Genomic DNA, 144,179 nt, shown 5'->3' with positions numbered 1-144,179 from the left:
ATAATGCCCGAACTGCCAGCAGGAGCTTTCCATGGTGCTGAACCTTGAGCCATTGCGCGAGACGAAAACGCGTAAGCAGTTATGGAGTAAATTAGCTTCCATACGATTACGTTGCAAATATGGTACTTTTTCGTTCTTTTATCCGACATTATTGCAATTATTTTTATGGAAACGCGTTTGCGTACTTCTACGTAGGCCTTCTGAATTACAAACGTTTCTTAAATGTATGACGAAATTCGAAACCGCACGTTCGTAAATGCTTCGGCAATCGAGCGGTCACAGCTAAAATATTGACCGCTACCAAAGCCGCGATCGTTTAGCTACCGTCGGTGAATGTGGAGTTGTCACAAGGCTGTGCTGCAATAGCTGGATATCGAACACCATGATGTGCGACAGAAGAAGAGTTGCAAAGCAATGATGTCATAGTTTTAAGCAGGAGCCACGGGAGAGCATATGGTTTGTACCCGCTGCCGAAAGGAAGTGTTGCTTTGTTATGAGCAGGCGGCGCTGTAGCTGGCGGAAGAGGAGGTCGCCCAGCCCAGTGTCTCTTCGCCTGGAATAGAGAAGCCGAGGAGAAGACGCGAACAGGGAGGCTGGACAAAGCTGCTACAATGGCGGCTAAATCCGACGGGGTGCTAAAAATGAAGAAGAGCGATGTAGCATTCACGCCTTTGCAAAATTCGGATCACTCGGGTTCGGTTCAAGGGCTCGCTCCGGGATCGCAGCCGGATTCTGGAACCGGAGAGGCGGACTTCGTCAACGGGGAGTCGCGTTGCTGTGGCTCCAACTCGACGTGCCTGCGCCTCGGCAGGGAGCAGCAGAAATACACGGTTTGGGACTGTTTGTGGATCCTCGCCGCAGTGGCGGTGTATTTGGCTGATGTGGGCACAGATATTTGGCTTTCGGCCGACTATTACCTCCGCCGCGAGTACTGGTGGTTCGGACTAACGTTGTTTTTCGTGGTGCTCGGCTCGTTCTCCGTGCAGGTCTTCAGCTTTCGATGGTTCGTCCAGGATTTCAGCACCGAGGAGAGCTCCGGCGGCGGCGCGGCCAGCTGCTCGCACATGGACGGGAAGCTGCTCAGCTGCTCCGCATCGCACGGAGACGTCGGAGCCCACCCGACTACACCTCAAAGACAAGCATCCACAGCCAGCAAGAGCAACACCACGACCAACAGCAGCAACAGCGCTACCGCAGCCCGGACTAGTAAGACACGCTCGGCGTCCTGTTCCCTCTGTCTGTGGCTGTTGCAGTCCGTCATTCACATCTTGCAACTCGGACAGATCTGGAGGTGAGATTTAGCAGCAGCCACGAACGCGTGTGATGTTAAACGACACTCGTGATCGAAGGGTATAGGTCGCATATATACTGTGTGTTGTTTGTCGTCTTTAACGTAGAATTGTTTTCTAATTGTTTATTGGTGAACACGTAAAGGCCTAGACATTGTTTGAGTTAGAAAGCTAATTTATATTTACCTGAACGTCATTGAGATTATAATATGGATCTAATGCATTATTTTATATAGAGTAAATGATGTCTTCATCTTACTGTAGGAAGAGGAATACGTCCTTTTATTTGAGGGCATACACCCTTTTCTCAGTGAGTTGGGACAGAAAGGAAGATGCTTTTCCCCTGTTCCAGGTCCCGATTGGATCAAGTTTGAAAGACAAAATTATTTATGAGAATATTAGCCGTTCATTGACTTGCTCTATTTCAATACATTATTAATGTAATTGAGAATAAACCCTGTAGAGGTCTGAATGCTATTAGACAGTGATTGATAGCTTTTTGTGAAACCAAGATGCAAATATTTCCCTGGTGGCATCTTATGGGGCATGATGTTATTGAAGGTTCAAATGAACGTATTGACCAGCCAACAGAATACCCGAGTTTCACTGAACGCTCACATCAGTGACTGAGGTAATGAACAGGATCACTGAAACCTATTCGGTTTCACAGCATCGGCCGATCAGAGTCTCAAGAAGCCTGAATGAGTTCTGATCAGCATGTTCAGTTGAGTGATATTCCATTTACTCTGTGTCTATGACCCTGAGGACTGCAATTGGATGCTGCCCAAACAGTAAAGGATGCCGAATTGTTGTATTGGAAGTAGGCCATCAAAACTGGGGTCTAATGTAAACTGTGATTACCTAGATAAGGTACACTGTGGTCGGTCTTAAAGACCTCTTTATAAAATAAGAGATGTAGTGGAGTAGAACACATGCTGATGTACTGCTCGGTTGATTTCACTTTCTGTATCTATTATGTTTACAGTCGGCTTTGAATAGTTCACATTTCATTTCAAGGGTCGAGTTGCTAAATGAGGAGCATTTACCATTGGGAAAAATGAATGGAAGGACTTTATAGTCCACTTTACAAAATTAGGTAACAACCACACAGCCTAAATTCCCTTCCGCTCCTGTGCGGAGTGTACTGAACGTTTGAGCGCTTCATCGTTCATAATGGTGTTTTCATAACATATTGTTTTGCGTCCTGCGACGAGGCTGATTTGGTGGATCACTTTCTTCCATTTTCACAATTTTCTTGACTTCGTTTATGATGTCATCCTCTTGGTATCACATGATGACAGAATTGAGGGCGAGACAGACTTGTGTGGTTGCACGCTTCTTTTAGATGCGTTGTTGTCGAGACATGCGCTGCACGTGGCATTGTGCAAAAGGTTCACCAGTCTGGGGATGTCTCACAAAGCAGAGCAATTTAAAAACAGCTTCCTTCGCTAATAAAGTCCTTGTCAATTAACAAGTGTGTCAGGTGGAGGGTTGGAGTTGACTTTACAAACTTGATTGCACAGATATGCTTTAGATGTTTTATGAATGCATTCTCCCCCTGTTAAAGTTCACCACTAAAAAGGGCTTAAGCGGAGTTATCCTTCATTCTCATAAACAGTATCCCAATTCAGGTCCCCTCTACAAACTTTTAATCTGTCAAACTGTAAGCAAATATTGTTATATTTAGTTAAAGTGTATGAATTTTGTTGTCTTTTATAGTTACCGAAATGCATTACAAAACATTACAAAAAAAACAAGCTTTTACCAAGTAAGAGACAAGATCTGGCAAACTTTTGGTAGAAATGTTTCTAGATTTGTTGCATTTTTGCATTTGCCAGACATTTTATACAGAGTGTCTTCAATTAAAAGGCATTCAAGCGATACGTTTGTAATTAAATTAACAAATATAAAGCTTACCATTTTTTATTTACCATTATAGTTATTACTACCTGGTATTATTGTCAATGTAGAATTCTGTCCATGCTAAATTTTAAACCTTTCGTTTTGAATACATTTTATGGGATTTAAAATGCTATTTATAGATTGTTTGGCTGACAACACTGTATGTTTCAGTTGGTGCTGCATCACAGTGGGTTGTTAACATGTGCACAAAACATAACAGCAGTTCATCAGCACACAGGTGGAAATTTGGCCTGTTTCAATCCCATTTCCCATTACTCTCCCTGCATGTATACGGTCTCCCTTAAAAAGAAAAATGACTATAAAACACTGTTTTTTTATATAAAACTTTTTAATGAAATTCAGATATATTAGTAACATGCACAATGCATTTTTCAGATTGTACCCAGTGAATTTATGCAATGGCTGCTCTGTCCAGCACTTTCTAGCCATTTGAATTATTGCAACACATTATTATTCATCTTACTGTAATTGTGACATACATGCTTTAATTTTCCTAATTTAACATATTTGCCATTATGTGCTGTTGTCTGGCTAGAGAAAGAAGATGGAATTTCTCTAAACATTACAATTTTATAATGGAGAAATATACTGACATACAGGTGTTTCTTCAAGAATATATTTAGAATTTTGAAAATGTTGAAAGGCCGTCTGGTTGTGTTTGTAGATGTGAAGTCTTCGCTGATTGAGGTCTACATGCTTTTACTGTAAATGAGCATGCATCAGAGCTCTATGGGCATGCCACTTGTTGTTGACTACGTGCTGTGTATATATATATATGCGTATGAATCTAAATAAAGTATGAAGGATTTATAGTTGCGCTGCAGGGGACTGCTAGGCAGTGAGGTTATGAATATAATTTCTGCCTACTGTATATTTAGAGCTTCTCTGGTCCATGATGACCATATCTGGTCAAGAATGTAAGGTTGGTATTGATTTAATACAGAAACACATAAGAATTTGTAGGCCTTGAATCGATTATGATCTAGCTAAACGTGAGATGAAAGTTACCAAAGCATGGGTAATAACTGCCTCTATTAGCTGTAAAACAGCGTCCTTATCGCTTTTATAAAAAGGCAGTACGCTTCTTCCCAAGCAACAGCTTGCCAATGAACTCAGCCTGAATTATCATATAAAGTTAAACATGGAGATGTATGCCAATGAGCGTGCTTTTATGTATAATAATGCAAACAAACGGTTCAGCTGAGCCAGGCTTTTACGGTTTAACTTCATGTCATCCAGGCAACCACCCACACTGTCTGCAGTAGCTCATTGAGGGCGAAATACAATGTTTTTAACTGAGCAGCTAGATGGCATGTATTGGCAACAAAGTCTGTACATTCAACCAATCCAGGATGTACTCGATATGGTCATATTATAGTGAATTGTTACACTTATGCATTTGGAAAGCCGTACTTGGTTTCACGAGAACCCATTTCGTTCTGCCCTTTTTTCAACCTTGATCCTCTGTGAAGTGTGTTCTTGGAGATGTCAACACATAAATCAGATGAGTATTAATAATCAGATGGTTTAATTAGATTACACTTGTCATGCGTTGTACTTGAAGCTTCAGTAAATCAAAATGGATAAAACTGTAGAAACAATTTAAAAACGTGCAGTAAAAGCAATAATGCAATGGCATTTTTAAACATACACAGCAAAATCGGCAGTTAAACAAGGTCAAATTAACTCTCATAGTGTATATATAATCTTTGAGATTGTGGATTATATATACACTGTGAGTGTTAATTTGGCATTTTTCAACACTGGCGATTTTAACTGCGTAACACAATGATTATCACTTGAAAACAAACAGAAGTTTGTTAGCAGCAGGATTTAACATTGCGGGAAAAATCCATCTAGTTTAAACCAAGCTAGAGGAGAAATAAGCATATTATCCTTCCCTCAGTAAATAAAAAGGAAATGACTAACTGGTTAGCATGACTGCATCAAAGCCTCGGTAAGAACAAAATTGACTCCAGGGTGTCTTGAAGCAGCTTAAAAGAAAGAAAGAGAGAAAGAAAGAAAGAATGCAAGAGAAAGAAGGATCTGGACCCTTATTCATGAAAAACTGAATTTTGTCACTAAGAGCAACTTTTTTCACCAAAAAAAAGTGATTCATAAAGCATCTTAACCCTTAAAAGAGCTCTCAAGGTCCAACATTTTAGGAGTAGCGAGGAGGGCTATTAAGAGACTTAACAGTTTCTTTAGCAGCATGGAAAATGGAGGAATCACAAAAAAGTGAGGAGAAATGTGTTGCAATGCATGACAATTACTTATCAGGCAAGTAGATTTATCAGATTATTTTATTATAGTTTTAGTTTGTGTTCAACTTCTGTTTATCTTGTTTTGGTTTTCCTGTGTAGCTGCTTTGATGCAATGCAAATTGAAAAAGCGCTATAAAATAAAATTACATTGAATTGAGTGACAGTGAGTAAAGACATAACACATTAGATCGTGCAGGGTTCATGTTTGTGACCGATCCTATTAGAGACACGCTAAAGTCAGCGTAGAAATACCATAGCGGCAGAAATAGAAGAAACCACTACATTTGGCAACTGGTGAAATACAACTATGCAGCAGAGATGATATGTTTCTGTCACAATCTGATCACACAAACAATAACAGCACTTACAATAACGTATTGTCACTGTGAATGTTCTATCAAATACGTTGACATTAACAGCATGGGAAAAAAATATATATATAGTGCATGTGTTTGCGTTTGGTTTGCGTCAGGGGATTGGATGTTATCAAGCAGACCAGCTGGAAGATATGGACATGCATGGCCAGGGCCTTCATGCATGCTTGTTTTCTAAGGGGCACCAGTCACAGTTCTGACTCACTTCCCCTAGGCAAGATAAGACATGACCAAAGGAAGAAAAGTAGTAGTTCGTGCTTTGACCTTAAAAAGTGTTAGATGTGCTTCAGTTTTTGTCAGTATGCGATATATGGAAAAAGTAAAAGGCATAGAAAAGAGCAACTTCCACAGCAAATAGATATAAAAGTGGGTTGGTGATGGCAACATTTTCAGTTTTAATGAAAATTATCTGCAGAAGGTTTGACTCTCTTAAAATAAATAAGAAAATCAAACAAATAAAAAATGCTGATTTCTGCCTCAGCCTTTTAAACAGCCGTTCCAAAAAACGTTGCTTAAATCATTTTGCCTTTATAAACTCATAAATCTAAATAGGCAAATGTTATTTTAAATGGGAACAGTGTTTATTTGCATAGCTGGATTGTGGACTGTTTATCCAGTCGCTCCAGATAAATACTTGTGTATTGTTACAACTGTTGACAGACCATTTTGATTTACGTTCCTTTATAGAAGAGTAAAAAAATCAAAATCTGTATAAATACAATCTTTCTTTTAATACTCTAAAAAGTGATGACTCTTTTAGAGAGGCCAAATGCTCAGGCTGATGCAAGTAGGTGCAGCATATTTTACAATAGATGACAGGTTTAAGTTTCTTGAGCATGTAGGGTGTTGAAGCCAGTGACTTGTTTTCACCTTAAGGCTGCTTGCTCAGGAGACAGATGGAGCCAGTCCACCCTTGATTAACGGTGTGTCCTCCCGCCACATCTCTCCCACATCCGCACACACACACACACACACACACATATTTAATGCTGGAAAATACAATTATGAATGGATGCATGGCTCATTTCACAAACAAACAAGTTTGTAATGATCCCCTTAATGTATATTCATGCCGTACACAACCTCAGTGGACTGATGCTCTACAAAAGAGTTCTTGAAGAGTTCCTGACTTTCTCACCCTGGCTCTTTCTGAAACCCTTAAAATGTGTTGGGTGGTAGGAAGGCGTCAATCAAACCACAGTGTTTAGGTAACATCCTGTCTACTAAGAATGGCCTGGTTGAATTTTAAGGTCATATTGACGTTTTCTATCCTGACAATGTTGTGTCATAATTTTGTGATTGTGGTCCAGCAGTTGGGTGAAGCATAAGAATGGTGAAGAACGGTCGAAAGAAGTAACTTAAAGTGATAGTTCACCCAAAAATGAAGATTCTGTCATCATTTACTCACCCTCTCCCAATGACCCTGTCATTTCAAACCTTTATGACCGCAGAACACAAAAGAAGATATTTTGAAGAATGTTGGTAACTGAACAGCACTGGACTCTATTCACTACACAAAACCATTGCAAGTGAATGAGATCCAACAACATTTTTCTAAATATCTTCTTTTTTTGTTGTGCGGGAGAAAGTCATACAGGTTTAAAATGACAAGAGGGTGAGTACATTTTGACAGAATGTAAAATTTTTTGGAGAACTATCACTTTAATTTCATTTTTTTCATTTGCCATTTCATTTCCAGTGAGACATCGGCATTCGATATTTGCTTGGTGAGCTCATCTGAATTTGTTCTCGATCATTAGACATGATGTTAGGCAGTGATGCATTAAGACAGACAGCTGCCTTAGGTGTTGGACACAACCATAAACCATGGCTTGGATTTCGATTTGGACTTTACATGAGGTTGAAGATGTTATTTAGCAACCCCTTATGATGCTGCTGCTAGGGCAAAGACAACCTATCGGAGTTAATTCTCTTTTCCTTAGGAATTAATTTCTAACAGGGTAAGATTGATATTTTATCTTTGTCTGTGAGAATAGCAAACTCTGTCAATATCCCCTCTTTTCTTCCCTTAATCGCGTTGTGGGATGCAGATTAGATGATAATTGTTCCTCATTACGTGTCAAAGCAATTTAATCTATCTCTACATGCGTATGGGCTTTACATCCTCCATTGTGCTTTAATGTTTGTTGACATGTTTATTATTGGATGGCATGAAGTGATCTGCCCTGATTTTGTATGCAATACCCTGGTCCTGTGATAGCTTTCTTTTTGTTTGTGGTTGAACTATCCCTTTTAAGATTATAGCGTCTTGCTTCTTCTGTTCATGTGGATGTCCTTCTGAATGGCATACTGAAATTGAACTGTACTTTTATGAGAGAGGTGGCCCCCGTTGAAAAAGGCTGTAAGCTGAAAATGGGTGGAAGGGAGGAAATAGAGCCCCTCCAGCAGCCAAAGTCAATAAAAGAACAGCGCCACGTCCTCTCCTATCCAGCTCCTATGGGATCCTGCTTCGGGATGGGTTTCTCTGAGAAATTAACTCCATTTTATTTGCCCCGTGTCTGCGATGGTTAGACTTTACCAGAATGAACCTATTCCATTCTCAATCCTGTTATTTGCACTCCATTCATCTGTTAACCAAGGTGATTATTGTTAACTAAAACGAAGATGAAAACTGAACAAAGAGACCAGAATTAAATTGAATAAATATGAATACCAAAGCAATCTGACGAACTGAAACTAAAATAAGTTGTCGCAGCTCATGTTGCTCTTAAAAAAGTGTAAAATATTATTTTGTGTGGAAACAAGACAGCTATGAATATGAAACTTTTTTTAATTGGAAAACTATTAATTATACAATTTTACCGGCAATATAGAAATCCATGAGATAGTAAAATGCCACTGAATGATGTACAAAACTAAAGTACTAAACAAATCGAAATTCCAAACAATAAATAAGTGAATGTGTTTTTCCAGCGTGTCTCTAAGTACAGTACGGTGTTTTGTTTGGCTGAAAGCTTGTGGCTTGGCATGAGATCCTTCTAGTGCCATCACTACAAGCAAGGTTTGGCGTGGGATGCCCACCTTGGATGAATATTTAACATTGCTTGCTGCGAGAGGCCACCTCCTGCATGATTTATCACATTCCAGCTAGTCTGTTTTACCCTCGGTCTGTTCATGGAGCTTCACACTGCTTAAAGTAGCTGTGATAAACACCAACACCAGGCCACACGAACAAGTGATTTGAATTTGAATTTAGCATGTTATTCTTAACTGTGTCAACAATGTTAGCGTGGAAATCTGTTTTGATTTATCTTTTGTAGGAGATCTGAAATGAAAATGAATTGAGTTGAGCTAAATGAAAGAATTGAGCATGCCTCCGAGCTAGATTTTCTTCAAGACCACTGTGCATTGTATTTAGGAATTATATTTCCAAAGTGTTTATAAAAGGTGGTGGTGATCTCAGGTGTGGCTGTGGAGACAGAAGTGTCTGAAGTTTGGCTGATGTACCTGATGATCAGTTCATTGAACATAAGGATGTTGCTCTATGCCCAGCCCTCCACGGACCATCGCTCCTCATTCGATCAGTTGCTTGAAACCAAGTGAAACCTATCAGGATGCTCACTCCATTAGGCCCTCCATGCATCAGTGCTGTGTGTGTGAGAGAGAAAAAGAAAGACAGATTTAAAGATCGGCTAAACATTGTTCTGAAGGTGAGTGATTCCACCTTCATTTGGTTTTGGCTCGTCAGCTGTATTGCTGAAAAAGCATCATCTGGTCAAAGTGCTATAGCGTTTGTATTTGGACTGTCAGGAAGTAGTTTTCTCAGGAGAATGCACAGTGGCAATTTCAAAAAGCACTATGGGCCAAAGGTGACAGCGGCTGACATAATTCGATAGGAGGAAAAACTGAACTCATGCCCTCAAACCATGTAGTTACATTTACTAAAGGGTCAAGGTTTGGATGGTTAGCATGTCTCAGTTTACCACTGCCTGATATTAAAACCACACCATCTGGCTGCAAAAAACAGTTTCCTTTGTTAAGCTAGGGATGGGCTTAAGACAATTTTGTTTCCTGCAGTTTAAATATAAATACAAGACTTTGCCGTCAAACGAACAGTTAAGGTTATAAAACATACAACATTTTGCTGTACTTTGACAGTTTTAAACTGTAAATTTAACCACAGCTGCTAGTTTTTCTGTAAAATCTACAGAATTTCACTGTTAATTTTACGGACATTTTTACACTGTTGTCACTGGTGGAGAGGCGTTGTGATGTAAATGAAACAATATCTTATAAATTAATGATTAGCTTTGAAATGGTGATAGAAAGGCAAAACTTTAAGTGTAAAAAGTGTTCTAGTCTACCTGCCATACTCATAATCCGTTCTAGTAATATTCTGAATGGGTAGAAATGCTTGCGATACATTTAATGAATTAAAAGCTATACATTTAATGAACTAAAATGCTTCAGACTGCAATACCAGCATAATGTTTTACAGCAAGAAAGAATTCAGGTAATAAAGTGCAGATATCAAAACCAAAACATACAACCAGATGATTTCTGAATAAAGAATAAATGAAGGAGAACTCCGAGACATTTGCGGACGTCATATGATGAATCTGTTTCCATAGCAAAATGGATTTACACTTCTAACACTTACGTGTCACCTGCATTCATCTGTTTTGCCGAAACAAGTCTCATGCACTTGCTTTGTTAAGACAACATGCTGTTAGTTGCCCTGTACCGGGATGTAAACTATTCAGATTTATACTGTGAATATTCACAACGCTTTCTTAGGGAAAGGTTTTGTGTATGTGTGTCTGATCTGTGTTTTTGTGTGCGGTAGCAGTGATAATATTTTGGATGCGTTCTAAGAGACCGGATTTTAGAGATGCAGCTGCTAGAGGTGACATCAGTATGAAGTGTCAGTGACACAGACTCCTCGCTATAGAAACAACATCATGTCTGTCCCTAAGGAACACTATGGCATAGTAAACAAGACGCAGGGTAGGTCCCCAGTATTATAGTTCTGAATAGCACTGCTTTCACTACCACATCTCTACTTCTTGTCAATATGAGAGTAATCACTGAAGTCATGCTCATGTTATAAATCATATCAGACACAAATAAAATATTAACATTTGGAGATGTGTTTTTCATAGAAATGTGTCTTGACACGTGATGTAGTCTAGAGAGCTATATGGGAGAATGATCTAATTTGGGGGCTTGTGAGCACCAGTGTGTAGGTCTACAAGGAAAACGAATTCCTCTGAATATAACATCATCGCTTTACATAAAGAAAGTCTCTGTTGTTCTGTGACAAAATATTCTTATTTGATTCTGTATTCCGCAGCAAGGCCTTTCCAGGAAATCTCTAGAAACTTAATTTTAGTTCTATATGAAAAATATATGAAGCTACAACAGAGTAAAACTAACAACTTCAGACTTGGACTTCTGTTTACACGCGACCCAACTCCCCAAAGTCGCAGTGATCGAATTCCTCAGCTTCACTCTCTGACATTCCCACCACAGATGTTTCTATGAATGATTTGTTATTTCTAACTAACACAATTCATCTATCCAGAAAATAAGAAGTACTTTTGTATAACTCAAATCGCCAAAAGACCCTTCCATCAATGTACACAGTGAACATTTCCGTTTCAGTTGAGGCCTTTGCTCTGAAATGAAGAGCTCTTTAAATGTTTCCCACGCCTCTCCAAACTGCTCGATTTAAATGATGCCTGCTGTTCTCGTCTGGCTGCCACGGAGCCGGATTAAGGCGAGTTTCTCCCTCGAGCGGTTAAAGCATGCGGTTCATCACTGCTGATTACATAGGTCACAGCTTTGATTATTATGAGTTTCACTTCCAATCCACAGAAGATCACTTTGACCCCTCTGCAGGTCTTGATTTTACGGTTGTGTCATTGCTTCGGTATTCGAAGAAGTGCCGAAATGAAAGTATGTTAGAAGTGACTCATCTGCAACGTGTGCCGCTCTGCGTGGGTGAACTCGAAATGAGTTCAAGAAAACGTCCACGGATGCTTTTATTCATTGAGTGTTGGTTCCCACCCATCTTTTTCGGATCAACTCGCTCCTAAGAGGCGGGGAAAGACGTTTATATCGGAGCGAAAATGTTTATAATTCAGCTTGATCTCAATCTTTTGCATGGGTCGTCTTTAAGCGTTGTGCTCATTGGGCGGAAACTGTTGTCTGTAAACAATGCAAAGCCTCGATTGAGGCTTTTCCCTCAAAGCTTTTTAAGGCTTAGAGGGGATGCATGGCTTATTGGCGGCTGGGTAGGCAGGCAGCTACAAACTTGAGTGAGATGAATGCTCAGAGAGATGGGGATTAAGGAAGAAGTGTATGAGAGGAATGACAAATCACAGATTTCTCTTTTTATGCAGAAGGAACCTGTTAACGGCATGTAAATGCACAATGCGACTCGAATCAAAGGCAGACAGACCTCCGTTGTAAATTTGTTGAATTTGAACTGTGAAATAGCACCGTGCTGTGAGTATTTCAATTACTGTCATTGTTTCCTGCAAACAAATTTCTAATCTAAATTAGGCCCAATATAAATTTATGTAAAATTGATTTTAAAACAATGTGATGTTTGTTTACATCTTCTACATATAATTTCACCTAGACATGGGATTAAATGGAGAGCAAGTGGAAACTTTCTTTCTTTTCTTGGTCACTTCTCTTGAGAAAAAGACCCAGTAATCTCACAAATGTCATCATTAGAGTTTGAGATGAGATCTTAACAATGTAACAGAATGAGATTTGAGATTTTAACATAAATGTTTCTCTTCAAATTTAACCAAATCTGACTTTTTTAACCTGTACAATCTCATACTCGATGCCTCATTTGTTTCTATTTTTATTTCTTTCATTTCATTTTATGGCAATTTTAGGAAAAACATCTAAAACTACGCCCTTAATAAAGGTGCTACAAAAGGTTCCTCAAAGCAAGGCCACGGAAAAAAAATTTTGGTTCCTCAAAGAACCATTTGCTCAAAAGTTCTTATAAGAATCGTTTTCTTTACTTCATAATTTTTTTTTACTTTGAATGTTTAACGTTCTTTATGAAACTGGTCTTCTATAGCATTTTGAAGCACCTGCAAAGAGTGAATGAAACTGCATCTAATCTCCTGATCTATGAAAGAGGTGGACATCCTTTAATTTCACCTTGGTTCTTCTGCATGTACTGTATATAAATATTGTGCGTCTACCCTGTTCTGTTTGGTGACGTGGACACCAAATCTCATTGCGAGTTTCATTGCAAATCATCAAAAATCTGTATGCGTATGTGGGTCAGCGTGAAGCAATCTAATGACGTCACTTTTCACACCCTTGAATGGTGCACGTGTGTATTTGCAGCACAGCTGTAAAGCACTGACAGCGTGCTACATGTGTTTGTAGACCTGTGAGCAGGCCGAGCCGCCCCGGGCCGCCATCATTCGATAGCATGTTTTATGAATGTGAGTGTAGAGGGTGCCAAGGGCTACACGCTCTGCAGAATAAATTCTGTAAAGTAAAGAAAAGTGTTTTACTGAATGAATCTGCGCGAGATCAGTTTGAACCATCTAAAGGCCATCATGGGGATGTTCTCTCGCAGCTTTAATTTTCAAATACATTCACAACCGAACTTAATTTCATGCCCCATTAGGTTTATTTGTAACAAACAGAAGAAAGGAAGTATTGATGGTTGTCAGTAAAGGAAACCTCAGGTGTTTTTTGAAGTAGCATCTCTGAGCCACATTTATTTCTTTGTGAAAACTGACCAGAGGCAGAGCGACCCACCTCTCTCATTGCCACAGACAAAATGGATCAATAGCTCCTGATCTCACCCTCTGCTTATTGTAAAAGTATGTGGCACTTCTAGGACTCGTAGGGCCTGTTTTTGTATCCCGTTGTTTCTATGGTCAGATGAAGGAGGTGTTTTAGCTTCATAATTTCAGATTATCAGCCTCAAAAGGCCAAATTGAATATTAAATGCAATGCCAGTTTTTCCTCCCATATCTCAACCATATTTCATATTAAAGTGATAGTTGAATGTCAATTCTGTCATCATCTACTCAACCCTTTTGTCGTTTCAAACATGTATTACTTTCTTTATTCCACAGAACACCAAAGAAGATATTTTGAAGAATGTTGGTAACCAAACGGCGGTACCAATTGACTTGCATTGGTTTTGTGTCTATCCCATAGAAGTGAATGGGTAGCATTGTTGTTCAGTTACCAACATTCTTCAAAATATCTTCTTTTGTGTGTCAGAATATCTTGTGTGCACATATTGAGTTACAGCTGTCAATTGTTTTTTCGTTGTTCAGCACACAAGGCAACACTGGGACATTGTAGAGAGGCCTGGTGATAATGCCTCTGTTCTGGGCGGGACATAATTCGTTCTGATCAATACTTTCAGACAGCCCGTCTGATGTATTTCAGCACACTGGACTGTGGACAGACAGAGTGGGTGGTGCAGATTCTTTTTTTATTTGAGGGGGAGAAAATAATTAGAAAGGAAGTCTGCAGATTTTGGATCATCTATAACAAGATAAAACTATCAACAAATATGAAGGTTCATATTGGATCAATAAAGGAAGCATCATATTATCTAGCCAGCAGCCAAATCACCCTGTAGCCCAAGACTGGTTGCCCACGGGAGCTAAGCAGTGCTGAGCCTGGTCAATACCTGAATTGGAGACCTCCTCGCAAAACTAGGTTGCTGCTGGAAGAGGTGTTAGTGAGGCAAGCAGGGCTGCTCACCCTGTGGTCTGTAAGGGTCCTAATGCCCCAGTATAGTGATGGGGACACTACTGTCCTTTGGATGAGACGTCCTAGTCATACCAATATGTACCAATTGGCTTGGTAACTCTGTCTCTTCTCCACCAATAAGCTGGTGTTGGGTTGGCCTTCTGAAGCAATATGACTGCCGTTGCATCATCCAGTTGAATGCTGCGCATTGGTAGTGGTTGAGGAGATTCCCCCTTCCATGTTTTCAATCCACTGGCCCTGGAAAGAAATGATGGAACCAGATAAAGTGCTTTAATTTGGTTAGTAATCCACTAGTGTGAATAAGCCATTCAATGACATGCAATGACCAATTATTATGTCTCAATGCCATTGAGAGAGAGAGTCGCCTCAACTCTGCTGTGAAAAAAAACTGTTCCATTGGAGTCAACAATGGCAGTTCATGGAGCCTCTCAATAGTTCCCGGAACTTACTAGTAACGCATGGAGCTCAAGCTAAACAGACCAACTTTTTTTGACAACCATTTTGAACTTCCGTTGGCACAACTCTCACTCAATGGCTCTGGTTTCTCGAAAGTGCACTGTTCACAACCTGAAATTATCTAGGCTCTCCTGTAGCTCAGTGGTAAGAACATTGCGTTAACAACGTAAGGTTGTGTAAGTCGCTTTGGATAAAAGCGTCCGCCAAATGCATAAATGTAAATCTCAGGTACCGCTGTGATTCTGAGCAGTCCTAAGAATTCAGATAGGGCTTGATAAATGAAGAGCAGAATGATAAATGAATTCTGATTTGTGTTTTAGTATGACCTTCTTTCATGTGCATCTTTCTTATCGGCAGAAATACAGATGCAAGGATTAAAAAGAGGCAATAGGCAGATTTGTTATTCAGAAGCCTCGCTTCACGGAGACGGACAAAACAGCGTGATTCATTCGTTCCTGTAAGTGGAGTATTCCTAAGAGTCTCCTTTGGTTTACTTGAAGAACTATTGTTCAGCTCTCGAATGAAGGTTTATAAATGTACATTTCTTTTTCATTGCCCATCTTTGTGTTTTACAGTCGGCCGCTATTCTGTGCATTAGATACAATCTGAAAATCGTATCAGCCGCAGAGCGCTGTAGATCTGAAACACGTCTGCAGGACCAATGGAGTGTGCAACAGCAGTCTATTTGATAATGTGCTGTAGTGCAGGTGATCTGTTCACAAAAGCTGTTGACACATCGTTCATTTCATTAATCGCCTGCAGATTTATTAATGGCATCATGTGTTTGTTATTCATGGGGGAAAAGGGTGACTGAGTACACAGGGCCCTGGCATTTGAGGGGCCTTGAAGTTCCTGAAATTATATTTATTATTATTTAACAATTGTGCGCGTATACTTCCCAATAATATTGAGAAGCTTCGTCAGACATCTTTCATGCCTCACCGCGAACTGCACGATTATAGGCTGTATGAAAAAAGTGAAATGGACCCGCATCCCTGCTGAAAGCATTCTGTTATCACTCCGATTCTGTTATCACCGGGTTTTCCATTTCCCACTCACAGCAGAAGATGGATAGTCTCATCGACAGGCAGATGAAGTACAATACACTTTACAGCTGGTGCTTGCTCCGATAAAAGTAGTATTTGGGTAGTTTGTATTTAGTATTTGTGTCGTTAAGGTATTGTTTTTGTTTCTGAATTCAGATTTTTGGAAGCCTGCTTAAATGATTGAAATCGATCTCGTTGGTCTAGGTGAACACCAAATTCGCTGTTCTTGGCCTTCACAAAAAGTAGGCAGGAGACTGTGGGAGTTATTTTGGCAGACAACCCAAACATTTTTGGGAATTGAATATACAGTGCAGGATGCTAACTTCTAAAACAATCACTTAAAATCAATGTACACCGGACTATAGAGCTCATAAAAGGACAAACATATCACGCTTTTTGTTTTTATCTGCGTATTGAGGTCAACTTTGGAGATGTACGAAGTTGAGGCAGTTCTTCTGACATTTTAATTTTACCCCTAATTATATAAAACATTCAATTAAAATAATAACACTGTAAAGGTCAATTAATATGGATGTAATAAAAAGAAATGCTTGCGTATTTAGGCCTTTCTACAAATAAAATTGAAATAAGAGGGGAGCCATTGTTTCTTGACATACTAGACTCAGTTACAATCATGAAGTGGCATCATTACTACCATTTATGCAGTTAAACTGTAAATTCATGTTTACGGGGATATTGAGGTGATTTATTCATATTTAAGTATATCACAATTCATACAGAAATGAGATTCAGTGCTGTATTATAAATAACTATAACAATTTACTTAAAAGTAGCGTGGAGAGGCCCCACACATTGCCTTTGCACAGGGCCCGAGATTCTGTGCTACGCCCCTGGCCAAGTGTCTATGGGTTCATATGCTACTATATAGCAATGGTCCGTCTAGTACCAGTCAAAAGTTTAGAAATTGAAGAAGTTCTCATATATTCAGATCTTTTATTGGCAGCTTTTTCTTCATTATTTGATATTTATTCATCCATTATAGTACATCCAAAAGATTTTTTCAAATAATATATTTGTTTTCTAATTAAATAAATTGATATGATGCCACAATTATATTTTTTCTACAAAAATGATTTCAGACGTTTAAGTATGTTGTTGACTTTTTGCTTTTTAACTTAACTTTAAATGTATAAATTGTACAGAGTTAAATTTGAAAATCCCTTATTAATTGACACTGACAGAATGCTACTGTAAGCATTCACATGCAGCAATGATATCATTGTAATTTTTCTGAATGCTACATATAACTTAACATCTGTAATTGTAAATTCTTGAAAACATGTAATTATTCATTGTGTAATGAATGCAAATGTGAAAGAAAAAATATCTCTGCTTTCTTTATATCCATACAGTGCATGCAAACATGTTAATATAGTTTATGTTAAGTATGTTGAAGACACTTTAATATTTATAAATACATAAATGTTTACCTTTTCCAGTATTATTGCACTATAGGAATATTGCTTTAAGAAGGGAAGTTTGTATAGTGCATTGTGCAGACTTCTTGAAAAATGAAACTAAGTTTGAGTTTTGAAATTGACCAATACAATTTTCCCAAGAGGGAAATTAGTCTTGGATTCAAAAACACTGTCACTGTACTCCAAATCAGTATACAGAGCAATAAATAATTTCGACATAAAACTTATGAAGACCTACAAATATGATATAAATATGATATGATATAAAAATGTATTATAAAACAACATTACACTGTACAGACCCGTCAAATGAATATATAAAATGAAACCCTGCAACAAATATGTCTACCAAAATCGATTTTTTTTATATTTGGACCGTTTTATTTAGTATTTTAATATTTTCCAACTATCATACCTTCATGATGGCAACCTGTACAGTACAGCTGTTTATTGTGTGATGAATCTAATCATATTTATGGTTTTATATGCATTGTATGAAACTGTAATATTAACAGTGTGCACATTTCTAGAAATTCCTTCGATGTTCCATCATAGAGCGGTTGCCATAAACACAAGCTATGGTCCAAAGAAGTCCTTACTCACTGTCTGCATATAGCCTGAAGGCACTGGCTCTCCATGTGTCTAATGAGGGCTGCATTAAGCAGGAAGGCTGCCTACCCATCAGCCCCTGCACCGAGCTGCCTTCGGTCTCTGCAAACGTAGGGCAAAGCACCTGTCAGTCTCATTTTTCTCCCTCCCCGTTCCATTCCTCTCGCTTTCTCCCTCACTTGAGAACAGCACCACGCTAACGGCACCCTGTCATGGCTTCACACTTTTCATCTTCCCTTTGGCACGAGGATATGACATGGTACCGTGAGTCCATGACTGCTGGTGGATACATTGCTGACCGATCCGTTTAAAAAACCATGCAACCGGTTGACTCTCCAACCACTCATTTAGCTTTTTGTGCATTTTAAGCTTGTGTTAAGCAGCATGACTAGCTGCTATCTTTTTAATCTCTTAATAACAGGATATTATTGAGTCATTTTTAATACGAGCCAAATCACATTTGATCGAATTACGTCTGGGGTGTGGGCGTGTGAATGAATTCAAATGAATTGAATGTTTATTATGAATCTATTATGCCTTTAATAATTAAATTCCCATGCTATCGCGTTGGGCCTGAAGTGCATCCATCCGTACAGCCGTTGCTCATTTTCCGAGCCGGAGGAGTGTTGCTGTCATTCATGTAAATTTTTCTACCATAAAACTCTCGGTAGCTGCAGTTCTGCTTATGAGCGTCTGACTTATGCATCTGCGGTGACTGGTAAATGCGGGAAAGATGGGCAGTGTCAGGAATTTAGCACAAAGCAATATTCAGCGCCGATCTGTATTTATGATGTTGTGTGCCGGTGACCTTCTTTCCATCATCATGCAGCAAAAAGCCTGGCATAATTGTTGAATAACACGGTTCAATTGATTTGGATTGAGTTGGTCCCTCTTGGCATCTAGACAGCAGACATTCATCATTGCATAGGCTTTGGGCAGCCGTGAAAGTACATTGAATTTTGGCTTCCTGTATGCCGTCGGCCCCAGGGGCCGTGTGGAGGTTTCGATTTTCAATCTAAACTTATGTCTGCTACCATACTTGAGTTTTATCTATGGTTTAAGACATTTTATTTTGAGGGTATTTCTGTTCCAAAATCTAGTAAGATGCCTGCGGAGGCAGCATTTTAAAGAGGACTATAAAGCTATCTCGAATTCATGTACAAAGTACATAATTACTCAACATTTTTTAGGGGGGCTAAGCTAGAACTTTAGGGTGGCTAAAGCCCACCTTAAAAGGGCCTAGCAACGCCACTGCCCCGGACATGAATTTTGGCAACTATAATGTACAATGACAGATCTGCTAGATGCAGTGATCACTCCGCAGAGGTGGTACCAAAGCACAACCTACCTAAAGAAAACACTCGACATAACAGAGAGAAGTTACAGATTGCAGCTTTATTCCTAGAGTTTCATGGATCTTATGCATCCGTTGACCCTTGAATGAAACTCCAAGTTTTTAATGACACGCAATACGCTGAACGTATGCCCTCCTCTCATTCTGCAGATATCCGACTGTCTCTCTCAGTCTATGCCGTCAGTGCATGGCATCAGTCCATCCGCCATTGTGTGACAGCGCTCTGCCTACACAGTGATACTGATATTACTTTACAGTGAGTTGGTGTAGAGCAGGCATCGGTCCATGCATCGCCAGCATATTGCTGTGAATGCAATCTTTCACTTGTGTGAGCGATGATGGCTGTTAAATCACCATCACAGTTGTTTCTTTGTTTTATTTTCTATTCTATTTTTTTTCTTTTTGCTTTTCCCCTCGAGTGCCAGCAGATTGCTTTTAAACACTTGTATACAATATTGGCCGGCAATAAATCAATGAGCTGAGGAGCTTTTCTCTATAAAGAAAGTTACTCCTTCTTTTCTAGAGTTTTTTTTTGTGTGCATTGGGACTGTCATCGTATAATCCACTCTGAAACAGCTCTCTGGAGGCATGTGGAGCCCTGGTGCTTAGCAACCAGATCAAAAGAGCAGACGTGTTTCCTTGGATGGCCCGTAGATTGTCAGAGACTCAGGCATTCCCACGTGCCCGACGTTGTAAAAGCAAAGTCCTGTTCCTAACCGACTGTTCCTTCTGTTGCCATTAGCAGGTCGAGTGCTTCCAGGCGTACAAAGTCTGCCTGGAAGTGCACATCACTCAATAACATCAGCGTATAAACCCAATCAAAAAGTACGAATAACTTCAGTAAATGGAGTCCCGTAAGATTTCATTGCATGACTGACCTGTGCAGCCTATTGATTAAACTTCTTTCCTCTGAATGTCAATGAATGACGAGACTGAATAGTGATGCTAGAGTTGCGTTTGAAGAGTAAGCAGGATTTGACCGTAACAGATAACCAGATAACCATAAACCAGCCAGGAGCACTTCTAAGCTTTGAAATCGTGGCTCAAGAATGCATTGTGTTCGAATCGACTTCGCTGAAGTTTTTTTTGTTTTTGTTATTTGGTGATGTATTGGATGGGCTTCAAAAATAGCGGTTGAATTTTTAGAAGCGATAAACATTTTTTTACAAGCCCTTATGATGTTTTGCGTTACAAAATAACACTATGAATAAAAAAATTTTATTTACAGCTGTGAAGAATAATCCATCCTGTGTAAACCTTAAAGGCAATTTTCTAGATTCACAGCTGTTGAATCTAATCTAATCTAAAATATACCTGGTGTGTCACACGTGTCTAGCACGAGTCTATGGCACCTCAATTGCAAGGGTGTCATTTTCAGATTTATCCACTCTGGCACCCGGTTTCAAAAATAGCGCTTTCAAGCTCCCAAAACGCTGTATATTTCTGGATGAAACACAGTTACAATACACAATTTTTACATATACAGATAAATGCGTCTCCGTGTGGACGGGCTCTGAACCTGCACGGGCAAAAGTTTGACAGCTTTGAAAAGAATTGAAACAACTTTTTAAATATAATCTAAATTTAGAGAAAATTGCCTTTAAGGTTTAAAGGGCTGTAGCGGGCCCTCTTTAAGAAGAAACAGGTGTATAATGCTCTCCATTGGCTTACCGCTGTCATGACGTTGTTAAGAATACATGAAGGCAAAAGGAAATTCTAAGCTTTACATAGATACCCAACTCAAAGAACGATATGCGATTTTACTCCATCCACTCACAAAAAAAGTTTTGATATGTTTATGCTTTGAAATGGATAAAATGACCCATAATGCTTAATTATTTGTTGATTGTTCAGCACCCGCCATTGAAAGTGAGAAGGCAGGAATGGAACTGGTGATGTTTATGGTTGTGTTATGTGGCTGGTGCAGTTAGCTCAAGAAACATGATGCAACATTTGACAACAACAGTACAAATGATTCTATGCACTCTCTCAGGGATGTTTTCCACCAACTGATTGGCAGGTTAGGGAAACACGAAGCGATGCGCTGTGCCGAGGGACGATGCACTTGTGTGTGTGTGATGGCCAGTAGCGGCGATGGTTGGGAAGTTTAAATGAGACATTGATGAAGAGGAGAGCGCTAGCCTGAAGTGAAGAAGAGAAATGGAGGAAGTGTCTTGTCTAAGGAAGACCTGAGATCAGTCTGTTCAAGACAACAGCTACAAACCTGTCGACAAGTATACGGTTCATGAAGTGTGATGTCATTCATACAAAAAATTTATATTGAAATATATTGACAATTTCGAAAAGAATCCTATTATCATCATCTGTCTGATCTCATTCTGAATGGGAATTGGTTAGATAGCCGGCCTTCGGCAGCAATGTGATGCAGTGGCCAGTCAGACTTCTTGGACCGATGGTTTTAGATGGACAGTGAATGAAAGAGATACATATTGCCGAGGTAGAAACAGAGACGGCTTGTGTCTTATCTGAAATCCAAACCATACGAGAGGCCTTTCTCCGCGTGGCCTTTAGGGTAAGTGGAAGAAATGTCAGGAGACGATGCATTTTCGAGCAGACCTCTTCTGAAGCCCACTTATCTGACAAAGAAGCTGGACAGACGCCCAATCTTAAGGTCAGCCAGAAGATCACACCGCGACCCTACTGCTCTGTGCGAGAGGACTGCGGTAATTTTGTCATAGTGCTTTTCCTCTGAATCAGTCAATGCTGTTGTGGAACATGAAAACATTTCCAGTTAACTCTGACGATTGCTGCTTTGTTTCATAGATTTTTCCTTTATGGAAATATTGAGGATGATGAATAGAGTGTTAACCCGTGCTCTCAGGTTTTATACGAGAGCTCTATCATGTTTACAGCAGAGCAGTGCCTGTTATCTGTTGAGAATCTCTGTGAATTACTAAACTAGGCCTGCACTGCCAAGGCAAGATCGTATCACGACAGAGGCCAGGATTCACATAGCCTGAATATCCAGTCTGACACGTCTAGAACACTTTTCTCATGCTCGTCGGCATGCTGAAATAAACAGGATTACATAAAGAGTTTCTTTGAAACCTTGGCAATCCCAGTTGTTGTTGTCTGTGTGTATGGTAATCGGGAAGTGTATAAAACAAATGTGAACTAAAACATTCATTATACAAACATACACTAACACTAATACTGAATTTGGGGTTAAATTAAAAATACAGGTAAAACAGCAGTAAACACATCAATATGGAAAATACCCACAGTACATATTAAAGGAATAGTTCACCTTCAAAAGGAAAATTCTGTCATCATTTCCTCACCCTGTTGTCATTTTACATTTACAGAATTTCTATTTTAAATGTGAACGATTCCTTTAAATCAATATTAAACTGTATTATACAATATTAAACTGTATTATAGTATAAAACTTTGATCTGTTTTTAGTTGTGTGTCTGTTTATATTCAATAAGCAGGTTGGCATTAAGCATGGATACCTCAAGTTGTCTTATTCTGATATGAATACAATGCTACCTCTTAGCATTACTTTCTTTTGTCAACAGTCAATGATCCCCTATCCTTCACTTGTAAATTAATTGAAGTTGGCAAGTATTGTACTATGATCATTTGTATGCAAAGAATGGTTTTAAAGTTTATACTGTAGCAGAGAGATTCTGGCAGACAGTGTGGGCGGCAGCCGCTCTCATAGAAATCAATGAGAAAACATAATGTAAATGAGACCATATCCCCATAAGCTTTTGTACACATTGTTTAATATTTCTTTATAGTTGATCCTCGTAGTAAAAAAATTGCAGATGGTTTTGTGGGTTTTGGGAAAGCCTCTTGTTAAGAGAGGGCATTTAAATTCTGTTAATGAATCTCAGGGGTCAGAGAATAAGTGTGTTTAAATGAAAGTGTGTGTCTGATTTAGGGGCGGGGGGCAAACTTTGCAATGGGGAGCAATGCAGGGACAGGTCGCTCAGTTGGCAAAGTCACTGTGCTGGAAGCAGATGATTTTAGCTGCTTTTCAAGAACAGCGCGTCACACTAACGCCAGATTCACAGTCGCAGGACCCTAAGAAAGCAGAAACTTTAACAAAGGGCTGATGTGGTACATTCTCCTCCGATCCATTATGATTAGCAGATGACACATGGCTCTTTGTTGAGCAATTGCTTATCAACGTCTTGTGACAGGCTGTCATTCTCACTCCCATCCTACTTTTGAGAAAGCTTTGATTTGTTGTTATTATGTTTTATGATGATGAAAAATACATACTGGTTATCTGGTTTTGCAAATAATCTTTTCATATAGTAGCTCATTTATATATATATATATATATATATATATATATATATATATATATATATATATATATATATATATATATATATATATATATATACTCAACTCATCAAAAGTTTTGGATTACATCCTTGATTCTTTTGTTTTCCACATTTAAGAATAAAAGTAAACCCGGAATGGTCACAAATTGTATCTGTGGGATTTATGTTCTGACTTATCATCTGGCTTCTTGAGGTCTCAACCTGGGAAGCTTTTTAAACAGTATTGAAAGAATTTCCATATTTCGCTGCTTTCCTTCTGAAACTTTGTATCTCCGTATTTCATGATTTTTTGTTGTTGGCATGAATCATTATTTGTCACACTTTATGTTTGTCACATGGTATTGCAAATATCTATGTAACCAATAGAAAATATTAAAAAGTGATTGTCAACTTTAAAAACACAGTATGCAATCATTATACAGTGGGTTTTTTTTTCATTTCCTGAAAATCAGTAGATTTAGACATCCGTGGTACAGGAACAGACGGTATGATGGGCTCTTATTGGTTGTTATTTATAAATTATTTGGTCCATGTCATCCGTTTCAATATAATTGTTTTAAGATAAAAATGTATTTTTGTCAAATAAGAAATTACTGGGGTGAATTTTTAAGCAATATCGCACAAACCAAGGTGGCGCGGGAAGAAGTTTTGGGTTGGGGATGCTTTCTGTGTGCGTGTTATGTGGTGTACCACGTTAGATTAAGAAACAATAAAATACGTCAATGGCGAAAATAAAAACAATTTAAACAGCACACAATTTAAACACACGATCCTAATACAATGAACCAGTCGGCTGAAAGTAAACAAAACATTTAGATTAAAGTGTTATTGAGCTGTTGTTTACATACATACAAAAATAATAGAGAAAACCCCTACCTTGAAAAACACCAAAGGTGGATTTGCGCTAGAGTAGAGCGGACAAATTCTTGCATTATGGTGTGAATGTTTATATTGTCCAAAATGTCTCAATGAACATGTTGCAATGGCAAATGTGTAAGCTGTCTCTGGGAAATGTTCTGCTCAAATCATCCAACATCCTCTGCCGCAAATGCATGGCCGCTACATCAATGTTATTAGGCGGCAGCAATCATTGCGCCCTTCACAGCTTTCAAAAGAATGTCTTTTCTCCACGCAGCAGTTTTCATCTGCATTATCTTTTGAGAGTTCATTTTCTTACAGAGGTTCACGTCTGATTCTGCGCCAGCGTACAATACGTGTGCGCCAGTTAAGATTCAAGTCGATGAATTATGACTGGCTATTCTCGTTTGGAGCAATGAAACATCTATTGTTTATTACAAAAATGGTAAATCAGAATGCAAAATGAATGCATGTGTATGTGCCAAGGCATGTCCTGTTTCTTTACACAACAACATCGCCATCCACTTACTTGACTGGCATACTGCATACTACAGTGTTTTTATCCGTTTCTTGGATCCGTTTTGACAACGCCGTCATGTGTTAAACTTTTCAAAGACGCAAAGGACAAGCTTTTCAGTTTCTCATTGTGTAAACGTGGCCTTAGTCCTGTAACAGACAGTTCAACAAGATTTAATTACAAATAGCTTTGTTTGTGTCTTCTCAAGGTACTTCAACACCCTCTACCTGGGCATCAGGAGTAGGCAGAGCGGAGAAAATTACCGCTGGAGATTTTACTGGAGGATGGTGTACGAGTATGCCGACGTCAGCATGCTCCACCTGCTGGCTACGTTCCTGGAGAGCGCCCCTCAACTTGTGCTCCAACTCTGTATCATCATACAGACCCACAAGCTCCAGGCCGTACAAGGTAACACAAGCACACATGCCATCACTCTAATGAAGGAAAAATGTGGTCAAACTGTAGCAGGTGTTGCTTGATGGATGCTGTACTATCTGCTGATTTTAGGGACCAGTTAATGGTCTCAATCAGATTAAATTGCTGATATTAGCAGGTTTACGCTGATTTGACTGGCCTGACCAAGCTTTTACAAAAAAACAGGTTGACCCTATAATCTTTTTTTAATACTTTTTACCATACCATAGATGTTCTTTGGATGCATATGGTAAGCATACAAATTGATGGTATACATCAAAGCACCATGATTTGACCCTCTGATACTTGCATCACAGTTTTGGGCTGTAGTGGTTGAACAGGTTCCACTGTGTTGTGAAGAGAGAACTCCCAGGTTTACTGTCATTCTTCACTTTACTCATCTTGTTTAAATAACAGAGGTGAAGACAGAGAGCGAGAGAGTGAGAAGCCCAGCCGACACTAAACAATAAAGACTGGTGTATGGGAAAGAGGCAGAGTGCTTTTTCTACACGACTGCCAAATGTGAGCCTTCCAAACTAATGTGTTTTTATGTCTGTATTTTTGTAGATTCACACCGTTTTTAGGGACCATGAAGTGCAGATACAGTAAATTTGACTGGAGTGATATACTGTAGCCTTTAAAGTGGCACATTATGGCAGTTTAATAATGAACTCAACAAAACAAAGTTGGGTAACACTTCAGTATAGGGACCGATTCTCACTATTAACTAGTTGCTTATTATCTTGGCGATTATTAGCATATTAGTATGTATAAAGCATGTATTCATGACCATATTCTAAATCCCTACCCAATACCTAAACCTAACAACTACCTTAATAACTATAAATATGCTGCAAGTTACGTGTTTATTGAAGCAAAAGTGGTAGTAAATGGTTTGATAATAGCGAGAATTGGACCTTAAAATATAGTGTGACCCAAAGTTGTTTTTAGACCCTGTGCGTCTGGGTTTGTAGTGTCAAATCTTTAAAAGATAATATTCGACTGAGATTTATAAGAGCAGAACTGATTTTTCTGCATTATTTTGAAATATTATCAGCATTGACTGCTTTTAGACAAAGAAAATTACACACACACATACAATTTCAGAGCATTTGAGTCCAAAGAAAGAACTTCATTGTGGTCACAATTTGCCTAGAAATTATAGAAATGTACTCTTTGCTTTTTATGAAGTAATTTCCTGATCCTGGCGATTCTAGGTTTTGGTGTGAAGTGCTTTAATTTTGCTAGAGGTAACGTAAACAACTAGTTAACAGTGGGATGAGGGGTGAACGCAGACAAAACGTTTTACAGTGGATGAGAAAGGGTCTTGTTTTGCTCCCACATCATATTATGTAAGCTGCATTTATAACAAATAATGGCAAAGATGCGGATGTCACCTTGTACTCTGCTTATGACGTTCAATCCACTCTGTGCTGCTATAAACTGAAAAATGCGCTAAATAACGTAGCCTTCCACCATTTCATAATAAAAGTTTTAAAGGGGACTATAAAGTTATCTCGAATACTTGTATAGACTTGTACTTACAATATTTTAGGGGGGCTAAGCTAGAACTTTAGGGGGGCTTTAGCTAAAAGGACCTAGCAACGCCACTGCCTGGGATGCTTTATCAAACAGTATTGAAGACGTTTCCATCCAAGTTTTCATTTCAGGTTTTTTTTAAATAAAGTTTTTTGTTTTCAAAAAACAAAATGTAAAAAAAACAAAATGTATTGTCCACTCAAATAATTTCAAACATTACCCCTTCAAAAGAAAATTATTTTTGTTCATTTAACGTTTCAGTGAAGTAACCCTAAACTTTTAAACACTAGCCTTATGTTCTCAGTGCTACATAGAATTTATGTGTAAAGGGTACATTCATGGAGCACTTTAAAACCTTCAGCTTGACATTGTCATGACCTTTCAGTCAGTCCCCATTGACCAATACTCATAAAACGCGAAACTAAGGCTGTTTAACATCCACTCTTCACTCCCTTTCTATACGTTTGGCAAGTCATGTTGTCAGAGCTGTTTATAAATGGCTATTGTGTTGATTTGTGATTTTATGGATTGCAGAGCCCTGCCTAGCAGTTAAGCCTTCAGTGCCTTTATGTGCTGTCCTCTGTTCTTCATAATCTTCCATAAACAAAAGTGCACTGTCAAAATTCTCCCAGATCAAGGCTGAGAAATGATTTATGAAAGCAGGGGTCCTGAGCTCCTAATGCAACAGAGTCGCAAACGCACTCTTTTTTTCAGACAAAGGATCTAAGTGTTTGTTCTGTGAGATTTTGCGAGTGGGGACTGGAGGCAGTTTCGCTGGTGGTGTTTGGTAGAGACGAGCGGAGAACCCTCTGATGGTTAGACTTCTTTCATCCGTTGCTTTCCTTTGAGATTTAACGCTCTTGCAAGTCAAAAACAACATGAGCAAAGTGCTAAATTCTATCACAGCTGTGCAGTCATATTTCAATAGCTCGATGTCTTTTGTGTGGAATGAACAACTTGGTTAGCATTTGGAAATGTACAGCGGTTGGAAATGTTGGACACATTTGATTTGTATTTCTCTACTCAGGCTGTCCGTTGCTTTCGTTTACACACATGCAAACACACACTACTCGATTTTACCAGTAACTGTCGCATTAAGGGAAGCTGTCACTCGGTGAGACCTCATCTCTGATCCGAACTTTCCCTAACATACTCTCTCTTTGGAGTCATGCCAGAAGGAAGATCTTTCACAGCAACACTCTTCCAGCTCATATATATAGACCACTTTGCAGCCTGTGACCATTTCCTTCAACTGAGAGGTTTTCCGCAGTTTGCCAATATAAACTTGTTTCTTGTTATATCATTGCGTTATAGATACAAATTATGAGAGTATTCCAAACGTTCATTTAATCAGCATTTGTAGATGTGTTGTGGCAGTGTATGTTGAATTTCAACAAAATCAAACCTCAGGAGAGACAAAAAGTCATCCAACAGCAATGAGAAAGACTGACAGCATGACAAGACACATGACAACTGTGATCAAAATTCAGGTTATCACACAAACAATTATCGTTGAACTTTTCCTAAATACATGTACAAATATTACTGCTGTATCTTGCTTAAAATTGAGTTTTTATTTTCTGCAAATGAATGCAAATAGAAACAATATTTTTATTTGAAATTTGGGAGAAATATTATTAGAAGTTCACAGAATGAAACTAATATAAGTTATTAGAATAAAAAATTATAGTTTTACCTAAACGCACACCTATAAATAGTACATTTTGAAAAACAGAAAAAATTATCAAATGGTCTCTAATTTTTTTTTCCTTTTGTGTTGACAGAAGTATTTTGAAACAGAAAGCTGGGGCATACTGCAGGCCAATAAAAATGTATATCATTTATTCACAACGCTGACCGTTTAGAATGTGAATTGAACACACTTTCGCTGTGTTTTTAACATTGACCTTGGTTTAAAAAAGATTCTGGTCAAATCTTTATACTTTAATTCATCTCCGTAAGGAATGCTTCACTAAATTGTGACATTTCTGTGAATTTTTACTCACCTAAATGTCATTCCAAACCTTTATATAGTGATTTATTTATTTTGAGAATGTTTAAACAATTTAATAACAAAGAAAATACATAATTTCACTCATTTCAACAGAACAAAGAACTAAAAAAAACGGGTTTATTTAAATTAGAACGGTTTTAGCACGTGACTTTAGGATTAGGGTTGTCTATATAAAATCTATACTGGATATTGGCCTGTTGCTAAAGCTTGTTTTGCAACAGTCCATATACTGTAAGTAGCATTTTATACTCCATGTCTTCTGAAGCCATACAATAGCTTTGGTTGTAAAATGTTGCTTTTGTGTTACATGCATACACAATAACAGAATTTTTGTATATTTAGAATATTGTAATTTTTCAGGCTTGTGATAAGTTATTATTTTGACATTTCTTCATGAGGAAGCCGATGAAGACGATACTGCAGCGATGCTGTGGTTTGCATAACCCTGCTGCTACAACACTCCCTACAAACACACAACACACTCACACACACATTCTGCGTGTGCCCTCCTCCCCTCTCTAAATTACTGCAGCCTTCACGAGCGGAAGCAGCGGGGAGCATTACATCACCGCTCTCGCAGCCGCGCTGGACCGCGGCTGGTTCCCGTGGCGACCGTCTCTTCAGGATGCGCTGCACGTGCACATGATACGAGGGAGGATGGAATACGTGCACCATTACTTTCGTAGAGAGCAGCGGAGCCAATCCGCAGGCCAAATAGCCCACAGAATAAGAATTACAGCCTCTGCCAGTTAATTACTTCTCTTTGCAAAGCAGTCATTACACCCCCTCAGCTCACTTCAACTCCTAATGGGCCAGATTTAATCTAAGTGGGTTAAACATGTAAATAAGCCGTTGACAATACGATACAAACTCGCATTGTACACAAACGCTACATGAATCACATTTAAAGTGATAGTTCACCCCAAAAATGAAAATTCTGTCATCATTCACTCACCCTCTTGTCATTTCAAACTGTCTTCCACAGAACACAAAAGAAGATATTTTGAAGAATATCGGTAACCAAACAATGGCTGTTCCATTCACTTCTATTGTACGGACACTGAACCAATGCAAGTCAATGGGTACCGCCGATATTCGGTTACCAACATTCCTCAAAATATCTTCTTTTGTGTTCCGTATAATACTAAACGAAACTTCAAACAAAGTCCAAAATATCCGAATTCACTTTTGAGAATTCACAGAATCTTACCAACCTCCAGCATTTAAGAAATTTAGAAAGCTAAAGCTGATTTAAGTAGGCAAAAAATACATTAATATTCGGTTGCGACCAGTCTGAGATTTGATCCAGTTCATTACTATTTTCAGTGCAATATGCATCAGACCTCTGTTGTAAAAACCATCGACTACTCCTCCGCCCTTTCAGTTCTGTTGTTGTATAGTTCATCACATGTGGATGACATTGCACAAAGCAGTTCCACAGAGGACGTGACCGCCGCACGGCGCTCACTGTAGCAGTGTCGACATCATACAGTCCTTTCCACAGATATAGAGGGCTCAGATACAGCATCTGTGCTTCTGTTTGGTCTGTAGGTTAGTAACACAGATGCCCATGGTGTTTATTCGCCATTTGGTCAATGGAGAGCTTTACAATTGATCTTCTGCTTTGTTTGGTCTGGGATGTCTATAACGCAGTTCATCTAAATGCAGATGGCCTACAAATGGCAAATCTATTTATGACAGCCTGTGAAAACTGGTTGCATTTGCTCTGTTCCAGCCTACATAAATGGCATACTAGACACGCCCCTTATGCAAATGCTGTACCACAGGGTAGCCAACCTAATTATGCTGCCAAAATAAGATCGTGATGGTTATAATGCAACCTCGAAAAGTAGCTCACAAAATAGACCTGTTGTGTATTTCAGGGTTTGTGTTTAACAGCTTGTGAATATCAGTAATAGTTCAAGGATTTGACAAAGAGAGCATGCAGTCACTCAAATATAATAATAATACTCACCTTTAAATGGACAAAATTGAACACATCTCTGCACATTCATCATTTCACACGAGGACTCGTTCAATTATTCATGGCCAAGCGCCACCAGCGTTTTAACAGAGTGCTGATGTCCGTTCACTCGGATACAAAAAACGTATTTGTAGGAGCGTTTCCTGTTATCTCAAGTTCTTCTCTGCTTGTTCTTATTCATTTATTGAGAACAACAAAACCATGTTAAGCTCAATTTGATTTGGGTATGAATATCAACAGTACTGAGAGGTCAGAAGAAGATAATATTTACGCCTTCTTAATAAGGACTGTAGAGTTTGCTGTATACTCCAGATAAAATACAATATTGAATGACTGATAAACATTTGACCTGGAACTTACAGAGAAATTCAACTGCAAATGTTGAATTATTCTGTGCCACTTACATAATCTTATACTGCGTGTGCGTACGTGCGTGCTCTGTTCCAGTTTTATTCACATTTCACAAAACAGTTCCTGTTTGATGCATCTTTTTGAAAGTGTATTCAATCTTCTTGTACCTAAAAGAAACCTGCAGAGCTCCTAAAAAGTATTTTCCTCCAAGGTTTGGTTAGTTAGTTAGTTACTTTAGATAAACCGATACATACAAGGGTTGGTTAAAATAACATGAAGTTGAACACCCATTGTTTTAGAAGTCGGTGTTAATGGAGGCCTACTGTGATAAAAAAAAACATTGTGGTTATCTTGTGAGACTAGGTTGTGCCAGAACAAGCTGTACTCAGCAGTGGTTACAAAAATGGCGAAATGGGGGACTTGTCAGACTTACAAATGAGCAAAAATTCTGTATCCTGCATCTGTATTCTTAACAGCCCAACTGTTTGGTGTTTTAAAAAGCATCAGTCTACGATTTGGATAAGAATGAGATGCATTTTCTCTGCCAACCTGATCTCACAGGAATTCGTAACTATTTTACTTTGTGGCTAATTCGGATGATTTCATATGTTGTACAAAAACGTACAATTGTGAAGAAGCTATATGGAAGCCCCGCCTTGTTACATGAGACAATGTGGGCCATTCCTTGTCCTCTTCATCCACTGCCAATGCTGTGCAAAAGGGGCACTGTCAAAGACTGGTATTTTCTTCTCTCTTAGAATTGCTGTATGTCTCTACAATGGATGAAATGAAAAATACATAACACACATACTCACTGTCTAAACTGACAAAGTAACTAACAGTTAAGTGCCTTAAAGTAACGTACCACAAACCATGAATACATGAGCTATGCGTTGAATCAATAGAAATAATCAAGACGTAATAACCAATAATAAAGATGGACAGCTCCTTTACAACAACCTATCTAAAAAGAAATCTGAGTGTCCGCAGAAATACAACACACAAAGCAATTGAATACTTCAACGATTGTAAACTTCAATTACAACATGTGTACGACGTGCACATAATAGTTGCGATAAACACATAACCATATAAATATATACATTTTTCACAACATAAACAAAAACAGGACAGAACTCACCCTGCTCTCCGCCACGCTGTTAATACGTTTGTCTGAAAAGGCGTGTTGCCACCGGATCGTGTGTATTAAAATGAGTGGCTGCGGGCCTGTAGCTGGATACTATTGCGTTTACGCAGTATTAGCAGTGATAGCGGCAAGTAAACGGTCACTTTTATTGCAGTTTAAGATGTTAAATACAGAAGAACAAATAATTTACTTAGACAATTCACTCGGAAATGCGTTTTAGTAAGCATAACGCTATCGCAGAGTTTTTTTTTTACCTGAGGGAGGGGTTCAAACAGACCAATCACAGAGCTTGCGGTCTTTGTTGAATGGACCCGTTGTTAAATTTTTGGAGAGGTGCACGTCAGGCTATGCAGAGCTACGGCGTGGGTCCTACACACGACCATAAATTACACTCAAGAGACATCGCCTAGTTCCAGGGTGTTCACATAATTCTGTTGTGTTGCGTTTTAGACAGGAAGTGATCAGTCCATCAGCTCAAGCACATAGTAACCATGGCAGCCAGCTCCAAGAGAACAGAGTGTCACAGCAGTTAAGACAGACATCTTCTGCCTGCTGAAACTTTCACTGAACTCCATCCAGTGCAGTTGACTAGTAAAGCCCCCCTGTCAAATACAACCCAGTGCTCTTGTTCTCAGAGAACATGATTGACATCTCAGTCAATGTGCCAGTGAAAATAGCGTTACTGTAGGTAACTAGGGGCTACTGATGCTTCCATGCTGTTTGTAAAGCATTCAAAATATTTTAGCAAAAAACTAATGTAAGCATAAAGAGATGAAGCCCTAAACAACACATTTAAATTTATTCTGCCCCCCGTTATGCCACATTTAAGTAGCTTGCAACATTTCACCTTGAGCTGGTCATTGGGTTTGTGTTTTAACTAGTTTTTCTTTCCAGAGACAATAAAACAAGTTTCATCAAAATGAAGCAACACTCCTAAGTCATTGTTTCTGTGATCGGGGGTCTCTTTGTAAACGTTGCTTACGCACAAAACGGGGCTGTAAAACAAAGTTGATAAAGTCAAACTTGACGATGTGCGCACCTGTAAGCAAACTCTGACCCATGCGTACGCACAAGCAAGTGGAATTGGCGACACAAATGGTGAGATGGTCTCAAGTTGGATTGCAGAAAGTAGCCTAAATGTGAGAAGAACGATTATAAGTAGGATATTAATGCCTCACGCACATTCAATTTCACTCCATGGAAAACGTTAGATACACAATATCATGGTGATTAAATCTGCGGTGTTAATTGCGCTTGCATTGAATTGTTTCATGCACCCTCTTGTAAAATCCAACTCAAATCAAGATTCAATGGAAATATTTCATCATCGCCGTCTCACCATCACACTACAGAGTGCATGAGGAGGAGATGGCCCAACTGCAAGTAATACAGGACAGCATCAAATACCATTAGATAACTGCAGAACACAGTGTAAATAAATAACTAAATACATTTCCTTAAATGCTGGCATATATCATCAAATGTCAAAGTCTGGAAATCGTCTCGGTTACGTCTGTAACCTCGGTTCCCTGATGGAGGGAACGAGACGTTGTGAGAGACTGACTGGGGTTTGATCTTGAGAACCTACCTTCTCCGAGATAATTAATTATAAAACGCCAATGGGCTTGGCGAATGGCACGCGCACGCCAGTCTCCGCCCCGTACATACAGGTATAAAGGAAGATGGCGGCGGTCATTCACTTACCCTTTGTACTGAGGAACCTGGAACATTCACTGCAGTGATTCGGTGCAGCGTTGTGGCATGAAGTCACAACGTCTCGTTCCCTCCATCAGGGAACCGAGGTTACAGACGTAACCGAGACGTTCCCCTTTAGTCGGTCTCTCGACGTTGTGAGAGACTGACTGGGGATCAATCTTAAACGCCACAGCGCTTACACCGACATCACAACCTCTAGCGGAGCGACCCTGACTGGGCTAGCGAGTCACAAGAGTGCTACCGCGAGACGTAATCTTCCAGCCACATAGTATTGGTCATACTGAGAAGCCTCGACTGACGGCCTCACGGACAGTGGCGTATGCCTCTAGTAGCGAGGAGCTGTCCGGAGCCGAACACTGGGGAAACACTGCTCTCCTCTTAGAAGAGTGTGTTACGGAGGCCACATCCTACCCGGAGGGGAGGTACATGTGGAGACATGACATGGTCTCCCCGGCGGGGAGAACAACATGCGGAAAGGTGTTAGCCCGAATAGGGGGACAATCCAGGTGGGATACCACCGGCGGGGAGGTCACAGATTCACCAATCGGGAAATCCTGAGTGAGGAATTCAACACACGGGACGACCCAGAGGGGAGTCACTACGTATGGGGCACTAGTCCTAATACAGGGGTCTGCCTGAGCAGGGATGACTCTACCTATAACGGACCTGGTTCTAACAGACGGCTCCGCTCAGTCTGTTACCAAGTGCAATGCTTAGTGATGGATGGAATGCCTATACTTCGCCCGAGAGGGGAAAGTAGGGAGGCTTAATAACGCACTAGTCTCACCTGGACAGGGGAGAAGGCCCTTTCGCAGGCGTACGCCCAGAACAGGAGTCCGTCCTACACGCCGGGGGCGTTGAGGACATGGGCTGCTACTGGTTCCACGCGAAGATTGTAAAACCTTGCGAAGGTACTGGGCGTAGCCCAACCCGCAGCACTGCAGATGTCTGCCAGAGAGGCGCCTTGTGCCAGTGCCCACGAGGAGGCCACACTCCGAGTGGAGTGGGCCCTCACTGCAAGCGGGCACGGGCGATCTTGGGACTGGTATGCCACCGTGATGGCATCCACAATCCAGTGCGCCAATCTCTGTTTGGAGACAGCCCCCCCCGGGTGCTGTCCTCCGTAACAGACAAAGAGCTGCTCGGAGCTTCTTAGGCTCCGTGTGCGGTCCAGATAGAGGCGCAGCGTGCGTACTGGACACAACACATTAGAGGTTGGGTCTTCCTCCCCTGCGGGGAGCGCCTGCAGGTTCACCACCTGGTCCCGGAAGGGAGTGGTGGGAACCTTGGGCACGTAACCGGGCCGGGGTCTCAAGACCACGTGAGAATCGACGGGCCCGAACTCTAGGCACCCTTTGGACACGGAAAATGCCTGTAGGTCCCCCACCCTCTTGATAGAGGCGTGTGCCGTCAGGAGTGCAGCTTTCATCGACAGATGAGGGAGACTGGCAACTCCGAGGGGCTCAAACGGGGCCGTACCAAGGCCCTGTAGGACCACGTTAAGGTCCCAAGAGGGTACAGAGCGCGGTCGAGGTGGATTCACCCTTCTCGCGCCCTTGAGGAACCTGGTGACCAGGTCGTGCTGACCGAGAGACTTACCCTCCACGAGATCGTGATGTGCGGCAATGGCCGCAACATACACTCTCAGTGTGGAAGGGGAGAGATTACTCTCAAGTCTCTGCTGTAAAAAGGCCAGCACCGACCCGATCGGGCAATTCCGTGGGTTCTCCTCCTGGGGAGAACACCAGGACGAAAAGAGGCGCCACTTATAGGCGTACAACCGCCTAGTGGCAGGGGCTCTAGCCTGCAGAACAGTCTCCCGGACCGCTACCGACAAGCCCCTAAGGGTCTCCTCGTCCCGTCCAGGGGCCAGGCATGGAGTTTCCAGAGGCCTGGGTTGGGGTGCCAAACCGTGCCCTTCCCCTGCGACAACAGGTCCTTCGACAGGGGAATGGGCCAGGGGGGGGCCGTCGTCAGATCTACCAGATCCGAGAGCCAGGTCTGGTTGGGCCAGTATGGCGCCACTACCAGAACCTGATGCCCCTCTTCCCTGACCTTGCACAGGACCTGTGCAAGGAGGCTCACTGGGGGGAAGGCGTACTTCCGCTTGTCCCGCGGCCAGCTGTGTGCTAGGGCATCCGTGCCGAGGGGACCCTCGGTCAGGGAGTACCAGAGCGGGCAATGGGTGGAGTACGGGCAGGCAAACAGGTCCACCTGTGCTTGACCGAACCGCTCCCATATGAGCTGGACTGCGCGGGGATGGAGCCGCCACTCTCCGCGGGGAGTGCCTTGACGAGAGAGCGCATCGGCTGTCTGGTTCAGGTAGCCCGGGAGAAACGTGGCCCGCAGGGACTTCGTCACCTGCTGACTCCAGAGGAGGAGGCGTCGGGCGAGTTGCGACAACTGCCGTGAGCGTATGCCACCCTGGTGATTGATGTACGCCACAGCAGTCGTGCTGTCCGACCGGACTAGCACGTGTTTGTCCTGCACGAGGGGCTGGAGCCTCCTCAGTGCCAGATGGACTGCTAGCAACTCTAGGCAGTTGATATGCCACCGCAGTCGGGGACCCGTCCAGTGACCCGATACTGTGTGCCCGTTGCACACCGCACCCCACCCTTGCAGGGAGGCGTCTGTCGGACCCCCGCTCGGAGAAAGGTCAAGTCTGACCAGGGTAAGAGAGTGCGAAGGCACAGCGGAGTTACCGTAATCCGCCTGGTGCCGGCGTGCCACGCCGTCCAGGGAACCCGACTCTGTAGCCAGTGCTGAAGCGGCCGCATGTGCATCAACCCGAGAGGGATTACCCCCGTCGAGGACGCCATGTGCCCCAGGAGCCTCTGAAAGTTCTTCAGCGATGTCGAGGGATGCTAACTGATCAACCTCAGACAGCGCAGCACTGACTGTGCACGCTCGTTGGTGAGACGTGCTGTCATACGGACAGAGTCTAGTTCCAGCCCCAGGTAAGAGGTGCTCTGCGCGGGGGAGAGCTTGCTCTTCTCCTGGTTGACCCGGAAGCCTAGACGGTCTAGGTGCCGAAGCACAAGGACCCTGTGCGTGCACAACACATCTCGCGAGTGTGCCAAGATAAGCCAGTCGTCGAGATAGTTTAGCACTCGCACGCCTTGCTCCCTGACAGGAGCTAAGGCAGCCTCCACTAGTTTGGAAAAAACCCGTGGAGACAGGGCCAGACCGAATGGCAGGACCCTGTACTGATACGCCCTTCCCTCGAACGCGAACCGTAGGAACGGCCGGTGTCGGGGGAGAATAGAGACGTGAAAGTACGCGTCCTTCAGGTCGATTGCCACGAACCAATCCTGGTGACCTACCGAGCCCAGGATGCGTCTCTGCGTCAGCATTCTGAACGGCAGCCTGTGCAGGTGCTTGTTCAGGCGACGCAGATCCAAAATGGGCCGCAGCCCCCCGCCCTTTTTGGGCACGATGAAGTACGGGCTGTAAAACCCGGACGACATCTCGGTTATAGGGACGGGTTCGACCGCACCCTTCGCCAGAAGGGCGGCGACCTCCTCCCGAAGCACGGAAGCATTCTCTCCTCGCACCGAGGTGTACAGAATGCCCCGAAACTTGGGGGGCCGCCTGGCGTTTACCTGCTTCAGGCGGCCTGACGCAACGTCCGGGGGAGATTGCGGTCGGCGGCCCGATCCATCCAAGACACCGTCTGGACGAGAGTGCTGTGGAGGAAAACCCAGGGAAAATATCTCTCTTTGTGAGTAAGTGGGTGCCGGGCCCTGAAAAGGGCCAATGAAACTTCCCCCAGGTTCGTCCCGTCAGGGCCGCTTAGCAGAGCTCTTGGTGGACTGCTGACAGGGGACAGATGCCTTCTTCCGCGGGGCTCGATGTCTCTGGCGGGTCGTCCTATGGGAGGGTCCTGGAACCGGAGGTGCCACCGCGGAAGGGCGGGGCTGTTGGGAAACAGACTGCGGCCAAGAACGTGATGACCTGCTGGTGGCCACGTCGCGGCGCGGCAGGATCTGCTTGATCGCCTCGGTCTGCTTCTGAACTGCGGAGAACTGCTGCGCTATGTCCTCCACGGTATCACCAAACAGCCCGGCTTGCGAGATGGGCGCGTCTAGAAGGCAAGCCTTCTGGGCGTCGCTCATCTGCGCAAGGTTGAGCCACAGATGCCTTTCCTGGACCACCATTGTGGACATCGACCGACCCAGGGCGCCCGCCGTGGCCTTCGTCGCCCGTAGCGCGAGGTCTGTGGCAGTGCGCAACTCACTCATGCGAGTTGGGTCGGGCTTCCCGCCATCCAAATCCTTCAGGACTTTCGCCTGAAAGACCTGGAGGATTGCCATAGCATGGAGAGCAGAAGCGGCTTGTCCAGCAGCACTGTAAGCCTTCGACACGAGTGTCGAAGAGAGCTTACATGCTCTGGACGGGAGTCTAGGTCGACCCCTCCAAGTGGCAGCTGTCTGCGGGCACAAGTGGCCCGCGACCGCACACTCCACCCGGGGAACGTCGACGTAGCCTCTAGCCGCTCCTCCATCCAGGGAAGCCATAGCCGCCGAACCCTCCTGCCTGGTACGCCCCGAAAAGGGCGCATGCCAGGACTTGGAGAGCTCTTCATGCACTTCCGGGAAGAACGGCACCGGGGCGGGGCGCGGCTTTTGACCACGCCCCGACCCCAGAAACCATGCATCCAGCCGCGAGCGTTTCGGGGAGGGTGGAGCCACACACTGCAACCCGATGCACGCGGCTGCCCGAGAGAGCATGGCCGACATCTCTGCGTCCGTCTCCTCTGGCACTCGACTGCCTGACGACAGGAGATCAGAGGAGTCTTCCGCATCAGATGCCAGCAGGCAGCTGTCCGATGCAGCGACAGAAATGGAATCATCATCCCTATACGCAGTCTTTCCACTATGAGACGGCTGTCTGCCGCTCATAGGGGACAAACCAGGTGAGCGTGCCGGGGTATGGATGGTCCACGAGCATGTAACTGACGGAGCGACATCCATAGGAATCCCCGAATCACCCCCGCCGCTCGCCAAAGCGATCAACCGTGCCGAAACAGCGGCTGAAGACGCCTGGGAAGCAGACGGGGTGGTGGCAGCGCTCGAAAAGAACGTAGCCAACCGTGACCGCAACACCTTGATTGCCATATCCGCACACGCTGGACATGCCCAATCAGTGAAACCTGCTTCAGCATGCTTGAGCCCCAAGCAAGTGACGCAGGTATCATGGCCGTCAGACTCCGGGATGAGTCTGCCGCATCCGAGGACACAGCTACGAGACATATTCGTAGCCGGAGGAACTTACCTCTAAGGGTCTGTAGCCTTCTGCCGAAACGCCCAGGGGAAGTCCACGAGAGGAGAAGTCCGCTGCTCCGCGTTGTAAATCCAGCAGTAAAAGTTTCTCGAAGTCGAGTAAGGTGCGTTGCATACACAAAGCACACAGGTTCCGAAAAACAAAGGATAAGTGAATGACCGCCGCCATCTTCCTTTATACCCGTATGCACGGGGCGGAGACTGGCGTGCGCGTGCCATTCGCCAAGCCCATTGGCGTTTTATAATTAATTATCTCGGAGAAGGTAGGTTCTCAAGATCAAACCCCAGTCAGTCTCTCACAACGTCGAGAGACCGACTGAAGGGGAAACAGCCATTTAGCTCTCACAATCGTATATGAAAAAACATTCGTCTTTACATTTATGCCATCCAATATTATCTCAGGTGAAGGATACCACTTATTCATTGTGATTTTGGCATGGTGTTAATGATCAGTCTTATTGCTTTTAACATATACAGTAAATGCTGCAGAGACCTTCTTTTGCTTTAATAGGCTAATTTTAATAATTATTATTAATACTAATTATGACAATTCATCATTTATAAAGCGCAGTGAATCGCATGTGTGGACATTTGTGATTGCGTTGTGGAGATTATGGATGGGATCGGAGGTTTTCTGCAGTTTTATATAATTGTTTTGTTATTTTCTTATGGCATCTGATAGCGGTTGGACCCGGAAATTGTATGAACTTCCATATATGGTGGTACATGGCGTGAGGCTTGACAAGCGGATTGGGTGCCAGGCTCATTAATGTAAAGATCAGCATTCATGAGCTTCTTTGCATTTACTATTTATGGTTTAAAATTGTTGGGTGTATGCTATTTTTGGCTTTCGGGTGCACGTACACTTTTAGTAAGGATCCTAGGCGTAGTTTTATAAATTAGACCCCAGGACCTCATTGTGGTGTGACTCAACAGAGACAGATGTGATGTCAAAACAGATGTATTACAGGACTGTGGTTGGAATTCAAGCCATTGACGTGCCATTTCATGCAGAAGCTACTCCATTAGCCTGTCCTCCAGAGACATGAACACATAAAGATGCAGTAATGAGATAAATGCATTTGCATGCCTTGGTGAGCACTTCCTTTTGTGAATATGAAACCTTGTCAGGGTACATTTATACTTTTTTATTTATAGATTTGTAACATGGAAATCTGTTCACGCCTTAAGGTAATTGACAGAACAATATTACTTGGAGTAAACCTATATTCTTCTTTCCGTACTATGTAGTTTCCAGATTTTATTTCTGTAGTTAGCAGACATTCACAGAGAAGAGAAATTATAACTCGTGAATACATATTCTAAATAAATATATAAAAACTGTATTTCAAAAGCTGTAAAAGCTCCAAAAGTAATTGAACTTAAATTATATTCAACTTGCTTAAAAAAATCTAGTTAAATTTTGCAAAACCTATAAAATGAAGTTACATGAAATACAACAAAAATTTTTTTGTGTTCAATATAATTTTAATTAAATTTCATTTAACTAACAAATTTAAGGTGTCTTTTGAACTAAAGTTTAAAGTTTTTTTAGTTAAGATGGCAAGATTTATCCGATCTGAGCGTTGGCAGGCGGCATGTGACATCCATCTATGAAAAGTATTGAAAACAACGAAAATATATTTCAGATGAAACACAGGAACGCATTTTGTGCAAATGGCCACTGAGATTTACATTGTTGAATGCTAACCAACATATCTCTGTTTTATTTCAGGAATGACTGCTGCTGCTTCTCTGGTTTCATTGGCCTGGGCTCTGGCCTCCTACCAGAAGGCCTTGCGTGACTCTCGTGACGACAAGAAGCCCATCAGCTACCTTGCGGTCATCATTCAGTTCTGCTGGCATTTCTTCACCATTGCAGCTCGGGTGGTGACCTTCGCTCTCTTTGCCTCCGTCTTTCAGCTCTACTTTGGCATATTCATCGTGCTGCACTGGTGCATCATGACCTTCTGGATCGTGCACTGCGAGACCGAGTTCTGCATCACCAAGTGGGAAGAAATCGTCTTCGACATGGTGGTGGGCATCATCTACATCTTCAGCTGGTTCAACGTGAAGGAGGGTCACACCCGCTACCGTCTCTTCATCTATTACTTCATGATCCTGCTGGAGAACACGGCCCTGAGCACGCTGTGGTACCTGTACCGCTTGCCGGCCAGCACGGACGCCTTTGCCGTGCCCGCTCTTTGCGTCATCTTCTCCAGCTTCTTCACCGGCATTGTTTTCATGCTCATGTACTACACTTTCTTTCATCCCAACGGTCCGCGCTTCGGTCGCTCTGCCAGTTTGGTCCAGCTTGAGGACCCCACCGCCACCTTCGCGCTGCCCCCTGAGGGCGCCACCAATTCCCTGCGCTCCAACCGCGGAGGCACGCTGGCCAGGGACGCTGACCGCGAGGGCAAGTACAGCGAGCGAGACGGTTGCGTACCTATCTTTCAGGTGCGTCCCACCGCCCCCTCCACACCCTCTTCTCGTGCCCCGCGCCTGGAGGAGACGGTCATTAAAATAGACTTGTGCAGGAATCGCTACCCTGCCTGGGAGAGGCACGTCTTGGACAGGAGTATACGGAAAGCCATCCTGGCCATCGACTCGTCCCCCAGCCCGCCCCGCCTCCAGTATAAAGATGACACACTCGTTCAAGAGCGTCTGGAGTATGAGACCACATTATAGCCTGCGCTGTGGAGACACAGAAACACACAAATAAACACTACACAGATGATCATCCACTTGAATAAACAGCAGGACTGTGGCAATAAAGTTCATAGCGCTCCATGTGGTGCAAATTGCATCTAGCCATGATGTTGATTGTCATAAACAAACAAATACAGGCACAACTTATGGATGGAAAAATAACCTTTTTTGGTTACCGTAACGTTTTCTTTTTTTATTACTTCGGTCTTGTCAGGGAATATTTGGGTTTTTAAGAAGTCACTGCTCTGGCTGACCACTCAATACTCCTCAGAACTTTGTTTCAGAGCCAGGCTTGGGTTAAAGCATCTCCAAACGGCATCGTAAGGGAGAAGACACTTGCAAAGTTTGTTTCTCGTTAATTCACAATAGTGCAAATGAACAAACCCTTGAAACGGGCTGTTTAATTATTTCATTATTCCGACGCTGTATGTCTACCTATCGCACTGGAGCGACAGTGGTCCAGAATTCATGTCGGTGGTGCACACTTAGGAAAATTGCTGATTAGATCCACGAGTCTCTTCACCAGGGTGCTGAATTCTTTTAGTTTCATCAGCAGTTCTCTACCAGTGCCAAACGTTCTGTTCACACTGACTCTGAACTGTGGGTCTCCACCGCAAACTGTAAATATAAACAGGGCAGCATTTCAACCATCTACTTGAATCCTGTACAAAGTAAAAAAAGAGAACAGAAAAGTGTAGTTTGTGATTATCACACGCTCAATTGAAGCCACTTGGGGCGGCGAGAACACGCTATTGTTTTCTTCTATTGAGAAGAAGGCAATAGGCCAAGAAAACACTTCCTGGCAGCTCCCATTGGCAATCCTCATTCACCTCAGTGCTGTGGGCTGTTAAGGATCTGTCTGCAAACACACGTGCACACAAGAGTGAGGGACACAGCAAACCACAGCCACCGCCAAACTGCACTCAACAGAACCGGGATGCACTTCATCCTCTGGGTTAAAGATACAGTGTTCTAACAGGCTGGGTCAGGTGTATGTGAGCCGTATCTCTTCCGGTAAAGCGTGTGTAGAGAAAAGGGGTCACTTTTCTTCATCCCAGAATGCATCTGGAAAGCCGTGGAAGTGTGCTGCTCAAAACCCTACAGACTTTTTTTTGTCTTCAATTCCCAAAACAGTCTACAAATCAGATGTAAAAGCCACGAGAAAGGAGCACAGACGCTCCAGGCCCGTTCCACAATTTTCGGCTAAAAGATCACTGTATCTTTAAATATGCCAAATGCATCCTTTATATATGAAAGTGTTGGAACATGTGTCTATGTCAAATTTCTGGCGGCATATAGGGAGGTGGTAGCGAAAAACAAGCACAAGTCATGTCACAGGAAGGAATTTCAGCACAATGAAGGAATTAGGTTATTGGCTACACTTATGAGACAGAAAAAGTAAAGTCGACAGAAAATTTCACAGTGACAAAAGTTCGATGTGCCTGTTGTGGATTGATTTTTTAATGCTTTGTGTTTGACATCATATCTGACATTTTAAAATCATGATGTTCCTTTAGTTACGGATTCAAACGTGTCTTACAATATTGTTGATTTTGCTTAATGCCATTAAGTCTTTGCGAAGACTGGTATAGGATGTTAAGATCTGTTTTACTTATCATGGTTACAATTTGAGTTACACTATATTGAGCTTAGTTTTTTCATCCAATGCAGATAAACATGCAGACAAACATCCTAATTGCGTTGGAAATAATTTATAAAGAACACAGAAAAAAAATAAGTACAATTTAGATGAGCTCTTATGAGTCTATAACAAATACCACAGTGAAATGTAGACCTGTGTAAAGCTGTTTTGTTACTTTCCTATATTGTCAGATTTCCCCCCCCCAGTGTGTCTTATGCTTTAATATCTCAGCGTGATGGATGATGATGATGCTTTGTCTTTAGGCCATTTTTTCCAAACAGCCTCTGTAAGAGTCCTTTGTCGTCAGAGCACAAAACACTTGTCTTAGCACACTAACTATACAATTTCCAGATTCACCACCTACACAAGACCAATCTGAGGGAAGACAAGTGATGTACGACCTCTGTAATATTACATTTTCATGTTTTTCTCATGATCGTTTTCCTCTCTTTTTGAGATGCAATAGATGTTTATCCAGACTGCACTGCATCCTTGGATTGGTATTGTGATTATGGTGATAACATTTTTTTTTAATTCTGTGATCATTTACTCACCCTCTTGTCATTTCAAACCCATATGATTTCACAAAAGAAGAACCAAACAATGGCGGTGTCCATTCACTTCTATTGTATGGACAAAAAACGAAGTCAATGGGAACAGCAGTTGTGCAGTTACTAACATTCTTCAAATGTTCTGCATGGTGCATGATGACAGGATTTTCATTTTTGCGTTAACTATCCCTTTAAGGGCCCACATTAGATATCTTGAATCATACCTTGTTTATGCCATTGGGTTGTCATGGCGCTCAAAAGAAGATTTCTAGAGTTTGTTTTTACTCATCCAGAGATTTACCAGGTACCAAATACGCCATGAATTTAAAACAGCGCATGTGGATCAAGGTATTAAAGATTTATCGCCCAAAAGAAGTTCAGGATTTATGTTTTGAGATGTCTGAATGGTCAAATATGTATGGTTCAAAATTGATTCTATTATTTAAAGAAGTGAAGTGATTGTTTAACATGGGGTGGTGGAAATAACATTACATCAAAACTATGTCTCTTTATTTTTGCAATTCTATCACCATTTTTTGTTGGTTTGTATTTATAAAAGCCTATTTATTTAACCATCAAGCATTCCTCCACTCTGGAAAGATTCAATTCATACCTACAACCTACCTCAAAACGGTATCCTAAACAGAACACTCTCGACTTCTCCTTGATGTGGGTGATATGAGGGATTTTATTGTAATGGTGATCCACATGTTTCAGTGGAAGAGTCGAAGGCTGTTCTGTTTATTACCATCAGTAGAGATGAGCTCTGAACCACACACTTCTAGTACAACTACACACACCGCATCCGGCGAGAACATTAATTCATGTTGCATTCATGCAAGCTAATTCTCTTTTATTTGCCTTAAACAACATTCGCCTTTTTATGGATTCATTATTCATAAGGTACGTGTTCTGTTTCTTTTTCCTGATTTGTCTGTATGGTATGCATGATGCACTGATGTAACTGTCATGACAGGATGAACTTGGATCTTTGTGCTTCGGAAAAGGTCTGGTTTAGTGTAGTTACTGTGCTTATACTGCGAGTAAACAAATAAAGAAGTCAGGCTAAAATGAAATTGCAAATGCAGACAAACAATCAAAATGACAACCCAAACGTTTGGTGTACAATTGATATCTTGGGTCATCATGGGCCGGACTGTTACAAGATTATGAGCATTTTGAACTGAGTGTTCTGAACAACGTGGCACTTGTTTCTTTGACTGAGTTCCATGCCGTTGTACATCAGAGCAGATATCTGATGTGTCTTTAGTCAAAAAAAACTAAAACGACTGTCCTCTCTCACTTGTAGATATAGATGCTTAGATGAACTAGAATGCCATAGATGTGAGGGGGTAAGTAGAGCATTTAGATAATGGGTGGTTATAAATAAAGCACGATATTAGTACAAGCACAGTAATTTAATGAACGTGGCATTAAAGATGGCGTTCAGTCGAACGATGTACAGACGTTACTGGTATTTCAGTTGCAACAGAAGTTCCATAGTGAATCTCAAAAAGCTATTTAACTGTAAATAAATGTATGCAAATGTACATGTGGAAAAGAACATTCCTCTCCGAGTCCCGATTGTGAAGGGTGTCTATTGACTAGAGATTGGTGCCTCGAGATGGCAGTGACATGACATAATACAGATAAACCTAGTGTGGTGTACGTGATGTATTAACTGACATAAAAAGCAAAAAACAAAAAAACTGTTTATTATCGGTCTCTTAAGTAAGTTGTATTGTGTGATGAAAGTCTGAAGTGCGTAAAATGCATCAAATCTGTTATCAAATTTCATTGTAAATTGAAGAGTAAAGCAAAAGAACGTTACATTTTTGTACATATTGGATTTTTGTAAATTTTTATTTGATTCTAATGCAACACAAAGTACCAAATTAATTTAATAAAGTACACTGTGGTCATTTTATTGGACTCCCTTGCCACCTTCTTTCGGATTGAGTGTAAATGAGGTACGAATTTTCAAGGTCTGAGACAAGCTTCAATGATGAACAACATGGCTTGTTTGTAACATGCACAGTTCAGTGATGAATTTGTCTAAATATGTATTCTCACACCTCGTATGATGTACGGTTTTGCTCCCTAATCTCCCTGCTGGAGAGGCTGGAGGGAAATTAGGACCACATGTATAATGCAACAACAAAATCATGAATAATAAACGTTTCCTTCATTTTTTTCCCAGTGGTTTTTGGGGGGATCTAAAAGGGATGCACAGAAGTTACCAAATATATTTATACTTTCGCATAACCCACACACCAAACCTTATACACAAGACAAAGGTGACAAAAACAAAAAGATTAAAAGATCATGGGAAATAGACCGATTTACTGAGCATATCGGGTCCCGGTTCCACAGACAAGGCTTCGCTTAAATCAGGACTATGCTTTAGTTAAATTAAGATATATAGGTCACTTTTTTAAATGTCTTAGAACAATACAGTACTGGTGTGCATCTTGAGACAAAACAATGGCACTGACATGTTTTAAGATCTATCAGGGCAAGTTATTTTCAGTTAAAACCGCTCTAACATTCATTTTAGTCTGGGACTAGCCTTAAGCCTTGTCTAAGAAACCTGGCCATCAATTGTTAAAGAGTGTTAAAATCCAGCATTAAATCCATCAGTATGCATTTATTTAATTTGAATAATAAAATATCTGTTATAGAAACATACACATCGTGGTTGACAACATATTAGATTCAGGAACCTTAAAGGGATAGTTCACACAAAAATGAACATTCTGGGATTATTTACGCACCACCAGGTTGTCTTTGTTCTGATGAACACAAAGGAAGATATTCGGAAGAATGTGAGTAACCAAACAAATATCATTGCCAATTTACTGCCATTGAGGGGAAAATGAATACTATGTGAGTCAATGGGGGATGAGCTCTGTTTGTCTACTGAGATTCTGCCAAATGTCTTCGCGTTCAGCAGAACAAATAAATGTATACAGGTTTGGAATAATCTGAGGGCGAGTAAATGATGACAGAACTATCCCTTTAATGCTGGTTGAAACAGTAATCAATTAATACCCATAAATCACAGGAATGTTATAAATCTTAATGAATTCTGAAAGTCTTGTGTTGTATTTATAAATTCATGAAGACTTGCATAATGTATTCTCTCTTCACATCACAATGGTTTTACTATGCAACATTTATGGCAAATTTGAGCGCTAGACAAACCATACCATCCATACCAAATGATAATGTATAGACAGCAGTTTGTTCATGACTTCTGATAAGCAGAGATATAACACTAAGAAGTATTCAACATCAAACAACAAATGTGACATTGTTACAACTGTATACTGTCTCTAAAAATAAATGTGCTTTCAAACTCTCCCACACACACACAAAAATCACAGTATGTTAGTCATTTAAAACAAACACAATTTATAAATGTGAGATTATAAGGGAAATACTGTCTACACTAAATTCTGATATACTTCAACGCATCCGTTTACCAATGCAGGAGAGACTGATACTTTTAAAATCATTAAAAATATAACAAAGTCTTTATGGACAACAAACTATTTTGGCAGTGGTCCTTCAAATAGTTCAAAGTGTGCAAATAAATCATGGATTCAAACGAAATCACACAAAAACTCAAAACCGCACTTTCTCCAACACGAGTAAGACTACATGTAACAGATGTTACCAAAACGCACCATTATTTTGATATCCAACGTTGCTAATATGATGATACTTATGTTTTCATGACCCAGATGTGTCCACTAGAGTGTCAGTAGCATGATGTAACAATATCATAAATAATATCCAGTCCTCAAGAAGTCGATTTTTCCAGTCTGAGAGAAGGCAAGTGTTCTAATCTTTGTGTTCCCTTTGAAATCGCTCCAGAAGAGCTCTGAGGATGTTTCCGGGTATCTTCTGGTGTTTGTCGATAAGTGCTTGAACTGCTTGCTGCACCTGAAAACATGGGTAGGATTAAAAAACCTTTTTATATGATCATCATTGGTTTCATTTCTTGCCCGAGTCTGTATTTCTTTCAGTCAAGACGTTTTAACGGTGTATCCATACTGTATCTATAGGCACTGTGATTTATTCAGCCCCATCTCAAGAAAGAAAGTCTCTGTGTTTCCGTACAAGGTTTGTTGACAAGCTTAAAGCCCTTCTTATGCTATCCTATGTCCATTCTAAAAGCAAGAAACCCATCAAACCCAAACAGACACTCAACCTCCTCAAAACTCAACCTCCAAATCTCTCCTATGAATTAGCACCAACCATCGCTCCAAAACAAAGGCTCCAGCGTTTTTCACCTATAAAACAGGAAGATTTAATTCAACTTATCGCAACTTCTAAACCTACAACTTGCTTACTAGACCCCATACCAACTAAATTATTAAAAGAGTTACTACCTGTTGCAATTGAGCCCATTTACAACATTATCAACTCGTCAATTAACCTAGGCCATGTCCCAGGACCCTTTAAGATGACCGTCATTAAGCCTCTAATCAAGAAACAAAACTTAGATCCAAATGAACTTGGAAACTATAGACCGATTTCAAATCTCCCATACCTGTCTAAAATACTAGAAAAAGTAGTGTGCACTCAGTTGTGCTCTTTCTTACAAAATAACAACATGCACGAAAAATTTCAGTCAGGCTTTAGATCGCATCATAGCACTGAAACTGCGCTCGTTAAAATTACAAACGACCTGCTTATAGCATCAGATAAAGGTAACATCTCACTCCTGGTCCTGCTTGACCTTAGTGCTGCGTTCGATACCGTAGACCATAACATACTTCTAGATCGCTTACACAATTGAACTGGTATTGAGGGACAGGCACTACAATGGTTTAGATCTTACCTGTCAGACAGACATCAATTTGTCCATTTAAATAGGGAGTCATCCAATCTAACGCAAGTAAATTATGGATTACCTCAGGGATCGGTTCTGGGACCCATGCTGTTCTCCATATACATGCTTCCCCTCGGAAACATTATTAAAAAACATGGAATTAGCTTCCATTGCTATGCAGATGATACTCAGCTATATATCTCTTCAAGACCAGATGATTCCTATCCAAATTGGCAGAGTGCATTGAAGATATAAAACATTGGATGACCTGTAATTTCCTTCTTTTAAATTCTAAAAAACAGAAATATTACTTATCGGACCAAAGACACGCAAACCAAATATTTCTGATTATAAACTGCAAGTTGATGGATGTACTGTTACTCCAACAAATACAGTAAAAGATCTAGGCGTTATATTAGACAGCAACCTGTCATTTCGAAATCACATCTCAAATGTCACAAAAACAGCCTTTTTCCACCTAAGAAATGTGCCAAGTTACGAAATATTCTGCCAAGCATTCACTTAATGCAAAATATGCTAAATAAACCACCAGGAGATGCTGACATTAGATATTATTTACTAGAACAATTGGATTTATTATATAAAACACCATGTAGTGTGTTTTACCCTTTCTTGGGTTTTTCGTTTTTCCCCTGTAAAGCTGCTTTGGAACAATGCAAATTGTGAAAAGCGCTATATAAATAAAATTGAATTGAATTGAATTAGGCTCTAATAAGTATTGTTATTGCTAACCACTTGATGGTGGCATGTGATGAAAGCAGGTGAGAGACCAAACCACTTTCTTTTATAGTATTGTTCTTGTGAATGACTCTTTGGGGAGGCTGGACATCCTGCACATCTGTGACGAATGAATAAAGCATTTTCTCACTACACAGAGTCCTACACCTGCATTTTTGATGAATGGTTGGAACATGCCCTTATAGGACAGCTTAAACAACTGACACTGCACAGAGTATGTTAGCGTAGTCAACAAAAGGTCAGGATTGGGAAGGACAGTGTAGAGGTTAAAGCCTCTCTTAGCTTTTTCCGACATTTGAAAAAAACCCAGCTCAGCAACTACAACAGAAAGTCAGAACTTTACCTTTACATGACCAAAGCGGTACAAAAACAGACCAGGCAGTCTAAAGAAGTCCTACCTTTTCAGCTAACTCAGCTGCATTGAGTTTGGGGTCATACGGAATGGGGTCGCCCAGAAAGGTGCGAAATTTCACCGGAAAGCCTCCGTACACCGGTGCTATCGGCAGGCGAAACCTCTCATACACCCATCTGTAAAATTCTGAAAGAATTTGAAGAAAAGTTGAGAGTTCCTTACAATGGTATGTCATTTACAATAATACACTCTTATCATGAAAACGTGTGAAAATTGTTTTGTGTGACTCACTTAGTGTTCCGAGAGAGCGAAACCCCTCCCTGACATTTTGAGTAAACATGGGTATTATTGGCTGGATGGAAGAAACAGATCCTTAGTACAACAAAACAGAAAAGTATGTCTTCAAAATGACAGACGGTCACTCACCACTTTAGAGTCGATGGCCACTTGTGCAAATCCTTTACGTTTGCCCCAAAGCAGGGGGTAAGTCTCATCACTGAACAGGGCTTCCCGGACCCCTCCAGGAGAGATGCCCAGGAGGTGGCCGTTACGCAGGGCTTTTACACATTCCTCCTGCGGTCCGTGGATAACGCTAAACACCTCTAAAATAAGCTTAAACCCTGGCGAGAAGGCCTCTTATTAACATTCTGTTCCAAATGACACAAATATGCCAAATGAGTCTGGTTTATCAAATAATGCCAGCATGAAGTTGTTTTACCTGGAACCTTGAACAGCAAATGATCAGCCACTGAATGACAAGTTCTTCCTTTCTGAAGGATAACGTTTGCCAAGAAGTAATAGTAGTCTATAGGAATCGCCCCATGGTAGTAGACAATTAGGGCAGGTCCTTCATCTGGAACCTTCTCTAAACCATGGATTTCATAACCTGTTATACACGGAAGACATGTTTTTAATCAAGTGGAAAATAAAGAAACCATGCATTCTGTAAGGTATGATATCAAATTAGTTATGAATGTATATCATTGTAACCATTTCTGTTGAAATATTATTCCATGCAAATGTCATCATTGCACTTTGTGAAAATAATAAATGTGCATAGAATCAGACAAAGCTGTTAGTTAGATGAATAAGACCGAGCAGTTTACAAATGCACATTTTAAAATGATAACATATTGCCTGAAACATCCGATCATCATTAATTGAGCTGTCAAATGATGAGACGGTTTAATTTGAGCTGTGGTCCCTGATCTTACAGAACATATTTAGATATAACTTTTAATGACTTTTTTAATGAATATTCATATTTATCGTTGAAAGATCTAAATAACAGCGCAGTGGAAGAATGTGAAGCAACTTGATTTAGAATAACAAGATATAAAGTTTTATCTTAAAGGAACAATTCACCAAAAAATGTAAATGTTGTCATCATTTACTCTCCCTCAAGTTGTTCCAAATCTGTATATATTTAGGTGTTCTGTTGAACACAGGGAAAGATATTTGGAAGAAGACTTGTAACCAAACAGTTCTTGGCCACCATTGACTACCATAGCAGGAAAAATTGCTTTATAAATGTATTTGTTCTGTTGAACGCAAAAGAAGATATTTTGAAAAATGTAGAAAAGCAAACAGTTCCGGGGCACTTTTGACTTCCATTGTCACTTTTCCTACTATGTTGGTTGCAAGCATTCTTCCAAATATCTTTCTTTGCGTTCATCAGAACAAAGAAATGTATAAAGATTTGGGACAACTTGAGGGTGAGTAAATGGGTGAACTATTCCTTTAATGAACCTAAACAGAAGTCAAATCCCCATGCACGCATTACACACCGTGCCATATAGCTCCATGTCCGTCCCAAAGGGTTGCCAGAGTTTTCCTTGCGCCGTCCCACAGGTTGTTGGAATAAGCTTCCCTCAGCTGGTTCTTGCGCTTATAGACGTGGAGGAAGAGGATGGACAGATATAGGAGGATGACTATGAGGAAAGGCAGGATAAAGACTATGGCCAGAGGTGTGAAAACCCAGAGCAAATACTCCAAGACACTGAGGTAGTCCTCGAGATGGCCGACCCCAGCCCACTCCTCCCACGCATGAAACAAGCAGGAGAGGAAACCCACTGATCCATTCCCAAACAGACAAGACTCATTCCTGCTGGACATGCTGCTTCACTGTAAGCCTCTCCCGGTGGAAGATGGGATCAACAGGTCAACAATCTGCCAAAGGGGAGACCTGAAGATGGGCCAAAAGGACAGTTAATAAGAAAAGTTTTACAAGCAAAATACACATTTTTCTATCATTCCATATAATCAAAATAAATACGAACCTCTTCCTTCGGAAACCGTAGTTCGTCCAAACATACCAACATCAGAGCAACGACCTAAAATACATTGACATCGATGGCATTGAGATCTTCACTCCTGATCACCCAGTCACAGGTAAAGCTGCTGCACAAACGTCAACACCGTGCGGATAAACATGGTCTAATTCATGAAAGATGTAAAGGAACAGGCGTCGCTCGATTAGCCCTGTCTGTCTTATATCACACTTGATGTATACGATCCACGTCAAACAATCAGGAATTATTGCAGCAGCTGCAGATCTTGCCTTCATCCAAGTTACTACAAGTTACTTCATCCGAACAACTGTGACACTGAGCCGCTTTCGAGAGCGTTTAAAACAAACTCTGCTGGAATCCTTCTTACATGACGTTAGCTCGATGGTATTGACACTATTGCCCTCGGTTCATGTTGTTCTTCCTGATTGAACCGGCGGCTCCCTTTACATGTGACGCGAGCTGCGTGTCGCGGCGCTGCACAGACGATCAGGGTTTGGCATCGAAATACCGCGAGAGCGAATGCACATCACGCGTTCGAATCGCTCTTGCGGTACTTCAGCGTCATACTTAGATCGGTCTGCGCGGCGCCACGCATGCACCCATAACGTCTACTTCCTAGCATTTCATAATAAAAGTCGTCACGCTTTACAAAAGCGATCTTTGTGTCGTCCCGAAAGACTTTTAACGCGAAGAGACAATTCCAAAACACGAGGGGAATATTTTAAGCAAACCCGCGTGGCAGTCATGCGTGGAGATAGGGTGTATATTATATGTTAGTTTTAGTCCAGCTAGTTTTAATACGCTCGTGTTTGTATTTATCGCACTCGTTTTTATTTCTATCATCTGTAAGCGATGATAAGCTAGTTTTAAGGCGCTAGTTTTTTGGATCTCTTGAAGGATCCCGCTGACAGGTGTCATGATCGCTTATGGAGAGCAGAATGTTGTTCCTCTAGCTGATATCATCTTCTATCAGGGGTCAGAAACAGAAATGACAATACACTGCCTGTGTTCCCGGGCTTACGTCAAGTATGTATTCCAATCGTGTTTAAATTGATATTACCTGAATGCATGTTTGAACATTTGTACTTTACATGTGTTATTTATGGACTAATGTAAATTATTCTGCAAAGTAGCAGTAAACGTGACAAACTGAACTGAACGGACGATTGATCTGTTGACCACAAACAGTCCTTCAGCGGAAGTGACCTATGAAACACTCATTTGACCTGTCAGACCTCTCCATTTGTTGACTGTAGTTTAACATTTGATGTTGCCATTGTAAATAATAACCACAATCTCTTCTCATCCGCAGTGATCGAGAATTATATCGCTCAGATTGTAAAGCCATACTGAGTCAGGCTGGCAATGAATTTCAAGGTACAATTTCTCTTTAATATCTAGTAATCCCTGAAGACAGCCATGGCTTTATATTGTTCTTGCATTAAACCTTGTAACGGGTTGTGCTATTTAAAGGCAAACATTTACTTTGCAATCTGTCTTGTTTCTTAGAAGACGTGGAAGCTGGTGATCAGGACGAGCTTCTGGAGGATCACATCGGGTCCGTAGATGATGATGACGAAGAGGAGGAGGCAGAAGTGGATGAAGAGACCATGCTCATGGCCAGTATGGGACTTCCTGTAGAGTTTGGCAGTTTATCACAACGGAAGAATGACGTGTGTCTTTTTTATATTTTCTACCTTTTATATGTGGATGATGCTCTGTTTGCATGGCTGTTCATTTATGGAAGCACTTTATCGTAATGACCTTTTTTTTGCAATCTTTCCCCACTTGCTTGTAGTTAGATCTGTCATAGTTTAATTTCACGCTTACTTGTGTGGAGCACAAAAGAAAAGAATTCAAGAAATGTGCTTTTGTGCTCCATACAATAGAAGTCAATGCGGACCAGTGTTGTTTGGTCACCAATGTTCTTCAAAATATCTTCTTTCGTGTGAGAAGAATGAAGGAAAGCAAACATTGTCATTTTTCCTAATTCCTGCTATGGTAGTCGGAAGTGGCCAAAAACGATTTGGTTACAAGCATTCTTCCAAATATCTTTATCAGTGTTCTTGAGTACAAATATATTTATAAAGATTTGGAACAACTTGAGGGTGAGTAAACCATGACAGACATTTTATTTTTGGGTGAACTGTCCCTTTAAGGGAGCTATTAAGATTATTTTATTATGGTTGTTTACAAGTCCCTGAATTTTTTATTTTCTTTCTTCATTTACTTTTGAAAGGAAGCCACTATAAAGTGTTAATACATTTCCTTTAGGAAATCAATTGGTTGTGCTTTGAAAAACCAAAAGGAATCATTGTTTCATGTCTTTAAGGGTCACGTTTTCGCAATACAAAAGAACAGAAGAGGCACGGAGCATTTGGAAACCCTCACAGATTATTCCGACACACATGAGGAGGGTTCTCTGAGTAATGTTACTGAGCCGTCCACTGAACAGACAGCTTCAGAAGAGTCCTGGTTGAGGTACTGGCAGCAGCAGGGTGAGAGTCTTCTGTGGCAGAGCTGGCTGGAGAAACATCCAGAGGCCTCCAGCAGTAAAACACATGACCACTCAGAAACAGACTGGCATGAACACTATAACCATACATATCTGTATTACTGGGAACAGTTTCACTACTGGGTTGCTCAGGGCTGGACAGTGGATGAGTCCAACAGCACCGCTGCTGTTTCGGAGGATGATCAGGCCAGCCGAGAAGAAACCGAGGGAATAAAGAATCTGGATTCAGCACAAACAAAAGGAGATGAAGAACAAAATGCTGCCAGTGTTACACACCTTATAAGCAGCTTGGGTCTGACTGAGGATGTTGACTGTGCTGAAGATGGTCAGCAGTGTTTGGCCTGTGACAGTTCTGATGAGCCCTGTGATGGTGGAAACCGCAAAAGGTCGTCCTCGCATAGAGCGCGCACTGACACGGCTGGTTAGTGCTTCTGTTTCGACATTTAAAATCACCTTGTGTATATGCTGTGGCTTCTGTGGTCTCCCAGCTGTCACGCTTGCTGAGCCCAGATATGTCAACACCTGTCTGCTGCATAGTTTGATGTTGTGTAGTCACACCAAAATTCCAATGCAACTTGGAAACAAAGTAAGCTTAATGTCTTGCTAAACAAAAAGCCATTCAGCCATTTTTCAAAGTGAAGTACAAATTAAACGTAGGGCTGCATAATATTTTGAAATTATCTATGTATTTCAGTATGGCAATCACAATGGTTTTCAATATGGACTAAAACAATGTAACATGTCTGTTCACTTTCAGAAGTGATGATATACTTTCTTTTCCAAGAAAGAATATGAAACATGTATGTTGGTTATATCCTTTTTAGTTTGAGATATATTTTCAAACTAGAGATGCAGAGAAACAAAATATCTCCACCAATGCCAATAGCCGATTACTCCGAGTAATATCTGCCGATACCAATTCTGAAGATTAAATTTAGAAAGTTCAGAAATATTAAAGTTATTCATTCATATAATTACTTAATATTTTCTATATACAGAGCACAAATCCATTGCATTTTTTGTCCGACAGACTATATCGGTCCTTAAAATGCGGGCTGATAATGTGAAAAATTGCTTTTAGGGACAGATACTTATTATTATTATTGGACCATATGTCTTTGCATCTCTAATTAAAACTGATTTTACAAACCTTGTAATGCATACCATATTAACATATTATTTTTAAAGTGAATGCATCTCATTTTACTTCAGTCTCGTGCAGCCCTAAAAAATATCACATAAAAAGTGTGACAAAATTCTGCAATAATTACTTTTTACTGTCTGACATTTTATCAAACAGCAGACAGAAATCAAAACTACTCAGACTTGTCTGACCCTGTCAGGCGAACTGCAAAATAAAGATTAAAAAGGCATATTTATCTGAGGACTCTGAGGAAGATTTGCGAAGATTCACCAACAAGTTCACTCTAAACGTCATTGGTTAAACTAACCTTATGCCAAGCCACATGAACAAACAGATTGCAATTCTAGTGGCGCAAAGCTCTTCAAATGCCAGAAGATGATAAAAAACTAAGTGGAATAACTGCTCTCTTTTCAGTACTGCTCTTCTCATGGAGATTAAAGCTCAGGCATTCGTTTTTTTTGGTAGAGCACATTGTGTTCACGAACAAATCTCTTAACAAGTCTCGTTGCCTTTTGAAACCCTCTCAATAGTTCGATTTCTACAGCAGTCTGTCATGGCCACCTGTTACATCCTCACCTTAATGTTGGCATCACAGCGACATTAAGCCAGTACTCTATTCACTAATATGGCAACGCCCTGTGTGTCACACCATCTTTAAAAGCAAATCATATTCCAAGCCTAAGCTTGGCTTGGCTTCAATGTTTAATTTGTCATATCAAAAGATGTCAGCCGTCAAATGAGCATGTGACTTGGCTCTATGCATTTTTAATGCCAGCACATGTACAAGAGAAAGGAAGCACAGAGTGCATGAATTGATCACAGCCCTCTCTCAGCCGCTCTAAAAATGGCACTCGTCATCCTGATTGTCAGGCCATGACTAATGCTATCTATTGTATATGCAATGCACGCTTGTTTAATACCTCATGCAACCCAGTTAACTGAAAAAAATTGTGTTTTCAGCTGACAACATGCAGCAGTCCTCGGCTCAGTTGAATAATGGGAGCGGGCAGCCATTAAAGAGCAGATCTAATGATGATGATGACGACGATGATGATGAACTTCCTGATAGCAGGCGGGCTAAACTGAAAAGAGGGTGAGCTGTCTTGTATCAGGCCTTCATTTGTTCTGATACTGTACGTGTAATCCAATGGTTTGTGAATGGTTGTTCTGCTGACAGTCATGAACTAGATGCCGAGGAGTTGCCGGTTCAGGATGCGTGGGATGCTCTTGGACTGAGACGAGGCTCACAGCCCAAGTAAGACCCTGGACGCTGCTTGACACCTCTCGTCAGCTTTGAGTCGAGCCTTCCATTAATGTCGTGTTTTGCCATGGCAGGTTTGAAAGTGTTGTGAGGCTGAAACCAGGCCAGGGTTCATACAGAAAACAAGCAGTCGGCAAAATCAACAAGCATGTATTTTTTACTGATGATGGGCCACAAACCACAAAACCAAACTTCAGCAAAACCCTCCAGAAAGTAAGTCGTTTTTTACGTCGTTCATTGTTTTTCCTTGCAACAAAATCATTTAGTGAACACATTATAGAGAGTGAATGGGAAGTTATTCATGTGCATAAACTACACAATAAACTTCTCAATTACAGACTCACACTTATATTATGCACCTTGTATAGTTTCATGTTTTAGCTCCTCTGTTCGACACCAAACCGTTTAACTAAGATACTTTCAGTTATTATATGTATTCGTTTGTGCTTTCTTGAGGATTTATTAACACACGGATTTGAAAGGATTACGTGTAAGATGTGTCATTCTGGTGGCCTTACAACAGATCAGTAAAGCATAGGGTAAACTGTGAAGGGATTCAGGTTATGTGTGTGTGTGTATTGAAGGGGATGAGAGTGGGCAGGGAGCCAGAAGAAGCATCGAGTCTGACACTTCAGCTTTTTATGCAGTCTGCACTGAGCTTCTCCATCTAACCCCCCTCATCACAGCACCTGCTTACTGCATGCTGTCAGCTCCCGTCAAACAGACGGGGGCGCTTTAACCTCCACTCTCACCCCTGACATGAACAAGAACTTTCCCAGCTGTCAAACACACACGGGACAAGATCAAAGGTTTGGTCTTTGCTGGCGTTTTGAATATTCAAAAAGATTGGGGGTGGGCTTTAAGAGCTTTTTTACTTTACTTTTACATTTTTAAACATTATCTATTTTAATCTGTTTTTATCTTGTGCTGTTGTGTATGCACTTCCTCAGGGTGGATTTTGGTGTTTCGTGCCAAAGACACAGCCAGATATGAATTGATGTACGTCCGGATTTGTAGCTATTGAAGAGACAAGACCAATTTACTGCAGTGCTTTGGAATTGATCTCTTTGTAGCACGAATTGATTTGTGGAGGACAAAAACTTAACTGCAACAGCCATTATCACCAGTTTGTTTTCAGGCTGTTGCTGATTCCTTTTTATTAATGTGTTTTCTGCGATTTTTCTGCTGTGAGTGGCGCTCTTTAAGGCTAACATCACTATTTCTACCGGTCACTTATACATCAGGTTAACACAAAAAGTAACTAGCACGTAACTCGTCCTGCGCTAGTGATGAACTAGTGGCCGATAAATATCTTTAATCGTGCAGATTGTTCAGGAGAGATATGTGTTCAGTTTTATCTGATCAAATTGTGCAGATTGTTCAGGAGAGATATGTGTTCAGTTTTATCAGATCGAATTGGATGCAAGATGCATTATTTATACCTGGTGAATGATGAAACCGGTGAAAAATCCAATAGGGGTACACTGAATATGGGACCTTAGTCATATCTAAGGACCAGAAGAAAGTAATACAGCCCAGGGCTGAGCTTGTGTGCCCCCACCGTGAACATTCTGGCAACCACATAGCAACAGTCATATCACCTTATTAACCCCATAGCAACACCATGGTAACCACCCTAGTGGGAGGTTGCAAGTTTCAAACATTGCAAGTTTCAAATGGTAGGCAAAAAATAACTATGTCTTCAGAGGTGTACCTTACATAATGAAGTGTTATGTTTTTATAACCTTAGAATGAGCTATTTCTATCTACAGACACCGTGTGTCCCCTTGCATGGAATTCACCATGTTGTTCCTACACGGACAAATTGCTCTTCCGAGCGTGTAAATTTATTTCTATACCAAAGGAGAAAATGTAAACAAAACGACCTCTTAGTCCTGTGTCAACCACCATAGTGCTTCAAAAGGGAGGGTTGAGTGAGCCGTTGGTTGCAATTCCCAACCTCACCGCTATATTCCACTTAATTTAATTAACTGGATCTTTTATCCAATGACAAAGTTTATTTGATTGTTGAATACAGTATTCATATCCTTTCAGGTCCAGAGCTTCCTTCACCAAGTTCAGACTGATTCTAACTCCAAAGAGGTATCTTCAACTTCCATGCCTGAAGCTTTGAACGAGTCATGTAAGACAACCGATGATGTTGGCCGATCTGCACAAAATACTGAGATGGATGAGACTTCTACATGCATAGAAAAGGATGGACAGCAGAAGAAAATGCACCCAGAACTGACACCTGAAGCAGAAGATGGGCAAGAGAATGGCCCAGATCCCAGAGGAGAACTACAGCCATTGGATTTACCTGACTTCCTTCTCCCTGATGCTCCCGAGAATGCTCAAGGAGGTCAGAGTTCAGCCCTTTGCTTTCATCAATGAGATAATGTCTGCCCACGTAGGCTAAAAGCCTATAATTAACAGTGTTACGCTTCTTATTCAGTACACAATGGTTCAGTTTGACATAATCATGCCGTTCTCTTTCTCAGCGGAGAACGTAAAGGCTTTAAAAAAGAAAACAAGAAAGAAAAGGAAAAGGAGAAAAGATGTCGAGATGCCTCCTGAGATTGCTGCAGAACCCGAGCTGGCCAAATACTGGGCCCAGCGGTACCGCCTGTTTTCAAGGTTCGATGAAGGAATCAAACTTGACCATGGTGAGTATTATAATGCTTTATATTTATTGTAGACAAAACCCAAATTCTTTGTCAACAGCATCAATAACTAAATGTGTTTGGAACAAGAATTACAACAATATTTTACTAAATGAATACGGTCAAATGGAGCAAGTGTGTGTCTGATATGTATTTGTGAGGTCAGACAGTGTTTCCCCTAGGTTTACAGCTTTGGGGGGAGTCTCTATATTTGTAGGCGGAGGTCCGGACAATACTTTTTAAATAAATGTTATTAAATATATTGAGCCCAGTCGAATCTGTATGTAAAAAGTTAATATCTAGTGTTTTATCAGGCCATTTATTTTATATTCGGATACCCACAGTATGTATGAAAGGCCTGGTAGCTGACAAAATGTGTTGTAGGCTCTGGTGCTAAAGGGAAGTCCTAGTGGTCTATTTTAATATTTAAAAAGCTACTGACAACAAAATGTAACGACTGAAATGAATTAAAAAGCCTTTATTAGGCTACTAATGCATTATTGTTTACTTAAGCATTACAGTAAAATTGTCCATTTATTTACCTGCTTTTGGTGTCTACAGATCTTTATATGATACGCGTCTTTGGCAGGAGAAGCAGCGCTCATGGAACGTAAAGGGATAAAATGGAGCATGTGTGGCGCTAAATAAAGATATTAGAAGATATAGCGGAAAAACATAATCAACATAAATGAGAGCGTGTGATGTGTGCATCTGGGTTATGTAGGGAACCCCCTAAGGTAATGGTAGGGGAAACACTGTCATAGCAGCTGAAGAGATGTGTGGAGTCTGTAAGTGTGGGCTGACAGATGAGCTGTCTATTAGGGCTGCACAATTTGAGGAAAATGTCACATTGCGATTATTGATGTAAAAATCGCGATTGCGATACGATAAACTGGGTATAATGAGTCTACTTGGTTTATATCAAGGAAAATACACACACAGATAACTGAAAATGCTGAAATTTGTATTTCTCAAATGAGATCTACAGTTCAAACTTGCAACAAGAACTAGAATGCACAAAGTTTTCAAATTAAAATAAAATGTTATAAAATTTAATAACAGTAACATCTTTGCATTACTGAAATCAATTAACTTAAAAAAAATATAGTACAGGCAAATTAAACAAATAGAACATAAATACGGATGTACAAATTTTTAGGAAAATAATCCCAACACACAGACATTTAAGCAGATTGTAACATATACTTGTATGAACTCTTTTGGAAAAAGAAACTGGATATAAATGTGTGGTTCAATCTGTAAAACCTAAACCTCTGTGATCTTTCTTGTTACTTTAAATGGTTGTTACTCAACCAACTGGTTGAATCCTCTTTCTAAAGCATTCTATTTAGTACTTTATTTAGAACTTTAGCTTTGCTAATTCTGCACAGTACCTCTCTCTGCTCCGTGTCGGATATCCTGAAACTACAATATCGCCTAATAACAGAGGTAGCATTTTTTCTGACCACTAGTTTAGTGTCTGTCTGCTCTGCATCGATTTTCTCACGTCTCCAAACTGCGCCCCGCAAGTCACATGACAAAGCACATGCGCCACCGCCACACAAGATAACTCGTTTTTTTTTTCTCACATAGAAGATGGGCATATATCACTTAGAATGGATGTCTAGTCACGTCCACGAATGCACGTCTAGTCACGTCCACGAATGCACATGTTTCTTTAATATAATCGCAACATTTTGCCGTCATGTAATCAGGTAGCCTGACATCGCGATTGCGATATGATTGCAAAAGCACTACTGTCTATGTCTGCTGTGTGTGTGTGTGTGTGTGTGTGTGTGTGTGTGTATGTTGACGCTAGACTCCGAAACCCCTCTCACACCTCCTGCGTTTGACCAGAGGAAGGGAGACTGAGAGAGCTGGAGCAAATGAGAGAGCAAGCAGCTTTTACAGTGCTGAAGAGAGCTGTGTTTTCTTTCCCCACACTGCATTTTGCACAAATCAAGCGCTCTGCCTCAGAGGACAACCTTTAGCTCTAGTGCTTTACCTGTGTGTGCTCCTCTACTGCCGCCTACAAAATGGGCCACTCTGTTAATGGACACAGTATATAAAACTGTGCATAAACCTGCTTGTTAAATCGTCTTTCTTTTGTGTCATTTTATTTTATCTGTTGAACTTCAGCTATTTCTTACTTGCCTGACTTGGCAGAGCTGCTTAAGAGACATTTATTGGCCTTTTAGCAATTTTTATTTATAGTATTAAGGGAAAGGACGGGAAACAATGAGAAAACTGGTTAAGGTTAAGGTTAAACTTTCGTTAGCCATTCGAGCACCAAGAATATAGTTTGTAATACTGGAACCAGTGTTTAAACTCGTTGGTTTTTACATGGATTCATTCAAATTGTCCATTATATTTGTCTACTATCAGTTTGCTTAAAACAGGGGTTCTCAATTGTTTTGATTCCAAGGCTGTTCAGCAATATTCAAAGGCCATGGTTATTCTGTTTGTTTATTCATTATTAAAATGGCCAAATAATTTAAAAGCTGGGTTTTTTGTTTATTTTAATGCATTTGTCATTTTGTCTAATTTAAATAAATTAATCATCTTGAGGCCCGCCTCTGAAGACATCTGGGGCCCCCTTGTGGGCCGCGTACCCCTACCCACCCCCTTTGCAAACCACTGGCTTAAAGACATAACATACAACAAAAACGGCATGGACTGGGTTTGTTGTTCAAAAGAAGCATAGCCTGATGTGACCTATGCCTGCAACAAAAGACATCTCAGAACACCAAAAGGCTGAGAATTTTTAATACACAAGAAGCTGTAACCTGTTACAAAACTGTCTGTAAAAGCCTATGTTCGTCAGGCATATTGTCTTTAAATGCTGTGTGGGCATCCAGCAAAGTGGAGTTCAGCAAAGATGACCTGAAAAGCACAACACAGAATGCTCAGTGATGTCAAGAAGACTTTTAGAGTCCATATCTGGAAAAAACATAAAACACTTTTTAAAACACAGAACGTTGAATGACACCAGGAATGAAGGGACTGATGTTTAGAAAAACTGAAGAAAATATGCATTAGATGTGAGGCGAAAATATCAGTAAGTCATTCCAACTGTTAAATAGGGTGAAGGGACTGTTACATTTGTCGGTCCGCTGTGCTGCCTCAGGGCCTGGAAAGCTTACTGTGACTGATGTATAACAGAATTCACAAGTTTGCCTGGACATTTTACAGGACAGTGTTGGACCATTTGTCCACCAGTTAAAGCTCAACAGAAGTTGGGTTATGCAGCCAGTGGTGGATATGGATATGGCTCACTGCTTCCCCATGGGTTTCATTCATTCATTTTCTACCGCTTATCCGGGGCCGGGTCGCGGGGGCAGCAGTCTAAGCAGAGATGCCCAGACATCCCTCACCCTAGACACTTCCTCCAGCTCTTCCGGGGGGACACTGAGGCGTTCCCAGGCCAGCCGGGAGACATAGTCCCACCAGCGTGTCCTAGGTCTTCCCCGGGGTCTCCTCCCGGTCGGACGGGCCCGGAGCACCTTCCGGGGAAGGCGTCCAGTAGGCACCCGTAACAGATGCCCAAGCATCTCCCCATGGGTTTGATAAGTGCAATTATTTACGACACTGGTAACAGACAATGTCGCTGTATAAGCTTTCCCTCGGTGCGACCTCCCTCAGCTGGGCCGACTGTAGCGTCTCCGGGGATGAGTATGGGGCAGGCATCCTCGGTTTGGATTACCACGACTCCATCCAGTCTTCTGTAACCTCTCATGTTACTGCTTCCGCTGCCTTGTCACAGTCTATCCGTATGAGATTTGTGCGTGTGCGGCCACTCCCTTAACATAGAATGAATGGCCTTACGAAGTGCTTCTGACCAGGAGAGGGACCTCTGTAATATCTGCCAAGCAGTGCAAGTTAGTGGGCTATCTGTGGCTCTCTCGGTGGTCTGAGAGCACGCACTGTGGCTTAATCTGTGAGATCTCCCTGATAGAGAAAAGCCACGCGTCGCTGGAGAACAGTCGATCGAGACCAGCCAAGCTCTGTTTGGTCCTGCAATGGCGTTAATGCAACATCATTGCGATGACAGGGAGAAAGAGGATGAGGCTTTTGAACTGTCCCTAGAAGCCCGCACCGCGCCAGCGAGAAGATTTGAGTCCACTGGAGACTAAGCGGCGCAAGTATGCTCCAGCTCTCCATGTCCAAGCACCGCCAGCAATTTCCGTCATCAAGAGGGTCCGTGGTCGTCCGCACGCCCTGTCCGTGTGAAGCGTAGTGCACTCGGTGTCAATACACACACAGAAAGTGTGCAGTGTGCCGTTGTCGAAGAAGAACGATACAAAACCAACACACTCAAACCATTGAACAGTAAGCTTAGAAGCATATCCTTCTCCAAACTGATTGGTTGTTGTTTTTGTTGTCTTGCTGTTTACTCGGAATGTTTGCAATGGCGAATGACTTCCTCTATCATTAATTTGCAGTGGGTCTTTGAATGACGCGACTCGGCGCTGCCCTCTGACGGTCTAGTAGAGCGCACATACTCGTTTGTACTGTGCATGTGTCGAACTCGGACATCTGTGCTTAATCCGTGAAGAGTATGCTCAAGATGCTGTTTTGGGGGAAGTCTGTTCGTAGCCTTACTCTTATCCCGCCCCCTTATTATAAGTTCATAAAGTTTCTATAATGTGTGTTGTCAGGATTGTTTGTTTCTGTATGCAAGTTGCAACATGTCATTCATACATTTACTGGGATAGCTCACTGCCCATGTGGGTTGTTACATTATGACGTGTCTTGCCGCCTTTCTAGGTGACCGTCCTCTGGCTTTCAAAGCCTTCCTGTTAGTGTATTGGGCAACCGGGGAGCTGTCCATATCTCCCATAGGTGGAGGTTTAGCAAAATACACCTTCTGGTGTTGTCCTGACCACAACGTGATTGAGATGCATTGCTATGACTACGAAAGTGATTTAGACAAGCTGTTTTACTTGTGATCACGCAAGTAACGCAGGTTATTATAATAGTCTTGATCTTGGGAATGGCTAAATCTCATTTCAATTGTTAACATCAATTCCAAACAGCACCGTGAATGCTCCTGTTGGGAATAGATAATCTGTCCTCGTGGATGGCAACATTCTTTTGAATCCTCAAAGCACCACAACCAATATGTTTTTATAAGCCTCTCTCACTTTTAAATCATAACTCTTTCATTAAGCATCTGGAATTCTGTTTGAAAGTGAGATCAGAGCCTCTTACCTATTCACTTATTCATGTCAACAGTGGCAGTAGCCCATAGCCACAGTGAAGTTTTTTTTTCTTCAGCGCTGCCGGATTAAACAGAAGAAAGAGAGAAAGATAGCGTAGGCTGAATCCTCTATACTTCGCACCCTGGCCCTTGAGATTGACCTGGGGTGTACTTCACGGGGAGGAGTTTACTTCAGGGCTACTGCATATAGATGTAAAAACACCAGTCTTTTTACTACTACCAGACAACAAACACCAGAATGACGTTAGCATTTTGTCAGCTGTGTTGATTTATAAATGGAATTGAAAAAGACAACCACTAAAGAGCACTGGATAGAGCTTTAGAGATTTCTTGGTGCACGCAACCATTTACCGCCTGTAGTGTGATATTTATAAAGACATTTTTCAGAGGTGGCCAAGAACTATTTGGTGACAAGCATTCTTCCATATATCTTACTCTGTGTTCAGCCGAACAAAGGAATTTATACAGATTTGGAACAACTCGAGGGTGAGTAAATGCAAGACAGATTTTTATGTCTGGGTGAACTGTCCCTTTAAGTTGTCATTATGCATGGCACCTGTACAAACAGGCTTTCTGATGCTGCCTACTGTCCAGAACTCGCGTTGTAAACAGGAAGCACTGAAGCTGCTGCTCCAGACCAGTGGTTGTTACTTGAGCAGGTGTTCTATTCTCAGCGGAGAGTAAGTGACGAGAGGCGGAAAAACAGAGATGGGTTTGTTGAGACTAAAAGCAGGTGGTGTTGGTCTCCACAGAATCAGAGCAGGACATGGTCTGTTAAGCTTCACTTTCACGAAGCTCATTTTACTTTGCCTGAGCTTTTTCTCTGTCACACATACACCATAACAATACACATCAAAATGCTTCTCATACATTAATCTTTCAAAAGAACTCTGTTTTAAGGTCTGTGAAATACACGTTGTAACGTCTATTGTTTAAAACCGCTCTTTGATTTATAAGCTTTTATGGGATCACATGATTTTAGATTAAGCTATATATTTAGCAACGCTGTTTGATGTCAGAGGTGCCTTGTCTAAGAAAATACAAAATCAGTAGACTCCCTCTGGTGGTGAAATTGAATTTGTGATGGAATTTTTAAGGATAGCCCATAAATCAAATTGTTGTATGTTAATCTCAATATTTTATCTCATTGTTTGACACACAAGAAGAAATTGAACCAGATGCTTGTAATTGTAATGGCAATGTGCATCTCATGTGTTCTCTTCACAGAGGGCTGGTTCTCAGTGACCCCAGAGAAGATCGCAGAGCACATCGCTCTGAGGGTTCAGGATAGCTTCAACGCTGAGCTCATTATTGATGCTTTTTGTGGCGTGGGTGGAAATACCATTCAGTTTGCCCTCACTGGAAAAAGAGGTGAAGTACGGTCCTGCATTGTTTCCGTTCACATCCACGTATAGCTTTCCTTTCCTTGATAGTGGAGAACCAATGTGTTTGTTATCTGAAATCTGTCGCTGTAGTGGGTTTCTAGATGTTGTAATTCAGTGACATCCATATCTGCATTTCATTCAGTGATCGCCATCGACATTGATCCGGTACGCCTGGCTTTGGCACAGCACAATGCGGAGGTCTATGGTGTGGAGAACAGAATAGAGTTCCTGCAGGGAGACTTCCTACAGCTGGCTCCAGGCCTGCGGGGAGATGTAGTTTTCCTCAGCCCTCCCTGGGGTGGACCAGAATACCTCAGTGCTGATGTCTTCAACATCAAGACCATGATGAATCCTGATGGATATCCTTTTAGTTGTTAGCTAATGTGATGCTATTTTGTACACTAAATTTGTTTTTTATTAGAGTGTGAAGCTCATGAGGAGATGATTTGTTCCTTTTGCACATCTCTCATCGTATTCCTTCTAATGTATGTGTTTGAAGCTTCAAACTGCAGCTGCCAACTTCCTTAACAATCCGTACATGTGAAATTTTCAGATTATCAAAGATGATTTCGGACAATATTGTCTATTTTCTCCCACGAAATGCAGACATGGAACAGGTAATGTACTTTCACATTTTGAATATTTTTATGTGAGACAAGTGTGTTTTTTTAGTCAAAAGCATCTGGATGATGTGTAAATGTATATTTGAAGATTTCGATTTCTATATACTGTAGATTTCAATTTCGTTGTTGAATTTACTTCTTCCGTACCTGTTTGGTTCTACTCCTATAAACTACTGTATGAAAGTCCATTGCTAGAAATCAATATAGCAAAGATTATAAATTAGAGAATTATGATTTCGTTTGAATTTGTTACACGTATGTTCACCAATGTTGACCTTATTATTCTTGGGCCGATATTGTATGCATTTTTGGACAGGTGCAGCTCTATCATGGTCTTCTGATTTCTCTAAAAGTTTTGTATGATGCTGTGTGGTTGGACCTTTTGAAACCACGCCGCTTTCCGGTGTTTGACTACAATACATTTCTTTTCAGTTTGACTAATATCTAAATTGGATAAAGTTTGTGCAAGTGTGGATTTTAGATCTGTCATTGCATTCTGCGTTTATTTAAACATTCTGAGGATCTGTAGATATGGTGTTGATATTAGATCCCAATAACCACATTGTTTGCTATTAGAGACCAGTAGCCAAATTTGTGATAGCATATCACACCTGCTCACCATCTTTACCGTTTTTCCTATATTTTCTATCCCTCTATCTCTATGTAGATCGCATCTCTCGCTGGTCCAGGTGGAAAGGTGGAAGTGGAGCAGAACTTTCTGAACAACAAACTGAAAACGATTACTGCATACTTTGGCAATTTAATTAAGACAAATGCCTGAACTACTTCATTACATTTTCCCCATTATTTTTATGATATAAAGAACCACTTCTGTAATTTGTTCTTTGTTTACTCTTTTGTATGGCTGGTGAATATGAATTTTTATGGACCATTTTGTACTTGTGATGCTGCTAGTTTGATGTTTCTTTTAAAACAGTCTGACATATTTTTCCTGTATTGATATTTTTTATTAAAATTTGTCAAAAGTTATATGGCGTGTTTGCACACGTGTGTGGAAATCCCCTACTGTAATACAGCCATCCCCATGATATAATTTAATTTTTATTATTTAAGTTACTAAATAATGCCTAATCGTCAAAAAACGTTACGGAAACCATTGCTCAACAATCTTGTGAAAAGTTTCCAAGAGGGACGCCGATGCTTGATCAAGACATGATGGAAGTTGATAAAAAATAGTAATGAAGGGAAATTCACATTTGTATGGTGTGGAATGAAACGCAGACTGATCTTGGTAGTCCGTCTATAATAAATAATAAAGATCAGCAATAATATTAGCTGTGATGTGTTCCTACGAGTGATGTCAAAACTTCACAATTCAAAAAGGTTTCTTGAGTGTGCACTTCCCTATTGACCCCTTTCTGAGTCAGACATTTTTTCAAGTAACTCATCAAAAGATATCTTTCTCTTTTTATATCAGTTCATCACAAGTATCTGTCTGTCTTATAATTGCACCTTTTTTCACAGTGTAAAACAACAGACATTTTTGGTACATGCAACTAGGGAACACTCACACATATGAACCTTTTGTCATCATGTGCATTAAACGTGATCTATAAATGTATTATCTGTGAATATGGTGAACCGCACGTGTCACTACCTCTTCTGGTAAAATGACACCGAATAAACCTATTTAAGGGCAGGTGGTATTTATTTAAGGAGTTCACGCAATCAGAATGACACTGCGGTTTATGCAAAGAATAAAAACAGCAGATAAACATTGAGATTATTGTATAAGGAAGTAAAGGCAGTAAAAGCAGCAGCAGCAGGCTGGAGTCCACACAGGTTCCTCATTGCGCTACTGTGAGTCTCATTGTGTGTGTGCTCGCATGGCTGATTCCTCTCCGACGTTTTTCTCTTTAAAGTAAATGCAACTTCACTGACATTTGACAGGTAGGTGGACGTTAGTCTCTCAATCCTCCTATAGCTACTTTCCTATGACGAATTCGTTCTTAAAACAAGTTGTGCTGGTGTCACTGTAAAACTCGTTATGATGTTTTTCTCGTGTTTAGATGTTTGTACGAGGTCGCTTCTTGAGTCTGCCTTTAAAACAACATATTATTTTCATTAAAACTATAAGCTTCTTCTCGCCTTCAAATGGGGCAGAGCCGGTTTATAGGAATCATACACTTGGGAGGAAAAAGCCCTGAAGGGATGATCACGTGTACTTTTGGAATCCAGAAACATTATTAATAATAATAGCAATTAAGATCATTATAATGCATAGACCTGATAATCACATCCAATACGCAATATCACAAGAAATTGAGTTTATTATAGTCTGCTTGTCTTTGAGATTTTAAACGATTACTTTGCCTTAACATGGAAAAACTGTCGGTAAACATTGAAAAAGAAAGAAAAAAGTTGCGGCTGCTATGGTTAAAGTCAGTAAGTAGATGAGAGGTCTGTCGTGGCTGAAGTTCACTGTCTTTCCTGTCTTGCTGAACGCCTGGTCAAAGGAGGAAGTGCGTGCCCGCGCATTAATCTGCCTTTATAGCCCTGCTGCTCGTTTCCTCCTGAGATCCAAAGCTACTGACGCATCTCGTCTCACCCGCAATAGGGATGTCGCATATATTTCTATGGAACCCACTGTGGGGCACATTTGTCTTTTTAATCACTTTTGGAGCGTCTCGCGGCGGGATATATCAATTGAATGGGTGGGTTTTAAATCGAGGGGCTCTTACCGAATGGCCATCGAAAAAAGTTGCGTGTACTTCTGACTTGGCCAAAGGCGACTGTGTTAAACATTTCCTGAAATACCAAACGTTACGGAAACAATTGCTCAACAATCTTGTATAAAGTTTCCCAGAGGGAGGGCGATGTTTGGTCAGGACATGATGGAAGTTGATAAAAAATAGTAGGCCTAATGAATGGAAATTCACATTTGTGAATGGTGTGGAATGAAACGCAGACTGATCTTGGTAGTCCGTCTGTAATAAATAATTGATTAAGATCAGCAATAATATTAGCTGTGATGTGGCTTAAAGGGTCTGGCCTGGAATTAAGTGTGTGTGTTAGGTTATCAGCCTGGCTAGTGGCTAGTATTATGACCATTTATTTGATATATCAATTATATTTATATTCAATTATCGCATATTAATTGTTTTACATTCAAGTAAAACTACTCAACAACAGTTATTGATTGGGATCAATAACAGATATTGCTGTCCCTATTATTATAACATGATGTTTCTCATTTGGAAATAGCATATTTACGGACTGACTGATATGAAAACATATATCTCATATGACCTTCTTTAAAGCTGAACGCACTTCACTGTTTTACATGCAAATGAACACTCTCGCGTGACAGCGTATTGATCGGCACAGACATTTTGAATGTGTGATTTGTTCACGTTCATTTGTTTAAAGATCAAAACTGACTTGAGGAATCATAATTGATTTCTCACTGAACACAAAAACCTATTCCAAGTTCAACGACAATTTTGTATTTTATGCTGTTTTATTTATTTATCATTAGATTTAGTTTTGATATTAGTATTTTCCATTACTGTGTATCTATTTATATATCACTAGATGACAGCGGTGAATCTCTTCTCTTCATTACAGGAAACATGGGTTGTAAAAAATCCAAGTTGGACGATGACCAAAATGGATGTGTGCTTGAACTGAACAAACACAAGCCAGTACGTACTGACCAAACTATATATGTGAGCGATCCAACTTCCCGTAAACCTCATATAGTAAGTAGTTAGATGGGGAGAAAAAACATTCAGTCTTTAATTTTTAAAATGTTAAAGTTTAGACTTTTATAGATTGTTCAGTAAAGGGTTTCATGACACATTTAAAACATTTTCTTTAACACATTGTGGAGAAATCGTAATCTTTTATTTTACAGAATAATTCCAACCCAGAGCTCCTACCGGGTCAGCTGTTCCAACAGATGGAAGGTGCGGAAACATTTCTGCTAACTTTTAAGTATTAGAGAGTTGTTTTAAGATCATCACATGTAGAAGATTCAACATCATAGGGAACTAGACAGTAGAGACTGCAGTGTGATCCTGATCCCTTTGGTGCTTTGAATAGGTTGTAAAACTGCTTTTGTTTCTCATGCAGAAAAAGAAAAAATTGCCATCGCCCTGTATCCCTATGAGGCTATTCATGCAGATGATCTAGGCTTTAAAAAAGGAGAGAAGTTAAAGGTTTTAGAAGAGTGAGTAAATGTCATCTTTACTTTCTCTTGTGTAGCTGTCATTTTTACAGCTTGTTATCATAAAGAAGTGATCTTTTCCAGGCATGGAGAGTGGTGGAAGGCCAGGTCTTTGAGCTCAAAGAAAGAAGGATTCATTCCCTCAAACTATGTTGCAGAAGCGGACACTATGGAGACGGAAGAGTGAGTTGCATCCAAGTTCCTGAATTACAAATGGTCATTTTGCCTGTATAAGTGATTGATCTCTAAATGTTTTCATTAAACGTGTACACTATTTAGATGGTTCTTCAAAGACATCACTAGGAAGGATGCAGAGAGACAGCTATTAGCACCTGCTAACAAACCTGGATCTTACCTCATACGGGAGAGTGAAACCTCGAAAGGTGTTTACTGACTTTCTACCTAAGTGTTTATTTACAGCTATGCAACATGGATATTAACACGTGTTGATTTGTTATTTAGGAAGCTATTCACTGTCTGTCAGAGATATGGATGCTCAAAGGTTAGATGTTGTTAAACATTACAAGATCAGGACTCTGGATAATGGCGGCTACTACATATCTCCAAAAATCACATTCAATGACATCAACACCATGATAAAACATTACCACAGTAAGTTTTATATAAACACTACCAGCTGAAAGTCACACTTGAGGGGATTTAAAAATGCTTCTGAGACGAATACTTATTATATAATGATATAGGCTATGTGTTCTTGACAACATTTTAATTGTATTGCTTTTTTATTTCGTCAAAGAACAACCAGACGGACTGTGTCGTAAACTAGAGAAAGCATGCGAGAAGCCCAAAGCGCAGAAACCTTGGGACAAGGATGCCTGGGAGATCTCCAAAGAATCCATAAAGATGGTGAAGAAGCTTGGAGCAGGGCAGTTTGGAGAGGTGTGGATGGGTGAGTTGAGGGAATAAAAAAGCCTTTGAATCGACAATGATTTACATAATCTGTGGAGATCATGAACCTAAATTTGCTTATGCAATATCAATTCAAGGAACAGTTCGACCAAAAATGAAAATCTGTATTTCCTTGTTCGGATGAACACAGAGAAAGATATAACAATTAAAATGGTATTCAAAAGTGACCCAGAACAGTTTGCCGTCCTACATTCTTCAAAATATCTACTTTTGTTTTCAACAGAACAAAGAAATATATAAAGCAATTCTTCTTAGTATTGTAGTCAATGGTGGCCAAGACCTATTTCCAAATATCTTTCCCTGTGTTCAACAAAGAAATGTATACAGATTCGGAACTTGAGGGTGAGTAAATGAAGACAGAGTTTACATTTTTGGGTGATCTAGGAAAAGTGCTTATGTTGAGACGTTGTTTGTTCTAAAAATAAGTCCAGGTTATTTTTTATAACTCAACAGCATGGACTTTTTTCATTCATTTATACTTTGAGCGCCAAACTACACTTGTAGTCTCATGTTACAATCTTTTCTTTGAGTTATTTAAGCTGTGACGACAGACATTCAAATCTTGAGTCTTCCTGCTGTGTATTCAGACGGGAATGAATGGCCTCTCATAGCGTGGATTGATAGTACACACACATGCCCCGCTGTTATCATGAGATCTGTGGAGGAAACGGCTATGCAATTGACGCAGGATTTGCATTTGGATCTTGTTATTATTCATGTGCCTCTTTCCCGTTCAGCTGATGTGATGAATTGCAGGAAGCGGTCTACAAATGGATCTCGGCCGTCCCTTGGCAAAGATGTTTCCTTTAGAATTTCGTGACCTTGTCGGCAGAGCACTGTCAGGCCTTATGCACACTACAAGTCTATATGTTGACTGAAGCTCTCAGTGGAAAGACTTAACCCCATGTCTCAAGACAATGTTTCGGCTATTGCATGTCATCAGTCTGAACAGCTAACATAATCACTTGGGTACCTTGTGTATTCAATCCTTTTATCATCAATTTAATCATTACTCTATTAGCTTAACCAACATCCTTGTTGTCTTAAACACTGCCACTGAATAGTCTTCTCAGGTTGCTCTATATAAATGCCTCCCTTGTGGTTAAGTATTAAAATGTTCTTGCCACAGCCACCATTGGCTATTCATTGGGGACGTTTAAATACATTTACATTTAGCAGTTGCTTTTTATACAAAGCGATTTAGAAATGAGAGAATAAATAACTACTAACTATTAGTATGCATATACCACATGAAATGTGTGGAAGTCGCCTGTATTTAACAAACAGGGAATTAAACACATTATTACCTTGTCTTAAGGAGAGTGAATGTCCGCAGTTGTGAAATGATGACATTCACTTCTCTTTGGTTAGAAACTCTCTTTCACTTAGTGGTGCTGTGTCATCAGTTCTGTGAAATATGGGCTCTCTGACAGCTGTAAGTTACATAAGACCCCTGGTGAAAAAGTGTGAGGATACAGTCACTTCCTATAAAAGGGTTTTCCAGACCAACAAGCAGTTCCTACAACTATTCCAATTTTTGCTAAGTTTCTCTTTCGTATTAACCTTTGTGTCTGTTCTGTGTGTGGTTGTTTTATTTCCAATGCAAACAATGACATGAAACGTGACTTATTTAAACGTGAAACATTATTATTGTAAGCAATGAGAAACATTGTCTATTTTTGTTGGTGCGTTTGCTTTGCAGCTTACTACAATAACACCACAAAAGTGGCAGTGAAAACGCTTAAGCCGGGCACAATGTCGGCTGAAGCTTTCCTAGAGGAGGCGAACCTTATGAAAACCTTACAGCATGATAGACTGGTGCGCCTCTATGCGGTGATCACCAAAACCGAGCCCATCTACATCATCGCTGAATTTATGGCAAATGGTACAAAATGCTATTATACTTATATTTCATTTTACTTTTACGGAGAGTTAAGGTGCAATAAATTTATAATTGTGAAATGAAGAAACATTTTGATGTCTTCGATGTATTTATTTGATTTATTTATGTGCCTCTGCTATGATATTTTTTCTTCCACAACAGGAAGTTTATTGGACTTTTTGAAAAGTGACACAGGCTCCAAAACAAAGTTACCGAAGCTAATAGATTTCTCTGCGCAGGTAAAAATAGTTGTTCAACTTTTGTATTTAAAATGTGTTTAAAATATTTAATTTATAAGTCTTTCTGACCACTCGCTCTGTTAATGCTTGGTGTATCTTAGGGCTAATCTCACTTTTTCCATTAGATAAAAAAAACGAGGAACTGATAATTTTGTGTGTGGTAGCTTCAAAACCAAAAATAATCAAACAGGCAACATACTACAATACTGCTGTACCCTGGAAGAAATGTATTAATAGTAAAGGGTCAACATGTAGTCATTTCTAACTATATATATATATATATATATATGACTGTACATATCCTAGAGATTTATATCATATTTAAAGCCAAACCTCTTCATTCGTTTCCTCTAGAAATGTGTATTCAAATAAACGTTTTTTGTGAATTTAAGTCTTTTGACTTCTGGTAAAAAGCACCAAATGGTAAAGTTGCACATCCTGTTACGGAGAATGAAAGAGGATGCCAATGGGGAAGTGATACACCAACATTTTCCCTGTGTTAAAGCAACTTGTTTAGTTGCTCTTGCAGCTAAAATGACCTGAAGTGTAAAAACACAAACTGTTCATTCACAGTTTAGATGTTGCTGTTGTTTGGTGTAAACACACAGTATACATTTATTACATGGACCTTGTATTTGTGTGCTTGAGCAGAATTATTCATTTCAATTTCTGTAGCTCACTTTGTATATTTTCTTCAAAATGATGTGTTAAATACCTAGAAAATACACGACTTGCAAAAATATATACAGTATGTTAGTAGTGGTAAAAGTGTTTGCCCAATATATACCTGTAAATTTAATTTAGTAGAAAATGTAAATGAGTTTGGGTGTGTCTTTGCAGATAGCAGAAGGTATGGCCTACATCGAGAAGAAGAATTATATTCACCGAGACTTGAGAGCCGCTAACGTGTTGGTTTCAGAGAGCCTGTTGTGTAAAATAGCCGATTTCGGACTAGCCAGAGTAATTGAGGATGACCAATATACAGCACGAGAGGGTGAGCTTTTTATTCATCGTGTAAGATAAAGAATTTAGAAATGTTTAAGAAATGTATTTTGTGTTATAGGAGCAAAATTTCCTATCAAATGGACAGCCCCGGAGGCCATCAACTTTGGTTCTTTCACTATCAAATCAGATATGTGGTCCTTTGGAGTTCTCCTCTATGAGATTATAACGTATGGGAAAATTCCTTATCCAGGTAATTTAATTAATAATTTATTATTAAATATGAACTTTTCTGAGTTCAATCAAAGCATTACATCATCAGAACCATTTCAACTTTAAGTTATCAGTATGAACCCAGGAGAGAGCTGCAAATCTTCTTGCATGATTTGTCGCCATCTACTGGTGAAATGTTATTAATACGTTATTGGAAACGGCATTTTAAAAACATAATTCTTTAAAGTAAGAAAATTAACACGTTTCCAGTCCTACACTAGAGTACTTCTAAAATGTTCTGTACCTTAAACGCTTTATCTTTTTTTGCTCCAGGCATGAGTAACAGTGAGGTCATGAGCTCTGTCCAGAGAGGTTACCGGATGCCCTGTCCTGAAAATTGCCCCGCTGAACTTTATGAGATCATGAACACATGTTGGAAGAATAAACCGGATGACCGGCCCACATTTGACTATATTCAGAGTGTACTGGATGACTTCTTCACAGCCACTGAGGGCCAGTACCAGCAGCAGCCATAATCTTGCAGAAACATTCATCCCCATATTTCCCTTAAAGGAACAGTTTACCCCAAATAAGATATTATAGACAAAATAAGATAAATAGACAAAATAAGATATTTTGAAGAATGTAAAGAAGGCAATCAGTTCCGGGGCACTTTTGACTACCATCATTTGTTCTACTATGGTAGTCAATGGTGGCCCAGAACTGTTTGCATTCATACATTCTTCAAAATATCTTTCTCTGTTTTCCTCAGAACAAAGAAATGTACTCAAGGGTAAATAAATGATGACAGAACTTTTATTTTGGGTGAACTGTCCCTTTAAACCATGTTTGTACTGTTTCAAGAAGATCAATGATTTATCTGCGAATTCATGTATTAATATGTAACGAATAGTTTGATTGATCTGCTTATAAGTAAGTAAGGTTAAGATTTTCTACCTCTGCTTCAAATTGAAGTTGTAAATGCCTGTTTGCTGCTTTTGCTTTTTTTGCCGTCAACATTTCAGTGGCTGTTTGTAAATACAAGCTTCGTCGAAATATATATATATATATATGTATATTAAAACGCAATGCAATATGGAACGATTTTTAGCCCATTCATTATTCACACATTAAACACGATGTACACAGCTTGCCAGTTTAACATGCATAACACCTAATTCACGTGCACAAAATATATATACATATAATATACATTCACAAAAAAACTATTAAAATGCTTAAAATAAATACATTATCGCAAAAGACATTTCACAACGGCTAAGTAGGCTACAATTCACAGACGTGCACAAATATTTCGAAAGTTTAAAATGTGCAAGTATATCATGTTCAAATCGTCATCGGTTTGCGTGTGCGTGTGTGTGTGTGTGTGCGTGCGTGCGTGCGTGTGTGTGTGTGCGTGCGTGTGTGTGTGTGTGCGTGCGTGCGTGTTTTGAGACTCTCTTGGCCTCGCTGTCCCACCTACTTGAAATGTCATCCTGTTTAGCCAATCGGATTCAACCTTACCATTTAACCAATCATAACCGCGGATTATTCAAAAAAAGCTTTTAACCGTTTTTCCAGGCAGTTCGAAATAACAATATTAATACAATAACCGCAAAAGACAACATTTATAAACTGCACCACCCCTTTAATGAAATGTACTTTTTGTGATTATTTTTATTTGTATACATGTCTCCATCATACAACATGCATTTTCTGTACATTATTACCCCGTAACGGGGTAATTACCCCCGTAATAATAAATATTTATTAGCGTGCAGAAGCTGCTGATAGGCGCTTCAGGTTAGTTCAGCTCACAGTCATGTGATCATATCAAAATGGCCGCGCCCTTGAGTCTGGAGGCGTGACGTTATTCACGTGTGTTATACAGTGTAACGCAGTTCAAGTCAGAGTTTTATTCGAGGTTTCTTCTCCGCTGAACCCGGCACTCGATAATGGATAAGGACAGCCTGATTCTGTGAGTTAACGAGATGTTATAGGGACATAAGGCACTGATCTGGTAAATTAGCACGATTATTTGTGTATAGAATATTCTGGATTAACAAAACGACTGTTGACTATTTATTAAAGCTTTGAGAAGGCAGCTGCTGTCAGAGCGATAGCATGTTACATAGTGAGTTTCGTAACTGCAAACTGTGCACTGAAGTACGCATCCTACTTTAAGTTTTATTTATTCATATTTTTGTCAGTTGTGCATTTCATTGGGATGAATTGATTTGTTAATGCTTAATAATATATTTGTTATTTGTAAATTAACACGTTTATAATAATAGAATATGATAAAACAATAGCAGCCATAGGTCGTATATTATCATTCATTTCTAAAAATGTTGTTAACACTAACTGTTAACATACTTATTTGTCTAGATCTGACTAATTTATTGTTTGATTTATCTTAATAATTTGACAATACATTTCAGTATTATAGTTTAACACTATATTTTTAGCTTTATAGCTCTTTTATGTACATTTTTAAGGCAGCTTGATGTAGCAATAATTTACTTCATTTGTTTGTTTTAACATTTGTTGTATACAAAGCTATACAATGACAACGAAGGCTTTCAAGTTTTCTTATCATAGGCTACAGGGTGTATTGTGTGGCACTTTTGATTGTCATCTTATCCCTTCCTAAGAAAGCCGTTAGTCCCTTCTCTCAACAGTGCTTATCTACTTGGTTCACTTGTTGCCTAAAACATCTGCCATACCTGATCATCTTAACTCAAGGGTGGGGTACTGAATTCAAGAATACACCGGTGTTTATTGTTCTTTAATTTAACCATTAGACCCATTTAACAACTGAAGTTTTTATAATGCTGTGCTGTCTTCACCTCAGCCCCAAAGACTTCCCGGAGCTGAAAAATGACACATTCCTGCGAGCCGCCCGAGGAGACGAGGTAGAACACATTCCTGTGTGGTGTATGAGACAGGCCGGCCGATACCTGCCGGGTGTGTACTTGTTTTTGATCAAAGTAATCTGAAGTGCTGATGTGATACGGCCATTTGTAATAAAGGCATCTTTGTACCATTGTGTCCAGTGTGCTGAAGAACAAATGTTTCTGTTTGGCTAAAATTCTCTTTTAACCCTCCAACAGAATTCAGGGAGGCAAGGGCAGGGAAAGATTTCTTCGAGACGTGCCGCTCTCCTGAAGCCTGTTGTGAACTAACTTTACAGGTCAGCACAAATAAACATCACAGGTCTAGGTCTCAGGATCTAGCATGTTGAGTTTTAACACTATTTTAAATACATTTTTTCAGCCACTCAGACGATTCCAATTTGATGCATCTATCATCTTCTCTGACATCTTGGTAGTGCCTCAAGTGAGTAACACTGCTGTTTGTCTTTAAAACAAATATGCTACACGGTTTAGAATTGCTTTATGTGGAAGGTTTTATTTAAACAAATAATTGTAAATAATTGTAACAAATTATTAAAGTGAATAAAGGCACGAATTGGATTTAAAGTGATAGTTCACCCAAAAATGAAAATTCTTTCATCAGTTTACTCACCCTCATGCCATTCCAAACCTGTATGGCTTTTATTTGCACTACTCATAATACATTTTGAAGCACATTGGTACTAAAAAAACATTGGCCCCCATTGACTAACATTTTATGGACACACAACCACGTATGTGTGTGTTTATGGGTATAATGTGTATGACTAGGCCATGGGAATGGATGTTGAAATGACTTCAGGAAAGGGCCCCACATTCCCAGAACCACTGAAAGAACCTGAAGATCTACAGAGACTGAAGACCAAAGTGGACGTGACAACAGAACTCGACTATGTTTTCAAAGCCATCACACTGACACGGCACAGAATAGAGGGAAAGGTTCCTCTCATTGGCTTTACGGGAGCCCCCGTGAGTAGACCAACCATCGCAAATATACATGCTAATCTTCACAAGATGTCTGGAATAATAATAAAAATGTCTCTCTTCTCCATCTGTTCTGTGTGTCTTTGGGATGGCAGTGGACTCTAATGTCGTACATGATTGAAGGAGGAGGCTCCCCCACACACTCAAAGGCTAAACGCTGGCTCTACAGGTACCCAGAAGCCAGCCACAAACTCCTGAGCCAGCTCACAGATGTGATAGTGGACTATCTTCTAGGCCAGGTGAAAGCTGGAGCTCAGGTGAGTGAGACCGAGCTCATGAGGGTCTGAGAATTCTTTGTTAATCTCATGAGGTTAGTTGTGTAAATAATTCAGAACAGTACGCATTTCTGATGAGAACGTCTGTGATTCAATACATGTTTTCTCTTTTAGGCACTGCAGGTTTTCGAGTCTCATGCTGGCTGTTTGGGCCCAGTTGAGTTTAAAGAGTTTTCTCTGCCTTACCTGAGAGATATCGCTCGCCGTGTTAAGGACAAGATCAAACAATCTGGTTTGGACAGTGTGCCTATGGTGAGCAGAACCTGACAAAAACTTCATTCTCATAGTACTTAGTTAGGGTCATTCATTGATTATATTTGTTCTAAAAGTATTAAGAAGTTTTAGAATGATTATTTATTAGCTTTCAAAGAATTAACGTTTCACAGAATTTCTATACTCCTGATTTTTCTGCATCAAGATAAAAAAATGATTGTGCACACCAAACAAATCAACATTGTAATATTATAGTTTGCCACTAGTTGTCAGTATTAGGTCATATTATGATGCACAGTGGGAATCTACATCCACCAACTCCTCTGTGTGTTTCCTGTGCAGATTGTTTTTGCCAAAGATGGTCATTATGGGCTGGAGGATCTCTCTGATTCTGGTTATGAAGTAGTGAGTCTCGACTGGACCATTGATCCTTGTTCAGCACGGTTAGTCACAAAGACGAGCCGCTGGAGCTTTGATATGAGAGTTTGGTTTCTGATTTCACTTGTACACTTCTTGCAATGCCTTGCAAAACTATTTCAACCCTTCACTCTCTTTCTTGAATTATTTGCTGAGGTGTGAGTTTTGGTTTATTCTTCCATGCAGATTTCCTCCCGATTATGTTTACACAAATTTTGAATAGTCCCACAACATCAGGGTTTTGTCTCTGCTAGTGCTGGACATTTATGTTTCTTTTTGTTATTTAGTCCTGTTTTAGATATTACTATCTTGCTAAAAGTTTGTGACCTGTGACTTTTTTACAGCACAGGGTTTGACGGCAGTTGTTTTTCAGTAAAATAAGAAAATATTACCAATGTCACCATGATTTAAATCTTTAACATGGCCTTGCTTAGTCAATAGTGAAGATATCAAAGTTATATTTTCACAGAGTCTTCTTTACATTATGTAGGATGATTTCATGTAGACAACTGCAAATCACAAAAAGATTACTTTAGCTTGGTTTTCACAGATAGGGTCACATTCTTCCAATTTACTCTTGCTTTATTATACTTTTCCCGAAATCTCTTTAATTTAAGGTGCCGAAGCCTGTTTATACAAATCCAGTTGTCTAGTAAAATGACAGGATTGGCCGAGTTTGAATACTTTTGCAAGGAACTTTGTTTATATGTACCAGACAAATGTTTGAATACACAGTCACACTATTTTCCATATTTAAAGCTATAAAAAAGCAAATTTAGACGTAGATTTTTGTTTGAAAATCATTGCAAGAATTTAAGCATATATCTCAAAAGGTTTTTATGGTCGTGAGAATATATTTTATTGTGTGTTTTAAAAATTTTGACTGGTTTTGTATATGTTTGTGTGTTGGGGAGATTTTATTTGGAAAGAAATGTAATTTATCTTTGATACCTAAGTTTCCTTCTTTGGGTTTTTTTTAGTCTAAGGACTGGAGGGAAAGTCAGTTTGCAAGGCAACATGGATCCTTGCGCTCTTTACGCCCCAAAGGTGAGGCATTTACAACAACAAAAGACTAAAACTTAAGTCTTTCCCATCGTTTCGAATTGATCTATTATTTAAGCTATGAAGATATTAGTACACAAATTCTGCTTACTGGGTTTCAAAATAAAGAGGCTGTTTTGTTTTTACAAATTTGGGCCCTGCTAGTAATATGACCCATAAGAACAGCTGTTTTCCACACAGAGCTGTCTCTGGCGTTCACTGCTCGTGCATTAAAGCATGACTTTCATAGCATTGTTTTTGCTACATCCAAAATATTTCTGAAGTTATTTGGGTGTGACTGTCCAGCCTATTTTGGAAAATAGTAGCTCATAAATTTTCATCAGCAGAAAGGAGAAAAAGAGCACAAAGTCAGTGTATGATAAACAAACCAACTTATTTTAGCTTGTGTTGTTAGGAGCGTATATCTGAGATCGTGAAGAAGATGCTGGAGGGATTTGGCATGAAGGGCTACATCGCTAATCTGGGTCACGGGCTGTACCCTGACATGGACCCAGAAAACGTGGGGGCGTTCGTGGAGGCTGTTCACACCCATTCTCGCCAGCTCCTGAAACGCAACTAAGACATTAATATGTTATACTCATATTGTGTCTGACTCATTTCAGTTATTCTGTAGTCCGCTGGTTTTAATGTTTATAATGGCTCCACAACAATCCATTCGATTAATTAAATTCTTGCTCAAAATATGTTTTTGCTGGATTGATGTGTTTTCATTTGAGCTGATGCACTGAAGAATGTGGAGTAAGTGATGTACCGTAGTTACAGAGTACCGTAGTAACATCTGGACTGACACATGGCAAAAACGTAAAGAACTTTGTGTGTGTACATATTTTTGGTGTTTAAAATAAAGCAAAATAAAGAGTGGTCCTTTAAAGACAAACTATCCCTCAAGAGAATTTCATTAGGCACATCTATTAATCATGTGAAACCATTTCTATATTTTTACATGTTGTGGTGGTGGTAGTGGGGTTACTCTTTTGATCTATAATTTATTGCTTCTCTTACCGCCTTTGCATTTAGTAATAGAAATGTTAATCCCAGTGGACGCAATGCCAACCAACGAAAAAGCACCCTGCGTAAGCAAATCCTTAAATCCTGTTGTTTTTGGGAGGGAGGAAGAGGGATTCCTCAGCAACACATCACGTGACGTAGGGGAGATGTTTTTGAAGAACCCTGATCCTCAAAACATGGATTTATTGGAATAGGCTTTGAAAAACTCCATAATGTTCTACTCTCTGACTCGAGATAATAAATCCTTTTTTTTGTTTAGCGATAAAACAACAACATTTCTATTGTTCTTTTTTCATTTCAGTTGTTTACTTCAGGCTGTTTAGCAAAGCAAGATTGTAAATTGAAACATCAGAAATAGATTCTCTCACACAGATACATAATCATTTAGTAATAAATGAAAGCACTGACTTTTCCCTGTGTTCAAAACTGTCAACTGTTTCCCTATTATTAAAATGATTAAAAAACAAATTTGCTGATCTGTGTTGTTGGATTTTTTTTGTTTGTGTCTGTAGAACACAGCTGCGTATTGCAGGCTGAGCCATTTCCTAGATACACACACACGTGCACACATTCTGTAATACCTTGAGGGGCTTCTGGCATTATTTTTAATTGCAACAATGAATCCACTAAAAAAAAGCTGAATTCCCCAAGGCCTCCTTTAAGAAACCACAAGGGGGGTATGAGTAGGGTCTGTGGGGGGGTTCAGGCTCAATCTCTCAGCAAATCAGCAGGCCTGAAAATCCAATATGTTCCTCAAGACAGCAGGCTGTACATCATTTGTCAGGTCTCGCCTCTATCTGTACTTTATCAGATGGGAGGGTTTGGGGGTTCTTGAGCCACGACAGAGTTGAAATGTGAGGACTTGGGAAGACAACATTAGAAGTGTAAAATCCTGTCCTTTAGGAATGATCACAGATTTTTGGACGTGTTTAAACTGCTCTTCTGCTTTTGTGCAGATACTAACACATCCACCTAAGGTTTCTGTGATTTAAGCTTGATTTGTGCAATCTCAAAAATGTTCTTTCATAATCCACTACAGTGGCCCCAACCTCCCACCCAAAAAGTGCCAATCTGCCGCACCCCTCCTTACGCACTCTTCCAACACTCCAATTACAGGGGGATTCTGGGAAAATCAGAGCAGCAGAACGAAGCTCCGCAAATCAGCTCCCCTAAGAACACAATGTGCGATTGCACTGACAGCTGAACCTGCCGTGCAGGATACTGAGGACAAGGCCTCCTCTTACTGCACAAACCTGTTCACAGCGCCCAGAAGCACAACCGCGTTCAGAGTTTCCTGACAGCCTCGGGTGCTCCGTCACTTTTCTTCTGATGACGTCTTGGCTTCTAATTAAATATACTTCAGTGAACCGTTGTTCCCCAACAAACAATGCCTGTTATCCCCACCAACTGGAGCTAGACTTGAGCCCATCTACTCGTTGCTCCAATCCAACAGCATTGGAAGCTCACAACAAGGTGGGAGAGCCAATTATTTGCCTCTCATTCCTTGCTGTGGCCTGTGTCCCTTCCCTTCTGCTAAATCATAGAGCTAAGGCTAAAAGTACAGAGCCCATCCATATTTCAGTCGGCAGCGCTGCCACGCTTGACAAACACTTACCCAGTGTCCTCACAGGAGCCGAGCGCTGCACAGGGTCCAAGACACAACGAAGAGCAGCAGATGGGACCCTGATTGATGGGATAGTTTGTATAAGCAGGCCCAAAGAGCATTGTTCCTGTCGACTCCATCTCTAACACAGTCTATCACTCTGACACAAGGTTTTCATGCTGTTCATTGTGAGCAACACTACGTTTCTAAAGTGGAGATAGGTGGAGCGATATAGACTAGTCAGAATAAAACACGTTGGGGGTTGTGACCACAGATTCTGAAGCATTTCTAACATAAACTGTGGTGATGTTTTTTTTAGCATTTATTACCTTTATTTAATAAATGTCTGTTGGATTTGAAAACATCTATGGTAGTGTAGGATACCCCTAAATATTGACACAATTACCATAAAGGGATAGTTCACCCAAAAAGGAAAATTCTTTCATTTCCTTTAAGTTGTTCCAAACCTGTATACAGTTCTTTGTTCGGTTGAACAAAGAAAGCTATTTGGAAAAAAACATTTTCAATTCTGGGACAACATTGTTCATAGTAGAAAAGTATAAAGTATATTTTTTGTTTGTTGAACACATAAGATATTTTAAAGAACGTAGGAAAAAAACACTCCTTTCCAGAAAAACATACAAAAAACACTGATGGCTGTCAAATACCTTGAGTTTTACATACACTGTAAAAAACTATAATATTCCGAAGGCTTGGGCGCTAGAAACTTTCTGTAAAATGACGCTTTGTTAAGTAAAATGTCATGGTTTCAATTGTAACTTTTTCAGTATATTTCCGTAACTTGACATTTTTACAGTATTTCAAAAATATGTGAAAATGATTTAAAATAAAAATTACATTTTATTCCAGTGTTGTAAGGTTGACCATTTGCAAGGATAACTGGCCATATAAAAGGAAGAACAAAAAATGATCAAAAAGCAAAGAGGCGCAAGACGTGTTTCACACTTTATTCATAGAAAAGCACTGAAATTCAACACAAATCATATAAAATGGTAGTAGCATTACATAAATAGTAATAAATTTTTGTTTATAGACATTAGCTCAAGAGGTTGCACAAACAAAAAGTGTTGATGAACTATACTTTTGTGGCAACAAATACTGGATACCTTTTTATAATTCAGTAGCACAAAGAGGCGACAAACACTTTCCCTTAAATTAAAACGAAAATCAAACAGTAGATGAACTAGTGAACAATCTCTACCAGCGATAAATTTTTCCTTCTAAACTCTAGGGACAGATCAAAACACTGGTACAGTTAACACATATAGACACTTAAGAGTATGGAAGAGAGAAATCAAAGCCAGAGGAGGTTATTCTCTTTTTGCAATGCCATTGGACCAACTAGTTAGCTACAAAAAAATGCTTGACTTTTTTCCTTTTTGTCTTTTTCTTAGTCTTTTTTTCACATTTTATAACTTTTTTTAAAGGAACAGGCAGCACTATGACCATTCTGCGGGTGTGCTTATAAAAACAAAACTCTGAACTGTGAACTTTCTCTGGGGTCTATTCAGCTCCCTGACTGAGCAGGCTGCATAATGTGACTAACACCTTGCGTTTCGAGAATGCCACAGTTGATGCAATCAACGAGAACGGAGACGAACGCTGTGAACCAAAAATTGAAACCGTTTAAACAAAAGTAACCAACCCTAGCCATCAACCTTGAGAAATATCAAAGTTGAGCGATTCATGAAGCGTCTCTCAAAGTCTTTTAGGCAATGGCATGTCACAAACTCTAAACAGACTGACCTTATTGCCCTCAATAAGCCCCATTACAAGATATCGCACCCTAAAGGAGAATAGTAGCAGATGCCCTTCATCCTCGCTTGGGCCAGTTAAAGGTGTAGGTCCATTTTCTCTGTGCTGTACTCCATCGACATTGGCAACACAATGTCATGAAACACATGCAGTGCTTTCAGAGAACACTATAAGGCTTCAAAGTAAAGAGTTGTACGTAGATCAAAGGCAAAGTCCATCCAAACTCACAGCTCGTGCAGATTACTTCCAGATATAAACTCCCCACCCCCCGAGCCAAACAAGAAATATTCCCAAAGAGAAAAGAGGGAGGAAGATCGGGAGGGCAAATGGTGAAGTGGTTCTGCATAGTCTGTTTATAAACGTTTGTCCCCTCCGTTCTTCAATCTTCAAATGCTTCCTCTTGCAAAAAAAGTTTTTCGAAAAATAAAAATAGAGTTTACAAATAAAACTGTAAATCAGAAATGTACACAGGAGCACCTGAGAAATGTTTCTGAAGTCTTTCCTCTTACGGTTGTCACATTCCCAGCCCAACAAATTCAAGTATGCGAAAAGAAAAACATACAATTATCATAAATAATTATAACTTTACAATTTTTTTGAATTGACACTTTCATATTTACAATATCTTAAATGCTTATGCTACTACTTTTTTCTGTTTTGTTTCTTTAAGTGATTCCCTGAGAACGGAGTTGAGCATCTCTTTTCTCGTGTACTCTCTACTCTTTTTTTTTTTTTCCTTCAGATGGAAGCCGCAGAGTGCATTCTAAGTGTTCGGATCCACTGGGGCACTTGTGGAGGGCGGAGGTCATGGAATGTGGAAGATATTATGGTACAGTTTAATGCCAAGTAATTTGATGTTGTTTGTCAATATTGTCGTTTTGTCAAAGCATTCAGTCTATAGAGTTTACCCAGTAGATAACTGCTGATCCGAACGTGTCGTGAAGGGGATGGAATTGAATGAAGTGCTAGTACATATTTTATTACTGCTACTCAAGCTCACACAAGTCTTTTTGTTTCCATTTTTCACTGAGAGGTAACAGAGAAACATATGGCTGATAATGTTAGACATTGTCGGGCAAATTATATCTCTGTTTTGTTCAATCTCAGCGAACATCAAGAAACAGCATCAGATGTGACCTTCACAAGGATTTAGCACACAGGTATCCTCATGTTTTTTTTGTTGTCATCTTCGTGTTCCTCGCAAGTTTTTGCGCTGAATTTTGGAACAGAGATAAAAGATGAGCTTATAGTAATAAACACGGCAGAAGAGGGAGGAACTCATGACATTGTGGCTTGATTGAGTAATGGTTTGGAGAGTCGGCAGACTGGTGTTTGTTTGAGGTGAAGTCTCGGCCGTTTCACTCCTCCACGGTTCACTCTTAATATCAGGCCTTTTCCAAACAGTTAAAGCTGATCCTTAAAATGTGATCAAGGTATGATAGTAACAGTAACACTGTGTGTGAGTGTTTTAGAAATGACAGTTTGTTTTAAATGTTCCAGCCCCTTTTTCAAAACTAACAAAATTTGGTTTCTCTTTATGTGCCACGGTTACACTTTAATCACAATAGTTTGATTAAAAGAAATTAAGAACCCCAAAACAAAAACATAACCACTTCTCCCCTCCACAAGTTGGACCTGGTGGAATAACTTAGTGAACAGGACTTGTTCACGATATAAAAAACAAAGAATGATCAAAAACAAACAAATAAAACGTAGAAATTCACCAAAAAAAGTGTAATAAAATAATGCCTTAAATAAATGAATGAAAGAAGATTAGGTCCCCTGTTGTCGGGTGAATTTCAACCGAAACGTTCCCGTACCAACATCATGAGTTTCTTTTTGCCTTTATAGATCTGTTTGAGGTTGTCTATAAACTGAGCAAACTGAATGTGGCCATCTTGGGCCAATAGGAAGGTCTCACGTGCTTTACTTAGGAATTCGATGAACTCTCCGTAATGGCGCGGGCTGATGTGTGTGAGGCGTGAGTGAGTGGTGTTGATGTAGGCGCTGATGGTGGCATCCAGTAGCTGTCTCAACGGTGCTTTGTCAGTGCTCATGAGCTTGCCCGAGTTACGCCTGCCAGGGATGCCGGCCAGCCCGGGGGCCGTCATGGTACAGCGCCGAAGAATGTCCGAAAGCACTGTTGCACAGTGAACGCTCTTGACCACCAGTGGAATGATGGTGGCCAGCTCGTTCTTACCCAGCGAGTGGCTGAGAGCGCACGCCCACAGCACGTCGTTGATGGCCGGGTGCGTGTCTTGGTTGTAGGCCAGGTTCAAGTGGGTCATGGCGAGAGACGCCAGTTTGAAGGCTCGAAGGGGGTAACCGCGGTGCTCCATGTAGCGGGCGATGGTGAAGAGCTGAGAGTAGGTCATGCCTGTAGAGGCGGCATCGATTACTATCTGATATGCCGTCTCGAAGGCGATGTGGTCCTTTTCGCAGAGGGTGAGGGCAGACAGGGCGCAGTTTTGGGGGTCCTTCATGGCACACTGCAGGGCCAGGGTGCGCGCGCAGCTGGCGAGCTCCTCCCGCTGCGGGTAGTCAAGGCTCAGGCGTAGGATGGTGTTGTGGGACATCACGGTGGCTGCCACTATACTGGTGGCCTCGGTGGGGGTGAATAGAGTATACCAACTCTGTAATATACTGACCAATGCTCTTAGACCTGTGATGGGACAGACAACCATTCAAATCAGATGCTACACAACATCAAAAACTCATTCCAACCTGGCAAAGTGATAGAGAAACGAAACATAATTTGTTTATACATACCGACTTCAGTAGCACACGTGACTAGCCAGCGAACCATTTCCCTTCGCCTCCAGTTAAGTGTAGAAAGAGTCATTCTCATAACCTGCAGAGAGAATCCTACTTCGTTAAACACAGAACAGTATATCTGAAGAAATACCACTAAGCCAAATCAAACAGGATATCATTTAGGTATACGTTTAGGTTTACCTGAAGGCCAAGCTCCAATGCTACATTGAGCAGCGTGATGTCGGGAGGGTTATCTGCGGGGGTGGCAATCTTGAAGGCATCTTGGGCCAGTTTAAAGATGAGGGACGAAGAGTGGATGTGCTTCTGAATGGCCTCCAAAACAGTCCGCAATCTCAACATGTCACCTAAGACGCAACACAGACATCTCTTAGCCGAACATTTGCGCAAATCGTAAAACTAAGGTCACAGGTCTGTTTAAAAAATAAACTAATTTTGATCCGTGAGTTAGTGTGAAGTACTCACCCTTAGCCGCAGAAAGCATGGTGGAGGCCAGCTCGCATTGCTGAGATTCCAAGTGGCCCAGCGTGAACCAGCGTGGGTATCTGCTGGGCACTATGGAGATGCCGTGGTGTGTGTGCCCTACGTCACCCGAGGGAGCTGTGGACTCCAGCACTTGAAGCCTGGAGTAAACGTGATGATATTAGATTAGTCACAAACTACAAGACTAAATATGTTCAGAATAACATTTCTTTCATACTACAACATGTAGCAAAACATTCAGTAAGTAAAATAGATTTCCAAATTGACTACATCATTGCAGTTCATTCTCTCTGGTTCATGCTAGCTCTTTCTGATGGATAAAAGCACTCTGCCTCTCCTATCTGAGCCAACATATCGGACCACATTGTCTTCGACTCAGGATGAGCTGCTATTGATTGTATATTAGCGAGGACTCTGATGAGCTAGACTCAGATAATGATGCCCAAGTGCATACTATACAGTATTAAGGTCCCAAAGAGGCTTAATACAGCTAGAGCCAGAGAGCACAGAGCACTGCAAGCATTGCATCTAAATGGCTGCGTCCACCATTGTTAAAAAGTAAAAACAAAACACAAACTTCAAAAATAACACATAAAACTGTAAAAAATTAAATGGGTCTAATGCAACTAAGTTGACAAGTTTTGCATAAAATCTGAGAGAAAAGGAGTCTCGCCTCATTGCGCGAAGGCCCAGTTTGTACGCCAGGTCTGTGTCGTGTGGCAGCAGTGCTGTGAACAGGTACTTGGCAAACGTGTGCATGGGAACGCTTTCCCTGTGAATGACCTCACCAAGACCACTGAAGGGACCACCTGTACACATGGAAAGAGAGAAACCCACATCAGTATTGAATTCCAGGTGTGCGTCATGCTTAATGTACACATGTGTACATCTAAAATGCATTAGCCTATTTCATATACACATCACCGCTCCGCTCTCTAGTTATCAGCCAATACAAAACCCATATCGCTCGACCTCTACTGTTGAGTCAGTAAGGGCATGCATTGCAATTGAGAAAGCAATATGAGAGGAGTGTATCGCTTAGTGCTTGGATGGCTGGGGAGGCAAACAGGCAGGCGAGGCCTCGTGGGCTTTGACAGAGTCTGTCCTCCCTAGTAGCAGCACAGATGTCTGCTCTAAGGTTACAGCAAATGTCGGCGAGAGGCTCAGATGCAGGGTGGCCTGTTTTCAGGGCAGGGAGTTGGGGACACTGCAGAGGCCAGACTGCAGATCTTTTTACATGCAGAGCTCTCTTACACACAGAGGAGAGGGAGGAGGAACAGACAGAAGTAGATGGATATTCACATGGGAGAAAAGGTTATGGGAATAGAAAAGAACAGTGAAGGGGGGAAACATAGAGGGGAATACATCCTACAAATAGGTGATGATGGTTGGAAAGTAGGCAGCGGGTGAAAGAAAGTTGTGATATTAAGAGCGGAAAGAGCTTGTACCTTCTAAAAGGAGGACTGCTTGCTTGCGGAGCGTCTGTACTAATGTGTCATCCAGCTCCATCTCTTGAAGCTTGGCCACGATTTGCTCCTCATTGCGGCACACTTTGTCCTGGGCGTAGAGGCCCTCGGGCATCAGTCGTTGCTGCCCCATGCCCATCAGTGCAACTTCTAGCGCCAGCGCCAGGTACGACTCCCCTCCGTCTGGACATCCCCACACTGGCACATGTTGGTACACGGGAGGCTTGGGCTCACCTGAATCTACAAAGAGATAAGGGGTTGTTAGTTTCACTGCGCTTTATCACACTGTTAACATTTTATTAAGGTGGCATCTATCCTCCAACCTCCAATGAAATAGAAATCTAGTTGAAAATTTTATAAGGGATATCACAGGGTGACCTTGGTAGTTAAGTGTAGCTTGGATATTTTGCCCAACAACCTATTTGTGTTTCAAACAAAGAAAAATAGTCACGTTTAGAGTAGATTGCATGAATCTTTTCTTAGTCAAGATACCAGATAGGTTAGAGAGAGCATTGTTTTGGCTTTCCACGCTGCTTCAGCTGCTGTTGCTGGACCTGCTAAGCTAAGATCCTGACCTCTAGACAATCGTATTAGATAAAGCAGAGAGCCCACCCCCATCCCAGCACATGCCAGATGTTTCCAACTGTGCAAAAGAGTAAAACAAAGAACTACGCTCTCCAGCACACACACACAAACATACAAAACAAGCACATACACACAACGTGGCCCCATTGCAGTATGGCCAAAAGGGGAGCATTACAACGGGACAGGCTCACGGATATGCACAAACTCTTCCAAGTCACAGTACCATTTGCCAGTATTATTCAGGCACACAATGCCTCTCTGTGGGTTCCTCACTACAGGATACAATGGCCAGCACTTTTCATTGGTTTGAGCCTGAAGGGATGTATGGAATGCAAATGCTGATTGATTTTATACGTTTTACACCACAGTGTGGGCAGAATGACCTTTCTGATACAATAGCTCCCCTTAGCACAGCTCAAAAAAGGAGGCCAATTGTAAAGACTGGAGAGATGGGGTTCTATAAGAATGAATGAAGCTCTAAAAGACAGGCCAGTTGCTGAGCGAGAAACTGAATAATGCTCAAGGCGTCTCGAGGAGTCATAAAAAGACAGAAGATTGCAGGCGCTCTGACAGCCTATAATTGTGTACCTCCGGTATCCATGGTATTGTCATCCTCCACTCGACACGTCTCCGTGAGGGTGGTAAAAAGGCAGCCAATGGGGTCGAGGGGGTGGCCAACCCATCCCTCTAGATTGGTGGTATTGGTCATTCCTCTCTGCAGCAGCTCTGAAGAAAGAGAGAGATATATTTGACACATTCTACAAACACGGTGCATTTTGATGCATTGCATGCATATTTCCTATATTTTTATAAATGTTTGATCAATGAAGCATTTTGTTACAATATTACACAAAAATGTATGTTACCTTTCTTCTGATGTTTGTAAATGTCTAACTGCCGTTGTTGTTGAAGCCGCAGGGTATTGATTATGGCAACACCCAGTCGCAAGGCTTCTCTGGGGTACCCATGGGAGCGCAGGGCATCCACCCTGGCACATGCTGTAGGCACATGATCTGGAAGATAAATCACATGACACAGAATTAACATGATGGAGCTCTTCTTATTGGGACAGTTGTAATTATTTCTGTCTGGTTATATTTGAGTGTCAGATTGAAGCAAGGCAAGGCAAGGCAAGTTTATTTGTATAGCACATTTCATACACAATGGCAATTCAAAGTGCTTTACATAGAAGAAATTAAAAATATCCATTTGATAAAACAGTTAAGAAATAAGAAAAATAAAAGTAACCAGTTAAGAATAAAAAAATTAAATAACATAGTTTAGAAGAAATAAGAAAAATAAAAATTAACCAGTTAATAAAATAAAATAAAATATAGTTTAGATTAGATAATCAATAAAATAAAGTACAGCGCAAACAGTCGGACGGTCAGAGGCACAGTGGCACATTAATCAAATGCAAAGTTAAACAGATGTGATTTGAGTCTGGATTTGAATGTGACTACTGTAGGAGCACATCTGATCTCTTCTGGAAGCTGGTTCCAGCTGCGGCTCGCATAATAGCTAAATGCAGACTCTCCTTGCTTAGAGAGAACCCTTGGTATTTCTAGCTGATGCGATCCTAATGACCTGAGTGTTCTTTTGGGTCTGTATTCAATGAGCATATCTGCAATGTATTGAGGTCCTAGGCCATTGAACGATTTATATACCAGTAGTAAAACTTTAAAATCTATCCTATATGTAACTGGTAGCCAGTGTAAAGACCTGAGGACTGGTGTGATATGATCATATTTTCTGGTTCTGCTCAGAATCCTTGCCGCAGCGTTCTGTATGAGCTGCATCTGTCTTATGGTCTTTTTGGGAAGGCCAGTAAGGAGCCCATTACAATAATCCACCCTGCTGGTGATGAAAGCATGCACTAGTTTCTCTAAGTCTTGACTAGAAACAAAGCATCTAATTCTTGCAATATTTTTCAGATGATAGTATGCTGATTTAGTTATTGCTTTGACATGACTACTGAAGCTAAGGTCTGACTCTAGAGACACACCGAGATTCCTGACTTGATTTTTTGTTGTTTGACCTTTAGAGTGAAGGTACGCGTTCACCTTGAGAACTTCATCTTTATTTCCAAACGCAATGACTTCAGTTTTGTCTTTGTTTAACTGAAGAAAGTTTTGGCACATCCAACTATTTATTTCATCAATGCATTTGAGCAAGGAGTCAATGGGGCTGTAATCGTTAGGCGATAGGGCTAAGTATATCTGTGTGTCGTCTGCATAGCTGTGGTAAGCAATTTGGTTATTTCTCATTATTTGGCTCATTGGGAGCATGTACAGGTTGAATAGGAGAGGCGCAAGAATTGAGCCTTGGGGGACTCCGCATGTCATGGATGTCCACTCAGACTTATGGTCACCTATACTCACATAATAACCTCTTGCTTCTAGGTATGACCTGAACCATTTTAGGACTATCCCAGAAAGCCCCACCCAGTTTTCCAGCCTGTCTATAAGTATGTTGTGATCGACCGTGTCAAATGCAGCACTGAGGTCGAGTAGGACCAGCACGGATAATTTGCCTGAATCAGTACTTAAGCGAATGTCGTTTACTATCTTAATGAGTGCTGTCTCTGTGCTGTGATGTGGGCGGAACCCAGATTGAAAATTGTCAAAGTATCCGTTTGAGCTTAAGAATTTGTTCAGCTGGTTGAAGACAACTTTTTCAATGATCTTACCTATGAAGGGAAGATTTGAGATCGGTCTATAGTTGTTTAATATGGTCTTATCCAGATTGCTCTTTTTCAGGAGGGGTTTGACAACAGCAGTTTTCAGGGAGTTTGGGAAACTTCCAGAGAGAAGTGAGGCATTTACCACATCTAGGAGATCTGCTTCTAAACAGTTTAACACACTTTTGAAAAAAGATGTGGGAAGTGCGTCAAGGGCGCAGGTTGATGTTTTAAGGTGTTGAACGGTTTCTTCCAAATTTTTGCCATCAATTTCTTCAAAATCAGACATTGTAACTACTTTCTCAGGTTGTGGTGTGATCTGCCTGACCCCAGCGCTACTCAAGGATGTGCTGATCACCTTTCTAATATTATTGATTTTATCAGAGAAGAAAGAAGCAAACTCACTGCACTTGCTGTCTGAGAGCATTTCACTGGGAATCTGGCTTGGGGGGTTTGTCAGTCTGTCTACAGTAGCGAAAAGAGTCCGGGTGTTGTTTAAGTTGCTATTTATAATATTTGAGAAGAAAGTCTGCCTAGCTTTGCCTAGTTCCATATTGAAAGCATGGATGGTGTCTTTGTAGATGTTATAATGGACTACAAGTTTTGTCTTCCGCCACAAGCGCTCTGCTTTTCTGCATTGTCTTTTCATATTTTGCACCGCTGTTGAGTTTCTCCAAGGTGCTTTTTGTCTACCACTCTTTGTCAAGGTGCTTTTTGTCAAGCCTCTAATTTTAACTTCTGGACCAAGCAGAAGTGAAATCAGACAGATTACAACACAAGGGACCTCAAGACATGTTGATAAAGATTCTCATTTTGCAAAGTATTTGTAAATTATGGCAACATTTGTTGAATTGCCCTTAAGTTAAGTTAACTTTGGTTTTTACACACACACGCAAAAAAAGAGTAACAAATTCAGACACATTAACGTTAATAAGAATTTAATTTTAACGGTGCTACAAATAGGTTTATTTTATTTCTTCATTTTTTTCTTTTGATTTTGGGGTTAAATGTGATCTAGAATGCTACCATAAGATAATATCCCAATTTTTCAATCACACTCACCAAGCCACAGTGGCAGGCCCTGGGGGTTGAAGAGCAGACTCTCTCCGTCTCTCTGGTAGGCTGGAGACATATAGAAGTCACTGCTGATGATTCTTTGCAAATGACTGTCCTGCCAGTGCAGGTCACAAGCTTCCATGGCTCTCGTGAACACTGTTCTTCTAGGCCGGGCCATTGAGTCTGCAGAGAGTTGAACAAAAACAGTTATTAGACCATTAGACATTGAAAGTAAGTGAGGAAGAAGAAAACATCAGGTTTGTATCAGTAGAACCGAAACTAACCCTGAGCCAGGTTGCTCTGTGGCAGGGCATTGGTGATGTTGGGCAGCTCGCTGCCGTAATTGCCATCCTCTAGAGGGCAGATGTCCATGTCTCCCCACTTCTTCAGCTGTCTCAGCCAGGCGTTCTTCTCTTCGCTCTTACAGTGTGGGTTCAGCACAATACACACCCACAGCGCACCTGCAAATTTACAGCACCCAGAGGTCTTTAGAACTGAAGTGTGCATTTTAAAAGGAGGCGGAAACAGGTGATATCATGACTATTAAAGAGATAAACAGGGTGATTTTAAGAATTTTGAGATGCCTCTTTTTCAAGTTTTAGAAACTTTTCAAACCATTGAGTCCTAGAAGATGTAGGTTGATTTGTAAAAGGGAAAAATTGATGCATTTAAATGCAAGACATTCTAGCGCATCAATGTCAAAGATTGGCGCCGAGCAGTGCATCAAATTTGGCAGGTGTAGGGTAGCCTGGTGGGCTTGTGTAACTGGCAGGGTTGCATTGCCTTTTTTGTATCTTGGTAACAGATGGCAAGCCTGCATCTTTTTCCATTGCTGTCATATACACCACCACTGATTGGCTGAATTGCTGAGTTCCAGCCAATCATCATGACTGTCAACTTCAATTCTGATCTGTCTGCACATTTGTTTTGGTGCACTGGTCAGAGTAGTGAGCCAAGAAGCCTCCTCTCAAGAAATCAGAGCGTTCGGTCATCCCAAAAGGGATTAATTGTTTACAGCTACAACCATTTGTGAGAAAGAGGGAGGTGAGGCAGCAACACCAGCAGCAAAGTCCTGCTCAAATGAGCCTCTTCAGGATGTACTCCCATCAACCTCTTTAAATGGCCCAATCAATAGGAGGCTGCTTTAAAAAGCTCATTGATCCTGGCCCTTTCATACCATCCCAATAGACGTGAGTGGCCAGTCTTCTGCATGCACCCCGATCCACTCCTGCCCGAACTGTTGGGGGTCAAGACGCTACACAGACAGATGTGCTTAAGGCTAGCGATATTGAATCAAAGAGCAGCAGAGTAAGTACTAATGATTAAGGTTCAATTCTTTCTAACCGTAAAAGAGTGATTAGGATGCATGTCAAAATTCAGATGACATGGGAGAAGTGGAACTTTGGGATAATTGTATAAGCGGATGTAGAATATAAACTATATTTTTTTCGATATCGGTTTGTTCAAACCCTAAACACACATAACTTAGGTAAATTTCATTAAGCAGAACTCACCCAACTCGTCCCATAGTTGTCGGCATTTATCGGTCATGCCTGTGCCCTGCTGTCGCCATAGTGACAGTCGTGGATCAGCCATAAACTGCTCTGTGATAAGTGTGAGCATCCGTGCCCCATTGGAATCTCGCATCCGCAGCATCTCCCTCACCTGTGCACAAACACACGCAAATCTCACTTTGAACTGACGTGCAATAAACAGAAGTAATGCACATACAACTTTCAGAATGATCACAATGTATATACAAAAATGATCCTTTTAATAAAAAAGCAGAGCAAATTAGTATGTAAAACATCTTGTATAGGAGAAATAGCGTTAGTGTTTAGCTGAAGCTATTGCTTTCAGCTAAAAATTAAAATGTATTAAAAGGACACTGGACTCAACAGTATAAAAGACTGTATAATAGTCATATCATATCTACAGATATAAGACAGCAAAAGCAATGAACTGCAGCGGCTATTGAAAATAAGAGTCAACTTGACATTTAATTAAAATACATTGATTTAAATGGGCCTCACAGGATTTCATGGACGCATAATTCACCATAATGGCACAGAGCATCACACTTGCACACAGAGATAACGTCTCACCTTGGCAAACATGGAGTTTAGCTGCTTGCCTGAGCCATAGTATCCTCCCTGAGAGAGAAACTGCTTGACCTGTTCCCTCACTTGCTCCTCATCCAGGTGCCAGCAGTTCTCATCATCAATACTGGCCCCTGCCGTGGGATCAGGGGCTCCTGAGAGAAAAATACATCTGGTTACTTTAAATACTTGTAGAAATAACATATATCATTCAACAGTGGAAGCATGAGACAGGCTTTTACAACTTACAAATAGAATAATAACAGGAATGAAAAAGAGGCTTATATGCTTTCTTAACATACTGAAAACTAGAACTGCCTGAGCCAGTTTACATTAAAACCACAAAGAAAAGCAATAATATCACTTCCTGTTTGTAGAAATTGAATGCTCATATTTCTTGATCAAAATAAACTGATAATAACAACACTGAATAGAGGCGAGTCAAATCACAGCTATCAAGGCTTGATTCTTGAAAGATTGCGTTCCGCCGCCGAGCTACGGTGAGAATAATTTTGCTTTTCAATAAGCGCTGCACAATGATTTGCAAAAAAAGGGAAATAAAGGGAAGAAAAGCAGAATGCATTAGAGGCAATCACTTTATCTGAGGCAGGTCTTACTGTATTTCCAATATGTCAATGCACTTTAGGTTTATAGCCCCCTTTTCCAGAACAAAACACATCAGCACATTTGGCTCTATTGAATTCCACTTAAAGACACCGTGAACCAGCTTTATATACAGCTGATCTGTCTGTTGGTCCCCTCCGGTTAACCCTACGGGTATTAAACGTATATAAATGCTATATATGGAAGCGGAACATTGAATTCTGCATTGCTTGCACGTCTCCCCTGTCCTTGGCATGTGTTATATGATAAGAGGATCCATCTTGAGGTGGAGATTAGCTTTTAAAAGGCTTGGATGGATTTACGGGAGCAATAATAACTTATAAACTGTAAATTATCAGCAAAATGTGACATTGACATTACAGAAGTATCTCAATAAACAAGATATCTATGGAACCAGTTGCTTGCTCAATGTAAAATAGGAAGTAAAAAGGATCACACTAAAATAAGCAAATACTCCAAACCAGACTGAGGAAGAAAAGCCTACACACCATTGTACAATGCATAATTATAAATGATTAGCATAATGGTTTTATAATAGCTGCAGTGGGTCTGGTGAGGGTCTTATGATCTTTAAACAGAGGGTGCTGTGTGTCCTTATAAGAAGGACTTGAGTGTAGGTGTGCGGTTGACGTTTGATCTGCCCCACAGTCCCACATCTTGGCAGGTTAACACATTCAGCACATTCCAGAATCTAAATGTAGCCACTGATTAAACATTGATAAGGGGCTTTTGCCTGACCCCTTCAGTCCTATTCAAAACAAGGTCAGGGGCTAAGAGGATGGACTTCCTTGTTTTGGGGCTCCTTGGATAGATCAGAAAGAGATGGGTGGAGTTACTATGGCAGGAAGTAGAAAAAGATCTAATGATCTAAACTACCTGCCCTCATCGTCTTTAAACTCTTAACAAAATAGTTTACCCGCCCAAAACAAGATAACTAGGGCTGTCAAAATGAATGCGTTAACGTGAGATGATTAATTTCTGGAATTAACGCTGATCTTTTTTTTAACGCATTGCCGCCATGTTTTAACCCACAATTAAAACCCTGCCGTGTTTATTCCTCGTCGTGTAAACAGCATGGCTGACACAAGGGAGATGGAGGTGTCCGAAGAACCCGTTGGCCCACTGGATGGACACTTTCAGTATAAAAAACCCAAAGATGGAACAGTAATCAAACATGTTGTGGTTTGCTCACACTGCAGGAAGGACTTAAGTATCATCTTAACACCAAGCATTCATTTGTTGGGGGTTCAACTTCAGGTATTAGTCTTGGCATGCATCAGACAAACCTCACCGAATGCAGGGCATTAAGTAAGTCTATATCGGAGAAGCTGACAGACACAATTGCCAGACAGATAGCCAAGTACTGTAGACCGATTAATATTGTCGAGGACACGGGCCTCGCAGAAGTTTTGAAAGTGGCAACTTTAGACACATTCTACAAGCCACCGTCGAGAGGCACAGTGATGAAAAAGATGATGCTACATGACGCTAAAAAGAAAACGAAGGAAGAGGATTTGGTTTCAGCAGAATATGTTGCTATGAGAGGAGACCACTGGACCTCCGTGATTAACAACAATTATAGAGAATGTAATGTAATATACGCTTCTTGTCATTTATCTTTCTGTTCTGAAAACAGTACACAGAAAATGTGAATTTTCCAGTCACATTTAGGATTGTGATTAATCTAAATTAATTCAAGAAACCTTGTGAAAAATAAGATGAAAAAATTTTATCGTTTTACAGCCCTAAAGGTAACCATATCATTTACAAAAAACTGTTTGTACGGCTCTCACCGTGTACTTGATTGATCTCAGAGTTGGAGGACAGGATCTCGTCAGCCAGTTTTTGGGCGGTGGGCAGCACTTCCGTGTGGTGGGCCGTGATAAGATACTGCACCAGCTTCTGCAGCTGGTCTCTGTTCATCTGGAAGAGTGTCTCTGAGATGGGTAGCCGCAGTTTGACTTGTTCAGGTTTGCGAATGCGGTATAAGGACAGTGCCACCACGTGTGCGCAATAGAAGATGTCGCGGTTGCCACAGCCGCATGTTACTGAGGTGATCTTACAACGGTCGAAGCTGATGGCCACCTTGTGCGTGGTCTCCGGCTCAGATTGCGTGGCCGGCTCTGTGACTGTGCCGCTGAGGTGAAAACCTGGAGAGGATGAGAGAAGAAAAAAGTTTTTATTAACAGTGACTGGCACTAAAATCTTTCATTGCATTTTTTTGAACACGTAGGTAGTAAGCCATGGGTGGTAACCAGAACCTGGTAACCTGCTAAACGTGAAACTAGGATGCTACCAAACCCTAATCTGATTGTTTGAGTGTGCAAGATAATAGTTTGGTAACTCGTGGTTACCAAACCGCAAGACAGTTGATAGGTTTAATATATAGCCATAGGAAGATGTTATCCAATTGCAGAGGATAATCTATCTTTAAGTTACAGTATATTAAAAATTTACCTCTAGGAGACAGGCCATTACAGCTCTTCAAATGTCCCCCAAAAATAAATATGTAAAAATTTTCCCAAAGTTACAAAAATACTTCTCTGAATCATTGTTTTCAGAGACACAATATGATTACTGTTGATTTCATGCACAAAGAGAGACTGGAATTCAAGACAAATTCTAGGCAATGTTTCAGTAAAAGCCTCTGCAACACATCCCCTAAACATGGAGATCAATGCCCACTGAAACAAAGCTTCATTATAGACTTCAAGGATCAAGAAATACCATATGCACATCTTTGTTGCCAATAGGAAGGCTTGCTCTTCACTTGTGCCGTTAAATTATTAATCATATAAGCCAATGGAAGGGGGCTGGGAGATTAGAATGACTGTATCACTCTTAACCATTGCAACAGAGACTCATCACAACACAGAGGAATGACATTACATAAGCACACAAAAAAAAGAGAACATTTCAATCTCAAATCACCAGTGAAAGAGCAATAATTCCAAGCAGCTTGCAGTCAACAACAGACATGAATCTAGAAACAGGCTGTCTACTGAAACGGGCAGGGCAAGGATTTGGTTACCAGCCCTTATGGCCCAGAAATGTGTCCAGCTAATGACTAAAGCTCTGTGTGACCAGAACATACCATGCCAGAGCTAAAAGGTGTCCACAATGAGCCCCAATATATATACATGCAGACAGACAGACAACCGCACACATCACAATTCATTCTAGGGTTCGACTGGTGCTACAGGGGTGCCTAATAAGCATGAGCAAAGCCGGCTGTTCCCTTGCCAAATCCCACAAAAGGCTTTTCCAGACGAGTTCTTCTGAGAAGTCGGCCCCCTCCTCAGCCAGAGATTTTGCAGAAAAGAAATCCGACGTCCAATTTACTGCCAAAGCCTTTCAGGCACAGCCAACACAACAGAGCCATCTGATTAAGGGGAGTTTATGGTGATGTCTGTTTTCATTTTGATAAAAGACAGAAAAAGGAGAGGGAGTGCCCCTATGTGTTGCAAATTACTTCTGGCACAATGCGAAGTTCAAAGCGAATTTGGTTAGAGAGACAAAGATTCACGGCAGTGTGTAAGAATAGAAAGTGCATTGTAAGAAAGTGCATTGATGAGGCTCAATTTTCTTTAAAGAGCTACAGCAAAAGCTAGCAAGCTGTGCTTCACGGTAATGAACAGACATTATTTTACAGACATCAGAGCATATTATAAGAAAGACTCTGCTTGCAAACAGTGAGCGAGGAAGGGTTACAGCCTGTTTTGAGTCTGAACACAAGCGTTTGGGCCAATGCACGTTTGCAAGGCAAACAAAGCATAATCTTGCCTACCACAATGTATGCAAAGAGCAAAATGTTTTACATTTCAAAAATTCCTCGGGCGATGATGGCAAAACTTTCCATTATCTGATCAAGCATTATCTCGAACTGGAAAACAACAGTTGAGACTAAACATGCATGAATACGAACCCCATACTGTGCTGGCTAACACCATCCATTTTGCTTGACCTTTAGAAACGACTGGGACGCATTTGTTTCATGAAGGACATGCATCCCACCCGGTATCAAATGCAACTGACAGTTGTTGGCTGATAGAAGTAGATCTCTGTGCTGTACATCTCCCAGTCACATCACTATCCTGTGATGTTTGAGTCCACTACTCCCATGTGTCACCCGTTATCAGATCCGCAATTATTTTATCGGTTCTTGCAGAGAGATCACTTAGGACAAGAAAAAAGGCAAATATATGCATTCACTTAATTTCCTATTATTTGTACCCCACCATATCAATTAGTAACTTTACACGCAGAGTTCAATCTCAAATATGAGCAAGCCTGCAAATTTCTACACAACGGTATCTATGACGCGTGTGCTTGTCGTTGGGTTATAGAGGAGCAGATGAGCCCATAGGCTCATATGACAGGGGTTCCATTGGAGAGGGCATGCATCTGCTCCTGATGGACATGAAGAGCCCTCCTTGTCTTTTTATTCCCTGTCTCTCATCTCTCTCCCCCACCCTTTCTACAAGGCCTTTTGTTGCTCAGACGTAGCACTGAATGCTGCACCATCATCCTCTCCACGACTGCTCTTTTCAGGCTAACCTCCATCTATGCTCTCACCATGATCGTACCCTTCCCCCCTTCTGATCGTTTACTACCTGGATGAGAGCAGTCAAAGCTGAGGGGATAAAGAGCGATGAACTGTGCTGGGAAATGGAGCTAGGATGGATGTCATAAGCAGATGGAGTGTTGGTCAGTCACAATGACCTGTGCAACATCATCTATAAGAAAGCGGTAATTAATATCTCTCATTGTAGACTAACACAAACCATCTCGTTCACATGTGTGGTTGCATCGTTCCTGAGAGGCCTGTTAAACTGGATTGTTGAATGTACACAAGGTTTGGGCCGGAAAAGATAAGAGTAGTGTTTAATGTGTACTGTAGAATGAGAGCAAAGAAAACTAGGTGAGTCTTTGTGGCACAAACACATGTTGAGCTATTGGTGACAGAAGTAACTAGAACGCCAAACCAAACTCCAACGGCAGTGAAAACAGATGTGCTTCCTTTTAAATACACACACAAGATGCAAACAAAGTATATTTATATACCCTACAGGAAAATATATATTTATGTACATAAAATGATCGGTTAACAAAACGCAAAAACAAAATTTATATCCTGGGCTTTGCTAAAATGAATAAGAGTTTCTGAGCGGCGCTCTGTTTTAATAAGGTGCCCCTTGGGAAAAGATGGGGGCTTACATGTCACCATCCATATAACATGAGAGGTTTTTCTCTCAGGATACAACCCCCTAAGCTCCCAGGTTGACTCTTATCTCTGCGCCAAGTTTTGCGGCTAGCTTAGCATCATCGCGACACAACAGTGTCACCCATCCACATTGCGATCCTCTGTGTATTTGTAACCGTCATTATTAATCCGCTGGCGATGCCTGCTAATGCACGCTCATCCACCCTGGGCTTTCAAAGTCAGTTTAGCCACTGAGCTCCAGTGGCCATCTGTTGGGGAGGGAGGCGTAAGGGGAGCTCACACCACTGCATACAGCAATGGCCACTGATCGGGGAACCGGAGATGGGGAGAACCGAGAAGAGGAGTCCCCCTATTCATTCATTTACTTGTAGCCTCACTATATCTGTGCCATCTGCCATTCCCTCGGACACAGCCACTCGAGAGCTTTTCAGCCAATGGCTGCAAAGTCCCTACACACTCTTAAACCATTAACCTCTAATCAGTCGTGGAGGCCAAACCAGGTCCTTTATGGCAGGCACTGGGCCAATGCTGCATGCACAAGAGCTTCCCACCCCTCCCCACCTTTCTATATTCCATCTGTTCCAGCAGCAATATGGTTAACACAGCATCAGCATCCCCACTCCCCCACCCATATATCTCCACACAACAGACTTGCATATGCACGGGCACACACATTGAGCTGTGCACTGGGGGCTTCTATCGGATCTGATAAAAGCTTGATTGATTCATTTGTGATGTCCCTCAAACACCATCCCCAGACCCTGGGCTTGAGTCATTTGTCACGATCACAAGTAATTGATTTCTGACCAACCGAATTGTGAACCTCAAGAAAAGGAGGCTCGCAGGGCTCAATCAGCCTCCCTTTCAGCAGGCCACCCTGAGCAGCGGGTCTGACTTCCATGGAAATCTCAGATAACGTCAGGGAGCACACAGCATCCATTAGCTTGAACCGTGTGCATTGTGCATAAAGTGAAGGGGGAAATTAAAGCTGGGCTAATCATACAGCGCCGGGGAGTTCAAAACCAACAATTTAGCATCTGATTCAAGCTAGCCCTGGCTGAAGAGCCTTTATTCTCTGATAATTTGTCCGGCGAAGACTAAAAACAAGCTACAGAGGCGGATGAATTTGAAGGCGTACGGGCAAAGAGGAGGAGATGAATCGCACTTTTGGACAGGCCGTAAGCACAACCAGATGTCCTGCTTGAGATAAAAGCAGATGCACTTGAAGTGAAACAGTGCAGTGTGGAAAGAGGGGCGGGGGGATATCCTTTCATTGTTATTTCTGTTCAAGGTTTTCTTCTATTACGTCTATAAAGCGAGTTGAATAAGCATAGGTTTCCTTTCCACTGCTTTTTCCAAGACAGTGTGATGTACTGTACATAGAACTGAAAATTTTAATACTAGAACTGTCCCTCCATTGCAGAAGTTGCAGGAGAAAAAAACGAATATCCCTTCGAATATGCAACAGAAATTAATGTCTTTTACGTTCTCATTTCCCTGATTTACTGCCAAGGAAGAATAGGCAAAACACGATATATAACAAGTGTGCTCTATAAATAAAGCAGACCTTCATCTCACAGGCAGTACCAAAGCACATGCAGAGATCATTGTGTATTGTTTTGTGGCTATGGCTGGATGTGGGCAGTCTGCGTGTATAAGACAATCTGACAGAGAAAAAAGGTCACTGGCCTGTTCGCTCCAAAATCACTGATGGATTGTCCATGAACAGCCAACCACCATGAGCCACCATGCATCAGCATGCGTCCTCCGAGCACCCGTCCAGTGTGGATGTCTTGGCCTTTTACTGCTCATTTCCCTAAATGTAGACTCGATTCTGTTTATTATGCGAATGTGTACAAACCATCTGCTTGCCTGCAATTGACAAGCAGCAATGTGCCGGACACAATAGCTCTTTTGATAAGCTCTCACAACAGAAGCATAGCCTAGACTGATAGATAATGCTTTAAGAAGCTAAAATCTTTTGAGTCATCATCCGAAACAAAAAATCCAAACCAATATGAAAGAAGGAAATAAAATGACTGGATGACTGGTGTATGCCCTAAAAAGTAAAACCCTATGATGACAGAACGCCATCTCTAACCGTTTTTCCTACAAGAAGGTATGACTTCAGTTTGCCTCGCAGCTGTAAAACCAGTATCAGATAAAAGATGGAAAAAAGCTTCTGAGGACCAATGGGCTTACATATGTTGTGCGCTTTGTGTTTACATCTACAAGGTTGGAAAATGTCAATATGTACTCTGGGCTTGTCCCAGCAGTGTTACCTCTGCCTTCCAAACTATGCACCCTCTCTCTCTTGCTTTCATATAAAAAGGCCTTAATCATAACACATCAACTTTGCTGTGTTCAGTAATCTACAGTTCATCCTATAATTAAAATTGCCATGATTTACCAACCCTCACATCATTCCATCAATGACAAAACTTTTTGCTTCAGCAAACAATTTTTTAATAAGTGCCATAACACCCCATCAAGCCAGCCCCTCCTTGTTTTCCCTACAGAAAATGCTCATCAAAGCAAGCTAAGCATATGGAAAAGAACAAAAATAAGGGAGGGGAGCACAAACACAAAAGAGTCATTCCCAACAAGCCCTTCCAGCTTAGCTTTTGCATGCATTACGGCGATGATACCCTGAAGGTGTGCACGGCTAAGGAATCAGCTGAGACAGCAATGGCAGCATCTCTAATTACAAATGCTCCTCCTCTGACTATCCCCCCTCCAAAGTTTTCATTGTCTGCGGTGTCCCTCCCTCAGTTTCTCTCAGGAGTGTCTTTTGAGCTGGCATGCACCCGTTAGCCCTGCGCTGTGTTTGCCTCAGCACTCTTAATCTGGCCCTGACCTGCTTTATTCCCGCTGCACCGGCTGCCCACTGGGCCTCTGATTCACAGGCCCCTTTTGTTGTTGACAGGTTTGTCTAGGCCTCGGGCTGGGGCCTGGCCTGCCATTGTTGCCCACAAAGAGCCGTCAGCGGTTAGCAGGCGTCAGCTTGGAAGCAGGGCCCTGTGCGACCGCCACTGCTGGGAGATCGGCGGCCCAGACTGAGAGGAGAGCAGAACCGAACAGATAGAAGGAATGCCGAGTAGCGACGCTGGTGCCAATGCCAACTCAAGCACTCTGAAACCTAAACCAGGAGGCCTGGTGGGAGAAAGTGTTTGCTCAAAGTAAGACTATTGCACAGAACGGTTGCCTTCGGTTAAGTTTGTTGAAAACTGATAAGGTTAAAAGTAGCATAGTGACAGACTGATCACATTTAACGGAGCACATCAGATTATTATTTTAGATAAAAAATAAAACATTGTTTGACCATTGGCTAAATTAAAGTGAAGCATTTTGCATTGTGAAAACCCAAAACATATGGTAAAAATGTGTAAAACTGTATATTTCACACAGAGCTGTTTAAAGCTTGTGCACGCATACAGACTAATAGTAAATGCTCTGTTAAAAACACAATGCACTTTAGCTGGTCTCTGTGTACAAAGAAGAGGCTATTGCCAGACATCCATTCATTAAAACAGCCCTGAAGCTCTCAAAAGAGCAGCTCACCAATAGCAATATCTCTATGGCAAGCCAGGAGGGACAAAAACGACCGGTTCGATAAAGTAGAATAAGATCCATGTTGCCAGTGCAATATGAGCAATGCAAGCATTTAAAACATCTATGCACAAAGACGACAGTTTGGAAAAAGCTTTGTGTGGAGAATTTGATCAATCTAAAGGCTGCAATGATTTAGATGCAGTTTCTTGCACTAATGCACACTAGCAAGTGCACTGCTAAACTCAATAACCTTCCATTTTCTCCAAACCTTTGACAAATCACAATTGCACCTCATTCAGGGTTTATGAAGCTGGAACCACTTCAAGGGTCTGGACACAGAAACAAGTGATTTAAAAAAGCCTCTGGCTGCCTCTAGCCAGAACATCAGAGTAGCTTTTGGGCTGTTAGGATCTGTCCTACAATGGCAGCTTGATTACAAAGTATGGCTCCTTTTCGAGAGTGTCAAAAAGGAAAAAGGCCATCTGAAAGGCACTTAAACACAAATTATGTAGATTTAAGCACAGCTTTTAGTAAGACAGCTGCATGAATATTCATAAATCGCCCTCTGTCCCTGTTGGAGAGGGCAACTAAAGGAAGGTCTCTGTGAGAAAGCTGGCCGAAGTAGTACTTGTGCACTCTCAAGAAGTTGGCCAAACTTTGCAGACGTGTCCTGCTGTTTAAAGTAGAATGGCAAATGTCAGACAGCATGAACACGTTTCAGTATATCTAAGCACTTAGATCGTTTAGTTAGACTGTTTTAGTTTTAAGCAGCAGTATCTACATGTAAAGGCAACAATTACACTAACACAATACAGGGTTTCCTAACTCACTCCTTGGCCAAGGTCGTTGCCATCGCATACTGTAGCTACTTGGGCCAGTGACAAAACATTGTGTGAAGGGCTGAATGCAGAGCGTCATAAAACAAAGGGCCCTAGTCGTGCCAGCTGGATCCTTCGAAACTTGGCACCACTGCGGCTGGCTCATACCACCATGGGCAAGCTGGAAAAACCCACCTCACCAGGTAGAGGCAAAGCCTCTGGAAGCCCTACACATCCATCAACTCCAGAGCAGAGAGCCACAAGTACGGTTTAGAGGACGAAAAAACCCTCTCGCTCATTCAAATGTGAATGTGAAGGATAAACAGGATAGAGACATCTGGCACCTTTCTCTGGCCTGCTTCAGTAGAACTCCGGTGGAAAGTGAAGTATGTTTTTTTTCACTGCCGAGATTAGAGGACTCAGCAGGGCCTGGCAGGCCTGTAGAAGAACCGCGGGTGCACTAGCAACAACAAACACAAAACATACACCCCTAACCAAAGCATACTGGCCCCTTCCCTTGACCGCCATGGGGGAGACTGGAATTTTATACACCCCACTCAAAAATGCCTCCAGGGCTGGTCTTTGGGGTTTCCTCTTACATTACTCACACCCCACTATCAACTTGCACTAGCAGACGAGTGCTGAAAGAAGCAGATACAGCCTGCATTTTTTTTTACGCTAGAGTAAGATTTAATCATTTTAAAAGCTTATGCAAAAGTAATTCCTTAGATGTTCTAGCACTTGTGAAACAAAAAAAACACTTGAGGTAAGCTGAGGAGATCTTGCCCAACCAGAGGATCTGTTCAGACAGATCTCCAATAGAGGACGGGTAAAAGCTTTATGAAATGGAAACCCGGAAAGACATCCTAGCAGATTAAATGTCCACCTTTTCTCAAAATAACTGCTTTCCGGATGTGTGTTCTAAGCTGACTAAAGAGGAATAGAAAAATCAACAACACAATAACATGAAAGAGAAGTAGGGGGGGTGCTAGTTTTATCGACTTCTTTCATATTGTGTGGGGTTCAAGCTGATGTGTTGAAATAGAGGCAGCAGTGTTTCTCATCAATCCAGCAGCGCAGCAGATAGAAATATGGTTCCTGAGTCAGCAGGAGGCATCTGCCAAAACCCAGCGGAATCAGGCAGGGGGTGAGGGGTGGCACGACACCCCATCCAGGGCCACGCGCCAAACATAATGACCCACACACAACTGGCAAAGCACTGGGCGGCAACAAGAGGGTTTAAGTGTGCGAATGTGTGTGCAGAGAAGGAGGGGTATCTAATGGAATGCATTACTTGAATTCCATGGGCATGCTCCCTCCTTTACCACAGCCACAAAAACGGAGTGTGTGGACTTCACAGAGCTGGAGAGACAGAGGGGAGGAGGGAGGTAGGAAGACATCAATGGAGAAAACCGGGCACAGTGCCAAACTCCACTATAACAATAGAGGAGGGAGAGGGGAAAAGTGTGGGATGAAGTGCAGGGACCCGAGAGAGGAGATGTAGGAACCAAGCCTTAAGTCTTTTCCAAAGGTGAAGGCAATTCTATTATCAGAGAGCGGTTAGAGGTCCAAGCGGTTAGAGATTCTTCAGAGGACAGGCTACGGTACCTCGCATCAAATATAAAAGAGGTAATAGAGAAAAAAGAAGGATAACGTTGTAGATGAGGTTACTAGATTCTAATAATGTTAATAACATAAGCATATACTCTCTCTTATAAGAAATACTATGTTTAATGTAACACATTTTAAAATCTTTTTTCATCCTTTAACCATACACACACCCAGACTTCAACAGGAAAAGTTTGCAACTGCAGATATTTGACTATCCTTTGCCTGAATACTGAAAATATGACACCAGCATCAACAATTGAAACACCTCACCAAACCAGTACAACAAGCAGCGATAAAGCTGCCCTCTCCTAAATGCTAATCCAGGTGTACAAAATAAACCCATCCAAGCACTTTCCGGTGTAGCTGCAGAATAAGACAAAAATAGAGTGTTATAGATGATCCTGCCAAGCTGGTTACTGCAGACATGGCTGGAAGCAGAGGCTGAGAGCTAGCCTGAGGTTCCACCTTTCCCCTCGGAGCGGATGGGGTTTTATTTGGATGACCTCAGCAGTAAGTGGACAAGATTGCCACATGACCTGACAAAACAGGACAGGACCCAAATACTGCCAGACTGCCGCAGGGCTGAGGTAGACTGGGCCAGCAAGTAGGAAAATCAATCACATCTAAATGCTTAAACCGAGGTGTGTGATTATAAAATATATATTCTTTCCCCACATAAACCACTCCATTATTTTCATATACACCCAGAGCCCCATCTGTGCTGTAGCTAGGTTGTCCAGCACAGATCATTACTCTCTATCTCTCTCATATTATGTGAACAGCACATGAGTTATGACCATGACACTAGACTCTAGACCTATGGGTCATGTGCATGAATCTTCATTGGGATGCGGTTTTGTGCCCTTGAGAGGACTACACTAGGTGTCAATGTTTCAACTGTGGGATCTACAGAGTATTCTAGAGGTCTGTAAATGCTTGATAATGGTAATCAAATTCATTTGGTTTAAGCAGGCATAACTCTGCTCAGTTAAGACTAATCCTTTTAAATATGCATGCCCCAACAATAAAGGCAATGCACGACAAGCCAGTTTTGTGCTCTGAAGACAGCATAAAGTACTGAGAAAAAAAAATATGGGTTGGGGCAGGGCCTAGCTGGACTACAAACACTGAAACTGTCAATGTAGCGTGGTTCAATGTGTGTCTTTGCAGTTTAAGTGGGGGTCCTTATTTGAGCATCTCTTCCTTTAAAGTTGCCCTGGGGAAGAGGGAAGGTTTTAATCATCACACGAAGACAGATCCATCAGATATGCTAATCAGAGATCTTACCTGAACAAATACCCTCAAGAGCAGTCTCATCCATCCTAATTTGGGAGGGCTCTTTAATAATGCAAGGAAGGAGGCTTGGAAAATAAATATTATGGAGGAATGCGAGCGTGGGTTATCTAGCATAGATTGAGCAAAATTCAAGCAACATTTCTCAGTGAAGAGATTAAATAAATCTTAAGTATCTGAGGGCAGCAAAAGGCTAGCCACATACTTTTCTCATCTGAAAGTGCTTACACAATAGAAAAAGTTCATACAGGCTTTAACAGAAAGGAATACATAAGATGTCTTTTGAGGATATTTCTGAGATAAACAGAATTCCCTAAGGAACAGCTAGAATGACCTTTCTAAAGTTATCATTGGTAAACAGATGCCTACATCAAAGTGTGTTGCAGCAGTGGAGACACTGGAGTGTCACTTCTTTCTACCAACTTGAGTCGCAGCATCACCAAAATCAAAATATTCACAGTGTACAAATGCTCTGTACTGTAACGTCAAAGACATCAATATGCATGTTGACTCTCATACCAGTTATAACTTTCTTCTGGACATCACACTGAAATACATTACTCCACGACTAAGCAAACCACAAGCTTTGAAGTCCAACCAAAAGACAGTTTTGCACAAAGAGGCTTCTAGGTTTACAACTGGGAGAATTGAGGGGCAGCCGTCCATTGTGGTGATCTATTGACTTCAAAGCCAGGGTGTGTTTATGACACATGCACACACTATTTGAATTGGGCTGATCTCCGAGAGGCTGTGGCACTCGGGGGAGAGTGGGGAAACCCCTCATATTCCAGCCGTTGTGAACATTGCGATGTACAGCAGAAAGTGCATGAAAGGTGGAATGAGGCTAACATGGAATTAAATGTAACATGGTCCTCGCTAGAGGTCGACTGATTGATCGGCAGACAGATTAATCGGGCTGTTTTGGGGAATTTTTTAATGAATAGGCATCGGTCGATTGTGCCACAAATTAGGCCGATTAACAGGCAGGTTCATCTATGAGCAGCTAAGCGTTGTTGTGGAACACGCGATGCTGGCATAACACTGTGATGTCCCCCCCTGCCTGCTAACTTTTTAAAAACCTGATAACAACTGATCACAAGAAAACGGTAACACTTAAATTATGTGTATCCTTTGTTCTTAATCTGGCCTTAATCTAGTATATTTTGTTGATTAAATATTATGCTACTTGAGAATGTGAGTAACTTTTTGGAACTCTGTTGTTAGTGAGCCTTCAACCACATTAGGGTTCATGTATGCACGGGTACTAAAACCTGGTTATGAGCCCAGCAGTTAAATTATTACAGTTGTCCCCATTGTATAGCTAGATAAAATCTGACGTTATCAATACTGTTTCTGTACCGGATAATTTCTCTCCCTCTGAGGCTGTGAGATGGAGAAACTCACACTCTGAAGCCATGACAAAACTTCTGGCTAAAATGTGCAGGTTAACTTTCCTGCTTAACTGTGTCTGTGGGTCTGTTTATACTTGGTATTAAGATGCATTTTGGTAAATCTATCTATCAAATGGACGGAATAAGTGCACAATTTTTTTTTATAAATTAACGCGACCGGAGCAGATAAACATACAGAGAGAAACAGTAAAATTTTTGCTCTGAGCTGCCAGACACGCTGAACACTAGTGTGTGTTAGAAATCTGAAATGAAGAGAAAACATTCTGCTTGCTTGGTACGTTTTTCGTCATTAAACCAAACTTTTAAGTCCAAGTTAAGTTTAAATCCTGACTTGTTGTTTCCCCTCGTTTACGCATTATGTCCGTAGGCAGTCTTTTTTGGCTAATTAAACGCATTCGCCCACAAGAGCGTCTACTTTCCTGTCAGGCTTTCTACTGTACTATAAATATAAAAAAGCTAAATATAACAAAAACTGAGCTGTGAGCAGCAGGCTGTGTAATAACAATAATAAGAGAGATTTTTTATTTTTGTTTTCACTTAGATTATGACCGTTTGTCTAATGTGTCTGCCAACAAACGTAAACAAAAAGCATGCTTCGGAAAAGTTTGAGAAGGTGCTTAAAAGTTTGGGCAATGTATTATTACTATGTATTAGACTGCTATCCTGTGCCCTGCATCAAACACTTACTTATTCTTTCTAACTCAAGTGCACTGATTTGAACATAGAATATTTGTTTAAATTAAACATTTATTGAAGACTTGTCTATCACTTATCTAGATTTTATGAGGTGAAGGTGGAAAGAAGAAAATTGCCATAATATATCGGCCATAGGCTGGCCTGATTTAAAAAAAATCGGCCTTGGCCAGAGAATAACCCATATCGGTCGACCTCTAGTTCGAGCATGAATAAGTGATGTAACAACAAAGGCATTTTAGCATTTAGGCAAGGGGCTAGCTAAAACAGCTTTCCAATAGTAACACAAGTGGCATCCTGCACCAAAGCTGCAGATTTTTTTATTGCTTCAAACCCGGCTATCGGGTTGGAGGAAGGGATTGGACAATTGAAGGGCCTGCTGACATGGTCCAATGGCTGTTTAGCCTTGGGGAGTTCCCAGCGATGGGCTTTTGTAATCAAGTGTAGCACTAACCTCCTCGGTTTACCAAAGACGGCTTTGCCATCTGAAAGGACAATGCAGGCTAGTGTTCATGACAGGTAAGACATTGCAAATTGTGATTACGTACATGCCAGGTGTAAAGTGGGTTAATTTACTTCATCTTCAATGTCTCATCACACAGTTCATCATTAGGAGAGTACAGCGGAACATAACCTTAACACTTCTAACCGTTTCAGCAATTGTATATTACGTACACGAAACAAAAAACAGGCCAGATCATATGAAACTGTAACACAGGTGAAGACGACGTGGTGTCAAGCCACAAGAAGGCCACAGAGGAAATATTTACCAGTGCATGAACAAGCATTATGAGCTTGACATCCTGTGCAGGCAGCGTATTGAAACCAGGCACAGTCATAACGCTTAAGACGACACCGACCCTTTCTAATTCTATGACTCACTGTGATGGTGCATTGTCTAGGCTAAAACATAGGTTCTTTCACTATGCATTTGAATGGCTGTACTTGTGCTGGAAACTTAACAACTATTACTCAACCATGACCAGTGTAAATACTGCTCTGATAGCCTCTAACAACTAATGTTTTTATCACAACTTGATACAATGGAGAAAGAAAAGTCTGAATCATTCCAAGTTAAAGTGGACAATGCTGAAACACATACACCAGGCCTCTTTTTCAGACCATTTCCTGATCATTTCTGCGCCTGCAGTAACGCATTGTGATCCTCAGAAAGAAATGAGCATGGTGGAGTGGGGTCTGGGGGGCGTCTCCTTGTTGAAACCGGAATGGTAATGAGAGATGAGACTCAAATCAAACTGAATTATCCCAGACAGGCCTCTTCAATCACTGGCTGATTTACCCCACTGACGTTCTCTCAGTTTCTCCCCCTACTCCATTCTCTTCTTTTCCTCCCCTTCAACCACCCGATGAAGGATAGCTGTCATGAATATTCCTTTAAAATCCCTCTTTAAATGAAAGCCTGGCCCCAAGAGGACACCTGTTTTCATCCATGAGAGCAGAGAGTGGTGATGAGACCAGGGCCACAGCTATTGCCTTTCATTAGCCGGTCTTTGTGCTTTCCCGTCACAGCCACAATGATCCACCATTTACTGCTGATGAAAACAAATTGTGCACCGGGTGCTTCAATGCAGCCCCAGATTGGCTAGCTCAAAATACTGCAAGGCAAATCCATTACTCTGTAATATCCTTAGAATGGTAATAGTTTAATAAAAAAGGCAATGTTGCACTACCGGCTCAATGTCAATATGTGAAGTCAACAAAAGGGAGGGTGAAAGCAGATTCTGAAATCGCTGCTAACACAGATAACACATATTATCATAAATTCAAACCTATGTTACCGAAAAGTGTCCATTACATAATTGAGGCAGGACGGCATACGCAAATTGTAGTTGCAGAATAGCCCGCAAAATATTGAAAACAAAAAAGTTCCTGTCCTTATCTATCGCGATTACTTCTCAATTATACTGCTGGTTCTGCGTCTTACAACCAAAGTGGAGGGCATTCAGTATACAGAAGAAAATATAAGAGATGATGTGTCTTTTGAACAGAATCGGATAAGATAGTGTTTAATTGCGGCTTTCATGAGTTGCACTTTAATGCTATTGTTGCTGGTTTTATCCAGTAGATAAGGCAGCACGATTTCAACACTGATTTACACTTTCTGATGCCGCCTGCCTCATTCTGCTGCTACAGCAAAAAAAAGTGCTTAGTGTTCCTTCCTTTAGAGTAGAAATTATACAAGGCAAAAAAACTGAATTCAAAATCAAAAACACTGCTGAAGTTGAAAGGCTTTCAAGATGCTAAAAATTATGACTGTTGTACTAAGGAATGTTTATCCAAAAAGGCATCACATATACCCTTCCAGCAGCCAAGGTGTATGAGGATGTAAAACATTTATCCAAAAACGTTATAAATGAACAAAACATTCTGAATTGTGTCCCTACACTTTACCCCCTTCCCTTTGTTTCTGAAGACCGATGGTTTATTTGTCTTCCCCGGTGACCTTTAATAATGGAAAGACCAGTGAAATGTCCTCTGCATTTGTCTCTGGTGTAGGGCTTCGAGGACTTCACCCTCACAAGATGAGCTCAGCCCGGGTTGGTGGCCCCCACTGCCTTTTTCCTGCAACCTAACAATGGCTGCCCTCTGCGCTCTAGGGTGGAGGGCGCACTGATCCTGTTACACCATGACAAGTACCACAATCCCCCATTCAAGAGCACCCCCCCCCAGTCTATACAAGAGCCAAACCTATTCATCACATTGTTTTTTAAAGCACATGACTTCTGTGTTGGGGCTTGCAAAAGTCAGGTGTTTCAATATGACCTGGAAACGACAGGTTGCCCACACACTATGTGCATTGTGGGTAATGATGCAAACAAAGACTGTCTTAGGACACCCTGTCCAATATCAAGAAATAAACCCAGAGCAAATCAATTTAATCTTGTGCCAGCATTGTAGTTTTCATACAGTACTGCTGGGGGACAAAAATCTATTATCTGTACTATAGTTATTTCTGCTGAACAGTGCAAAAGGTAAAGCTCTGGGTCCCGCAGCACTGGTTGTGGAGGACATAGTGAATTACATTTCCGAACATCATCTTGAGTCAGTGTGGGAGGGGTCTGTGTGCATGGAAGCACGTTATGGGCCAAAGAGGATTTCGAAGGATGGAGCACTAAGAAGTGCATAGTGTGGGGGGAGTGGTCCAGACACGCAGGCCCATGGCTGTCGGCCACATTAATCATGTTTGGTGTATGAGCGGATGGGAGGGGCAGCCCCCTCTCTGCATGCATGCATGTCTGCCGCTGCACTGACGTGTACACTGTCAGTCCTAGAATCAGGGAGGGCTGGAAGACTAATGAGGACCTTCTCTTTTTCTCTCTCTCTTGCACTCCGGAGGAGGGCGGCTGGGTGGCATTAGTGTGGGGGGGCAGATGATGACAGGTTGGTTATTTACTCTGCCTTTCATATTTGCCTTTAAGCACCGTCGCTCCCCCCTTTTTCCTCCAACCATTTTCCTGCAGTCATCTGTTCACTTGCTGCCTACAAGAAACTGGTGCCTAATGGCCCATATCAGCACAGCCACTGCAGGGGAATAGAGGCCTGTCATTAGGCTATATTGAAAAAGAGGCCAGTATGCGGGGAGAGGTGGAAACTCAAAGCCATTGATATTTATATTTTGTGCACCTAGCAGGGCACAGCTTTTGACACCTTCTACAAACCCTGCTTTGAAAAAAAAGAGGAGATATAAATATTTCATTAAGAATTTCTTTTTAACGTCGAAAAGGAAGCGGTTCTGTCCATATAACACAAGATGGGCGTACAAATGTCCCTGACTAATGAATAGTCATTTCATTATTCAGTAGCCAAATCATTTTTATGCCTCTAATAGTAATGATTGACAGAAAGAATGGGGATGGAAATACTTGATGCTAATTTACAGTAATAGAGAGCACGGCCATCTGTAACTGCAATGTGCATCATGTGCATGAACATGCCCACTTCTTCTGCCCCATCACATGACTGTAACCATAATGGTTGTACCTTGTAGCACTTGTGCTATGGTGTGTTTGTTCTGTTTGTTCTGAGGAGACAGGCTGTGAGGAAAGCAAAAAGAAGAGACATGTTTTCCTGCAAAGTCATGGTAATTTGTAAGTCAGACAGAGGTTAAAAATCTTGTCTCATAAAACAACCTAAAGTCCACAGAGATTAGGACAAAAGATACAATATCCCTGAGTTCACCGCACCACAAGGTCAGTGCATGAGTAATTCCAAAAAACGTTCGGTATAGGATGTTCCATGAAGATACTTTCTGCACTTCAACTAGTGGAGCATGGCATCAGCAAAGCCAAGGTCATGGGTTTCATTCCCAGCCAAAGCACGTTCTGATGAAAAAAGCCTGACACCACTGCAATGCTCTCTGAGGAAAAGTGTCTGTCAAATGCAGAAATGTAAACAGAGACAATCCTAGTCTCAATATGGTTTGTTATGAAGCAACAAACTCTATTGACTAACTAAAATGTGCAAACGCACACAGTCCTAGCAGAGCTCTTTCAATATACTTTGCTGATGTGCTCACCTTGCTGATGGGTATTTAAGCATTGCAGCCAATTAATGTTTATTCAGGGAAGCACGGACTGACAGCCGCACATTAGCATAACTGGGCGGTTCCACCCTTTGGAAGAAGGGAAAACTCTAAGTGCTCACTCTCTTTAGAAACTGTAAGAAGAAAAACTAGAACAAAAGGTACCTCTGTTAGTGGTGTGAAGCCGTTTGAAGTAGAGAATTCACATATTGAAGCTTTGTGCTCAAAGACTCATCAGCCCTTCAAAGAGCCTTGCCAGACCTTCTAAGGCCCACTTTAGACAAATACTTCTATGTAAAATAATGGTTGTAAGCTGGGCTGTTAAAATCTGTGCAAAGACAGCTTCGGGTCACCTCATCCTGTCCTGAATATCATTCTGAATATGCTGTTTTAGGAGGTATAAAATGTATTAATGGTGTCATTTAATCAGATAAAATCTGACCATCTCCAGTCATCCCCACTCATAAATGAGCCAGACAACTGTTCACAGCTGCATTAATATTTATGGTCAGGTAGACCATTACCATATGGGTGCAAATCTTATTTTAAAGGGGCATGAAACCTTACCTTTCAGCTACAGCATACAAAATGCAACTAAAACGGGCATGAACACCGCGAGAAAAAGAGTGGGTGGGGCACGAGAGAAAGTGATCCGATTCCATATCTTAAAATATATTAGTCATTACCTGTTTTATACAGTTTATGGTCATTACACTAATCATACTTTCGAGCCAAATCAGTTTTACAGAAACCATCACATTTAACGAGAGTAATTATTTTTAATAAAATGTAAGTATAACTGTTCTAGTTCAAATATGACCGTTACCGCATTTGAAGAGATGGAAAAGTCCTCTTGTCACGGTACTGCATTCCTGATACAGACTGCGTTCATGAATCATGAGCAAGTCCAAAAGTCCATTTGTCTTTATTTCTAAAAGCTTTCCATAGTAAAATACAGTTTGCTACTGTTCTGGCCTAACTTGTCGCATCCATGACGAGTGGGCTACAAACCGGCCAACGTTCCGGGATGGGATACGACTCCTATTACGCTGGTCGGGAAACCCCCTGTCAGTGTCGGAAGTCCCCTAACTCCGACTGTTTGAGTTTCGAACATGACACATTGAGCAGCACTGGTCCACATGAGCTCCATCCCACCGAGATTTCCAAATGGCCATCCACGCCTGTTTCTGTTCTGTGTGTATTTATCACTTCAGTGGAGAAGCCCTTTCCCAACAAATATAACAAATTGCATTTCAAATAAAATTATACTTTTATATATAATTATCTTAATTAGGGCTGTAGTCAACCAAAGAAATGCTTAGTCGACCAAAGTCCTGTCCTGCGCAGCGATCAGTCGACTAAAAAAAAAAAAAAAAAAAAAAAAAAAAAAGACGCGATGTTTTGCATTTTGATTGAACATTTATTAAACAATCGTCATAGAACATTTATAAAACAACAACGAAAAGACATCAATAATACATACAACTATAATAATAATACAATTCTTTGAAAATTAAGTGATTTTTTTTAAATAGCCGAAATTAAAGTATTTAAAGTTGGGGATGAAACATAGGCTAAAAAAAATAGGCAACTGGTCGACCAATGAGAATGTCAGTCGACCAAGACGGCATCGACCGATTAGTCGACTAAACGACTAAAGTTGACAGCCCTAATCTTAATATGTATTTTTTTGCAACTCCTGGTAAATGTTCTGCTTTTTCTTCATTAATCCATCAGATTACGGTCACGTGCCATGAATGCCTCTCTCTGAAGGGTCAGATAGAAACAAACCAGGGGCTGTCATGAATAATTCGAAGAAATGTCTTCTCATTGGTCAAGAAAACACAGTCTTATAGATTATTATGAGACACCGACACGTCATCAATGTACTATCGTACATAGCCACATCACATCCTTTGAGGTTGGCCAGATGAAGGTTTTAAATCCGCAAGGCAAAAATAGCCAGAAAATGCTCAAAATAAAATAAATTCTCTACTATAATAACTTTCAGTTGCTAAAATTGTTTTCTATGATGTGCAATACAACGGACACTGTTAGCATCTAAATAAATGTTGTTTAGGGTTTTGTGGCATTTTAAAAGCAGTGAAAACGCAGCAAGTGGGTTCCAATAATTTTTTTAAAGTAAAACAATGGTGCACTTATTCACTTTTAGGTGCATGTTTTTTTTTTATATAAAAATATTTTTTTGCAATACTAAAAAAGTACTCTTTAATCGAAATTACAAGAAACCTACCCTGACTGCACATTGAGCATAACCCAACAAAATAATAGCAGCTGAAAAAGAGCCCTAAAATGGAGCAGGTACAAATCAATAGCACAAGATGAATCTGTTCAATATGCAGAATTAAATAATTGAGAAAAATGGCTGTAGAATCAATACAATCAAGCAGACCTTAAAAGTGTACACCGCGAATTAGGGATGCACCGAAATTCTTCTATAGCCTATATAAGTCCAACTGACTGCTGGACAAGTTGTTTAGTACAGGGAACTTTGTGCACCACCTTATGATGTCAAAGGATGTAGCCAGCAACGGGGCCAGTGGTGGCTGGCAATATACACAAAATAATCATTATAATTTTTTTATTTATATTTGCGCAATGTAACGTTATAAAAAATCAACAGTGGAAAATACATGTTTTCATCATCACAATATGACCTTCTCTGCCTTTCTGCACGTCTCAATTTGAGCTGGGGTGATCGAGAAATCTCCCCTAGGCGGCGGGCCTTTGTAAAATTTAGTCAAATCCTGATACATATATTTAAGACATGATATAAAATTTACCCAATCAGTGACCACAAATCTTATCTAAGATGGGAGGTTTTCTGTTACCCCAAACTGCTAAAATCAGGGCGGGTCTGTAGTGGCACAATTTCCAATTGTGTGACAAGAACCTAACTCTGTGAAATCTCTACTACAATGTACGTTTGAGAAGAGAACTTTGGCAGAAAAACTGAAGGTAAAGGAGCTGGGACCAGATCAGCCCGACCTCTTAATCAGACAGGAGACAAGCAAAAAGAGAAGTACACACAAAGCCTCTCTTCCCGTTGGTACACCAAAAAGTCCTGGCTATGTGGTAGCATTTCTGCTAATGACTTATTTTGCTTTCCGTGCCTGTTGTCTAAAACATGAGAACATCAGGGTACACATTGGTAAATTAACTGATCAGAGATTATGTAATGAATAAACTAGATGTTCTTTAACTTCGTTGCATGCTGAAATCGTTTGCTGTGCCAGTGTGCCACAGCCCCACCTCAAAAAATGTTCACCAGCCACCACTGGGCGGGGCTACTGTCAGACCGCCCGCTCCAGTCTGAAGTACACAAGTTACCGGCCGGTAAACATGCTTTCATTCAGAAATGTAATCCGGTGTGGCAAGTTCCGCGCGGTATCTCTCTCAGACACTTAAACATGCTCCACACACTGCCGACATGTTTGCTGCATAAATAAAGCACACACTCTCTCTGCGCTGGTTGCTGCTTGATCATATAACACTTTTTTTTGCAATTTTCGTCCGAATATTTTCGGTTGCACTTCGGTTCAGTGCACCCCTAGCGCTAATGGTGGGGCCTTGTGATTGGTGGCTGGCAACAAGTCAAGCTAAAAACCGGAACTGCAATAATAGGGCTTGTATGGCTAGAATAAACACATATGAAATAATGGCTTTAAAAAGTCCATAGCCTCCCATGTGACATTTGCATAAAGGTTTGCACATCGCTAACTGCCACTTGACAGGGGCCTCTTTCTTTCACCCTCTGGCAGGATATTTGACCCCATCTCCAATACACATTATCCTTCCTCTCTCGTCCAGACTGAGAAAATTAAGTTTCCATGTGAACTGGCCACAAAAACTCCCTGCACACAAAATCTCAGCTGGATGAAAGGCCTTCTATGGGGGAGGGTAGCTGCCTGAGTGCTGCTTGAGTTTCCTGCACTCCCGAGTTTAGTGTTACAGCCACAGATGCAAGGATTTTCCTCCGCGTCTTTACAAATTGAAGGTAGGGGCGGTCCTCTATTTTCTGCCTGCCTAAACATACCTCATCTTAGTATATGATTCCATTTCCTCTGTGCAATCTCACCTCCGAACCAATTTTCCCCTCCTTCTGTTCTGGCTTGTCTGATTTGCCTTCTATTTTCTCGCTTTTTGTTTCCTCTGGAATTCTCTAACATTTGTTAGGCAATTACAGCCAAATGAGGCCCCATTAGGCATGTCTGGAGGCCCCTTCTTTAAAGCGGAGCAACTCTCAGCAGCGTCTATCTCTGACAATGACACCCAAACAGAGAACCATGCAGGAGGTAGGTTGGAAAAAAAGAGAGAAAAGGGCAAGTCCCTCCCAGCGTTAAAGTAAAAAAAGGGTTTATAGCAGATCCATGAGCTTTGAAACATGTGTATCTTCTGTAAACCCAAGCTTTAAAGGCTTGCCAGCCATATATTATCGCTCCTCCCAATGCATAAAAGCATAAACGTTCCATTAAAGTGGAAGAATGACAGAATATCGACAAAATAATCAACTGCCTGTGTACAGAGATCAAAGAGGTAAAGCTCCTATCATAAGGGACCTTTAACAACCAGCACTTTTTAACTAGGATTGTGAGAGGCAATAATGCATAATGAGTGCATATATGTGTGTGTGTGTGTGCACGCATCTCAGCGAACTTCCAATAAAAGGCAGATAAGTCGCGGCAGGGAGAGGAGCTGACATGAGTATGCAGCCCAGCTGCATGTGGAACGAAGCAGGGCATGGATGGGAACCTTGCCCCTGGCTCCAAACTGGAGCTCCATTTTGCAAGCCGGAACATGAGAAGCGGAGATACTGACACAAACCAATAGCCCCTTTCCCAGCTGTGCAGATGAAACAGCAGTGTCCATCTAAGGCTCCTGCACTAAGGGGTTAATAAATTATATCAAAGCTACTGAATCAAAGAGGGGGGAAAGAGAGAACAGAAACATCCACACTCATCAAACTGTAAAACACACATTACATACAGCTATATAAGCTATATACATTTGAAAATATAGCTGCAAACTACTTTTAGTAAGGCTTTTGCAAGCTTGAGCCCACCGTTCAGAAGCGAGAACGTGATCAAAGCCTCTGACACATCTTTTGTCCTGGAATGCGGAGAGTTGTTTTTCACCTTGCTCCAGTCGCCGCTGATTAGCTGAAAAGCCAGCTAACCACCCTCTTCCCTATTTCCAAATTAATTTCCCTTCTTTGATAAAGACAAAGAGGGGAAAAAGTGTTTAATGGCCATGTCCTTCAAAACGAAGAGTGCTAATAAGTGTGAAAAGGAGATTTGTTTAAGTGATTTTCTTTGAGACTTGCAGGCATGGAATTAATTACCTTGATTAAATATTGTCTGTACGGCTGATGAAAGATAGAGCAGAATTAGCAGTCCCTTGTTGAACTTGTATGGTGCTGAATGAGATGTGTCCCGATTACAAAGACCAAAATGATGGCAACACTCAAAGGAGACAAAGAGCTAAAAACAGGCCTGCTGACATTACAGAGCAGCCATGGGACTAATTCTTAACGGCTGCTACCTTACTACCGCCACCACAAACTGGCATCAAACTATCTTGCACCATAACTTTTTTTAAGGTAGTCTAGCTACGATTGAAGCTCATGATCTGACATAATAAGAATTGGGTTTTGAGTTGTGAAAGCATGTTTACTGTTAAACAAGTGATATAAACATGCATTAAAACCTCTCGACTAACTGAGACAATTCCCAAACCGAGATAGCATAGATGCCAGTGGCCAAAAAAGGGTTTCCAAATAACCTGAAACCTTAAAGTCACTTGGCAGAAGTGTAACATAACTCACAATAATGCCTGCCTAGGTTTATAGAGGCACTAAGGGGACTACATAACCTTTCACTGGCTCCTCCGTCCATAATCTCATAGAACTTCTGCCTCCTAGCCACGGCAGAAGGATTCATAAAGACTCCTTATCACAGCTTTGGTCTCTGTTGCGAAAAGCTGTACTCTTAACCACCCTCCCACCCTACAAACACACACACACAACGACAACCCCCTTTCCTCTGTGAATCGGGGAGTTTTCTACAGCTGGGTAACAAAGCATGACCCAATAATCCACAAGCCTGACTCAAAGCTAGAACCTCCTCTCTAAGGACTTTATAAGACAAGGCTGTGGGCTGGGGTGGTTGAATTACACAAACAAAAATGAGAATTAATTATTCTTATTAAATCAGCTTCCTGTAGCATGGCTTTAATATTTGGGTCATAAAATCTGACTACTTAATATTCAGAGACTAACTGCTTTTCTAGGTTTGTATATCATCAAACTTTTTGGCCAACCTGCCTGTCTCACTACGAGCAAGCATTTGTGTACAACTCTTTGTTTTTATGTTAGCAAACATGCTGAATACACATAAAAAGCCTAAAATTGGTACTTTGTTGTGGTGCCTTTCAGAGCTATAAACAGGTTTGGAGGAAACTGAACATTTTAAAGGGTCAAACATAAAACTAGAGAGTTTATTCAAGCATGCACGGGTAGTAGTACTGAGGAGGAAAAAACACACCCACACATTCACGAATTGTAAGATCTCTGTCTGTACATGGTTATATATATACACATTACACATGAACATAAAAAAAGGCAATTAGATACACGCAACCAGGCAGATGCAAACTATAAAGTTTCTACTTTCTGTATCCATCAACATCACCAGAACACAATCTACAAACGTAACCAAACAGAATGCTCCTAAACCTGCTTTAATCTAGCAGGGATATCACTTCGCTGTCAGATACCCGTCAACTATCAACTCGATCATATGGCTCCTTCACAAGGTTATGCAACTAATGTGCATTATTACCCATAATCAAAAAGATACAAAAAGTGACAGTTTAGTACTTTTAAATAACATCTGTAGGATTACCCATAATAATCAAAACAAATGATAAACATGTTACACTATTGGTTGCAATGACCATAGCTTGTAAACCAAGACATGCCATTAATCATATTTCTTTAACGACAGTCCAATGTGTATGGTTATCTTAAAAAAAAAACAATAATGGTTCAAATGGTTTTGTTTATTGTGAAAAGGGAGCTACGTCCCCATGAAGAGAGCTTTTCAAGGTTGCTAAATAAGTGCCCATGTTATTTCATTACAGCCAAGTTATCACGTTTCGTTTTAACACTGGCCTTTTAAAGGGGCACAGTGGATCTTTGTGAGAATAAATGAATCATGGCTTCTTTATTGAATAAGATATATGTATACTTTCACTACTCTCACAACACCTACAATTATTTGAGATTTGGGGCTTCCTGTAACTGCTATTTCAAGAAATGAATGCTTACATTATAGGAGAGCTGTGGCTGGTTTTCAAAATGACTGATTACCTTTTTTATCCTGTTAGTATGGGCTATAGGCTAAATATTTAATAGTGTGAATGGATCTGTTGATCTTAACTAAACCCTCAAGTGATGGTTTACCAATGGTGCGATTTTACGACTTCAAATGAACACTTCGTTTATCATGTTGCGTTTATGAACCTTGTGGTGTCTAATGTCTATTTTAAAAGTCACTTTTCCTTTTCCTGGCAGTATTTTGCCAGCATGGTGGTCACCAAAGTACATTGAGTGGGGGGAGGAAAATGCATAGACATTTGGGTAGCCATTGAAACTGTCTGCGTGCTGCTAAACGTAACGGCGTTTTACGTTAATTTCCTCGATTAAATGAAACGTGGATAAACTGTGCAGGTTTTAGAAAAATTTCTAATGCACGAGGTGCTATTCGACGTCGGTGAAAATACAAGAACCCGTCCGATAATGAGAGGGGGTGTTGAGCTATTGTGCTGTAACGTTAGCCTCTCCGAAGGAAACCCAACGACACATTTAATACTACAAATTGTACCCATTTCAACGCGAATGCATGGAAAGAATGTTCAAATAAAACTGCAGGCGCTGAGAAAAGGTCTAAACTCGTGTTTTACGCTTCGTTTTACCACGAGAAACACTCGTCCTTTGTCTTGACCAACCAGCAAATAAACAAAAGATACGGGATTTGGATCCAAGCGGATTACCTCGGATTTAATTATATCAAGAGACACAACAACCGTCAAGCAGGCACACATGTCCGATGAAAAACTACCAATTCCACAAAACAACTTTACCCGTAGAGATTGAACAAAAAAACAGCAATGTAGTGCGCTACAACAGTGATTCATTGTGACCACCACACTTGTGTTATCTTCCTCCCGACCAGGCAAGGAATGTTCCGTTTCGTTTTTAAAACGGTAAATGTCTATTCTCAGGTTGTATTAAACGATGTCTTCTGTAACTTGCGCGATGCATATCTGCGTTTATTCATACTTTTATACACATTATAGCCATCTGGAAACGCCAATTTAAACGAATTCCGTACTGTAGCCATTGCAACATACCCAACGGGAAGCCCTTTAATTTTTAAAACGTGCGCTCCGTTTCTTTCGCAGTACGGCGGGTATTTAAACGCTCCCTGACTAAATCCCTGGAAGTGACTAATGTTATCGATAATACAACGACACGCCGTTTAAACAAAACAAAAAACTTAATTTATTTAAAAGTGAAACAAATCGGAGACCGCGAACGGGCGAAATTATCTCTGGACACTTTCAGCGATTCAAAAAGTAACCGTTAAAGGGACACTTACCGACTTGTAAGACATTGTCCACACAACCGGTTTCCAAAAGCCGGATTCCCCGGCGGAAAGGCAGTCCATCTCCGGTAGCCCCAGTCCCAGCGCTGCCGGTTGTGTTCGTAACTCCTCCCGGGACTGAACCGGTTCCAACGGACGAGCTCGAGCCCACTACGGGACCCTCTTCGCCTGCTACTCGGCACTGAAACGACGAATACATACATATTTCCCTTTCGTTCCTCGGAAAAGACCAATAAACGATACGACGTTGCACTGGCTCGGGAATCCGCTCGAAGCGCTCTTCCACCCTCTCGAAGGCCCATTTCTCCGCTACGGCCTTAGCAGCGCAGTCCAGTAGAGATTCCGGGCAACGAAAGCGAGAGTTCGGAAATCCCGGTCCAGGCCCCGGACCCGGTCCTCGTGGAGCGGGACGCAAACACGGACGCTTGCTGGCCGGGGGTAAGGAGAGGTGAAGCGGCGGCTGAGGCAATAGTTCTCCACGTCCCTCCGCCATGACAACCAAATAAACACTAAAGCGAGGACCGCGGCACTAGAAGCGCACAGACTGAGGCAACGCGCGACGGGAGGGTCGTGGGTGAGAACGGAGTCTCATACGTCACTACCAATAACAAACGCGCTCGAGCCAATAGAGAGGAAGCGCTCGAGCGAGGCGGTGCGCATGTGTGTGTTGAATTGATAACCACAGCGTTGGTCAAAGTGACTGTCTGGAAGGAACATGCATCACAAACTTTTTGTTATTTACAGCACACGAACACGGAGGAGTCATTTGTTTGCTGCAGTATATTTCATATAAATGTTTGTGTTAACAGTGCTGGGAGTTGTGTTAACTGCAGGGCGAATTAAACATCGCCCGTATGCTGCTTATCTCGCCACATCGTTATAACGTTCATTCTGGAAATGTATCCAAAACAAAGATGCATCCAGTCGTAATAAGTCCAGCTGCTCTTTTTAGCGCGACATAAAGTTTGAAATGTGCACATTCGCAGATGTGTATTGCCCACCCTGGTGGCCAAGTGTATAACCTCACTCGATTGATGCTGTCAGAGTCTGACTATGAAGTGTCTAAAACAAATGATAAGCTGTGTTTTAGGATTGCATTCTCACGTAAACATATACATTGTAAATAGCACAATCAGCTATATTTGGAATCACATTGTGAAAACAAAGCACATTAATACAATCTTTACTTTTAATTTCATGATGCACAAATCTTTTTTTCTTCAGTTTTTCCTGACGTTCAACCAAGCAAAATTGCATAAAACATGAAAAGGGAAAGTGAATTGGTGTCTTAATATGCGTCCTAGATTGATATCCTACTTTTATGCTACTTTATATATATATATATATATACATATAGATTATGAAAAAATACTTTAATACTATGTTACATATCTGAGCAACAATTCAGATGAATATTAGTTATGAATGTTGACTAGTTTGTGTTCCCTACCTGTCTGACAATGTTTGTTTATGGTTATGTTCAAACATCAAACGTGCTGTCAGGATGTTTGAGATCTCCCAGGGTTCAGACAGCCTAACGTGATTTCCAGTAAGCAAACATAGTGAGCATTAATGCCATCAATGCGGCCTGATATTTGCAATACATTGTGGGAAGCTAATATTTCCATGCACTGGAAGAATTTTGGAAGTGACTTTAGACAGCCTGATGTGTGAATATTTAAACAGCAAGTTATACTAAAACGTGAATTTGTGAAGTAGGTAGACCTAATCTGTGTGACATTTCTTATTTTTTCTACTTTAACCTTTATATGTAGGATTTTACATTCTTATCCCTATTTGGTTCCACTCTCTTTCTAATGCTCTCATGAGCACACGTAGCCATGTTAGGGATCAAACTGAGGAAACCTCACCTCCTGCCCTGTGAGGTAGACACTGAAAAACTTTTGTCTTATAGGCCTTTACCTCTCACAAGCTCTTTTACTTCCAGTGTTTTGCCTAAAATGTCCTATGGGACCCTTATACAGTAGGTCTTCACGACTATACCTTTACTTGTGATTCTCATATTTTCTGCACACTGTGATGTCCACTGACAACCTGGAGTAATTTGCTTGTTGTAGGCTAATTTTAAAAAGATGTATGTTGTTATTATTTAAGATAACGTGTTAATAATGCATTTAGGGAATGTCAGTATTAAGTTAAAGATAATATTTTTAATCCACGTTGAAAACTGGCACCTTGTCTATTCATTTAAGTAAATGGTCTTCCTTCAATGACATGATAAGCATTTGGCTCTAGACACTTGGTATGTTTGTGAGTTTGTTTGTTTATATGTTTATTTGTTTGCAGCCTCTTAAGGGAACCAGAACAGCAGGTGCGGGAAGAAGTAATGACAGGACTCCATTTTACTGGCTGTCATATCCCAGCATGCTCGCTGCTGTCCAGTCGAGTGCACCGAGTAAAAGATGACAAGCTGACAGCTCACCACACAGGATACCAGGCATCTAATGACATTCTGTGAGTCCTCTGTATGAGTGTGTAAGTCTCTATGTGTATGTGTATATGTATATGCATGGCAGTCTGGGAATGGGAGTCTTGTCACTTCTGGTGCTTTTCAAAGTTCCATGGGCTCCCGGTGTACGGAAATGTCCTTGAGGGCAGAGACAAGAGATGCACAATATCCAGCGTGCCAACCGCAGCAGTTATATTAGAGCTCCATGCACATGGACAATATTTTTCTGCTATCAGAGACTGTCATTCTAAGCCAATGCGGTTCTGACACGCTACTGATTACGTCCATTCAAGTGTTGCTCAACCTGATCTCACCACTATATTTTTCAAGAACGCTCATCATGGGGAATGTTGCCACATGAACACAAATTGAACAATGGACCAAAATATAATGGTGGTGGACGCTACCAGTTTCCAAGGCAACAATTGTGACAGATTTCGGGGAGACAAGACAGGTAATTGGAAAAAGATTGATGGGGTACAAGAGATTGGGAAAAACCCTATCAAAGGAGGTCTCCTTGGGAATAACAACAATACAATATAGGGGCTCACATCCTCTGAAACCATTGGCAGCCTCCTGTCCATCTATTTCAGGCGCAATTCATCTGCATTGTGTGATTCAAGTTAGTGGCGTGTTTAAAGCTCCTTTGCTTATAATACCCCATTTATTTGTGATTGCGAAATTCTCTGTCTATGTCTTTGAATTCCATCACTTCCGTATTTAACAGTAATGCAGTCATGGCACTTCTTCCTCCAGGCTATGTTTGGACTTGGCAAACTCAACCCAACCGGGTGTTGCTCTGCCTGACACAGTGTCTAAGAATGTAAAGAAGCCTTAAGGCTTAATGGTTGATACTGCAACACCAACAGCATGTGTCAGTCATTTCAGGCATAACTAAATCTCTTGGGTTGCGAGTGAGAAAACAAGCGAGGGGACGGACTGAGATGTCCAAATCTTTAAGAAATATGTGTGGACCCTAAGGGTTTTACAGGGTGTCCTTCCTCCCTTCATGCATATGTGGTGATGATGTCAGCAAGATCGGGGCAGGTTGTGGCTTTTTGAGGCATGACAGTTGGAGAAGGGAACAATGGCGCTGTTGATAGAGAACCTAGCACCACCTGTAGGGCCTGATTTTTATCTCCATCGCAGAACCACGGCGGCCCCTCCCCCAGGCACTTCTTGTCATTAAATTGAATTTGACTTTAGCAGAAGCAGAGAACCCAACTCACCCATGTGAGAAAAAAGGAGAATTACCTAAGCCTTTTGTCTCACAGAGTGTGGCTCAACTAATGTCTCGAAGGCATGCTGATCTCCTCACAATGACTTCTCCTCACACAATAGAAAAGACAGCGTGTACTTTGGCATGCAAAACGTATAAAGCCAACCCTCTTTGTTGCCTGTGGTGAGAGCTTTTTCTGTCTCATTTGGTCTGTTTGATTGGGCAGATAAGATGTCTGTCAGGGTCAGGTCAGACTGAGCATTTGTTGTGCTGACAGTGTGATGATTGAGACTTTGGTGTCAATTAGGTGTTTGCGTATTGGGCTCGGCCTAACTTCTGTTGCAGCGCAGGAGAGTGTTACTTTGACATTGTGAGCTTCCTCCCACAAGTGTGCCTGTGTCACTTCTTTTATTCTCTTTTTCGCACACCGACATGTCCTCCTGACCACACCTTCGGCCTCACAGGGGATATACCAGAGGTGGCAGAATCTTTTAGCCCCTCTTCACACATCCACACTTTTTCTTTTCTTCCTGATGCTGTGCCCTCTTTTTATTTTCTTTCTCTCAGTCGCCCTCAAACAGTTCTTGCTCTTTGTTGTGGCCTACAGCTAGGTAGGGTGCAGGATGGTGCTGGTCTCATGAGTGGGTCCAGGACAAATAGTAGGAGTGTTTACTTTGGGAGGCACCGATACGTCCTTTGGGCTTGAGCATGCAGATGCAGAAATAAACTGTTGACGATTCGACAGCACACCTTTGTGTTGACCCCTGAAGAATGCCTAAATGTTTAGTTACTACAGAGGGAAATGTGTCCAAATGGTGCTGTCATTGCGGAGATTGGGACTAGTTGCAACCATTTTTCTCTTGTAAATATTCTCAGGGTATGTTTATTTATTTCTATATTTGTGACCCAGTCTGTGAAAACCAGACTAAAGTGTCAAAATCTAATTTTGAGATAAAAAGCATCAAAGTTTGATTTCATTAATTAATCTGGTAACACTTTAGTATAGGGACCAATTCTTACTATCAACTAGTTGCTTAAAATGCCTTTTATTAGCATATTTGCTGTTTATTAGTACTTATAAAACACAAATTCTGCATAACCATAATCTACACCCCTAATCCTACCCAATACCTATACCTAACAACTACCTTACTAAAACTTGGGAGCTTATGAGGCATAAATCGGGTTTCTGTTTTAATTGCGAGAATTGAAATATAAAGTTGGACCTGCCTTTACTCCGTCAGTATTAATTATATTAAGATTATATTTATTATATAGAATTTTCTTGTCATTATGTAGGATGATTTTATGTATAAAACAGGTAGGCACATTCTTTTAAGATGTGTGTTTTTCTATTTCTAACATTCAAAAAACATATTTGAGAACTTTAAAAATCATTAAAAAAAATCTTGCTTTGAGCTCTATGCATGTACTGTATGAGACATACTTTGTCCTTTAAACACGGTGCAACCTTTCTGTTTAAATCAACCTTCATTATGTAGTTGACCTTTGTCTGAAAGGCATAGTTCACCCCAAAACGAAAATTATCTTCCTCTTGTTATTCCCTGTACGACTTTCTTGCTTCTGCAGAACACAAAAGAAGATATTTTGGTAACCACACAACATCTCCCCCCATTGACTTCCATTGTGTGGAGACAAACCACTGATACATTTCTCAAAATATCTTTCTTTTTGTTCCTCAGAAGAAAGAGTCATGTCTATGTTTGGAATGACACAAGGGTGACTAAATGATGACAATGTATATTTTGGGTGAATTATTTCTTAAATGTATGCTAGTGTGGCAGGATGTGAACTAGGTGTTTGAACCCAACATACAAAACCAATACTTAGCCATGTAACAATTAGCCCATCCTTTTATTTACATTTAAATGTAGTCATTTAGCAGATGCTTTTATCCAAAGCAACTTACAAAGTCGCTTTTATATTTTCTTCATAATGACAGTCCTTTCTATTTCAATGGTTTTATGTTTCTACGACTGTAAACGTCAAGCTTTTGTGGGACAGGAAATAGTCAATGGAAATGGCCAAAAGAGCCTCTCCACAATGAATGACTTCAAAATGGCACAGAGAGAAAGCACTGTTGTCTGTCTCACGCCCATGTTGTGTGATTGCTTGGATGTATCTAATGGTGTTAGGGGGGTGATTTTACAAACAGCAGGCCTCTAGGCCTCTCTCTCCTCCCTTTCAGTCCAACAGGCTTATGTGACTGCTGTGATAGGCTGGATGTGGGTGATCAGCCTGATACCCATGATGTGTGTATTTGAGCAAGGCATATACCCCAGGTCTACGTTACACCATTTATACTCATTTGCATGTTCAAATAAGTCAAAATCCACAGTAGAATAAATACCACCAAAAGGGCAAAGCTTTGGATGAATGACAATGAGATCATGTTACCGAAGATTAGATATTACCTTGGAATACCATCTTGATCCATGAAGCTTGTCTCAATGGATACCAGTTATCTATATATAATAAAGATATGAGAACATGAAGGTAAACTTACAAAAACACCGACATACACTGAAAACTGACATTGCTATTTATTTTCTTTTTGATTGGTCTGCCTTGCTCAATTCTCTTGCTCACTGGACTGTACCGAGAGAGGTTTCTATTTCCTGTCTGTAATCTCTGCTGGCTCTTCCCACACCTCGCAAATCTGCGTATTTAATTAACTGTGTAGTCACACGTCAACAAACAGAAATAACCCAGTGAAAAAAAAACATTGTTCTTTTTAGAAAAAGCATATAACGTTTCATCTACCTTTCTGTTTTTGTGCTTTGAACAAGCGCTGGGAAATAGAACAGTAAATTGTCCAAAGGCCATTTGTACAAAAAGCTTAAAAGAGTTCCTTTATCATTTCAGGTTTTTCTGTTCAGGTATGTGGGTTGAAATAAATAACCGGTGTGTTGAGAAAGGAACTCATTTACTGTTTGACGTCATTCTAAGGCTATGAAATTTCTTTACACATTCAGTTTCTTGATGAAGTTGTTTTTCAGCAATTGTTGAAACTTTCATTGTTGAGCCAAAGTTAATACCTGCAGTCCTCTGCGGCTTATTCACCCTGCTGAGAGACTTCATGCCCCTCGCGTCAACTGCATGACTGAAACTGAGTTTTACGTAAGAAAATGCTGTTGCTGTGAAAGCAGTAGATCTGTAGTCTGGCTAGAATGATTAACATATTGAACATTTAATTGCTTAAACCAACTCTAGCTTGCTGGTCCCATCTGATATTCCAATCTAGTAAGGTTTGGGATATTTGGGTACTTGTCAGCTGCTTGGGATTGGAGGTTAGTCAGATGAACCAGCTTGATCGGGTGGGGGACCAGCTAGATTAATTTAAACCAGCTACGACAAGGAAACTGAGGTTATTTGTTTGTTTGCTTTGTCTATGTTTTTTAATAATTGTAATAATACTTTTAGATTTATAATAAATTAATATATTCTCTCAGAAAACAAATCTACAGACGGCCAGCATGACAAGTTTATAGAGTTCTTTGTAAACACAATTAGGTAATGCTGTGAAATCATGTTTAATTACTTGTCTCCATTTCTTTAAGGATTCGCTATCAGATCGCAGTTTAAAAAACAGGCACCTGCCGGGCTAATCATTTCCCAACACCTGGTCCATGCAGCAATGTCAGCATAAAAACAGTAGGTATGTTGCAAAAAACTATTTTGTTTAGTGTTTAAGAAACATATCGCTGCTGAAACATCATATCGCTATATTACTGTAGGTGATTGGTATATTTTGCCATAAATCATTATTATAAGTCACCCTTTATGTTTATCACTGGGTTTTGCACATATTTAACTAATATTGTTTTTTAAAACAACAGTATTTAATTATTTAGGACAGCGATGATGATTGTTTTTTTCAATTGGATTTGTTTACAATTGTTGATTTGTTTTGTCACATTTAATAATTAGTTGTCTTGTGCTCTCAATATGAATGTGTAATTTTTGCAACATATTTATGGACTGTTTCATCGGATGCCTGCTCTTGGCTAGAAGTTAACTTCTGGCCTGTGTTTGTTTATTGGTCTATATCATATTATATAAAATTTAATTCATATTCATATTTTTGTTAATATTCACTGTAATAAAAAAGTCTATACTCTACATGGACACTGTTGTTATTGATTCTTAAAGGAGGTCTAACGGAAATTAAGTTCAGTTAAAAGTTAACACTTTGCACACTGTTGCCTTCAGTTCAATAAGTTTTATAAACATCTCTCATTTTACAGTGTTGAACTCTATCAAACTTTTTTCCTCATGACCAGTAGTTCTCACTACCTGCAAAACCACCAGTCCACTTAACATCATGCACTTTGAAAGCGCAGTAAATTAAAGATCATGAATCATGCACTATTCATAAGAGTCTCCATCCGGCCCCATTCTCTGCTTGCCACCCTCCTCCCCCACTAATGGCATTGAGCATTCACAGGCCTGCGAAGCCGTGTCCCGTTCTGTCCTTTTGACTGAACATAGTGTTCTGGACCACTGCATTAAAAGCTGATACTCTGTGCAAAGCCAAATGCTCTCCATCAGCCCCCATCTCATGAGACCATTGTCTGCTAGAAGAACCACCAGATGGTCTGCACCATATTGGCCAAGGTATCAGTTTTACACCGGGGAAGCACCGGGGATATGCTCCAAAGCAATTATCATCGGAGTATAATTGTGAGATGCATTATATAGCGGTGTGCTTTTCTTGTTGTCCCTTTTCTGTCCGGGTTTGATGTGTGAGGGTTACTTCAAATAAACGGTTCATCCTATATCGGGCTTTAAAGCACTGGAGAGGTAGAGAAGTGGAGGAAGGAACTAGAACTGGTGGAAAGGTAATTCACCATTACATAGGTCATGGCCGACATAATCTGGTGCACTCTCGCTAATGACTGATAACACGAGGCTGGCTAGGTGTGTCAACCTTCATCAGTCTTTCTAATTAGAGATGTGAGCACACATCTTTCATAAGCTCTCCCTCCTCAACACCATTATACATGCGCACACGTATTCGCCCGCGGCCCATCAGTCATGCTGATGTTGCTGTGAACGACCCGAAAGGAAACGCCTTGACTTTGGAATCCATCCTCAGTGCAACCCGTCCATTTGTCATTCTTCAAACCATCTCTTTCCTGCACTGAGGTGTTGTTAGTCCTCTTGAGACATGAGTAACCAGATCTATCTCAGCACCCCATAGTAAGAAGAAGGGCCACTCAAGGCTTTTCTAGATACACACTTACAGTCTTGTGGTGGAGGGCGCGGAGTGGAAAGTGGATTCATCTCGTTAATTGAGGGACGGGAAAAATAGGTAATTCATCTACAGTATTCAACTCTCTCTCCTTAAAGCCACTCCCCTATGGATGCAACATGGGTTTTATTGCTGCCGAGAGTGTATACAAAAGAGCTGCTTAGATTGGCTCAATTGTTCCAGTTAGGTAGTTTGAATATTGCCTGAAATAAAGCAAGAAAATTATGTCTCTAATGGTTTGTATGATAATGCAGTACATGAGTTTGGTAAATATAGATGCATTGTTAATGTCAGAGCTGTACGGTAAAGTGATACACACAACAGATAGACAGGTTTAAATTTTTGCGTTGATGTGTCCAAAAGTCACGTATCTGCACTATGAGGCGGCGTAACCTGACTAACCAGAGTACTGGTCTTATTACACAGCGTCAGAAATGTTGTTATGGTCATTCTTGAATGCCTGAGCAAAGTCGTCAAAGTATTTCTGTAATTGCCTCTTAGAACTGCCACGACAGTGTTTAACAAACAGCAACCATCCACGAAAGCATTTATTGTGTCTCGTAATCTTCTGCTTGCGCAAGTATTGTTATGTATGAAAATTATTATATTCAGTGGCTTCTCTTACTTTTCTTACTGATATTTCGTGGCAGTTTATGAGGAAGTGACGGTTGACTGGTTCGATGGAAACGGTGCTTATTTGCAAATGTTTTATGTAAAATTCAAATTTTGTGCAGAAGCTAAATTCTCAAGTTTGGATGGAAACCGGCTGATGTTGCTCCTCTGATCCCCTCCTTTCTGAAACGCCTCTATTTTTAATTAAGCTCATCGTTGTGAAAAGCACTGTGTGCTCTGATTGGCCAGCTACCCAGTGCATTGTGATTGGCTGAGTACCTCAAGCATGTGGCGGAAATGTTACGCCCCATACCATATTCGGAACATCAGGCTTACCTGATGAGTTCAAGGCCGAATATGACCCAGAAAATGCATTTGACCAAGTGGATTGATACATTTTGCCAGCACGAACTTTGTCATCAGAGCGTAACAGAAAGTGTTATTACATTTTTTTGAACTATTAGGTTTAACAATTAGCTAACTTCATGAGCTGTGTCTCGTCGAATGCGACAAAGTCAATAAAACATATTATAATGAGGCATTTGTTGCATCCAGGGGGCATTCAGTAGTTACTGAATATAATGACATATTGACTTTTTTCGTGTAGCATCACGTTGCGGGGAGAACAGCCAGAGGACACAAGGCTGAGTCCAGCTTCCAATGGATTCAGCCTCGTAAATATAAAACAATTTCTGCATTTGTGATTGTAGGACAGACAAAAAGCTTACATTTGAAAAAGTCAGTTGCAAATTCTTTAATAATGAAAACGTACTTACAGGCTGTGAGTGAGTCTCACAAACTGACGTAGAAATGTGAAGGCGTGTTGAAAACAAGGCATTTTAGGCAGGTTTGGATTAGCCTCCACTTTTAATTAAAACACATCTTTTGATTTGAGACTTAAATTTTAGCGATTTCAAGTGTCTAATATATGCATGAACAACTTGTAAAATACCAAAGATTCAGGAAAGACGAAATTGCGTCATACGACTCATTTAAATTTTGGGGTTTGACGTCAGTGAAAAATATCCTCATAAATTCTAATATTTGTTTTTAATGTTAAGATATTCCTAAAAAACTCAACTAAAAAAAGAAAGGATTTGTGAACGTTATCATGTATCTGCACTAGCAAACCATCCTGACCAGCTCGCTTTGTTAAATCTGCGTAACAAAAATGTTTTGGGGTCCTTTAATCATTTAACACATTCTATGCTGGAGATACATTGCTTATCTCCACATGGACAATGTCTTTCTGTATGATCAAGGCCATAAGCAGCCTTGAGAATGATTAGGATACAAGCTAAGCACTGCACAGCTGTTTTATCGCACACTGTTCGTGACCTGTTCTCTGCCTCTCCCCCACAGGCCTATTCTAGCGTAAGGGTAAACCAAGTGCCAGACTGACAAATGGAGATCTGTTCCAACAATAAACAGAAGGATGTGTGGACAGAGAAGCAAAACACCCAAGCAGAAGACAGCGAGAAGAGGCTCATTTCGAGGTAGTGCAGTCATTTCACGCTTTTCAAGAGATTTGAACAGATCTGTTTACGAAGCGAATGGGCTCACCGAGTTTCCAATCACGGACAATTATAAAACCTCTCAGATAGAGAGTCAGAATAAAATAAATCTAAATACCTGTGAAAAGGCCCTACGTTTCATCCCTGCTAATTTCTCTCCGGACTTTAATGCATTTCACAGTTTGTTTATTAGTGCGCCAGCCATGTGGAATGCAGAGTAATGGTACCGCTGAGGGAACACATTGAGGGGACCATTAGCTAACTGGAGCAGCTCAGACACTGGTTTAGAGGATGCTGTCCAAAGAGTGCATAAACCAGCACTTACTCGTGGCACTCAATAAAAAAAGAAAAAAGGAGAATCAGATGTCCAGATATTTGACAGTGATGTCACACAGGCTCATAAAACTTGTCCAACTCACCCCGGAGGCGATGGGTTAAAAGTTGAAGAAGCAGATAATAATCAATAATGATAAATCAATAGAGGAATACTTTGGCATAAAACGACCTCTTTCTTTGCTGCACAGTGACTCACAGCCCAGTTCAAGCCCCTGAGCTAGAGCGCATATACACACGTTCACTGCTCCAGTTTCTAATGATGATGAGAGGGGACGAGCCCTGAATTCAGAATGGGGTCAGATTGATAGCGCTAGATCCCAGAAGTGACACTTCCTGGGCTTTAGATTTCAAAGCGTTCACCCCTCTGCCCAGCATCCATTCTGAAGATGAGAGCGGTGATGTCACCAATCAATGGCAACAATAATTTGGCACCGAGCATCGCAACAGGTGCCATGACAACCAGCTGTTATAATGGAGGAAGAGAAATAGAACTGTTGCCAAACAGACAAGAGCCCTATGAATATATGTTCAAGCCAATGATACCAGTCAGCCTTCAAATCAGAGGGACAGAACGGCACCATGTGACAGAGCTCTTTGTGTTTGGAGTGTGTTCAAGTACTCCTTTCAAACAAGCATGTCACTTTGGCTTTTCCCCAACATACTTTATGCCCACCTCCAAACTGCCTCGCATAAAGGAAGATGGGCACTTGCGTTCTGCAGATGGCTTTAGAAAGGCTCACTTTCATGTTAAACAAAATGATGAAGAGGAGAAGTGAATTTCATGTCGTTTACTCTGAACAATGCTCAGGGACTAAGAGCTCTGAAGGCTCTAAAGGCTATTTCGACATGCGTGGAACACAGGGATGATTCACATGTACCGTAACAAAGGCTAGAAAGCACAAGGACAGTTTTGAATTTCAAGTAGTTCCACACTTATTCCTGAAATAGAGGTAAATATAAATGTATTAAAACACCAGAACATTGCTAAAAGTGGATACTAGTTCCACTGCGTAGATGAAACAAGAGATGTCCTATGACGAGAAATAGAGTATCAGTCACGTCTGTAATTCTCGCCTCGTACATGCTCTTGATTCTTTCAGGTTCTTCAGCACCATCTATCTATCTATCTATCTATCTATCTATCTATCTATCTATCTATCTATCTATCTATCTATCTATCTATCTATCTATCTATCTATCTATCTATCTATCCATCCATCCATCCATCCATCCATCCATCCATCCATCCATCCATCCATCCATCCATCCATCCATCCATCCATCCATCCATCCATCCATCCATCCATCCATCCATCCATCCATCCATCCATCCATCCATCCATCCATCCATCCATCCATCCATCCATCCATCCATCCATCCATCCATCCATCCATCCATCCATCCATCCATCCATCCATCCATCCATCCCCACTTTACACAAGTGCCATTGCCATAGTTCTTCTGGATTCAGTCATTTACGGCAGTGCAGTGTAATGTGTAATTCAGTAGCTTCAGTGTAATGACCTCATGATGAGCAATCCAATCATTTATATAGATCAGTGGCTTAAAACCATTCTTTTGGAGGAAAATATTAACAATCCTAAGACTTTTGCACAGTACTCTATGTATACAGTATGTATGTGCAACAAATAACTGACAAAAATACAGACATAAAATGGGGTTATATGCTGTTAAGCTTATTGTTTTTTCTGAGCTTATGGACAGCTATTTGTTGTGTTGTTAAAACCTTGTCTTTTTAATTATTGTTTAGGATTATTGTGGTTTGTGTGTGTTTTGGGGGTTATTGAGCTACGTAAAACCATTATTTTGCAAGATGAGGAATTTTATAAAAACAAACATAAGCAAATTTAAATTTTTGACCATCTGCAGAAAAAAAATCTAAATAAACACACAGACTTTATTGTAAACAACAGATCGCAACTGGATAAACAAAGTGAAGACATTTTAAGATATTTTAATGTATCACGTTGCCTCAATGTTTTTATTTCCTTAATAATACACTTAAAGTGTTAACATGTTCACTTTCTTGTGCATGTTCTTACTGGCCTTGACCACCTTGCAACACTTACTCCTCTCTTCCCTTTATTTCCACAGCCTATCTTGTCTCTTCACTTGCGTACACTCTCTCCCCTTCTTCCTCTCATTTTTCAGCCCACTCCCCCACCCGAAGCAGTTCTTCTCCACTTCCTTCGATCCATCGCTCCATGCCTCTACCCCACACTCTCCTGCTGTTGCTCCAGATATTAAAACAAATCAGCCATGAAATAAGCTCCTTCCTCTGTCCTTAGCGGCGCTGTCGGAGCTCATTCCTGTCTACATCAGACACTTTCACCCGCCCACCATCTCTCTGCAAAGCGTCCTCTTCCACCCTTAACTTTCCCAACAGACTGTCCAACGCTGCTGGGGCTTCACCCCTTTGGCTTAATCTGATCTCTTCCCCTCCTTCCGGAAAAGCATTGGCTTCATGGTGCACATAATATATTGCTTTGTTCCAAAACCTTGGTGAGGCAGTGAAGAAAAATGTAGGCATCCTTATTATGCTGCCTCCTAAGATGCCTCATTGCATGTATCTTTCTTGAAAAGTGCAATCAATTTCAAAATGCACTGATGAAAAATGAAATCAAAGATGGTGGAAATTTTGAATATGCAAGCTTATTTTTCATTTAAAAATGCAAAATATATATAAGAATTTGCAACTCAATGGATTTCACACGATATAGTTACTAAGTTAACATCCATTTTATATTATTTAAATTTGTATTATGACGGCACAATATCAACACAAACTCTTTCAATCAGCTGTAAAGCTTTCAAAGAATTTGAACATCTATTCCTCAAGCACTGCGTAAAACCAAGTTACAGCATTTGCTTCCACAATAATGGACGATACAAAATGGAGGCAAGCGCAAGGAAGCAGGTGTGCAGTCTGTTTCGGTGGAGGTAGGGCGCACACTGGTACATCATGGTGTTAATGATTAGTGATGCCAGTGGCGGGTAAAATGTCATAGTTCTGCACGCGTCCTTGTGATTTGTTACAGCCCCGTGTCCCTCTGGGGGATGTTGCCAACACCATATTTCCATTAAACAAATCCTCTACAGGGAGCTTACAGCGCAGCCAGTCCTGAGATGTCTGCTCCAATTCTTTTGGATGGAGGTAACAAGAGCGGCCTGGGGGCGACTCCCCACTCTCCTCTCAGCGAAATAGAATCAACCAATCAGAGAGCAGCAACACATGCAAACAGAAACAATATTCGTCAAATCTGTGCGCCCACGTTGCAAAATGGCATGGTTAGCTTTATTAAGCTAACAAATTATTTTATGTTGTGTACATCTGCAAAATACAAACATTTTCAAGTAACGCATAAATCCATGCTTCTTCATCACATCCACCAAAACCAAAAGCACATTTAACAATATTTGCTCCTCTTGCTGCCAGACATATAATAATCCCCACCCAAACACCCAGCCAGCACCTTCCAGCATCCCACTCTGCTCTCATTGTCTCAGGCTGTTCTTATTTAATTATAGGGGTCTCGAAACCGTAAGTTCATTTGAGTTTAATGGGAGTGCCTGAGGCTGGATTTAGCACAGAAAAGGCTCCTGTCCCCACTGTATAACCCCTGTCTTCCACATAGGCCTGGCTGCATGGGGAATGCAAGGCATGAGAGGGGAACAAAGCCTTCCACTGTCCCCCGTAGAGAGGTGGGGCACTGCAGGCCCTCAAATCAGCCCCTGGCCTCCAGCTCCTCCACAGAATCCAGAATATTTGCAGTCGTGCGACTGGTGGATGGGGAAGTAACGTGCTGCTTAAGTGGCTCGTGAACAATCGAAGAAGACATAGCTCACGTTTGTGACAGTGGAGCAGGAATGAGCAGCATCCGGGGGATCTGGTTCTCTGCACGTTCTGACACAATTCCTCCAACACACTGCCATTCATGTTGCATTCCCGGCGTCTACCTTGCGCTCGCTCACGCCGAGTGTTCCCACTCTCCGACATGCCTTGAATTCTCCCTCGCCTGCACAGAACAAAGAGAATGTGACTTGAGTAATATCTACATTCACCATGCGTTGTGTGATTCAAACCTGTTGTTGCGTGACTGTACAAAGAGTCGGCTTTATGCAAAAAAGATTACGTGAGGTACGTTCATTGAAAGACCTGATATAGTGCGGGTGAAGAGTGAAAATGATCCCGCTGTGAAGACTAAATGTTTCCGTTCCTAAAAGAGATTTTAATGTTACATAATAACATGAGACACAATGAAGGGGGACTTCTTTTCATAAAATAACCAGTTGGCCATCACAGCTATAAACTAGTTGGTCGCAGGATCAGAGCTGGGAACGTAATCAGATTCCAAAAATCAAGTATTTGAAATTTTAAAATACTTTTTTGTTACAGATTACATTACATGTTACTTTTTATTGTTTGATAAGCCTACCATTTAAACTGTTAAGCCAACCAACCAACCCATGAAAGCGAGTCTAACATGTTTTTGTTTACAAGCATTTATGTTCGCTATGTATTCTTCAAGAACAGTGTTAATCTTCACAATCTAGCAACAATAATAGGATTTGCACAATTAGTGTTAACCCCAACATTCATTGCGAAACTGCATTAGTCATAAATCCAAGTAGATTTGTGCTACAGAATTGCCAATGAATTGTCCATCTTTGTTCACAAGAACACGCAATCATGCGGGTTCAATACCTGGGGATTGCACATATAAAGTAGTATGATGCAATTTAAGCCGGTTTGGATTCATGCATCTGCCAAATGTAAATGGGGGTGTCATTCTACAAATGTGTGTAGTGCAACATGAGTCACCTTTTGTCTATTTTCTCACAAGGCAATGTGCCCACATCTACTAAAGTAAATTGACCTTTTTTGCAATTCATGAGGCTTAAATGAGCAATAATAGTCAATAAACACAATATTTAAAAGTAATCACTTTTATCATCATATGGCATACTTATAAAACTTAAAATGTTAAGACGTGTATGAAATTTAGCGGCATCTAGCGGTGAGGTTGCCAATTGCAACCAACGGCTCACTCCGCTGTTCACCCCTCCCTTTTCGAAGCACTGACACAGGACTAAGATATGGTCACGAAGGAGAAGATATATTTACGAAACACGCTCTGTAGTTTGTCCGTTTAGGGCTATTGTGGAAACAACATGGTGAATTCCATGTAAGGGGACCCGCGGTCTATGTAGATAAGAACTATTATGCTTCATTGTGTCAGGTCTTTATACACCTCTGAAGACTTATTTATGTATTACATTGCATTTCTGTCAATAGATCCTCCAAAACATCCTGGACTTTTAAACTATGCATTAGTTGTTGTGGTTAATAACAATTAAAAACACTCAGAATCAATACTTGTATATATCCTGTACATGTAAACACAATCACTGTTGAACAATATATGCATGATCAATCAGATTATTGCCATTATTTCTCATCTTTTAGGGGTACTAGCATAAGGACAAAGTTTGTCTACAATTTAGCTTCAATATTTTAGATCCTTTTTTGGACGGAGGAAAACATTTCACAAACACAAAAGCTAATTGCCATCATTCTGAACAAGAGTAGAGGCCCCCAGAGGCAAAGCGGTCCTTTGTGACATAAATAAATGCACACAATGCATACAATTAACGGAGCTTTAGTGAGCAAGGACACATTTTTGTAAGAGAACTTTTTAGCAATTACCCCGTTGCCATGGTTATCATGAATATTTCCAGGTTATTTATGCCCAGCCTGCCAGTCAAATATAAGACTCACCCATTAATTATCTTAGCCAGGTTATTTTCCCTGACTGCAATGTAATTTAACCGCATGATTGTAATCACCATTTCTGAGCTTGTAGATCACTGAAATGGGTGATCTTTCGAGGTGACACTCTATCATCAAACAGACAGATCCACAATACCCTTTCCTTTCATAATGTCATTGCCACCTTTATGAAAAATGTGTTCATGTGAATGGCCTAAAGAGCTTTACAATTTCTGTCGTTCAGTTGCTGTAGAAAAGCAAATTTTGTCTGATTCGTAGTGTAATCTCAAAGCAACAGGTTTTTCTTGCCATTATGTCGAAGGTAAGCCTGTCAGTTATAGTACAGGTACACTTGTTGTGCAGCACCTGTTCACAAAGGAGTTTTTGATGTGACATCTTTTCATAGGCTTTCAAAATTTTGATTGTCTGAGCCGACATAGTTGGGATTGTGTTGCCTAGGCCGCTGTCTGCGGAGCCCGCCCTCCATTTATTACACAGCAATCTTCATATCTTGAGGGTTGCGAGCCCGTCCGTTTTTTTGCCGGCAGTGAAGCATCTTCGAGCAGATTTCCCCAGGATTCCCCAGCGCAATATGCGCTGGCAAATTGATTCTTACGATGTTTACCTTTCCCCATCGTAATAATTAACCCGTAAATTAGCCATTGTCTGACTTACGCCCCTCAGAGGTGTTCTGGAAACAGAGATGGTTAATTACCTTATCATACCTCTGGCGATGAGCCACGAATTAGGAAAAGGAGAGCTTTACATGGTTTAAAAGCATTTTATAGGTTTCTTTTTCCGTGTCTTTGATGCGTTATAAGTTGCCCATGCATGTATTAGACACGTAAAATTGCATGAATTAAAGTGTCGGAACGAAAGATGCATTCTATCTAGAAGCGAATGCTCACCCAGACCAGCCTGAAATTAAATCAAATGTAATAATCTACGTATTCTAGCAATTCTGTTTGTTGAAAAAAATTTCCTGCAAACAAAACATGAGGTTGTGAATACTTTTTTGGGTAACACTTCAGTATAGGGGGCAATTCTTACTATTAACTAGTTGTTATTAGCATGCCTATTATTGGCATATTGGCTGTTTATTAGTACTTGTAAAGCACATAT

General features: G+C 40.9%; 6 protein-coding genes across 17 annotated transcripts; 4 read left to right on the top strand and 2 right to left on the bottom strand.

Moving 5' to 3' along the window:
• Window positions 1–450: 450 nt before the first annotated feature.
• Window positions 451–42,325, top strand: xkr4 (XK related 4; the record flags this gene model as incomplete). Of its 2 annotated transcripts, none has more annotated exons than XM_079452692.1 (3): window positions 451–1,291; window positions 25,399–25,598; window positions 41,373–42,325. In XM_079452692.1, 3 exons carry the CDS (start codon window positions 612–614, stop codon window positions 42,323–42,325), a joined length of 1,833 nt encoding a protein of 610 aa, XP_079308818.1. The 2 variants fall into 2 exon arrangements, with proteins under 2 accessions (XP_079308818.1, XP_079308817.1); XM_079452691.1 differs by having other exon boundaries at window positions 612–1,291; window positions 41,727–42,325.
• A 4,051-nt stretch (window positions 42,326–46,376) lies between these two features.
• On the bottom strand, window positions 46,377–53,360 carry tmem68 (transmembrane protein 68). Its single transcript, XM_079452704.1, has 7 exons — window positions 52,770–53,360; window positions 52,278–52,675; window positions 51,209–51,376; window positions 50,917–51,110; window positions 50,782–50,842; window positions 50,537–50,676; window positions 46,377–48,487 (listed from the first exon to the last, which is right to left on the bottom strand). Exons 2-7 carry the CDS (start codon window positions 52,603–52,605, stop codon window positions 48,386–48,388), a joined length of 993 nt encoding a protein of 330 aa, XP_079308830.1. The 5' UTR covers window positions 52,606–52,675; window positions 52,770–53,360; the 3' UTR covers window positions 46,377–48,385.
• On the top strand, window positions 53,310–68,895 carry tgs1 (trimethylguanosine synthase 1). Of its 4 annotated transcripts, none has more exons than XM_079452674.1 (13): window positions 53,310–53,807; window positions 54,094–54,158; window positions 54,291–54,454; window positions 55,114–55,717; window positions 57,401–57,533; window positions 57,618–57,695; window positions 57,776–57,914; window positions 59,757–60,063; window positions 60,203–60,367; window positions 66,813–66,956; window positions 67,113–67,329; window positions 67,509–67,587; window positions 68,261–68,895. In XM_079452674.1, exons 1-13 carry the CDS (start codon window positions 53,698–53,700, stop codon window positions 68,372–68,374), a joined length of 2,319 nt encoding a protein of 772 aa, XP_079308800.1. In that variant the 5' UTR covers window positions 53,310–53,697; the 3' UTR covers window positions 68,375–68,895. The 4 variants fall into 4 exon arrangements, with proteins under 4 accessions (XP_079308800.1, XP_079308801.1, XP_079308802.1 ...); XM_079452675.1 differs by having other exon boundaries at window positions 53,449–53,807; window positions 54,294–54,454; XM_079452676.1 differs by having other exon boundaries at window positions 53,458–53,807; window positions 54,291–54,404.
• A 444-nt stretch (window positions 68,896–69,339) lies between these two features.
• Window positions 69,340–77,093, top strand: lyn (LYN proto-oncogene, Src family tyrosine kinase). Of its 2 annotated transcripts, none has more exons than XM_079452688.1 (13): window positions 69,340–69,504; window positions 71,182–71,315; window positions 71,471–71,522; window positions 71,689–71,785; window positions 71,867–71,965; window positions 72,062–72,165; window positions 72,245–72,394; window positions 72,540–72,692; window positions 74,415–74,597; window positions 74,757–74,833; window positions 75,674–75,827; window positions 75,897–76,028; window positions 76,322–77,093. In XM_079452688.1, exons 2-13 carry the CDS (start codon window positions 71,187–71,189, stop codon window positions 76,522–76,524), a joined length of 1,533 nt encoding a protein of 510 aa, XP_079308814.1. In that variant the 5' UTR covers window positions 69,340–69,504; window positions 71,182–71,186; the 3' UTR covers window positions 76,525–77,093. The 2 variants fall into 2 exon arrangements, with proteins under 2 accessions (XP_079308814.1, XP_079308815.1); XM_079452689.1 differs by having other exon boundaries at window positions 69,343–69,504; window positions 71,182–71,258.
• A 681-nt stretch (window positions 77,094–77,774) lies between these two features.
• On the top strand, window positions 77,775–83,340 carry urod (uroporphyrinogen decarboxylase). 7 transcript variants are annotated; one of them, XM_079452703.1, is made up of 11 exons: window positions 77,785–77,966; window positions 78,670–78,734; window positions 78,843–78,955; window positions 79,102–79,181; window positions 79,265–79,327; window positions 79,675–79,872; window positions 79,983–80,144; window positions 80,277–80,414; window positions 80,718–80,818; window positions 81,773–81,839; window positions 82,249–83,340. In XM_079452703.1, exons 3-11 carry the CDS (start codon window positions 78,928–78,930, stop codon window positions 82,411–82,413), a joined length of 1,002 nt encoding a protein of 333 aa, XP_079308829.1. In that variant the 5' UTR covers window positions 77,785–77,966; window positions 78,670–78,734; window positions 78,843–78,927; the 3' UTR covers window positions 82,414–83,340. The 7 variants fall into 7 exon arrangements, with proteins under 7 accessions (XP_079308823.1, XP_079308829.1, XP_079308828.1 ...); XM_079452702.1 differs by having other exon boundaries at window positions 77,805–77,966; window positions 78,647–78,734; XM_079452698.1 differs by having other exon boundaries at window positions 77,819–77,966; window positions 78,643–78,762.
• Window positions 83,341–85,419: 2,079 nt separating this feature from the next.
• On the bottom strand, window positions 85,420–127,023 carry zswim5 (zinc finger, SWIM-type containing 5). The gene is made up of 14 exons (XM_079452669.1): window positions 125,834–127,023; window positions 99,800–100,156; window positions 97,389–97,537; window positions 96,798–96,948; window positions 95,568–95,744; window positions 95,290–95,466; window positions 92,414–92,560; window positions 92,136–92,273; window positions 90,945–91,202; window positions 90,170–90,305; window positions 89,479–89,636; window positions 89,197–89,360; window positions 89,011–89,092; window positions 85,420–88,903 (listed from the first exon to the last, which is right to left on the bottom strand). Exons 1-14 carry the CDS (start codon window positions 126,330–126,332, stop codon window positions 88,041–88,043), a joined length of 3,456 nt encoding a protein of 1,151 aa, XP_079308795.1. The 5' UTR covers window positions 126,333–127,023; the 3' UTR covers window positions 85,420–88,040.
• Window positions 127,024–144,179: the final 17,156 nt, after the last annotated feature.

Source organism: Barbatula barbatula, assembly GCF_947034865.1.
Source record: "Barbatula barbatula genome assembly, chromosome: 3".
NCBI lineage: Eukaryota > Metazoa > Chordata > Actinopteri > Cypriniformes > Nemacheilidae > Barbatula > Barbatula barbatula.
Note: the sequence above shows the minus strand (reverse complement) of the source record. Positions and strands in the feature narration are given on the sequence as shown.

Excerpts from the sequence above, each read along its gene's own strand:
- tmem68 (XM_079452704.1), bottom strand. The coding sequence starts at position 52,605 with ATGTCCAGCAGGAATGAGTCTTGTCTGTTTGGGAATGGATCAGTGGGT. Across the intron at positions 50,843-50,916 it reads TGGCCATCGACTCTAAAGTG|CCAATAATACCCATGTTTAC; the intron begins GTGAGTGACCGT and ends TCTTCCATCCAG. Across the intron at positions 50,677-50,781 it reads TCGCTCTCTCGGAACACTAA|AATTTTACAGATGGGTGTAT; the intron begins GTGAGTCACACA and ends AAATTCTTTCAG.
- tgs1 (XM_079452674.1), top strand. The coding sequence starts at position 53,698 with ATGATCGCTTATGGAGAGCAGAATGTTGTTCCTCTAGCTGATATCATC. Across the intron at positions 53,808-54,093 it reads TGTTCCCGGGCTTACGTCAA|TGATCGAGAATTATATCGCT; the intron begins GTATGTATTCCA and ends TCTCATCCGCAG. Across the intron at positions 57,696-57,775 it reads AGACGAGGCTCACAGCCCAA|GTTTGAAAGTGTTGTGAGGC; the intron begins GTAAGACCCTGG and ends TTGCCATGGCAG.
- lyn (XM_079452688.1), top strand. The coding sequence starts at position 71,187 with ATGGGTTGTAAAAAATCCAAGTTGGACGATGACCAAAATGGATGTGTG. Across the intron at positions 71,316-71,470 it reads CTTCCCGTAAACCTCATATA|AATAATTCCAACCCAGAGCT; the intron begins GTAAGTAGTTAG and ends TTTATTTTACAG. Across the intron at positions 72,395-72,539 it reads CATGATAAAACATTACCACA|AACAACCAGACGGACTGTGT; the intron begins GTAAGTTTTATA and ends ATTTCGTCAAAG.
- urod (XM_079452697.1), top strand. The coding sequence starts at position 77,944 with ATGGATAAGGACAGCCTGATTCT. Across the intron at positions 79,328-79,674 it reads ACATCTTGGTAGTGCCTCAA|GCCATGGGAATGGATGTTGA; the intron begins GTGAGTAACACT and ends GTGTATGACTAG. Across the intron at positions 81,840-82,248 it reads GCGCTCTTTACGCCCCAAAG|GAGCGTATATCTGAGATCGT; the intron begins GTGAGGCATTTA and ends TTGTGTTGTTAG.
- zswim5 (XM_079452669.1), bottom strand. The coding sequence starts at position 126,332 with ATGGCGGAGGGACGTGGAGAACTATTGCCTCAGCCGCCGCTTCACCTC. Across the intron at positions 92,561-95,289 it reads GGGCCTGCCACTGTGGCTTG|ATCATGTGCCTACAGCATGT; the intron begins GTGAGTGTGATT and ends TTTATCTTCCAG. Across the intron at positions 88,904-89,010 it reads CACGTGTGCTACTGAAGTCG|GTCTAAGAGCATTGGTCAGT; the intron begins GTATGTATAAAC and ends GTCCCATCACAG.